General features: G+C 38.3%; 8 protein-coding genes across 8 annotated transcripts; 3 read left to right on the top strand and 5 right to left on the bottom strand.

The window, feature by feature from the left end:
- Positions 1–97: 97 nt before the first annotated feature.
- On the bottom strand, positions 98–20,419 carry LOC117302921. The gene is made up of 9 exons (XM_033786906.1): positions 18,092–20,419; positions 15,147–16,550; positions 12,490–12,591; positions 8,951–9,141; positions 8,479–8,590; positions 7,197–7,295; positions 6,497–6,614; positions 5,005–5,126; positions 98–4,115 (listed from the first exon to the last, which is right to left on the bottom strand). The coding sequence occupies exons 1-9, from the start codon at positions 20,267–20,269 to the stop codon at positions 252–254; spliced, it is 8,190 nt and encodes a 2,729-aa protein (XP_033642797.1). The 5' UTR covers positions 20,270–20,419; the 3' UTR covers positions 98–251.
- A 5,674-nt stretch (positions 20,420–26,093) lies between these two features.
- Positions 26,094–28,633, top strand: LOC117303309 (paired box protein Pax-3-like). Its single transcript, XM_033787475.1, has 3 exons — positions 26,094–26,199; positions 27,350–27,594; positions 28,193–28,633. The coding sequence occupies exons 1-3, from the start codon at positions 26,094–26,096 to the stop codon at positions 28,631–28,633; spliced, it is 792 nt and encodes a 263-aa protein (XP_033643366.1).
- A 4,177-nt stretch (positions 28,634–32,810) lies between these two features.
- LOC117303141 (choline transporter-like protein 2) lies at positions 32,811–52,767 on the bottom strand. The gene is made up of 21 exons (XM_033787248.1): positions 52,607–52,767; positions 46,092–46,140; positions 45,899–45,972; positions 45,153–45,234; positions 44,850–44,940; positions 44,379–44,525; positions 43,668–43,740; positions 43,153–43,288; positions 41,828–41,911; positions 41,322–41,434; positions 40,797–40,919; positions 40,299–40,398; positions 39,885–39,977; positions 39,366–39,459; positions 38,531–38,772; positions 37,609–37,703; positions 36,574–36,677; positions 36,286–36,359; positions 35,814–35,979; positions 35,107–35,191; positions 32,811–34,708 (listed from the first exon to the last, which is right to left on the bottom strand). Exons 1-21 carry the CDS (start codon positions 52,677–52,679, stop codon positions 34,599–34,601), a joined length of 2,208 nt encoding a protein of 735 aa, XP_033643139.1. The 5' UTR covers positions 52,680–52,767; the 3' UTR covers positions 32,811–34,598.
- A 2,563-nt stretch (positions 52,768–55,330) lies between these two features.
- On the bottom strand, positions 55,331–85,112 carry LOC117303151 (choline transporter-like protein 2). Its single transcript, XM_033787269.1, has 21 exons — positions 84,834–85,112; positions 76,406–76,454; positions 75,615–75,688; positions 72,811–72,892; positions 71,576–71,660; positions 70,655–70,837; positions 70,212–70,284; positions 68,973–69,111; positions 68,348–68,431; positions 66,876–66,988; positions 65,837–65,983; positions 64,885–64,984; positions 63,530–63,622; positions 62,870–62,957; positions 61,624–61,856; positions 61,098–61,195; positions 60,417–60,520; positions 59,445–59,518; positions 58,654–58,819; positions 57,873–57,957; positions 55,331–57,254 (listed from the first exon to the last, which is right to left on the bottom strand). The coding sequence occupies exons 1-21, from the start codon at positions 84,907–84,909 to the stop codon at positions 57,115–57,117; spliced, it is 2,286 nt and encodes a 761-aa protein (XP_033643160.1). The 5' UTR covers positions 84,910–85,112; the 3' UTR covers positions 55,331–57,114.
- Positions 85,113–86,114: 1,002 nt separating this feature from the next.
- Positions 86,115–90,997, top strand: LOC117302957 (vesicle-trafficking protein SEC22b-like). Its single transcript, XM_033786956.1, has 5 exons — positions 86,115–86,317; positions 86,798–86,907; positions 87,566–87,726; positions 88,519–88,665; positions 89,099–90,997. Exons 1-5 carry the CDS (start codon positions 86,243–86,245, stop codon positions 89,251–89,253), a joined length of 648 nt encoding a protein of 215 aa, XP_033642847.1. The 5' UTR covers positions 86,115–86,242; the 3' UTR covers positions 89,254–90,997.
- Positions 90,998–91,091: 94 nt separating this feature from the next.
- Positions 91,092–99,223, bottom strand: LOC117302956 (zinc finger CCCH-type with G patch domain-containing protein-like). The gene is made up of 13 exons (XM_033786955.1): positions 98,915–99,223; positions 98,374–98,476; positions 97,838–98,001; positions 97,144–97,404; positions 96,743–96,843; positions 96,254–96,316; positions 95,376–95,536; positions 94,424–94,655; positions 94,219–94,283; positions 93,763–93,948; positions 93,295–93,404; positions 92,795–92,874; positions 91,092–91,673 (listed from the first exon to the last, which is right to left on the bottom strand). The coding sequence occupies exons 1-13, from the start codon at positions 98,960–98,962 to the stop codon at positions 91,535–91,537; spliced, it is 1,713 nt and encodes a 570-aa protein (XP_033642846.1). The 5' UTR covers positions 98,963–99,223; the 3' UTR covers positions 91,092–91,534.
- Positions 99,224–100,144: 921 nt separating this feature from the next.
- On the top strand, positions 100,145–113,700 carry LOC117302955 (E3 ubiquitin-protein ligase LRSAM1-like). Its single transcript, XM_033786954.1, has 20 exons — positions 100,145–100,274; positions 101,300–101,536; positions 102,586–102,639; positions 103,106–103,150; positions 103,727–103,801; positions 104,593–104,746; positions 105,154–105,275; positions 105,706–105,796; positions 106,496–106,656; positions 106,835–106,957; positions 107,712–107,799; positions 107,982–108,033; positions 108,454–108,498; positions 108,860–109,030; positions 109,534–109,696; positions 110,236–110,412; positions 111,040–111,138; positions 111,728–111,859; positions 112,681–112,923; positions 113,321–113,700. Exons 2-20 carry the CDS (start codon positions 101,438–101,440, stop codon positions 113,465–113,467), a joined length of 2,241 nt encoding a protein of 746 aa, XP_033642845.1. The 5' UTR covers positions 100,145–100,274; positions 101,300–101,437; the 3' UTR covers positions 113,468–113,700.
- Positions 113,701–119,486: 5,786 nt separating this feature from the next.
- On the bottom strand, positions 119,487–136,918 carry LOC117303308 (major yolk protein-like). Its single transcript, XM_033787474.1, has 20 exons — positions 136,861–136,918; positions 135,002–135,190; positions 134,263–134,425; positions 133,570–133,698; positions 133,175–133,283; positions 132,607–132,835; positions 131,784–131,972; positions 130,470–130,636; positions 129,337–129,615; positions 128,791–128,964; positions 128,165–128,314; positions 127,522–127,633; positions 125,716–125,997; positions 125,132–125,333; positions 124,346–124,511; positions 123,491–123,944; positions 122,873–123,073; positions 122,237–122,420; positions 121,414–121,622; positions 119,487–120,390 (listed from the first exon to the last, which is right to left on the bottom strand). Exons 1-20 carry the CDS (start codon positions 136,916–136,918, stop codon positions 120,125–120,127), a joined length of 3,912 nt encoding a protein of 1,303 aa, XP_033643365.1. The 3' UTR covers positions 119,487–120,124.
- Positions 136,919–144,179: the final 7,261 nt, after the last annotated feature.

Raw genomic sequence — 144,179 nt, 5'->3', positions numbered from 1 at the left:
ACAAAGAGTTAGGACTCGTCTTATCTCTAGTTAGGACGAGTAACTCATCCTAACTTTAGGATTAATCTTAAGGTCTGCATGCTACAGTGCAGGGTTGGGACTCGTCCTAAAGTCCTAAGATTAGTCTAAAGTTAGGAAAGAAAAGTTTTGTGAAATTGACGGCAGGGCACTTACGTAATGCGCATTGAAATGGTTATTGTGAAACGCGCTATATATTAACTCACTATTCTTCTTCTTCTTCTTATTATAACTCAGTCTCCCTCGGTCTCTGACAGGACCTCCCATTCTTCTATTTTGTCTATGTGACCGTCTCTTACCTCCTCATTAATGGCCTCCTCATCATCCGACCCAACCACCTCATCTATAGACATCATATTGCTGAAGTCTGGCTCCCCAAAATCCTCAAATTCGGGTTCCTCGACGTTCGAGTCTCTGGCCTCTTGTTCGCTGGAGTTTGGCTCCCAAGAGTCCAGTTCTTCAAACTCTGTTTCCGTCACGTTTGAATCTCTAATTTCTTGATCTTTAAGGTTTGGTTCCCCATAGTCCATTTTCTCAAACTCTGGTTCCTCAACGTTTGAACCTCTCAACTCTTGTTCCTTGGAGTTTGGTTCCCAAGAGTCCAGTTCCTCAAACTCTGTTTCCTTCGCGTTTGAATCTCTACACTCTTGATCCTTAGAGTTTGGTTCCCCAAAGTCCATTTTCTCAAACTCTGGTTCCTCAACTGTTGAATCTCTGGATTCTTGTCCGCTGGAGTTTGGTTCCCAAAAGTCCAGTTCCTCAAATTCTGGTTCATCCAAGTTTGAACCTCTGGAGTCTTCTTCTTTGGAGTTTGGTTCCCAAAAGTCCAGTTCCCTAAACTCTTGCTCCTCCACCTTGGAATCTCTGGCCTCCTTGGAGTGTGGTTCCCTAAGCCTTGATTCTTTGAAGCTCATTTCTGGGTCCTCTACTTCTCCTTCTGTATCCTCTACGATCCACTCCCCGCTTAGAATCTCATCTTCCGAGACAAAAATGCCATCTACGTTTCCGAAGGTATCAGCGAAGATGTCTTCAATATCAGGGTCTTTATCGTCAGGAGAGATGTCTTCATCCTCGAAGCTCTCATTCATGTCCTGGTCACCATCTTCATCTAAAACAATGACATCTCCAGACATCAGCTCTTCTACATTCATGAAATCTTCTTGGTCCTTAGAGTCTTCAGGATGACAATTTAAAGATTTGGGTGGTGGAGAACTTATCTTTACACTTAGCGAAACTGATTCATTGGCTTTCCTTGGGTTGCTGATTGGGTTGGTTTTGAAAGACCCTGGAAGAGCCGAGCTCAGCTTTTGGGTCGAGGAATCGATGATCTGTTTTATCGGTTTTAGTTTTGCAGTAACTGATGTTTTCAACACTTCTTTTGCTGTCATCTTTCTGCCAGAGGAATCCGTACTTGGTTTCATTGAAGAACTTGGCTTTGGTTTAACTGTTATGTCCCCGGTTTCTCGTCTTGCAGATGATGCTTTAAATACTGTCATTGCAGTTGCCTGCTGAGGCCCTTTAATTTGACTTCTTGGATTGGCAGTTACCTGGATAGTCCCTTTAATCACACTGCTCTTGTTGGTTTTATCAGGGGTTGTAGTTTTGTCCTCCACAGATGAAGAAATCCTAGGTGATTGATCCTGGGGTGTTTTTCTCAAAACACTTGGTGGAGATTTCAGGCTACTCTCTTCAGTCGATGCTGATGATCTAACAGACCTCCTTGGAGATGTGATACTGGACATTGCTTTCTCGGAAACAGCTGCTCCTTGCAGATTTCTTGGACTTTGTGATACAAGTTTGGGACTTTGTGGTACAAGTTTGGGACTTTGTGGTACGAGTTTGGGACTTTGTGGTACGAGTTTGGGACTTTGTGGTACGAGTTCAGGACTTTTTGGTGTGAGTTTTGGACTTTGTTGTACAAGTTTGGGACTTTGTTGTACACGTTTTGGACCTTGTGGTACGGGTTTGGGACTTTGTGGGACAAGTTTAGGACTTTGTTGTACAAGTTTGGGACTTTGTAGTACAACTTTGGGACTTTGTTGTACAAGTTTGGGACTTTGTTGTGCAAGTTTTGGACTTTGGGGTACAACTTTGGGACTTTGTGGTACAACTTTGGGACTTTGTGGTACGAGGATGGGACTTTGTGGTACGAGTTTTGGACTTTGTGGTACAAGTTTGGAACTTTGTGGTACAACTGTAGGACTTTGTAGTACAACTTTGGGACTTTGTTGTACAACTTTGGGACTTTGTTGTACGAGTTTGGGACTTTGTGGTACAACTTTGGGACCTTGTGGTACAACTTTGGGACTTTGTGGTACAACTTTGGGAGTTTGTGGTACAACTGTGGGACTTTGTTGTACAAGTTTAGGACTTTGTGGTACAAGTTTAGGACTTTGTGGTATGAGTTTAGGACTTGAGGAAAGACGCTGTGGAGAGGCTGCACTAGGCGAATCTCTCGGAGATGATGCGATGCGTTTTGGAGTTGAAGCAGATGTTGGTCTTGGGAAATCAACAGCCTTTGTCTTTTGAGATGCGGATTCTTTCGGTGCTTCTATCTTTCCTGCATCTTTCTTGGGAATCCCAGCTTTTGGTAGTGGAGCCTCTGGCATGGTTTTCTTTGGTACAATGTCCTTTGCTGATGATTTTCCTGGAGCTACTCTTTCTTGAGCAGTGTTCACTAAATTGCCATCTTTGGTTATAGCTTCTTTAGTAGTACTTTCTACGGGTTTCTTGGTAGGAATTTTCTTGGCTAGGTTGATGTCGGGTGTAGATGTGATGTTCTTAGGCCTTGCTTTTTGGGCTGCAGCTTCTCTAGGTAGGGTTTTCTGGACTGTAAGATCTATAGGTATGACTCCCTTTGGCAAGGATTCTGGCTTTGTGTTGGCGATGGCATCTCTGGATACAGATTTTTTAGTTGCAACTTCCCGAGATGTCTCGTCTTTGGGTGGAACTTCCTTGGGTGTAGTCCCTTTAGGTTCCACTCTTCCAGGAACAGTTGGTTTGGTTTGTAGTGTTGAGACTTGTTTAAGTGGAGCTTCCTTCGGTAAGGAGCCTTCCAACATTACATCCTTGGGCGTGGCGACTGGCGTGGCATTCTTCAGCGCTGTGCTTTTGGGCGGGGACTCCTTAGAGATTAAATTCGTTGATGGCAGGGGTTTAGTTGATACTTCGAGTCCGATACTGGTCGAAGTTCCTGTCACTGATGAATTATTGGACTTAAGACTTGTTATGTCTTCAGGTGTGATTCTCTTGGAGCGCGTTCTCATAGCTCTTGCAGGTGGAGCAACAGGAAGGGTTATCTTCAAGTCGGACGTCTTGGTAGTCACAATAGGTAAAGCGACTTGTTGAGCTGGCTCTTTGGATGGGATGTCCTTAGATGAAGCATCTCTAGGGTTGTCTCTCCTCGGTGTGGAGTCTTTCTTGGTTTGTTGCGCTTGTTCAGAATCTTTCTTGTCCACTTTTGTCTCCTTATGAATGGTTCTGGGGTTCAGGGCCACCGCTGGAAGAGCTACCTCTGATCCTCTTTGGTTTGGTTTGATCCCAATGGGAATGACAGTCTCAAAACTCGGATGCTTGAGCTGTGTCTTCCCACGTAGTACTTCTTCTCCAGGTTTAGCTGAACTTTTCTGGATCGTTGTAGCCGTGGCAGTTTCCATGTCAGAATCTCCTGATGCTGGGATATTCGTGACATCAGGTGTTTCTCTTACAGTTATCAGGGATCCAATCTGGGTTGTGGATGATCTTGTCCTTCGTCCTGATAGCCTTACGGACACACGAGATGGGATGGTCAAGGGTTGGTTCTCAACACTCGGAACTTTTCTAAGAGGAAGGCCATCAACAGACTTTCCTTCGCTGGATTCTTTGAAAGAAGCACACATTCCTGGAGACTTGCTTCTCATCAGGATGTTTGTTCCAGTTGGAGCAGGTTTCAAAGTCGGTGCGGCTGCAGACAGAGTCTTCGGAGTTCTCTTCACCACTGAAGCACCCAGTGTTTGAGTCTCCTTCACAGCGCCCGAGGGTTGTTTCGTCTCGTTCACTTTGCCTAGACTAGCTTTAATACTTGTGCCGGTTGATTGAGATCTGCTGGCATAGTATTGCTGTGAGAATATATATAACACATTCTGGTTAGATCAAATCATGGAACGACAAATTGACATGACAGACAAACTGGACAACACAGTTCGGGCTTGACAGTACATATAAAATGAGTCATGAGAAAACACAGAATTTTAAGGACAATCGCTTTATTAATTGCATTTGTTAATATCTTCATTACCCCAAAATTAAGGGAAATTTCAGCAAGAGAAATTTCAGCAAGAGTTTATATTTTTAAAGGAAAGAACCGCATTGGTTTATTTAAAAACAAATTAATTTTTTTAAGTATCCTAAAAATGATTGTCATCAAGTTTCAGAAAAATACAAATCTTAATAAAAAAAATCCCCCCCCCCCACCTGAAGTACAGATGACCTAAAATTTGAGGGAAAAGGGAACCTACCCCAAATTTCCATCTTTTGGAACTAGTTGAAGATTGAGAGGTAAATTCCGCAATATTTTAGTCAATATCATGAAGTACATATTTCTGAAACCAATCCATATCTTGAGAAACTAATGGGTGCGTTCGTTTACCTTCCCTGGGTCGACCCCGGTGTGTGGCGTTTTTTTTTTCCAGGACGAACGTGAGTAATTTTCTTTACACGTTCGTCCTGGAAAACAAAACCGCAACACACCGGGGCTGACCCAGGGAAGCTTAACGAACGCACCCAATGGTTCATTTAACCTCGCAAGAATTTGGGGATGAAAAATAAATGACAAGGGGGTTTTGGTTAAATGTTTTGAGGAGTCCTTTTATTGAATAATACACAAAAAATCTGATCGTTGACAATTACCAAAGGTGTCCAGTGCCTTTAATGCTGCAAGATACTCTACCAGAAGGTGAAATCAATCTATCGTTTTTACATGATGGAAAACTAGAATAAACTACTTACCTTAGCTTTAGCGATGTGGAACGAGGTTGCACAGTGGACATCCTTGGCAGTTTTCTCCTTATTGTAGAATTTAGAACAGAGTTTACAGAAGAAACCTGCTATTGGGATAACAAACTCGGATCCTGCAGGATAGAAACAAAGTTACAGAAAATTTATCATCAATCAATCAATCAATCAAAGGTCATTTGTAGAGTGCCAAAATCAAGAGTTTGTTCTAAGGCGCTGAGGCACAGTTGAAAGGTTAGTAAGCCTGCTGGAACAGGTGAGTTTTAAGGAGTGTCTTGAATGAGGTGAGTGAGCTGCCATTTCTGATCTGTGTAGGAAGCGTATTACACATTTTCGGGCCATATACAGAGAATGATCTCTCTGCAAAAGTAGAATAGCGAGTTCTTGGCACAACAAAAAGGGAGCATGAGGTAGTTGAACGAAGAAGTCTTTGTTGAGATCTTAACTCGAGCATGTCCATGATATATCCAGGAGCCTGCTTATGGTACAGCTCATCAGCAACAGTTTTTAAAAATAATTGTATGAATTTTTTATGAGATCACCTACAATCATAAGGCCACGGACGGCACTTTCAAGGAGAGGGCTACACTTAAAGGCAGTGGGCACTATTGGTAATTACTCAAAATAATTATCAGCATAAAACCTCATTTGGTAACGAGTAATGGGGAGCTGTTGATAGTATAAAACATTTTGAGAAACGACTCCCTCTGAAGTGCTGAGTTTTTCGAGAAAGAATTTTCCACGAATTTGATTTGATTTCAAGTTTAGAATTTGAGGTCTCGAAATCAAGCGTCTGAAAGCACACAACTTCGTGTGACAAGGGTGTTTTTTTCTTTCATATAGTTATCTCGCAACTCCGACGACCAATTGAGCTCAAATTTTCACAGGTTTGTTATTTTATGCATATGTTGAGATACACCAAGTGAGAAGACTGGTCTCTGACAATTACCAATAGTGTCCACTGTCTTTAACTGATTTGGGCTGTCGACCCAAATCACCTGTCACCAGAGACACGTTGCCACCAACTCCTAGGGCTGACATAGGGTCACCCCAGAACGATGTAGGCATCCATGAGAAGCCTGGCTGGTGGAGCTGAATGCACTACCTTCCGAAATTAAAAGTTTTGTGGCAAATGGCCGACTGTGATGGTTCACAAAGTAAAAGGGAAACCACACAATTTCAAGGCATATTTGTGTGGATCATAATATTCTCCTTTTTTTACATCTTTCTAACCACATGCATTCATAACAAGCGGTTTTAATGGGAGACTTTTGGGACACTTGGTGGCAGCAGACTTACCGGGTAAAACCCATTGTTTTCAGTAATGTTCGCACGCTCAGAACTACGTAAACAATGAAAATTTACCTGGTAGGTCTGCTGCCACCTAGCGTTCCAAAGTCTCCCATTGCTTTTCTTAGACCGACTCGCCCGATCCCAAGCAATGTGTCCCTTTAAGTTTCAGTATGGGTAAACAGTTTTTACATACCAATTAAGAGAGTGTTGGGACTAGGCTTGACATTCCTGTTGCTACTGTCCGACTTGTTTGTGAAGTCCTTCGTTGTCTTCTGAACCCTCCCAGCACCAGTAGCCATGGCTCGTGCTTTCTGTTATTCACACATAACACAAAATGGAGAAATTCAAATTAAGATTGCTAACCTGCATCAGAACATGTTCATAAAGCCTGCAAGCACAAACATGTTACATACAGTTTTTCCTGCAAGGTATGTGGGACTAAGTTTGAACTATGAGGTCTACATATTAGCACGATGTAATGGTTTACAAGGTGCTGTGGCGCAACATGCTGCCAACCAGACCAGGAACAACTGAAAAGAGGGGCGCCCATTCTCTTTACGATAAGTGCACTGGGTTGAACGGCTGTGTCCCATCCAAAGGATGAAGCATCATGGTTAAGTGTCTTGCAAAGGACACAGACGTCCACCCGTGATTTGAACACATACTCTGCTGATCAGAAACACCAGAGTTTAAGTCCTGTGCTCTTTTCCGCTCGGCCACAACTCGCCATATCTTCTACTTGATCTATTATCAGCGGCCAGCCACCAACCCATTCATTACCATGCATTGAAGACTTGCTTCTCAAACTGTTATGGCCTAATTTACGACACCCTAGCTTGTTTATAAATTCAAACGAAGAAATAAAAAAGTAGGGGTGGAAGTTTTTGTTTTACCTTTTTGTGCAAGGGTGAGATGAGGTGCTTCCGATACTGTATGATTTTCTGGAAGATCATGTTGCACACATTACAGCGCGGTCTGATTTTCTCAAATTTCTGTTCAAGGAAATTCAAAATGCAAAAAATTAATAGAAATAAAAACATCTCCTGAAGTTCGGTAATGTTCTGAAACTTGACGACGATAAAAACTTACGTGGTAAGAAGCTTTGACTGGTATAATGCATTTTGAGAAACATTTCTCTTCACAGTTGTGGTTATGGAAAAAAGTCATTACTTATTATTCCCCAAAATTTAAAACTACATACAGTGTACTCCAGTTGCAGATTATTCTTCATGCATGGACCTTATTAAACCATTCCAGATTTTCAGCAGTATCTCAATTTTTCACAGGTTAGTTTGATGATATATATCTAAAACTAAATAGGAGTAAAACAAACAACAGTTAGTATACTTTTCTGTCTTAAAGACAGTGGACACTATTGGTAATTGTCAAAAACCAGTCTTCTCACTTGGTGTATCTCAACATGTGCATAAAATAACAAACCTGTGAAAACTTGAGCTCAATTGGTCGTTGAAGTTGCGAGATAATAATGAAAGAAAAAACACCCTGGTCACAAGAAGTTGTGTGCTTTCAGATGCTTGATTTCGAGACCTCAAATTCTTAATCCGAGGTCTCAAAATCAAATTTGTTGATAATTACTTCTTTCGCGAAAACAACGTTACTTCAGAGGGAGCCGTTTCTCACAATGTTTTATTCCATCAAGGAATAAGGAAGTAACCAAGTGAGGTTTTATGCTTATAACTATTTTAAGTAATTACACATAGTGTCCACTGCCTTTAAAGCCATTATACACTTTCGGTAAACAGTATTGTCCAAGTCCCACACTTCCTTATATATAAAATAACAAACCTGTGAAAATTTAGGCTCAAACAGTCATCAGAGTCAGGAGAAAATAACGGGAAAACCCACCCTTGTTTCCGCGCGTTTCGCCATGTCATGACATGTGTTTAAAATAAATCCGTAAATCTCGCTATCGATAATTGATATTGTTTTAATGTTTTCTCAAAAAGTAAAGCATTTCATGGAACAATATTTCAAGAGAAGTCTTTCACCATTACCTTCTGTAAACCCTGTAAATTATTTGTAAATCTGTGAACTTTTTTTTTTTTTTTCTGTACCGAAAGTGTATATTGGCTTTAACCGAGTATGCAGATAATTAAAACAGTTATTTGAGAGAGAGAGAGAGAGAGAGAGAGAGAGAGAGAGAGAGAGACTCGCCTTGTGCTCCTCTGATAGAAGATGTTCCTGGTAGCTACAGGTATAGGGACGGAAGCATTGGCCACATTGGAGACTCTGTTCAGACTCTGGCAGCGTGGTAGACAATGTCCCACTACAAAGATCCAACAAAATGCAACATTACTTAGGAAATAGCAGTGAGAGGACCATGGGCTGATTGCATTAAGAGCTGAGATGGATCTTAACTGCAAATCAATCGTAGTTGCTAAGTAAAGTGTGATGTCACAATACAAGTCACTCTGGTAGATACTGAAAATTTGTCTTGCGATGCATTTTATTGCTTTGTGAAATCGAGCCCTGGTCTTTACCCGATGGTAACAGGGGACTTTCAGGACGCTTGTGTTGTGATTGGTCAATACGCAACGGGCAGCGCTTAATGGATCTGTCTATTGCATGTTTGTTGAGCTGGGTTTTTTTTAACTGGAAACCCGGGTAAATCTAAGTTTTTACTCACCTGGGAGCGTTGCCGAGGTTTCTGCGTAGCACCCCAGCCATATTAGCAATGGTCATTGGTTCAGTTCCCTTCATGGGTAGCATCTGCAACTTGGCTATCAGTCTGTTCTTAATACCGGACTTACTTGAGAGCCCTAGGAGCCTCTCATAGATTGTCTTGTGCTTATGACCAGCTATGTGTAATGTGTACACCTGAGTTTAAGACAAAACAAGACAAGAAATAAATGTCAACTCATGAAATAAAATGCTAGTCGTAACCATAGATTATAATATAGGATTCAGAAGAGTTTGCGGTAACACCATGTAATGACTATCTCTAAATGAGTTGGGGTGGTTCTGAAAAGAACCGTTGGATTAACTCGACGTTTCGATCAGTATGCTCTGATCGTCTTCTGGAGAATGCTGCATTCTCCAGAAGATGATCAGAACATACTACTGATCGAAACGTCGAGTTAATTCTCCAGAAGACGATCAGAGCATACTGATCAAAACGTCGAGTTAATCCAACGGTTCTTTTAAAAACCACCCCAACTCATTTAGAGATAGTCATTACATGGTGTTACCGCAACCTCTTCTATTTCTTATTTCCACCATGCAAAGTTTCAAATCCTACTTAATATAGGATTCAAACTGCCTCTAGCTACCGGGCAATCTCAGTGGTCTATGTTGATAAGACACTGCTCTAGAATTGCTTGAATACCATCCGAGTAATACGTCGAGTATACAGTGTTTACACACGTACATGTATCGGTGTAGGCCTACATGGGTAAAACCAAAATTAATATTCTTTATCCCGGATGCAAATTTCCATCTGTTGTTTGAACACATTTTCCACCAGGGTTAACGACAGTCCTGGAAACCATTTCAAGTTTTTTACATGTTTTCAGAAAGTGCAAGAAATCTTGTTGACTTTTTTTAAAACTTAATACTCTTGACATTATTGTGACATTTACAACTGAGGAATTTTCATTTTTTTTCATTTTTAGTGACCTTAGAGGGAACAGTTTATAAGTTAAAGTCATTTTGATTGGTATGCAGCAACACATGCGTGCACAAGTTCAATGCCTTTCTGAATGTCTCCTAGACTGTGTTGGTTAAGTATCACTTATGTATCGGTCTTCTCCAGCATTTTGCAAATGTCAAATATGTCTCTATGCAGTTATCATGTGTCTCAATAGTTTCATGTTTTTATAGAGTAGGTAGGCCCGATACTTTACGGAGGATACAAAGGCGATTGCCTCCATGCCCCCTGGTCATTGCATGGGTGCCCTTGAAATGCTCCAGTAGAAATTAACAATTTTCTCATAGGGTGCCATAGAAAATGGCTAGGTGCCCTTGCCCGGTTTTACCCTTCACCGATGTGTGAAGCACTCAAAGATTTCCCAAGTCCTGTTGGAAACAAAATCTACAAGCTACACAGGTAGGATTCAAACCCGTGACGCCTGTTTTATCAAAATTAACCCCAAAATATGCTTTATCTGCGTTGTAGTTTCTATATAAACATTGATTATGATAGGCATTGTTAAAAACAGGATTGGGAATGGACCTCATCACTTTCAAAATAACATTATGGCAAAATTAAGTCAACCCTTTCTGAGACACATTTTCATACCCTTTACAAAAGGGTGCGGTGCTCACCCAAGCATGAACTATTTCCGAATTTGTTGGTGCCATTTGAAAGTTGAGGCCATAAGCTATCCATACATATAAATCATTTCTCCCGGAACTGTATATTTTTGTTATTTTTTTTTTCAAAAGTGTATAGTTTTTTTTTAGACACCCAGTATGGTGGTGCACTTGTTTGGTTTGGGCGTCTACAGACAGACTTACCCAAGTCAAATAGTGCTCTAATCAAATAGTGCTCTAGTAATGTGTCCCCTGTGACTCAAGGCGGTCGTTTTGTTTAAAGGCAGTGGATACAAAATAATCATTAGCATAAAACCTTACTTTGTAACGAGTAATGGGGAGAGGTTGGTGGTACAAAACATTGTGAGAAACAGCTCCCTCTGAAGTAGAGTAGTTTTCGAGAAAAAAGTAATTTTCCACGAATTTGATTTCGAGACCTCAAGTTTAGAATTTGAGGTCTCGAAATAAAGCATCTGAAAGCACACAACTTCGTGTGACAAGGCCGGGTGTTTTTTCTTTCATAGTTATCTCGCAACTCCGACGACCAATCGAGCTCAAATTTTCACAGGTTTGTTATTTTATGCATATGTTGAGATACAGCAAGTAAGAAGACTGGTCTTTGACAATTACCAATAGTGTCCAGTGTCTTTAACATTTTTCACTACTGACTGAACCTACTTATTTTGGGAATATTCACAACAGAAATACTCAAATGATGGCATCGAAAACTTGAGTGGTGTATACATGTAGTTAAGGAAAAGGTACTCTTTGACCCCATTCCCTATGGACCCCGCACTGATCTCCCAATTCGAGAAAAGGTCGATCAAGACCTCGAAAGGGAGATCAAAGGGCGATCAACGAGTTACAGGCTCCAGAGGGAACGCGAGGGCGACCAGGATCTGACCGTGCAATTTTGATCCTCCTCGGGAGTAGGATTAAAGCGGGATCTGATCGCCCTTTTGGATGAATGGGCGATCAAAAGTCTAGTGGGAACGCAAAGGGCGATCACACCCCGTAATTTGATAGCAAAACAGTGTTCTTTTGAACCCACTTCTGTTCCCAAAAAGGAGGATCAATGCGCGATCATACTCAAGTGGGAACGCCACCGCAATTTCACGCCTGCAACTAATCTTGTTACGGGATCCGTACCTCGCAATTGTGGATCCAGTGGGAACGCGGTCTATGGTTCAAGACAGTTATGTGAAACCTTTATCAAAACAACACCTTATCAATCTTGATTATCCATGCAAAGCTAAATTCCCTTTTATGCAGCATACAAAATGTTTAACCCCAGGCCGTGTACATTCCAGAGTATGGCCTTGGTGATTTTTTAGGGAGGTGTGATTAAGGGGGTGGGAGTGAGAGCTAGGTATTGAAGTCACTAGGTTTGTGTTGATAGAACTATCGTGATATTTTGGTTGAATTTCTGATGATTGTGTCCGGGTTAAAAAATGCTGTGGTGGCCAGTAACTCAGAGTGTTAATACGTTGCCACTTTTGAAGGGTTTTTAAGAAATAGTGAGTTGTAGAAGTCGCTGGTTTTGTGATGATGGAACTATTGTGATTTTGTTATTGAATTTCTGAGGATGGTTTCCGGGTTCAAAAAAGGAATTGGGTCGAGTAATTCGGAGTGTTTAAACGTTAGTAAAAAGAGGAGAAAAACTGAGGGATTTTGTACTGTGAATGCTGATTAAAAGGACGGCCTTGATGGTAAATGATGAGAGGGCATTATTTCTTAGCCCTGCTTATAAAAACACAAAATGTAGCAAAGCACCACAAAATGATGCTTACCAGAAAGAAATTACCAGCCAAACTACCAAGTTACAATTTGTGACTGGTATCCCGCTCATGTGACAAGCATTATTTCCTGCTTAGCAGTTCTATAACATTGGTCCCTAATTCTGCTTATGCATACCTTCAATGTGTGACAGATAGTCCCACACACATAGCAGAACCAGTCCACCAGAACCTTGTCCTCGACATGCTTGTCAACTTGCAGCTGCTTCAAGAGTCCAAGCTATAATTGACAGGAAAAAAAAATAGACATGATCAGAATAATTACAAACATCAATATAGGTAGCCTCATTCATGGCTAATATTTCTGCTCAGACTAATTTTCTTTTTCTTTATTTTTTCTGTAATAAACCAAAAAAAATTGTTTATAAGACTCTGTATTTTAATCACAACTCAGCCTTTGGTTTGGTTGAGAAGTTTGAATGTTTCAATAAACCAATAATAATAAACAAAGGGTTCCCTTTATCGAGGAGAAAATGCCTTGATGCCCTTGCCCTTTCAAAAACGCAGCATACAGGCCTGCAAATGCTTGTTGTAGTTTTTGAGTAGAAAACTACAATGTAAACCATGGAGGTAGAAATAGACTGACGAGTGACTGGCTAAATTGTGTTTATAAGGCCACATAAAAATTAAAAAAATTGTTGATCGTCCCCGCCTGATCGTTCAAACTCCCCGACACCATTTTTTTTTTTTAATACTAAAAAACAACCTTTTCAATGATTTTTTTTTCAAAATGTATAGGTTTGAAAAGATGTTTAAAGGTTTTTATTCATGTTGGCAATGCAAGTACAATTCTCCAAATATTTACTTGGGCTACACTGTGCTTAGTTTGAAAAAGTTTACAGAAAATGGTCATCTAGGAGTTAAATTTGTCTGACAAAACTATTGAAAACATCAAAAACACACAACCCCTCTTTGTTTTAAAGTGATTTTGATGGGTTTTTTTTCTTGATTTCATATTTGGCATGTCCAAAAAAAAAAAAAAAAAAACTTCCTCCCTCCCCCATCCGCAAAAAAAAGGATGATCAAAAAATTTTTTTATGTGGCCTAATTTAGGGTTGAACCAAGGAGGATACATGTATAGAGCAGGACATTAAACCACTGGCGGATTAACATGCCTGCACTCTACCAACTGAGCTAAATAGGGCTAATGTTGGGGGTTTCCCTCCCTAATCTGTAGGCCCAATTCAAAGGATGCTACACAAAAGCCATACAACTTCCTGCATAGCCAGGGAACAAACCCAAAGTGCTATGAAGGCAATTGTCTCCATGCCTTGGTGCCCTTGAAATGCTTCATTGGAAAGTGCCCTCTACCAAGGAGAACATGCCTTGGTGCCCTTACCCTTTCATTGTAACGAAGTATACAGGCCTGCAGACCATTCTCTTTTAAGTTTAGTGTAAATCTGAGGATTTTTTATTTTTATTTATAGATATTGTACACAAACATTTTGTACACAAACATTTTAAACCCAGGGAACGTTAATTCTATTCGGGAAACTAGAATGGGTGCGGTGAGTAGGATCTGAGGTCATAGCCAAACAATTGGGAAAATAGAAGACTTTACAACACTGGATATAGGAACTACAGGCTCCATTGCTCATAATGGTGGATGCAACTTTGTATCCCCTCTTTGGGAAATGATGCATAAAATAAAACCAACAGGAAACAGTTTTTTGTATGGAGTAGAAACCAATATAATACACTACAGGCCTGTATGCGTCGTTTTTGAAAGAGCAAGGGGCTGAGGCATTTTCTCCTTGGTAAAGGGCACCCTGGAGGAAATTGTACTGGGGCATTTCAAAGGACCAAAGCAATGACGCAATCGCCTTTGTTGCCTCTGTAAATTATTAGGCCCGACTGTAAATTACTTACATTTTCGAAATTACATTATGTTACTTTTATGATTTCGCACAGTTATGGTATCGTCATCAATCAAAACAAAGACAACTGGTGCACTGGACACATTTGGTTAACGCCAAAGACCAGTCTTCTCACTTGGTGTTTACCAACATGCATAAAAACAACAAATCTATGAAAACTTGGGCTCAATTGGTCATCGAAGTTGCAAGAGAATAATGAAAGAAGAAAAACACCCCCTGTTGTACAAATGTGTGTACTTTCAGTATGCATGATAATAGGTTGAGTGAAAATTACTTCTTTCTTGTTACTTCAGAGGGAGCCATTTCTCACAATGTTTTATATAGCTTTGGTGGACACTTTACTATTATAACAGTGTTAGGTTTGGGTTAATTTTGTCTACACTCAAACCCAATAGTGCACTTCAGAGTGTCAAACATCTCAAAAAGGCCAAGTAAATTTTTATGCTAACAATTGTTTTGAGTAGTTAGCAATAGTGTCCAGTGCCTTTAAAGGCAGTGGACACTATTAGTAATTGTCAAAGACTAGCCTTCACAGTTGGTGTATCTCAACATAAGCATAAAATAACAAACCTGTGAAAATTTAAGCTCAATCGGTCATCGAACTTGCGAGATAATAATGAAAGAAAAAACACCCCTGTCACACAAAGTTGTGTGCGTTTAGATGGTTGATTTCAAGACCTCAAGTTCTAAGTCTGAGGTCTCAAAATCAAATTCGTGGAAAATTACTTCTTGCAACTTCAGAGGGAGCCGTTTCTCACAATGTTTTATACCATCAACCTCTCCCCATTACTCGTCACCAAGAAAGATTTTATGCTAATAATTATTTTGAGTAATTACCAATAGTGTCCACTGTCTTTAAACAGTAGTAAAACAAAGTTATGGTGTATGAAAACCTTACCTGGTGTGCAATACTGGAATCTTTGATCTGAACAGCGAGGGTAGCATCAGCTTCTGTCGACACCTCCACTCCACTGTTTTTGGTATCCTCATCAGTTGTTGAAGACTCCACAGTTGGTTTGTTGGTTGAAGCTCTGCTAGTAGTAGTTGATGCTACGTGGACTTTAGTTGATGTTGTGGATGAGTCGGTTGAGGAAGTAGTGGAGCTACTGATTGTCTTTGAACTGCTCGCTGATGATTTGACCTCGGAGGAGCTGGTTGAAGCTGTTGATACGTTTGTTGAAGCTGTCGATGGTTTAGTCACAGCTTTGGAGCTACTTGCTGAGGTAGTGGACATTTTAGTGGACAATTTGGTGGATTGGCTAGTTGAAGATTTCAAAGCCGTTGCACTGTTAGTCGGAGCTGATGAACTACTGGTTGAAACTGTGCTACTGCTGTGTGATGCTGCAGTGCTGATGACTACAGTGGACAATGTAGTTGACAAATGTGTGGATGAACTTGTGGACAAACTTGTGGATGAACTTGTGGAGTTTCTACTATTAATGGAAGATGTCAAAATGCTGCCATCACTTTTAGTCGTTGAAGATGAAGTTTTGGTTGATTCTTCACCGGCAGAAGTTGACTGAGTGAATGACCTTGATACTGGATCGGGATTAGTAGATATCTTCTGATGATTATCTCTCTTCTTAAACTCAGATGACTCCTGATGTGAATTAGAAGCAGATCTTCTTTTTGAATCACCACTGGATTTATCCATATTCTTAACGGCAGACTTATCTTTCTTCACTTCTAATTTTGTATTACTTGTGTCCGTCGTCTTGGTGGATTTGCGAGACCTCTTTGAAGATGCTTCTTTTTTCTCTTCTTTCTTGGTGTCATATCTTTTGAGCCTTATTTCTATCTTCTTCTTCTCTCGGCCAAATCCAAGTCGGAATCCACGTTTTCTGTCGAAGACCTTGGAAGCAAACTGCCAACGTCCTTCTCGGAAAGTCTCGCCTTTCATGTCGATCTTTTTCCTCTTCCTCTCCGGGCTGACGCTAGACCGTCTCTCTCCGCTCTTTGAAGGGTATCGTCCTTGCCTCATCTCCATGGGCGCTTCTTTGGAGCCCTTCAACTCCTTGGAGGTGTTTTCCCGACTGCGGCTCCGTGTTCTCTTGGGAGACGCTGATGCTCTACGAGAGCCCTCTCTCTTTCTGGACTCCTCATGGTGGTAGCTTGGCGATCGCAGCCGTTTCTCGTCCCTGTCGTGTGACAAACTTCTCTTGGAGATGGAAGGACTTATTTTCTCGTTTCCTCTCCGTCTGTCGTCGATTCCTCTTTCTCTGCGTTTATCACCATCTCTTTCTTGGTAATTTTCTAATTCCTTTTGCCTGTAACTGCCTTTATCCTTGTCATAACTAGTCGGCTGTTGGAAAATCAAGCATTTGTAAAATGAAAAAGTTAAAACTATGAAGTGAAAATAATGTACAGCAATATTTACAGCCAAGTAAAACATTGCTCATAATTTCTTTCATTATGTCAGATAATAATGAAAGTTTAAACAATAAAGTGATTTCAGATGAGATTTCGTCTGAGACCTTTGGAATGAACCAAAAAAGGAAAAGGCCCCTTTAAAAAAAAGTATCTGGACGGGGACAATAAAAAAAGGTTTTGGCCCTACTGTGAGCATGGTCAAAAAATAGGGTGTAAGATAATATCAGCCCTGATACTTCACGACGGCAACGACGGCAATTGCCGTCGTTGCCCCTACCGATTGCCGCAATGCCCTTCAAAAACCCAATTTTTCACGGCAATGATTGCCGTGCCCTTCCTCCCGAAAACAAATTATATTCAACGTTGTCAAAGTTCGAAAATAAGCCAAAAAGTCCCGATGTCTGTGTAAATTTCACGCAACGAAATAGACCCCAATTTCATGCACGTAAGGCATTGTTCTTTGCGTGCGAAAACAAAATACTCGAAACATCGAACGCTAGAGGGCGTTTCGGACCAGAGCGATAGCGTGAGATTAAACGCCCTCTAGTGGTAAAATTACGCGAACCAACGCTAAACGCCTTGAGAAAAAGACTGGACGTGTCTTTGCATGCTGGGATAGTGGTTTTCCCATGCTTGGTACATATGATGTACCATCATGTACAGCATAGGCGTCGCGCACCGCATGCATTTATTCTGTCAACATCGTGTCAAAATGGAGCAGTTACGTGGGAATTTAAGCGTCTCTACGAAAAACTACACATCGTGCATGACCAATAGTAGGATTACGTAGGAACAAAAATTATTTATTGTGTATTGTAAGTAGTTGTTCTTTATTTTGTTGAATTAGATGAATGCTTTCTTTCTTCATTGGGTAAAATGGAAAAATTGGAAGAACTATTTTTTACAGGCAACTCGGGAGTTTTTTTTTCAAACTGCCGTCGTGCCCTTCGCAACTTTTTATGATTGCCGTGATGCCCTTCCAAATTTTTGAAAATTGCCTTGGTGCCCTAAATTTTTACAAAAAGTCAAGACAAAACTGCCGTGCCCCTTAAAAGCCGAAGTATCAGGGCTGTAATATAATTTAATTTATGATATTTTCCTCAAATTATGAAAAGTTTCCATATTGAGTGAGAGCAAAAATTCTAGATGAGGGTTGACAAGAAGTTTAAAACAAACTTTCACTTACAAAATAAGAACATTCAGGGCCGAATTTCCTGGCTCTACTTATCGCAAAATTCTGTGCTTGCGATCATCACTTGCCGCTTACGTGCAAGCACAGAATTTCTACATAAGCTTTGTAAAGTGCAGAATGCCTAGTAAGGGGAAGTACGCACGTGCACAAGCCAAAATTTCCTGGTAACCTGTGAAATATCCTAAGCATAAGCGCAGAATTCAATGCTTCTGCATGCACCGATTCTTTGCTTACGGTAAGTAGAGCCATGAAATTGGGCCTTGTTCTTGGATTTTTCTTACCCCTTGATCAGTCTTTTTCTTCTTTCTCTGCTTGGACGCCAGTTGGCTTTCTTCAAACTCCTTATCAAACTCCTTGATCTCCCGATGGAACTCCTCCATTTGATCTTGAAGGATCTGAACCTTCTGCATGCGTAGCAGCTCAACCCGCCGGTCGATGATGGAGATCGTTTCTTCCGTGTCGGTTTCTGAAAGGAAAGGAGTCCCTGCTGGTTGGGCAGTTGGGGTGAACACCCTCGATGTTGGAACAGGTTGAGTTTCATGAAGACGTTTACGGCCTCTGCTTTCTGCTGTCTTCCACTTGCTTTCTCCTCCCGGGCGATTTGTCACCTGCAGGAAGGCATCTACACTGTCTTGCCAGGCATCCATCGACTTATTTACAGGGTATAAGGGGGCATGGCTCATCGGTTGTGGATCGAACGTAGCATTTACAGGGTATGTTGTGTTGCTCATCGGTTTTGGCTCGAGCAAAGGATTCACAGGGTACGTGGTGTTGCTCATAAGTTTTGGATTGAGCTGAGCATTTACAGGGCACTTGGCGTGGCTCATCAGTTTTGGATCGATCGAAGCATTTACAGGGTATGTTGTGTTGGTCATCAGTTTTGGTTCGAGCGGAGCATTTACTGGGTATGTGGTCGAGCTCATCTGTTTCGGACCGGGCGAAGTTCTTTGAAAATTAGTGGAACTCATTGGGGCTTGTGCAGAGTTGATAGTTTTAGTCACTGCTTTTTTATTGAGTCTGACATCTTTGGGTTTTGGTACGGGCTTCGGAGTTTTCCAGGTCCCCACTACTGACGTTCCTGGCCAGCCGGTACTGTTTTTATCTGAGATCTTGCCTTTCGGAGGATCGGTAATCCCTGAAGTGCTACTCCCAGGTGGACTGTCGATGTAACCGTCGTTCTTGAGCGACTCTAAAACCTCAATTGTCTGTATGGATGGAAAGCCGACAGAGGCAGAAGCTTTCACCAAAAGTTTCAGTTTTGGAGGCTCTATATTACTTAAAACTACAGGTGCTGTGGCTAAGGTTGGTCTTGATAGAGCTGCATTACGATCCAGAGAAGAAGACCTCCTTGGGTCTCGCTGTTTAGCGATGTTAAAAACATCAGTAGGACTCTTCGCTGGTGTGTACTGCTGATTCAATATTGACAAATTAGAGGTTGTCTGGATTTTATCGGTCGGCCTGCTTGAGCTGGATGGCTTTCCTAATTTTCCAGTAACTTTACCAGTCTTTTGGGAACGATTTGACCATTTTGAGGGTTGATTTTGACCTTGACCTGCCGCACTGAATGCCGTTATCTTTTCAACCAAGCTCCGTTGCTGCTGCTGTTGAGATGTAGTAGCTGGTGGCTGTTGTAACTGGGCTAGTTTCAGAAGGGATAGTGTCTTCTGCAGCGGTGTTTGAAGCGTTTGCTTTTCTTCCAGCAGTTTTGCCTCCTGCTGACGCTGTTGTTGGACTTTGATTTGTGCTAGTGTGTCCTGCAGCTCTGCTGGTAAATGCAGTTGCTGTTGTTGTTGGGAACTTTTTAGTTTCGCCAGTGTCTCCTGCAGTTCTGCAGGGAACTGCTGTTGCTCTGAATTCGTTGTAGTACTAGTTGTTGCACTTGTGGACAACATCGGTTTGATAGTGTTAAACAAAGCAGCGGCTATCATTCGTGCCTTTGCCTGTTGTGCAGGTGGTAACGACGATGCAAAGTTGCCTGCTTGGGACGGTTCTAACGGTGAGGCAGAACTAGACGTTCCTTGCTGGGATCCCAAATTAAACAAAGACGAACTGCTCGTGCTACTTTCTGGTATATGAAAGCTACTACTTACAATGTCATTTGCGACGGACGCGGGAGCACCCATCATTCGTGCAGCAAATATTTTTTGCTTGAGAAGTTCAAAATCCTGACTATCGTCAACTTTTGACGCTTCTGGCTGCATGTTTACATTATTCGTGTTAGTTGGGTCTTGGTTACTCATACTGTCATTAGTTGAGGACCCAGTCGGTCGCAGATGTAAAGACATAAGAGATGGGAGATCAGTGCCACCTCCTTGTTGATTTCCTTGAATACGTCCGGATATTGGACCAGCTGCAGTATTTTTTTTCCCTTTACCACTTGCAGCCAGGACAGCTGTTGAAAACAGTTCGGCCAGGTCCGTCGTTGACGACGGCCGCGTGAAAAGTGGTTTGTCCTCCATTTCAGCAGATAATCAAACTCACATTTTCTCGAACAATAATATCTAAGCTACTCACTGGTACCCACCGGTCGCATAGCTTCTGCTTTTCTCGTGTTTACAGACATTTCTTTTACATTTTTTTGACCCGGTCACCACTTTGGATTTGGTAAAACTAGCACTACTAGACAGCGCACCTTGGTAGTCTTTTACCGTAAGAAGTTAGTGGGCGGTCAGGTACCAGACTTATTTTGGTTGGCGTGTGGAACGGTGAAAGGAGGCCCTCTTGTGATATTTACGATTGAGTGTTCGATGCGAGGGAGCGGGATGGGAGGTTAGGCTAAGCCCCGGGGGCTAAGAAGGACTATGGCTTGGACAAGTGCAGAAAGTTAGGTCAGAGCATGGAGGAAAAGAGTAAGGTCGAAACCAACTCGGTGATAATCCATAAACCTATAAATCAGGATTTTTCAATTTTCGGCCCAAATTGGCCTCAAATGCTGATTCTTCAAAACGGACACAAAAAATACTAACAAGTATGTTTAAGTTAAATAAAGCAAATTTGTGCAAAGAGTTAGTCAGCGCAAAGAGTAACAGTGAAAGAGGTAAACTCCAGCATTGTTATTGTATTGGGGGAAAATGGGGGAAAAAATCACAAGTGGTGAGTCCAGCATTCTTAATAAATTGGGGCAAAATCTTGGAACAATCACAAGGGGGCAAGTCCACCATGCTGATATCTGGGGTTGGCGGGTTGGGTGTTACAAAAATAAAATAATAATTATGTGCAATACAATTCCTGCATCGTAACCGAAGAGTAAATGGGCCTGCACCTGACGTCACGATTGACAGGTCATCAGTACAAGTGTAACTCAAACTTGTATACTGAACATTAAAGCGGGGACCACAAGGTGCCCCTCCCCCATTACGAAAGATGGTCACGCGCATGATCGGAACAGGTTAAAGTTAAACGATGGATAAATCATTTAAAAAAAATTACTATGCTAACTTTCGTCAACTAATAAACTGCAAAATTAGACCTTCCAGGGGCGGCTTACACTTTCTGTGCACGGAAGCTAATATGCGTGGTCTCCCGTTCCAGACGCTTGGCCCGTTCCAGTCACTTGTGACCGCGGCTCTCCAAGCCCATTGAGGCCTTGACAAAAGGCTACACGTGTACATACTTGAGCTTAATGTGTTGTTGTCAAACGAAAATGAGCGGACTGTTTCTGCATAATCCCGTGACTAATCCAGAGTGACAATTTAATGACTGTAATCGACACTGTCAGGTCACAACTATAGCTGATCAAGGCAAAAGTCGGCAGATATAAAAGAAGAAGAGGTGTAGCCAAATTGTTTATCTTTCTTTGAACTCCATTAAAGGCATCTGGTAATTACTAAAAACAATTGTTAGCATACAAAGTTACTTTAGTAACGAACAATGGAGCTCGAGCTGTTGAGAAACGGCTACCTCTGAAGTAACGTAGTTTTTAAGAAAGAGGTAATTTCTCATTCAAATATTCAAAGACTTCAAATCGTTGTTCTTTCTTTGAACTCCATTTAAGGCACTGTGTAGACACTATTGGTAACTACAAAAGAAATAATTGTTAGCATAAAAATTTTCTTTGGTAACGAACAACGCCTTTGAAGAGCTGTTGGTAGTATAAATCATTGTGGCCCAACTCCCTCTGAAACGTAGTTTTTGAGAAAGAGGTAATTTTCATTCAAATAATATTGAAAGATTTCAGGCCTGAAACCTTTTATTATAGGCAACTGAAAGTACACAAATTTCCCTGATGACATGGGTGTCTCAGTGAAATCTGTCCGCCTGAGATCCTGTCCTGACGCCCCCATAAAATAATATGCTAAATTAAAGAGGGCGCTATATCAGAAGACGTTCGTACACAGTTTGCTATTAGGGGGGGGGGGGCAGAATCCCCAGCCACCACACCGGCAACGTCGATCAATCGCCCGGGAACTTGTATTTGCACAAAGTTTGAAAGAGCGGGTGTTTTACATGGAAAGTCATTCTTGTCATCTTGAACTATCACAAACATTAAGTGTGAAGTAGTTTATGTAAGCTCGCCCCTACAATGGTAATCCATGAATAGGCGGCACTTCACTGAGATGTATTCAGATCCGGCATGTTTGTCATCAAATCAATACAGAAGTTCCTGATCGGGCTCTGATCCCACTTTTAATGGAAGCAATCACCTAAAAACACAAGCAAAAACCTTGCCGATTCCGCCTAGCAAAACCAGTCAATAGAATGAAAAACACCACTTTTTATTTTGAGTTGTCCATCAAATGGCTCTTTAAAAAGTGTGGTGGTTATTTCACTCTTTTAGAGGGGTTTCACTCAAGGACAGTTTCAAAAATCACTCAAAACGATGCAAACTCTAATCTAAAAGAGTCACAGGAACTAGGAAGACCACTCGATAAAGACTTGTCCCCCATATGACACTTCAAAGAGATCTTTCTCACTCTTTTGCACCTTTTCGTTTTAAACTGATTCTGGAATCCACTTTTCCCATGTCTGATCCATCAGATGCAGGGAACCTTCCTAAAAAGGTTGGATGGTTAAAACATGCAGGATGTTGAACCAGATTCAACTTTTTTGTTTCAGCAAGTCTGAATGGAATTTAAAAAAACTCTTTTTTATAAATATCTGAAATAACTTTGTTACAAAGCTTAGACTTGGTTCAATTCAGTTCCCGGAAGCTGGTTATAAGATTTGGGTAAATTTTCTACCAACCGTCACAACTGAGCGCTAGCAACTGATGCGAGGGCAAACAGTATCCTTTACCATGGTGCATCAGCCATCTTGAATTTCTTCCATTGATACCAATGTTGTCAAACCGAGGCTGGTAGAACAAAATAGTCTGGTTCCTAATTGCAAGATGAGTGTTACAATGCATTATTGTCATTCGATACGGGGGCCATGACCAAGATGGAGGGAGCATGATTAAGTCTTTTTTGCTTGTAGATCGTGGACTTGGTATCTCACTTTTGTAATTCACGAAAATATGGCCGCCTGCCTATTGAATGAAATTCTCCCTAAGTTGATTCGGACCGATTGTGTTTGTCGAAACCATTGGAGTCAGTTAAATCATGGACCTCCATGGTTAACCTTCTATTTCCATATCTTCAAATTAGCAATGTTTTAATTCAATGTGTGATGTTATAACAAAATCGATTATTGGTGAGACAGTGCCTTTAAATTCAAAGTTTACACGTAGTGGGAATTTTCTTACTTGAGCATGAGTCCATGATAGTCAAAGGCATTGTTATTGCGGTGTGTCAATGGGCCGGTCGCGCGCGGCTAGTAGCCCGTGTAACTTTTGATAAGTGCCGCAAGTCACGCTTGTCCAAACTTGCCACGATTCGTAGATTCATTGCAATAAACAAAGACAGAAGGACAAGACATACGCCACGGACACAGACCGTGTCCGAATTAGCGGCTATCGCTACGGCTAGATTTCAGCGCCATCATGCAGTATGGTATGTACTTAGCAGCACCCTTAGCAACAGCCGTAGCCGTTTCAAGCCAATTCGGATAAGGCGAATCACAGCATTACAGATTACCGGTATACCCAGTTCTCGTAAATTAGAAAATAGTTTAGGCCTATATACCATGGGCTTCCTGATGGGGTAATTCTCTTGTAAACTTAGAAGTTGCGAGATAACCATGAAAGCAAGTATCCTTGTCACATGAGGTTGTGTGCTTTCAGATGCTTGATTTTGATACCTCAAATTCTAAATTTGAGGTCTCGAAATCAAATTCGTGGAAAATTACTTCTTTCTCGAAACTACATCACTTCCGTTTCTCACACTGTTTGTTACTATCAACCTCTCCCCATTACTCGTTACCAATTAAGGTTTTATGCTGATAATTATTTTGAGTATTTACCAATAGTGCCCACTGCCTTTAATGTATTTTTTATAGGTAAACGAACAACCAAAAACAATAGCCGTTTTTCCTTAAGGTGAATGATACATTTCCATTTGGGAGGTGGGGGGGGGGGGGGTCACCCAACGACAAAAGCGTAAGACAATCGCCGGCGAAGGAAGTTTATTCGACCGAAGGTTTAACAAGGCGCAAGCTCATCAAACACATAAGTGTGAAGATGCTCTATAATCCGCCCAATTAATCATGGAATAGGGGATCATGGTTTTCACTGATAACGCATACAAACACATCCCCATACATTTTGGACTATACTTATTTGACCAGTGTGTATAGTGCTCTTTGGTAAAATGTATCATTCGATTTTGGAAGACTACCTTCGTTCAAATCCAATGCATTTGACAAACACAGTTAGTCAAAAACAGCTTGGTGAGGATTTCATTCAACATATTTGGCCGCATTTTCGACAATCAGGCCTACTGCAACCTTACTACCAAGTCTACGGATTTTTAAAGGATTTTTTGTTTTGCCTTCTAGGCCAACTTTCATTTCTTCCATGCTTACATAAAGCCATCCATGTGAGCAAAAAAAAAAAAAAAAAAAAACTTGCTAAGCACAGAATTGTATTGCTTAGCAAAAACAGTTACCGGCCCAAATAACATTAATTTTGCATTGTTGTGGCTGGTACCCGACTGAATTTCTGCTTAGCAAAGACATTTGGCACGCAATTCCTTGTATGAAATTGGGCCCTCGTAATCAGTCACACACACAATGAAGTGCAAGGTTATAATGTGAGAAAAGGGCATACGGCAATTTTTGAGTATAATGAAATCCATGTCGCCTTTTCTTCCTGGGATGTAAGAAAACGTATTCTTCTGTTATTATCGCTTTTTGTGAGATTGCCAAAAAGGACACACATTTCAGCGAAGCAGCATTCAAATAATGTCAGGTGAAACATTTAGCGCTGGAGCAACTTCAAACAACCAATACCAATGCGAGAAAAAAAAAAGGTCAAACAATTATTCAACTTGAACAAGCTAAACCTCAAACTAAAATCAAAACCCAACATTTTAGGTTTACATATTATGCTATATATTCAAGAGTGCTGAACATAATGTCTTTATAAATTCTACATTTTATACCTTCAAAGGCCATGCTGGTTTTAAAAACAGGACGGTTTCACTGGGCCATGTTTCAAAGGCAGTGGAAACTGTTGGTAACTACTAAAAAATAACTATTACCATAAAACCTTTTTCTTCGGGTAACGATTAATGGGGAGAGGTTGATAGTATAATAAAACATTGTGAGAAACAGCTCCCTCTGAAGTGACGTAGTTTTCGAGAAAAAGGTTATTTTCCACGAATTTGATTTCGAGATCTCAGATTCAGAATTTGAGTTCTCGAAATCAAGTATCTGCTGAAAGCACAAAACTTTTCTTCATGTTTTTTTCTTCATTAATATCTCGCAACTTCGACGACCGATTGAGCTCAAACGTTCACAGGTTTGTTATTGTATGCATACAAATGCTGAGATACACCAACTGTGAAGACTAGTCTGTCTTTAAAAGGGACAATAAACGAAATGAATGAGTCAAAGAGCAATAGTTTCAGAAGGGTACATCTATAATAGAACTACACCGCCTATTCTTAGACCGCCAACCCATTCTACGCATCGGCATCGGTAGGTTTTGATCTCTCTCATGTCACCGAATTTTCAGCCATTCAGGGAGCGAGATGGGCAGTGACGCATACAATCCCCTTTGATCTAAGCGACTTTCAAAGCAAGCCGTGGATCAGGTGCGTGGATAAAAAGCAGACGATTTTGGGGGTCTTGACATCATTCCTACCACGGTTTCCAACAGTGTAGTCAAAGTCTTCAAGAACTTCTGATTAAGTTATTTAGCGATTTCCAGTTTCAAGTCTCAGAGTTATTTCTTCCAAGACCAACATGTCTTGTTCCATGTCACTTGAAGGAGGTCGTAGACAAAGTGAATCCAGTGAGTCTACTCATAGCTGCCACTCCATCAACGATATTCTGGGACTCGTCAAATCAAGTAAGTTTCCATGTTATAATTTAGTCATTTTAGGACATTACAGAATTGGTTTTGCTAACGGCAAGACACGGGCTAGGCTTTGTCAACGAAAGTTTCGAGATTTATCTAAAAGCTCACTGATTGTAAAGTTCATACAAGCACCAATCTTCAAAAGAAATATGTATGTGAACTACTGACCAATAGTACTTGGAGACACTCTATCGTTGTTTTTTCCATAGAAATTTCCTTTCGTAGAGCAAGGAACATGCTTATTTCGATTACCGCAATCATATTTAAGGCACTGGACAGTATGGAAATTAGCCCCATAAATCGGTCCAATCCACTCCGTATCCGTATCCAAGGATACGGAGTGGATTGGACCGATTTGTGGGGCTATATTGCAATGAATTACTCAAAACAATTGTTAGCATAAGAACTTACTTGAACGAGCATTGGGGAGCTGTTGATGGTATAAAATATTGTGAGAAACGGCCCCTTTATGAAGTAATTTTGTTTACGAGAAAGCCTGAAGACTTAGACATCTGAAGAATGCGCATTGTGCAAATTTCTATTTCTTGTTTTTTTATATAGACATTTCCTTTCGTAGAGCAAGGAACATGCTTATTTCGATTACTGCAATCATATTTAAGGCTTTGGACAGTATAAATGAATTCCTCAAAACAATTGTTAGCATAAGAACTTACTTGAAAGAGCATTGGGGAGCTGTTGATGGTATAAAATATTGTAAGAAACGGCCCCTTTTTTGAAGTAACTTTGTTTTCGGGAAAGGCTGAAGACTTGGACATCTGAAGAACGCGCATTGTGCAACTTTTTTTTTTCTTGAGTCCTAATTTTTACCGATTCCCCCCTTTTGAACATATTAATAGTGGATAATTATGGTCTTAAAAAATTTCCAAAAATGTCCATTGCATTTAGTAGACTACATCATGAGCTTTCACAAATAATAAAAGAACCATTTAAAATTTTTCCAGTTCGGTTTGAGGGTGGAAGTGGTTACCCCTCTTCAAAAAAAGAAGAACTAATTTTGAATTATACCGACACAGAATGGAAACTATACCCTTTATACTTACAACTTACAACTAAAAAAAAATAATGTATGTAAAATTTGTTCAATCACTAACTTGTTTTCTTTTTCGTTTTTGCTTCACAGTTCCAGCAGCTTCGCCAGCCGAGTTTCACCGATCGGAGCGGCCTGCCGCCCCCGAAGCCGAAGCCATGGCGATGACCACACCGGCCGTGGGTGCCAAGCGCAGTCGTAAACGCCGTGCACGGACGAACTACACCACGGAGCAGCTCGACGGTCTAGAGAAGCTGTTTACGGTCAACCGCTACCCTGGCATCGATGAGAGAGACACATTGTCAGATGATATCAAACTCAGTGAAGCACGTATTCAGGTAGGTCACAAAACGTAATTTTCAAGTCAAACAGTTGTCCCGAAATACCATGATGGTGCCGAGAGAATTTTATTAGACAATTTATCCCAAAATAATACGGCCATGCTTTCTCCAGAAGTAAACATTCACTTGAAACCAACGGTTCTTTTCAGAACCACAGCTCATTAAAGATTGTCATTTTATACATGGTGTTACCGCAAACCTTCACAAAATTGTCAACGAAGGTGCCGACATAACACTCTGTTTAGGTCTCTTCAAACAGCCTGGTGGATTCAATATTCAATTGTCTGACCAATGAATGCCTTCATTAAATTCCACCCATTCCAATCATTGTGAGAAATGGCTCCCTATGTAGTTACATAGTTTTTGACAAAGGCTAAGTGACAACTTCAGACCTGAAGCCCTTTTTAGCGCATTGCAACTAGTGTGTTTTTATCCCATTATTCTCGTGCAACTTCGATGACCAATTGAGTCCAAACTGTCACAGATTTGTTTTACAACGGGGTAGGAGAACACATCCCCGTGTGTGTATTCCAGGGATTTCTTACAATGATACATACCTGTATTTAATGTCCCATAATTTCTGATTTGATTTCAGGTGTGGTTTCAGAACCGTCGTGCGAGGCGGCGTCGTGGATGTATTCCCGACGTTGACAGTACCTCATCACCCAAGTCCTCCTCGCCTCAAACAACCCCACGACGACCCAACACCAAACCAGCTACTTCATCACGTCCAGTCAGTTCCCCAGACTCCTTGCCGTCTACTTCTGATGTTTCCCCTTCATCATCGCCTCCACAGTACCTCAAAGTCTGCACTCAATCATGCTGTGTCAAACCTCACTACAGCTCACCTCATCAGATGCAGTCTGGTACCCAGTACCTACCACAATCTTCCTACAGCTACTACCCATGGGCAGCCTACCAGGCAGCTGGTTACCCTCTGTTCTATCACTACCCAGGAGCCAGTCCATATTTCTACGACCCTACTTTGCCTGTGTCTTCAGCTGGTGAGGCAGGACTCAGCTCCTCAAGTTGTTGAGGTACCCTCATCTTCAGTGCATGTGTGAGGCTTCTCCGATACAGAACTCTTGTATAAACATATACAAAAGATATTAAAAAAACATTCCATAACCCGATTTCGTAAAGCCTGTAAGCACAACAATTTAAAAGTTTGTTTTTGAAGAACAACTAGATTTTAGAGATGGCTGGTGCCATTTTCAAACTAAATCTTGCTGTTACAAAGAAAGAAAAAGAGTATTTTGATTTGTTCTTTTTTGATTCAATTCAACACCCTATACATTTAGTACTAGTTTTCCTACTTGGGCGTGTCACAAAAACCTTTGGATAATTTTGTGAAATTTTAAACCAAAACTTGTACAATTATGGTATACCTGAAGAAATTAATTTTCACACGCCAAAGTTTGATTTTTTAAAGCCAATTGGGCTTGTGTTTTCCTTGAAAAAACAGACGAGTAGTTAAATCGTTTCTTTTTTTGTAAATATTTGTTATTTATTTTGTATATTTTTAGTATCTTATGGTTAAAATAAGACTTTGTAAATAAAATGTGATTTATCTATTTCCAGAATTTCAAAAGTTGTGTGTGTAACTTTGTTTTTGGTCTCAAAATGTCTGGTTTTATTAGACCTCAGAATATTTGAATAAAGCATTTTTATTTGAATCGGGCGGGGGTTATATTTTAGAAATATGTTGGGGGGGGGGGGGCATATACCTCAATTTATGTCAATAAGTTTGTGTTCACACTCGTGGAAGATTATCTTCTCCAATACTATAATAAATTACTGGCACTGAAATGCGATTGTTTAACACACACAAAACAAAACCGTAACATTGTCCGAAGTGCCACCTAGAAATAAATTGTGCGTCCCTAAAATGTTACCCTGGTTACGACGATGTCCAACAATAATTGAGGACAAATTACACACTGACTTATTTCAATGGAATTTTCACACCTTTATTTCTGATAAAAATGTACAATTAGTGGAACAATATAGGCACAAGTGTACTATTAGTGGAGCCGTAGGCACAATATTGGTGCAGTGTAGGCACAAGTGTACAATTAATCTGGGTTCATTATCAAAAAGTGTGTGCATCTTTTTGTTATCAGAAATCTATGAGAAATTTCAAAAATTTATTTCTTACAAAAATGTACACTCAGTGGAGCAATAGGCACAATAGTGGATCAATATTTTAAGTTATCACACAAGCGCGAGTGGAATACGGAAAAATATAGCGCTTCTGTGTCCCATATCCAACGAGGCCGAAGGCCGAGTTGGATATGGGACGCAGACGCGCTATATTTTCCGTATTTCCACGAGCGCGCGTGTGATAACGTATTTATCTTCAAGCAAACTTGGCGCGTGACATAGAACACACAAGACGCATGGTAGTAAAATATTAGCCGTGCAATATTATACACATAATGAATGTTTATGAGTGCAATGGTGCAAATATGTTCATGAGTTGAAAGATGGAATGTTCTATTCAACGAGGCGGAGCCGAGTTGAATGGAACATTCCAGCTTTCAACGAATGAACTCGCACCATTGCACGAATGAAAAACATTCATTATTTGTTTTATATAACATCCAAGTAGAACTTTGTCATTTTGATTGAAAGAAACAACTTTCAAAACAAACAATTTCAACTGTAGAAGCCGAATGCTAGTAATTTTACTATGCCTTCTTGCAGTAACACCTGCTGCGTTACCAAAGACACGCGCACGCAGTGATGTTTTTACTCAGCTTTTTCGTTCCATCCGAAAAGTACCAATGGTACTTTTCGGATGGAACGAAAAAGCACGGCGAGTGACTCAGCGTGCAATGGTACTTTTGTTTGCTATCACGTGACGGACAATCCTCCAATCAAATGGCAAGGATCTGCTTGGGTGTTATATAAAGGTTTTTATCACCACTCCATTCTGCCAATCTGATTGGAGGATTAGCGCGTACTTGAAGATAAAGGCACAAATGAATCAAGGCTTCATGATCAATAAGTAAAGGAAGATACAATGTTAAAGGTTACTTGTTTGTGCCATGGTGCATCCTTTCTTTATCAGAAATATATCACACTACATGTACCAACATACACGTACAACTGATACTATTAAACTAAGAGGGCCTAGTTTTTATGACATTGTCTACATCGATGTGTATTAGCAATGTGTACTCAGTACTTTCCCGAGTTCTGTGAATACGCTCCACACGCATATTACTCGGGTGGGATTCAAACCCATGACCTTTGCAATTGTAGAGCAGTGTCTTACCAACGAGACTAACGAGATTGCCCGGTAGCTCGAGGCACGAAAGTGCTTATCACAGTTAAATCTTGCTTGGCTAAAAAACATTGCCATGTGCGCATAGAAACTGCACACAATGGGTAGAGTAGTATATAACATAAAATATTCAAATTAAACTCAAATGAATTGGTCAAGGCTGAGGATAGGACGGCTTAAGGATAAATCGAGGTATTTACATAATGCCGATCCATTAAACTAAACTTCTACACTTTTAAAAATGTTTAAAACTCTTTCCCAAAGGCATTTCCTTATATTGAAAATATACATTTCAAATATATACAAAAACTGTATGGTAATATTTCACATCAATAATGGTGGGTTTAAGAATTATATGTTACTCTTGTCATGGTTTGTTATGTTGCGTATATTGCCATACCACTTAATTGTTTCAATTATTTGAGAATTTTTTTTTAAATAATTTGCTGTTAATTATTACTTGAACTCCACTTTGCATTCTTGTCCACTTCACTTAAATTGAAATTATTAGCTTAAATTCAAAACAGAGAAGAAAAGCCTCATTTCAAAACTTTCACCAACTTGATAACAATTCATAAAAAATTCATAAACAAATCACAGTTGTCTGTTTGAACCCTGAAACACTGCTTGAACAATAAAAACTGTTAAAAGAGTTTGTAGAAATTTTCAATGACCAGTGGAATTTGGAAAAAGCGTGACATTTCCACATGAACAGAGTTACATATAATATTGTATAATAATACCATAATACTAAGGTCTAACAAAGCACACATAACAACCAATATTAGGTACTAGAGACACTCTATGCAATAAACATGAAAATAACCTAGTTTTGAAATGAATTGAATTGAATAATAAACATCAGGAATGCTATATTATTAGAAGAAAGACATGGGTACAAAATAAAACAGATCCATAAAGGGACTATTAAACAGACGAGAGCACAAGAGTAAAACGTAAACCATTTGTTAAAATATATATTCATATCGAACTAAATACATTGACCTTTTTTCCTCGTAAAAATACATACCCTTTTCCAGCAACAAACTTAAGCACTCTATTTTTACAATACAAAACAAACAAAATAATTTGCAGATAAACGATTTCAGAGAAGATATTTTGATAAAGTTCTAAAATCTCTTTAAGATGATTGTTCAAATCAGACTGCACTTTTAAATAAAAAAATACAATACCTTTAAGCCTCATAATATTAATGTCTAATATCGCCAAAGTTGCAAATGAAAGTACTAGAAGAACAAGATGTTAACAGTCCCTGCCAGAGTAAACCTCAGGTGTTAGACAATAGCCCTTTATGGCGGCCATCTTTGTTTTTCTCCCATTCAGATAAATGTTTTGAAACCGAGGCTGGAAGGAAAAATAGTCTGGTTCCTTTATGTACAGTGAATAGTAGCATCCATTACTGTTATTGGATACGGGGAACATGACCAAGATGATGGTTGCATAATAAAGGCCTATAGCCGTGTTCTACATGAACATATTTTTGTCAAAGTACCGCAATTTTCTTTAAAATGACAAAATTAAATCCATGCATTGTTAAATGACCTCCCTGTCAACTTACAGCGACGGTGATGTAAACTTAAAAGGCAGAAAGAGGTCGCCAACCACTTCGGCGCAGCCACGGTATTTTTACAGGGCCACTTAAAACAGCTCCGCCCTGTCAACCTACCACGAACATGCTGTAAAACTCGATGCAAATGTCGCAAAATACAAGTCCAGGTGAGAACGCACGGTAGCATTTCAACAAAACCAGTCACAGTAATTTTCTGCGTGGCTGCAGAAGAAGAACAATAGGAACACTGATATCGTCCGACTAATTTCATATTTGTTTGTAGTTATCCTAATCTCTATCATCTTTGAAGTTGTTGTTCTTTCCAACGATACTTTTGTTGCTTGGCTAAAAAACATTGCCATGTGCGCATAGAAACTGCACACAATGGGTAGAGTAGTATATAACATAAAATATTCAAATTAAACTCAAATGAATTGGTCAAGGCTGAGGATAGGACGGCTTAAGGATAAATCGAGGTATTTACATAATGCCGATCCATTAAACTAAACTTCTACACTTTTAAAAATGTTTAAAACTCTTTCCCAAAGGCATTTCCTTATATTGAAAATATACATTTCAAATATATACAAAAACTGTATGGTAATATTTCACATCAATAATGGTGGGTTTAAGAATTATATGTTACTCTTGTCATGGTTTGTTATGTTGCGTATATTGCCATACCACTTAATTGTTTCAATTATTTGAGAATTTTTTTTAAAATAATTTGCTGTTAATTATTACTTGAACTCCACTTTGCATTCTTGTCCACTTCACTTAAATTGAAATTATTAGCTTAAATTCAAAACAGAGAAGAAAAGCCTCATTTCAAAACTTTCACCAACTTGATAACAATTCATAAAAAATTCATAAACAAATCACAGTTGTCTGTTTGAACCCTGAAACACTGCTTGAACAATAAAAACTGTTAAAAGAGTTTGTAGAAATTTTCAATGACCAGTGGAATTTGGAAAAAGCGTGACATTTCCACATGAACAGAGTTACATATAATATTGTATAATAATACCATAATACTAAGGTCTAACAAAGCACACATAACAACCAATATTAGGTACTAGAGACACTCTATGCAATAAACATGAAAATAACCTAGTTTTGAAATGAATTGAATTGAATAATAAACATCAGGAATGCTATATTATTAGAAGAAAGACATGGGTACAAAATAAAACAGATCCATAAAGGGACTATTAAACAGACGAGAGCACAAGAGTAAAACGTAAACCATTTGTTAAAATATATATTCATATCGAACTAAATACTTTGACCTTTTTTCCTCGTAAAAATACATACCCTTTTCCAGCAACAAACTTAAGCACTCTATTTTTACAATACAAAACAAACAAAATAATTTGCAGATAAACGATTTCAGAGAAGATATTTTGATAAAGTTCTAAAATCTCTTTAAGATGATTGTTCAAATCAGACTGCACTTTTAAATAAAAAAATACAATACCTTTAAGCCTCATAATATTAATGTCTAATATCGCCAAAGTTGCAAATGAAAGTACTAGAAGAACAAGATGTTAACAGTCCCTGCCAGAGTAAACCTCAGGTGTTAGACAATAGCCCTTTATGGCGGCCATCTTTGTTTTTCTCCCATTCAGATAAATGTTTTGAAACCGAGGCTGGAAGGAAAAATAGTCTGGTTCCTTTATGTACAGTGAATAGTAGCATCCATTACTGTTATTGGATACGGGGAACATGACCAAGATGATGGTTGCATAATAAAGGCCTATAGCCGTGTTCTACATGAACATATTTTTGTCAAAGTACCGCAATTTTCTTTAAAATGACAAAATTAAATCCATGCATTGTTAAATGACCTCCCTGTCAACTTACAGCGACGGTGATGTAAACTTAAAAGGCAGAAAGAGGTCGCCAACCACTTCGGCGCAGCCACGGTATTTTTACAGGGCCACTTAAAACAGCTCCGCCCTGTCAACCTACCACGAACATGCTGTAAAACTCGATGCAAATGTCGCAAAATACAAGTCCAGGTGAGAACGCACGGTAGCATTTCAACAAAACCAGTCACAGTAATTTTCTGCCTGGCTGCAGAAGAAGTACAATAGGAACACTGATATCGTCCGACTAATTTCATATTTGTTTGTAGTTATCCTAATCTCTATCATCTTTGAAGTTGTTGTTCTTTCCAACGATACTCATCAGTTCTTTGGACATGTAGAAGGGCTTCTCTGGGGAACCATCATGGCGCTCTAAATCCTCCACTGAAACAACAACAACACCAGAAAGAAATACTCAATTCAACTTCTCAAAAGATTATTCCGATTTCAGATGGAAATATTTCTGGGGAAAATGGTTCTAGTATGAACTTCACTATCAGTAAGCTTTCAGACTAACATTAAACAGTGTTTTGTATCCTCACCAATCTTGTGTTCTACCTTTATACACATTAAATATTCATGTATTCAAATTTATTAAATAAATACTCACAGAAGCACATGAGGAGTGTGTCAGTACAATATCACAAACACTACATTAAATATTCGTGTATTCAAATTTGTTCAATAAAAACTCACAGAAGCACAGGAAGAGTGTGTAAGAACAATATCATAGACACTACATTTAATATTCATGTATTCAAATTTATTCAATAAATACTCACAGAAGCACAGGAAGAGAGTGTCGACCGCCATATCATAGACACTGAAGAAGCACTTAGCGACGAAGTAGGTTCCTACCGTTATAATCTGAGGAAAGTCAACACAAAGTTTTGTTTAAAATGATGTTTTTTCCTGAAGTAAATTGTTTTCACTTGAAAATGTTTTTGGAAATTGGAATATAACAAGTTTCCAGATGAGTTTTTCACATCATGTTGTTTCTGGAAAGACAGTCATTTTCAAGTTGAATTATCACTTCATGATCAACTGTAAAATATGCTTAACAAATCTACAGTTGAAAGTAGATTTTAAACAAAATCTATATTTTCATCAATAGATCAGTGACACACAGAAATAGTCCTGGGGAGGGTGTGTTTGGTCTTGTTGTTGCATAGGCCACCAACTTTGAAAGTGACTTTTTGTCACTATGGGCTTTCCCTGCCAGGGTTCAAGTCTTTCGTTTTGCTTCTAAACGGTTTTGTGTACCACCCCCACTGGAGGTTGTTTCCTACATGTATTTATCTGCCTGCGCCAGGCCAGGTTCCTCAGTACTTTGCTAAATGTTTTTACATTTTTGTATTCTTCTTAAAACTAGTGTATTGCTTGTTCTCGTAGATCTTTTAATGTGATTTTTCATGTTTGCAGATGTTTTCATGTTGGCAAATAAATGAAAAATAAAAAAAAAATTACGGATAGAAGTGAGTTTTCTTACAATAATAGGAATCCAGTAGTAGTTGAGTGTAGGCACTGTGATGAGATCAGATGCCCAAGTAATGCTATTGGTGAAATAGAAGAAGGATGTCACGCCGACGACACCGACCACAAACAGCTCACCAAGGAAGATCAAGAAATCTGTTAGCTTATTGATGACTGCAACTCTGTGAACATAAATAAATTATTAATATTATTATTATTGATGGTTTATTAAAATGGAACTGGTAGCCAATGACTAAATGACAATAACAATTTAAAAGCACTACACAATAAATTAACTGGCTACTTTTTTTCCTTTCTTTTTAACTCACAACTATACAATCAAAAAGAAATATTTAAATAAACTTGTAAGAGAAAATGGAAAGAAATGTAGTGAATTTAGGATTTTAAAATATTGCATTCAAATTCTAGTAATATGGTGGGGGAAGCAGTGATTAGTATTATTATTTGAAGACTGAATTTTGACTTACCTGAGAATATTCCGCATCAATAAAAAGAAGGCATTCTTAGCAGAAGTGCAGAAATTCTCTCCATAAACAGCAACCTATAAATTTGTATACAAGATATTCATTTTTTAAAAATCGTGCAAATATATACAAACAAGTAAATATGAGTATCGCAAAAAATTACAATGACCAAATAAGTACATCAGGGATAAAGAAAAATGTTTTGGGGTTCTACTATTCTGTCAGACAATTGTTGTTTTATGAAAGGATGACTGAATTAGTAATATTTTAAGCAAGTAAATAGTTTCTTACAAGAATGTAGGCGTTCTTATTGAGGAATCTCATGAACTTCTCCAGACACCAGAAGCAACACTTGAGACACTTCAAGATGTACTTGACAACTTGATTTTCCTTGCCTGGTGAAAATAAAAACAAAATAGTCAATGATAAAACATTATTCAGTTTTTGCTAATGCAGATTGAAATGAAAAATCGCATTGAGGCTGTCACATATACAGCATTAAAAAATAGAAATGGCTGGAAGACTCTATTGGTTAATAATATTAATAATAAAAAGTACTATACAAAATAATTAAAAAAATTACGTAAAAAAAAAAACGTAATACAGAAAGAACAGATTAGAAAAACATAGAACTTTATTTACTAAAACTAAACAAATCCACAGGAGCAAAAAAGAAAGAAATTGCTACTCATATGAAATTAAATAACTTAATTAACAGGAGAAATACAAGAGATGAGAGGTTGCCAGAACCTCACCCTAAATATCAAGATCCTTAGCATCTAACATACATCAAAGTACTTTAAAAAATAAATACTGTAAAGATAACAAGTTTATGATTCATCCCATTTAATTTGCACACAAAGGCAAAACTGGCCCGGGTGAAACTAAGAAAAACAAGCACATGGATACATCAAAACAATATTAAATTGGAAAATTAATAAGTACGCACTATTAATCACTTTTCATGAGAGAGAGAGAGAGAGAAACAAGGGGAAAATGTGTAGCAATTTAAAGGAACAGCACCAAATATCCAGCAGGATAGATTGACCTTCTGAGCAATTAACTGAAAATGCGGTAGGGTCAGGACTTTTAAGAATATTCCACCCTAGAAATAGTCCTCATACAACTACTTCAAGCTTCAAATTGTTTATTGCCACTGGACACTGCATCTGATGGGGTTGCCTCAGCGCACAGCATCAGACGTTGGGACAATTTACCTGCCAATTGGTCTTTAATTTAACTGCCCAATTGATTTTTGAGAACAAAAAAGAAAAAACTGAGGGCAAAGAAGTTATAGAGTTTAGAGTAGACTAATTGAGACTGTACCTTTAAGCTTAGCTTCTGTATATTCCAGCATTGTGCGAATGATCTGGATGATAGCTATGATGAGAGAACCAAAGGCTATGGAACCAAGATGGTATCTGCAATCACATAAAAAAGGGTAAGATTTAAAACAACCTTAATCTGAACTTTAATAGTTAATAATAAATTATTCATTCATTAACCACAATAGTAAACATTACAGATGTTTAATCATCTGTTAAAACAGTTGTTTAAGAATATCTTCCAGTACGCGCCAATCAACCAATCAGATGCTCGGACTGGAGGGTGGTATAAAAAGCTATAATCTACTCCCAGTTTTTATATTGCACTCTGTCTATGCCGTTCGTCACAAAACAATGTTCTGAAACTTTAAACTCTGCGCGTTACAGATGAGACTGGAAGACAAATTCATTATAACATGCGCGCCGTGGAATACGGAAAAACTTGCGAAATAACTTATATTATTTTAAAATGGCATACACTCTACAATCTACTGTTAAAGGCAGTGGACACAATTGGTAATTACTCAAAATAACTATTATCATAAAACCTTTCTTGATTACAAGTATAATGTGGAGAGGTTGATTTGTGACATTGTGAGAAACGGCTCCCAATAAAGTGACGTAGTTTTTGAGAAAGAAGTAATTTTCCACAAATTTGATTTTGAGACCTCAGATTTAGAATTTGAGGTCTCGAAATCAAGCATCTGAAAGCACACAACTTCGTGTGACAGGGGTGTTTTTTTCTTTCATTATTATCTCGCAACTTTAGCATGGATTGAGCTCAAATTTTCACAGGTTTGTTATTTTATGCATATGTTGAGATGCACCAAGTGAGAAGACTTGTCTTCGACAATTACCAATAGCACTATGTTTAATTTCATGCATTGAACTGTAAATTACCTGACTACCTTTGAGAAACTTACCTTATGGCTCGATAGAATGACTTGAAGAGAGGGAATGCAGGGATGTCTTGAGGCTTAGTAAAGGCCCAGTAGTAAGACGCAAAGGCTCCTGCTAGGGTGACCTGACCCAGAGCAATGGCAAAGTTGACCAACCAGAACAAGCCAAAGAGATTGTAGATTTGTAGGTACAAGACGTAGTCGGCGAGAGCGTAGGATTGGAAAGAACAAAGTGCTGTGGTGTTGGGGTAGAGGGTTGAGAACGTCTGCAGGGATAAAAGGAACAGAGACTGGGAATCAGCATCTTGTAAACTTCTGGTTTAGCCTTCGAGAAAGACTCTGCTAGGGTCGAAACGTCAGGCCATTAACTGTTTTTTTTGCACCTTGTAAACCGTTTCATGTAAAAGGAGAAAATCTCATAATTCAATTAGAGTCACACATATCTTGCAGGGAAGATGCTGTCTGTTAGAACGCCTTGAGCGTCACTGAGTGATTATGCAACGTTAAATAAGATGCCACTATCACTAATATTATCTATTCGGAATACCATGTACGACACCAAATACAACACTCGATCATTGAAATTTAAAATTGAATCCCAATAAAAATTACTGTAGCACCAAGCAAAGGGACACAGTATTTATGTACCCATAAGCAAAGCTGAACAAAAAATTGCCATCATAAAAAAAAGATCAGGAAACAAATTTATACGGCGCCTAAATCAAAGGTTTGCTCAAAGGCGCTGAGGCACAGAATAAATTGATAATTCATGGATGGTAGGCCTCCTGAAATAAGTGAGACTTCAGAAGTGACTTGGACGTGTTGAAGGACGTTGTGTCCCTGATGTGACGCAACTTACCGCAATGTCACATGAGTCATTGTTAGCTGGTGCCACAGTGTCATTGTCATCCATTGAGACTGTATACATAGCTTGATGGGAAGTCGCCAAGAAACTTTAATAGCAACGTCAAGGAATGCACTGTTTTGTTCACTTTAAATGGAATTTGCTTCAATTCATCAAATTTAAAATTGCTTAACCCTTTCCTTTAAGGCACTGGACACTATTAATAATTACTTAAAATAACTGTTTAAATTGTAAACAACATTGTGAGAAACCTCTCCCTCTGAATTAACCTCTGACAAAGAGGTAATTTGTTTTACTCAAATATTTAAAGACTTCAGGCCTGAAGCCCTTTTAGTATGCATCTAAATCTGAATAAAAAACAACCAAAAGGTTGACAACATTCAAATTTACAGAGTTTTTACAAAGTTTAAGAAAGATGGAATTGACAACAAACAGGTTGAGTCTATACACAAACACACAATTTGTTTAAAAAAAAATGAAAGTTAAGCATAAATTGGTAAAATAAAAGGATACACAGCGATGGTAATCCAAACTGTGAAGAATCCAACCTGGAGAAGGTATGGGAAGATCGGCCAGAGTAATGTAGACATGATCTTCCCAACAGCTCTGGAGTGAAACAAGAGAAGATACAAAACATATGGTTAATAAAGATAATTAACAGATCTTTAGAGCACAGAATCCGCCTAAAAAGGCACCCAAGCACTTCACACAAACATTAAATTCGAAAAAAAAAAAAAAAAAAAAAAAAGTTTAGAAAATGCACATTTAAATAAAACTATACCAATAAGAAAGAAATAAGCGTTTCTTAAAAAGTACAGTCATACGCAAGTAGAACTGCTTTGTCGGCATTGGTCTTGGTGTAAACTAGTGATCTTTGTAAGGTCGCAGTGCTGTGTTAACAGGGTATCTTATAGATAGGATGGTTACCTGCTAGCTTCTTTGATGAGTGCGATAGCAACACGGATACGATTGCAGAGACACAGGGTGGTAAGCAGCAAGATGACAAGTAAAACAGCGAGGATAATTCCTGTAATATTATCACAAGGGAAAGGATTCAATTATGATGAAGGGCTACAATGTCACATCTTATGCAAAACGTACTAAATAACTGCAGGCAATTTTTAATAAGAATTAATAAAGGCAAATCAAATTCAATCAATAGTCCTTGGCTGGTCTGGCTTTAACTTAAATTTTTTTCAGAATACTTTTCTTAAGGGTGCGTTGTACAAACTCGTTTACTTTTGTAGATGTTTGTTTGTTATCGCTATGAATTTTTAAGATCAGTATGTAGTTTACTTGGTATTTTAATTTGTCTTATTGTAAAGGCACAATTGATAATTTTAAATATGGAAAATGCATGGTATAAGTAATATTATTGTTATTACTATTATAAGTGGGTTAAGGAAGAGCAGGCAGAGAGCTTACCAAACACCAGCCATGTTGTTTGTAGCCGCAGATAACTTGAGAGGTTAGTTGTAAAAGTCAGGGCTGCATCCGCTCCGTCCACTCCTTCTAAGCTTGTATACTGCTGCCAGCAACAATACAAACCTGGTGAAGAATTGAGAGAAATTGCCAAATATTAATAATATAATAAAAATAAAAATCGTTTTTATATAGCGCGTTATACACCAAGCCACAAAGCACTTCAAACATTAGAACCCCTGGTCACTGGGCGATTCCATTAATTCCTTTAACCATCTCAGCTCCCTGGCGAGTATACAGCATGTGCTGCCAAATAAGCAAACCAAAAGCTAAATCAATCACAAGAACCATCTCCGCCCTCACAGGCACCCATTTACCCCTGGGTGGAGAGAAGCAATTATAGTTAAGTGTCTTGCTCAGGGACAAAAGTGTCACGACCGAGGTAAATAGTTTTTTTTTCTGAAAATCAATTATCCTAAACAACTTTTTCTGCTAAGCAAGAAACTATTTTGAGAAGCTGCAGCTTACCAAGTCCAAGCAGGACATGAAGACCCAGTAGAGTTAGCCACGTGATGATACCGGCCAACCATCTCATCAAGATGATAAAGAGAAGCGAGAGAAGCATTCCAACTCCAAGACCCCTGACAAGATCAAATCATCAATGAAAATTAAGGGGCCGTTCACAGTAATTAATATTTGTACAAGCTTACAGACCATACACTTTTTATAGACAAAAACCCCTCCCTCCCCCTATAAGTGTACAAAGAAAATGTTGGGGTTTTTCACACTACATTTATTCTACATAGCCATTCTTGAATGTGAAATGCATGCAAACCCTGCTTATTCTAAACACATAAATAAGAAATATAAGAGCGTACATCTGAAACGGATATATAATACCGTACTTTTCTGCGTACAAAAATACAGAAGATACAATTCACAGCAAAAATGCATAAATCAATGTACACAAACAATTTCAAACGTCTAGGATATTCAGCACAAAAAAGATAAGTTTTTTTGTATTATGCACTCACCCAACAATGAGGTACCAAGAGTTGATAACATCTTCAAACAAGATCTCAACAAGCGAGGAGAATGTCAGTAGAAGGCTGGCAGCACTAAGGAGGAAACGGCAAAACAAGATTTTACGTCAAAACAAAGGAAAAACTACAAACAAGAGAGGTTGAACTTCATGGTGGTAAATCTGAACTGTACATTGTAAATTTGGTTCGCAAAAGAGCAAATAATGCGATAAAATCCTTGTTGCAATCGTAATTTTTCACAGTTCTAGTCCTGGAGTTACACATAGGCCATGGCCTATTGCCCTGGTCTTGGCCTTGTTCCTTTTTGATTATTTTTTCTTCGCCTGTTATTGTTAAAATGTTTCCTTTTCCTCGGTTGAAAAAGAAAGAAAGAACAAAAGGAAGACGCTAAACATGTTTTTGTTTTAAATTTGGCCTCTGTTTGAGTTTGACCTCAAATGCAAGGGGTGTTCAAGTAATGTCACAGCTGGGTTATAATTAGCTGTAGAAGGAATTCAAATGGCAATCTTTTTCATTGGCACGTTCTCAGGTCAAGACTGTTCATAAAAGCCAACAGGTGTAGAACTATAATTGGTAGGGATCAAACAATCGGCCTACACTAGTCACGTTTCCATGAAACTTTGCTGCGTTCAAGAAAAAAACATTGTAATAAAACAAACTCATCAGGGAAAGTTAATTAGCACATCCTGTGCCAGATAGCTTAATTAGATTTTGAGATAGCAGAACTGTATGCTTCGTTTTTGAAAGGGCAAGTGCACCAAGTCATTTTCTCCTCAGTACAGGGCACCCTATGAAAAAGTTTCTACTGGAGCATTTCAAGGGCACCAAGGCAATGACCAGGGGGCATGACCAGGGGGCATGGATTGCCTTTGTTGCCTCTGTGAAGTATCAGGTCTGGGCTAGTATACATATATACGGTTATAGACTTTTATTTTCTTCTTTTTGTGCTAAATTAAAGGGTTCTTATAAGTTTGTCTGATGGTTGCCAATAATAAAATTTTAATGTCCAAAGATGTCACGGAGCACTTCATGGTATTATCATGAAGATAGCACAAACAATGAAAGCAAAACTTATATAATCCTAATTAGATGAACTATTTCTAAAATTAAAATCTAACATGAGGAATATTGAATGTTTTAAATGTTGGAGGGAAAAAGAAAAAAAGAAGAAAAAAAAACCCTTTTAAACAGCTGTAATGGCAAAATTTTCACAGTATTTGTCTGAAAAGAAAACTCATTTCACAAACTTGAACAAAGTTGAACATTTTATAAATGCTTTGTTAAGAGATATTGGTGAAGATTTGTTGGTTTCTTACTCGGAGAAGAGATCGTAAGCAGTTGAGCTGTTGAAGGAACCTGATGCCGATGATTGAATCGTTTCATTGTCGGAGAAGGCGCTTGCCACAGTGCTGGCAGAATCAACGAGGAAGGATGGAACACAGCGATCAGCGTCTGTAACAATCAAAATCAACCAAACAAATAAGAAATCAGGATTTGGAACCAAACAATAAATACATAAAGATTTGAACAGTGGTCTTCTTTTTTATATTGGATTTTGGCCATTGCAAGGTGAGGTATCAATAAAATGGTTTGCCAGGTAGATTTTGTTCTTTAGAGAGCTGTCTTGCTATAAGTCTAGTTCTGCGGTAGATTGAAGTTAATAACGATCCACTAAAATAAAGCAAAAGAAGCAGCTCCTGCTGATTTTCTAAAAAGCAGGACAGTTCATTTCAGAACTGAAAAGTCTCCTGAAATCTACTCCGTGGTAAGAGTAGTCCTAGGTAAGAGAACCCTTTGCAAGCATTTGTCAAAAAAACTGTAAAGAACTTACATGGGGTGCTTTTTAAGTAGTAAGATGCACATTTCTCATCATTGAACATTGCTGCAAGTCCATCATTTCCTTGCTGTATGTGGGAAGAAAAACAAAACTGAACGTGTTGTATCCTTAAAACCCAAGAGCCAGTTTGTACAGAGGTATTTGTAGTGTAAATGGTTTTCATATCGCTAAATGATTTTTAATATCGCTAACAAGATTATAAGAAAAACTCTACAAGCAAATTTGCCAGTGCATTCCATGCCATACAAAACTCTTTTGGGATAAGTGTAGGCTCTGCGAAGAATTGATGAGGTCTCGACATTTCAAACAGTACACTCTGCTTGTCTTCAGGAAAGGGTGGCACAGTTGGCTTGTGCGTAAAGCGCTCGCCTTTCACCAAGTTGACCCTGGTTCGATTCCTGGTCATAATGGGTTAATGTGGCTGCCTAATCCTTGGCAATTCAGCTCTTAGCTGCGAGTTAGGATGATTAGCCCCCCAAATTATTATTAATTATTAAAATGCTCGAGCAAAGTGCACCGTTCAAGACTACACTTGTTCTTCTCAGAGCCAATACTTTTTGAAAAAAAGTTTTTTTAGTGGTCTTACTCACCTCCAAGTTCACTACTACAGTTTTTCTTATAATCCAAACAATGCAGGCTTTAAATATGATAAATAAATGTGAAATTAAAACAGAATTATAGCAATGATAGAATTTTACAACTTACGTAGGATCCTGTGGTGTATTCCGTTTCTGGATCAAAGTCGTAATCACATATGAACTTATCCCAGTCGATTAACGCAGGTAGAACTGTTGCCACCACAAGCTGTGAGTATGGAGCGTAGGTCTCATTGGGACATGCAGAAACACAGATCTAGAGAATTATCAAACACAAGCAACATGAATTTTTTTTATTTTTATAAATATAATTTAATATGTATAATAATTTATTAAACTTTTTTTTTTTTGGGGGGGGGGAGGTATTGTGTGTTGCATACAATAAATCAAGCATTATATGGCATTTAACTCAACACCCCAAATATTGGGCTCTTGTTTTGGATGTATGCAGAGCCATAGAGTATAATATGTTTACTAGTGCAGTCCTCAGTCCACACCATTCAGTTCAAGATCTTGATAACTACTGGCAGTGTTTATAAACTAAGCTGGCAATGTCCCCGTAAACCATAACTAAACTTACCTGTGTTGTAGGACATTTGAACTCTAGTAACGTAGTGTAGGGAGACGTCACACACGTCAGAAGATCAAAGAACATCAGATATGGTTTACTTCTATAAAAGAGAACAAGACACAAAGTTTATTCACCAAATAATAAATAATATTAAAAATGAATACTTAGTATAGCACCCGTATCCGCCTAAGGAACACTTTTCTTCGACCAGTGGACTTGGGGGGTGGATGGACCCACGATCCAAAATACAATTATTTACCATGAATTTTAAATAGTTTGAAATAAAAATGTATAAGTGAGATTTGAACTTACTTGACAGCTTCTGAGACTCCACATATCTGGCCCCTTGAGTCTGTGGGGTAAACTAACGACAATGGATCACCGTCTCTGTAAGCTACAAACAAAGAAACATAACTTATTATTTCAGTGTCCAAGATTGAATAGTATCAATATCGGTTCTTTTTTTTTTTTCCTGATGTAATTATAACGTTAACTAAATTAAATGTTCTAAGTTTGATTGCAGTTAAAGGTTGTGCTATTGGTTGGCACCCTTGCACACGGAAATTGACAAATAAACTATTAAGGATAATGCAAAGATAATGCAAGTTAACTGAGTTGGTGGAGTGCCGGCATGTAAGGCCAGATGTAGCAGGAACAACTGCCCAAAAATTTCATTGATTGCAAACAATTTAAAAGAAAATAACAAAAAGTATGCCAGAGTTTTGACTTTAGCACTCACTTACATGCACTTACAATTATACAAAACAAATTTAAGTTACCTTTCGTGAAAAACAGGATCAAACAGAAAGTATATTTTGTAACAATTTCCAAAGTTTGTTAATTCGATTTACCCCCACCCCCCCCCCCAAAAAAAAAAGGTCTTTGAAAAAAGTGTAATTTCGTGTTCTTTTTTTTTAACACATCCTTAATTCAATTAGTTTGGACTCCACTGCCAAATCTGAAAAATTGAAATTTATTCTCAATATTCTCAATTCAGGGTATTTTGTTCTTCATCTTAATTATTCAAATTATAATACGGCAGATCCTGAATTACTTACCAAAGTAGCCTACAACTCCCATACCACCAATGAATGCCAGAAACAAGATGCAGCAAATTACGTCTGTACATCCTCTGAAACATTCAAACAAAAATAAATCAAGAAAATCAATCATTTTTTATCTATCTATAAAAGTCTGAAATTTATCATCCCTGTAAACATTGTGACTGATGATGAAAAACCTGTGTCTCACCTGTTTGAGATTGGTCCCTTAAATGTTGGATCGTATTTCTTGGCATTTCCTGTAAAGAAGACAGAATAAAAAAATAAAAAGAATGAGCTTATGTTCAAGATCTAAATTAATCGTAAGGGGTAAGAATGTTGGCGTTCTGTTAATGTTTTGCATCCCTTTCTCACATTTTATGTATGAAATGTCTGTCCAACATGCTCATGTTACAAAAAAATCATTACAAAAACTATCCTCAGTTATTACTAAATTACAAAACAAAAACTGAATTGATATTTTTCCGATTCTCCCCATACTGTGTTCTTTGTTATTGTTATTTTGATTATCTGTCTGAATGGAAATCTTGAAGTACAGAAAAATCCTAAAATGATGTGGAATGTGTATGGTAAACAAGCTTGACAAAAATCTTTTTTTTTATATGTTTTAGTCGCCAATTAACATAAAAGTGTCACACCATATGGCCACATCAGTATGGACAGGCCCACTTATGTAACTTAATTTATTATGCAAATTAGTTTAGGTTTCACAATAGAGAACAGACTTTCACAGTGTGTTTATTAATGACTATCTAGACTGAAACTATTGTGGATTGTGAATTTATTATCTTTCTAGTCTACATCATTCATTACTTTTTCTCCCTCATTTTACTGTTCACTTTGTCTTAATTTAAAGGCAGCATTTGTGCAGATCCCTACATCAAACCATTCACTCAAAAGCATCGGTACTAAACCATCAAAACCTTTTTATTTCCACTTCTTGTGGTCATTCTGCATCTCTCCTGCGCCAGGAGTGTCTTTTAGACAGACATGGTGCGTTATAAATTGCCACTACTATAATAATTAAACCAGCCCCTCCACCCCTTTGTCTCCTTATTCATTGTTCACCCCTGTCTAATTCCCACTACTGTCTGCCTCCTTTCTCTCTGCATTCATGTATTTCTACTTGACCGCCCCTGTTTAGCCCCTGTTACACTTTACACCTGTTCATGTTTGTTGTGTTGTCATTTTAGCCTTTGAGAAAGACTCTGCTAGGGTCGAAACATCAAGTTGATAAATATTATTTTTTTATTTTATTTATGACTTATTTATATTACAACATATTTATACCACAGGTCCTTTTTGTTGTTAATCAGTTTGCAAAAGCTAATTCTATTTTCTCAGTTATAAATAACAATTAATTTTTCCAATCCTATAGAGAAATCTATTCTTTTAGTTATGAACAACAATATAGTTTGTCCGATCCTATAGGGGCCTACATAGAGAAATTGGTATACATGTTGTCTGTAACATTCAATCTTGGATCTCCTCTCTGTTCCCTTTTGCTAGTTCATCCTGTTCATGTAATTATTTTAATCCTCCCTGCTTCTACATGCTAAAGAAAATTATATAATTTGTTGAAAGGGTGTCATACATGTTTAGACTTTTAGTAGAACAACCTGTTACAAGCTAATACTGCCATTGTAAAAACCACTGAAGGCAGCATGCTCTGTACTGAAGAACTCACAAACACAATGGCCGCTATTGACAATATGTCTGTTCTACACAGGCAACAGTTTACATCGGTTTCCCTGTTGCTTAGCAACAAGGCTAAGCAACAATGGGGTCGTGAGCAGGCATGCTTTGGGTTGTCAATGGTGGGGATCAATAGTAACTCACAACACTTATAAATATGACCCGTATAGAGCTAATAAATAAAGGCAAACGCAAGGGTTAAAATATCATGTGTCATCTACCACTAATTCTTTCTTATAATATTATTACAGATCAAATTTTAAATCTGTTTTTGTAAGGATTTGACACTCTGATGGTACAAGTCCTAGGCAGATTCTAATGGGAAGGTTTTGGGGCTTTATTGTGCCTTGAACACCCAGCAGCAGGGTGGATAATGTGTGCATTACAAGTCTTTATTATTATTGTTTGGTAATCACTCTTAAAATTACCGGCAATGAAAACTTTTGGTTAGAAAGCTACAGCAAACGATAGAACACATTTTGAGAAACATTTCACTTTGATATAGTTACACTACCGACCAAATTTAAAATTTGTTTTTGTAAGGATTTGCGACTTTGATTGTCAGGTCAATATAGCCAAATTTTGGGAAGGTATACGTTTTGTAATCACTGTTAAAATTGTAGGCAATAAAAAAAAAAACTGTGGTTAGAAACCTACATGTACAGCAGCGACTGATCGAAAGCATTTTGAGAAACAAACTCACTTGGGAAAAGTGTGGTTTAAAGTAAAAAGACACATGTTTTTCTGCAAACATTTTTTAATCTATGAAGCGTAACAGCATAGGCTTAACGCTTCTCAAATTATTGCTACTAAGGGATTATTCTTCATGCATGAACGTATTATTCGCTCCAGATTTTCGGCGATATCTCAAAAACACGAATCTTTTGAAATTGAAATTTTCAGATGTTAGTTTTATTGTGTACACAATTTAAATTTTTGTATCAGAATAAAAACAACCGAAATGTTCCAGAAACCAAAGGTGTACTTTGCAAAAGAGCAAAGCCAACTTGTTGCCATTTTTGTTCCAGCTGGACAATAAATATGTCAGAAAAAAACAACAAACTGCAACATGTGTTGATTTTAATAATGGAGCCATTAGTGTTGTGACTAATGCTGCCTAATTAGAGTACACATTTGCGTTCATAACATGTTCTCATTAGGTTTTATGTAGTGTGGTGAAAGGGTTATAGTGTGACATTATGTCAACCTGTCTGTTTCTCATAGGCCATTATCAACACATTGGATCATTAGGAATTAAAGAGGATAGAAATAATATGTATTCCATGATTCACTTATTACATTATTATATTGTGGTCCTTTTTACACATTTTCACAGGACTCGGGAAAGTACTGAGTATACAGTGCTAACACACATCGGTGTATGGGTAAAAACCAAAATTAACATTTGCATTCATAAAATGTTCTCGTTATAGGTTTTTGGTGGAAGGGTCATAGTGTGTCAACCTGTCTGTTTCTCATAGGCCATTGTTACCACATTGGTTTATAGAAATAATGTGTACTCCACTTCACTTATTACATTAATTCATGTATTATGGTCCTTTTGTGTAGTGCAATATTTTGGGGGTAATCTTTTCTGGCTGTAATTTGTAACAAATTTGTATTTTTTGTTGTAGAAAAAGAAAAAAAGAAGAAAAAAATTGTCGGGCGGGAGGGGGGGGGGGGGGACATGTCCCGCTTACTTTTTAGACTGAAGAGGACAGCATATCAGATGCCCCTTCACAATTTGATTGACTGCATTAGATAATACAACAAAAAATGTGCTCATTAATATAGACAATATAGTGTCTTGTTTTCTAACAGTTTCACAGTTGTCATGGTAAAGAAAAGAACCCTGTAAGCGCAGCTGCAATAGATTCTATCTTATTAGCGAGAGTTATATAACGGTTATTTTGTTATGGTGGGGGGGGGGGGGGGAGTGAGTTGTTAATCAAGGTTCTGTACACAGAGTCAGTATTAAACAAACATCTCCATGGTGACCAATTTCACTTTATACATTTCACCTTTTTTCAATTTCAGTATACACTATTGTATACACAGCATGGAGTATTTCAACAGACAAACTAACAAAACAGTTGCTGGCAGTGCAAACACTTTAAGTTATTCACCATATAAATTGACAAACCTGTAGAAGTTTGAGATCGATCGGCCATCTGGGTCACGAGAGAATAGTGAAAACCGATTACAAATTTTGCATTGCATCAATGCCAAAATAAAAATGAATAAAACGCTCACTGAGCGATAAACTCCAAACGCGAAATTGGATTATTTATTTCTCATCAAATATGTAATTTTTAAAGACAGAAATATTTCAAGGGATGTTTTCTACTATCATCATCAATAGAACGTGTAAGTTTTATGTAAATCTGTAATCTTCATGATTTTTGTTTCTTACAATTCTGTATCGTTCCTAAGAGAGTCTAGTTTTGTGTTAAAAATGGATTTTCAAAATTTACAAAAAAATCTTTAATCCTAAACAAAAATTGGATTGTGCAAAAATTAGGCAGGAAAATATTTTGAATAGATGACATATTTGCACCAATTTCACACCAATTTGCACTCAAAGGAAAAAAAGAAACGACCAAAACCGAGACATAGTGTCTTGTTAGCCTGTAAATATATGCATGAATTTTGTATGTGTGTACATAATAACATAGGCCCCTATTGAACGCTTTTATATTGAACGCTTTTATATTGCAAACCAACGCTATTTGTTGAACAAATACTGCGTGAGTAGCTTTAATTAATCTCTAGGGGCTGTACAAGGGCTCCAAATTGACACTGAGCTCAATTTTAGCGATGTCATGCAAGTAAACTCTTGACCCCACGGGATATACTTATCTTGTGTTTTTCAATAACCGTCTAATATGTTTAAAGGCCTTAATTTAGTTGCCTTCAAGTCTGTAAAATATCTTTAAGTATTATATTAAAGTATTGAAATATTGTGTAGTGTTGAGTATTGAAGCGGGATTTAACCCATTTGTTAGACAACATTGATTTAATCTTCTCTGAGTGCTTGTAAAGAAAAAGAAAAAAAGAAAGAAAAAAAATAAATTAAGAAAACTGATCACAAACTGTGTGAATAGTTTGTTCTCGTTTTGATCTGGTTCAGTGAATATTGTGAGCTAAAACCCATGCAGTCTGTGGATTCCCCCCCCCCCTTAATTTCAGTCCTGGATCTGCTATTATTTTGTGCATATTGATGATTCTGAACATAAATCAATCACCAATTGTGTCAATACCATTGTTTAAATCCAACATACACAAGAAAAGGTTTGAAATAATGTTTTTCATTCAATGCTTAATTTTTATTTTGTTTGTAATTTAAGTTAACCTGTTACTCTAATTTTAAAATCTTAAATTCTCAAATTTGCTTATTCCTAAAATAGCATTATGTTTTTGTGATTTTGTTCCTGGGCAAGCCAGCTATTCTCCTTAGCAGAGCCACCACTACTGACAAAAAAAGAAGAGAGTTATCTTTTGTTTTTGTGACCATGCAATATTAGCTTTTTAATTAGGCAATAACAGTACTGGTAATGAAGGTTGGTGGCTGACCATTCATGCTGTTAATGGACCAGGCTGAAGGCAAGGTCCATTAACAGTGACTAGCCAAGGTCATTACAACGTGGTGAGGACTGGCTCTTCACGCTTCTATTGACATTAACAAATATTTTTGACCCAAAAAACAATTTTGTAATCTTTGCAGGGGGCAACTTTGCTTGGAGGTGACTTATTTGCAGGGGCTGACTTTGCAGGTTGCAACTTTAAAGGCAATGGACACTATTGGTAATTACTCAAACAAATTATCAGCATAAAACCTCACTTGGTAACGACTAATGGGGAGAGGTTGATATGAGGCCTATGAAACATTGTGAGAAATGGCTCACTCTGAAGTGAGGTAGTTTTCGAGACAGAAGTAATTTTCCACGAATTTGATTTTGAGACCTCAAGTTTAGAATTTGAGGTCTAGAAATCAAGCATCTGAAAGCACACAACTTCGTGTGACAATGGTGTTTTTTATTTCATTTATATCTCGCAACTTCGACGACCAATTGCGCTCAAATTTTCACAGGTTTGTTACTTATTTTTATGCATATGTTGAGATACACCAAGTGAGAAGAATGGTCTTTGACAATAACCAATAGTGTCCATTGTCTTTAAAGGGCCACCCAGTTGAAATGATATCAGTAAATAAATAAAAATCTTACTATAGCAAATCTTACTATAGCAAACCTGTCTTTATTTATTTACTTAATCTGGGCTAATTAATTAAACTCGGAAAAATGTCTGATTTATTATTGGTCCTGCATGGGTTTGAATCCCTACACTACAGGTAAAGTCCCCCTCAAAAAATTTTGATTGTGTGACATCATAATTGATACAGATAGGAATTTGATAATTTAGGCTAAAGTGAAATTTAAAGTCGTCTTGAATGTATGGCACATTTAATGTAAAATATTAATACACCACAAAACAATAATTAAACAGTTGTTTTCATTCTTTTCATTCACTCAACTCACCATTGTTTAAAAAATGTTACTACAAATTATTAAGTCATTTGTCATAAGTTTAATTGTATCCATAATGTTTTACAATTGTTTTACATTCTACAAAAGAATGGCTAGTAGTATTAGGAAGGTCTGTGTGTATACACATCGATCGAGACAAAAGTTAAACTGTTGAAACTCTTTCTAGTTTCATGTTTTTTTTTTAATACATCCAACCAACCATGGAACTAGCTCAGCAAAGTTTAGACATTAGACCCTTCTAAACTCTCCCCGTCGTGTGTGAGCTATATGGTTTCTTGAAGAAGTAATTCGACCTAGTCCATAGAATGCAATGACCGGTTTCACGAGTAATGAGACGGCAGAGAGTGCAGAGTGTGCAGGGGAGAAAGCTCCCCACCACGCTATGCGCGTCAATGCCAGACAACTTTCACACAACACAAAAAATACCACCAGTTCACGTCAACGAAAAGCATCTTAAACTTACCGTATTTCGATTTCTCCCCGTCCTCCCGTGGGGTCAGCGGCTCACCATCCTCCACCTTCCCTTTCTTGCCCATATTTTGCGAGGTTCCAGCCAAAATTCAACACTTAAAACACGACTTTTCGTAGTAAATTCAGCAGTACGCAATACTTTCCGTGCGTAAAATGTGCACCACACTTTTTTTCTACGTTTTTTTTCTCGTTCTTCTTCGCCCATGTTTAGCTATCGATTTTTTTGCTGTACGTTTTGCATGACAAAGCGTGACGTCAATTTGTACACAGTATGCCGTTGCTTAGTGCGCAGATGGGTTTTATGAACTTTTCAAGTTGCTCTTTGACATCAAATTCGATGAATTTCCAAGCAACCAGGATGTAATTTGAGCACTTGTTTGTTTTACCCTTTTATTGTTTGAGTGGGGTTACATTAATGGTGCACCATCAGGAGGATTAAGCCTAATCTGCTTTTAAAAACGCGAAAGTGACTAAAACATAAGTACCAAGGTCTCTGGGTCTAGGCCCCTATACTCAACCCAACGCACACAAGGGGACACATACAATGTAATATTATTTACAACCAAAAACAAGAAGAAAAGAAACAAAATATGGAAAAAAGGGAAAAAAACAGACCCCTCATGCCCCCCCCCCCCCTCAAAAAAAAAAAAAACCCGACACCAAGGCAGTTCATTAAAAATCCTTTGTGCATTTTTATATGAAAATATTATCAGCCAGAGAATTTGTATATGAAAATAACATCAGGCAGAGAATGAGGCTATTAATATCAAAATACCAAACACACTATAAAGGGGACATGTTGTAATGCAATATATTTACAACGAAACAAGAAGAAAAGAAAGGAAACAAATTAAGGGAAAACAAATTTCAGCTAAAGAACTGAAGCCAATTAAATATCAAATATCAACCGAGTGACTGATGATTTGGGCGGGGACACACCGGTGTGAGGCAATATTGCTTTCTGCACTCTGAAATAATTGCCACTGGCGTAGTGCTTTCCAACGAGGATTTTGTTAGTCTCAATCATTACAGAAAAGGGAGTTAAAAACAAAAAATGGACTTATTTCAGGATGGTAAAAACTGCAGACAAATGCCACGGAGAGAAAGGCTATGCCATTCTTATCTGCGAAACCCCTTTACCAAGTTTCCATATAATTTACTGGATACGTAACGGACATGACGTTTTAAATTTAACACTTTCTCCCCATCGTTTTGGGTGAGGGGGACAGTTCCAACCAGTCAGATTGTAGTTTGTCCATCATTTGAAAAAATTGCCTATGACTGGACTGGAAAAGTTTGAAAGTTTGACCCGATTCTAAAAAAAACCGGGTTCAAACGGTTCGTAAAATCCCCAAGCATAATTTTGGGCCTGTCCATGTATTGTGATATCACACTTTGATATGCAATTACGATTAATTTCAAAGTAAACAAACCGGCAGGCAACATTATCACTATAGAATACCCAACAAGGTTGATGAATTGTGATACTACCATGATTTATTAAATAACATGCAATAGTAATAATAATTGTGAATATATATATAAAATACTTTTAAGTACTTTCGGACAAATAGAATAGTGGAAGTACGAGTGCTAAATATACAAAGATGTGACGGTAAATAGTATAAGAAAAGTGAAAAAATATATAATTACATTTTGCATAACATATCTTTTACTGTTAAAATTACCGTTGTACATTTGTCAATCAAGACAAGGCGAGAGCATTAAAGGTATTAAACAGGATAAAAATACCTCAGTTAAATTTGAATCTGAAAGCTTACTGATTATGAAGTTTATGCTCGAACCATTTTTGTTTCGTCTGTTAAATAATATTTCCCTCTGAAATGAAGTCGTATTCAAGAAAACTTACATGCAAATTAAAAAACCGCTAACAACATCAGGCCTGGAGTTACACGCAGGCAAATGAGGTTGTGCCCTCCATTGCCCCTGGTCTTGGCCTTGGTGCCCTTCAAAAGTTTCCCATTGAAATTCATTTCCCTCCTATGGAGGTACTATTTGCAAAATGAAGACGGCCTTGCCCATTTCAACATGTTCAAAGATGAAATTTTTACGGTTGAAAACACAAAAAATGGAAGTTCAGGAACACTGTTTGTAAATTGCTTTAACAGTTCGCAAGAATAGATAACAATTTAATTTCCAACCATAATTGGCGAATGTCAGGCAGTATTGGTTGTGAGAGTTTTTTTAACAAAGCTCAAACTATAGTAAATTTAAATACTGGGGTAATAAGTAAAGACATTTTAAGACATTCCGTTGCATTTAAAATTTGTAGACTATATTTGTAGTGATAGCAAAATCAGTTTCTTAAATAACGATCACACAACATGATTCTTTTAAACTTTCTCTTAAGTAAAACCATTATCAGGCACATTCTTTATCTTACTTAAAGACCTGGACACTGTTGGTAATTGTCAAAGACCAGTCTTCCAACTCGGGTGTCTCAACCTATGCATAAAATAACAAACCTGTGAAAATTTGAGCTCAATCGGTTATCGAAGTTGCGAGATAATAATGAAAGACAAAACACCCTCGTCACACGAAGTTGTGTGCTTTCGGATGCTTGATTTCGAGACCTCAAATTCTAAATCTGAGGTCTCAAAACCAAATTTGTGGAAAATTACTTCTTTTTGAAAACGACGTTACTTCAGAGGGAGCAGTTTCTCACAATGTTTTATACTATCAACAGCTCCCTATTACTTGTTACCAAGTAAGGTTTTACGCTAAAAATTATTTTGAGTAATTACCAATAGTGTCCACTGCCTTTAACACTTTCGTTGTGTGCAAAACTCACCATCTCATTTTCCGACCCTAATCTGACAAGCTAAGTCTATGTCAAACCATACCTTAATACTGGAACTAAGTTGCATGTCACATTAAAACAAAATTAGTACTGCTAAGTTATGTTTATAATGGCTATTTCACAGAGTACCTACCTAAAAGACAACACAATTCAAAGTTACAGGACATAAAATCACCGCAACAAGCAATGGCATAAACAGACATTAGGAAACGTGGTGAATTTGTTGCGAATTTGTGACGTCAAAAATCAAACCGCATTTGCATTCGCAGGAAGTATTAACTGGGCTCGACTTCCATAACAAAAATAGCTAAAATCTAGCAATTGCATTTGTTCTACAGGTTTACATAAAATAACAGAAATACAACACAAACAAAAATATACACTTGAAACTCATTACCATGCCTCTACACAAGTTGTAAATATAAGAAACTAATCCCTATATATAAGTTCACCATCTCTACCTGTAAGAACCCAATCCATTGTAGATAGTATAGTCATATCAATGCTAATAAAGTACCAGGGGTCAATTTCACCAAGATAGCCCTAACTAGGATTATAACACACCTCTTGCTTGTTCTGTATTCTGGTTGGCCAGAAGAGCGACCGATTTCCCCTCGGCCTTAGTCCTCGGGAAATAGTCCTTTTTCTGGTCACTCAAAGTCCCTCGAGGGAATAGAGGTACACTAGTTACCTCATTGCCAGTCAATATGTGTATACTAGTCCTAGGACCTTAAGGCTACATATATTCCTCACTCAAGATAAGGCTAGTCTCAACTCTTTGTGAAATCCATCCCTTGATACTTCATCTTATAGGACTAAAGGATATATCACACACAGAAATTACTTCCAGAAAGTAAGAGCAAATTTAGTAAAAACAGAATCACACATCTTCCTACAAATGTTTCTACCTCTATAAGCAACATTGAAAAAATAAACACCCCCTATAAAACAATACTTTTATGATTTGTTAAGAAAAAATAATGATATGTTCTGATTACGATTAAATTTGCTTGTGTAAAATCAATATGTGAAGTGGTGATGATTCTTGTGTGTAATAGGCAAGAGCTTTTAACAGGTGACTGAATGGCATGGTTGCATGTTGGTAAGCTCAAACTACCATAACGATGGAATATAATTAGGCATGTATCTGCTGCCACCTAGAGTCTCTATGTCTCCAACCAATTTCAGCCTCATCTGGGCCCAATTTCATAAAAACTGAAAGCGCAAAAACTGGCTAAGCACAGAAAAGTGTTGCTGAACAGAAACAGGTTACCAGCCAAAATTACATTAAGTTTTCATTGTTGTGACTGGTGCCCCACTTCATATTTGCTTACCAAAGAAAATTGTAAAGCATTTTTTGTGTGCTTAAAATGGCTTTCATAGAGCTACTTCCTAAACATCTTTCTCCTGAGCAGAAATGAGCAGGATACCGGTCACACATTGTACACATTACATGGTAGTTTCATCGGTAACCTTATTCTGGTAAGCATAATTTTGTTTGGCATAGCTGCTTGTGCTTAAACAGCTCAATGTAATTGGGCCCTGGGCGTTACACAGTATCCCACATTAAGGCCTTGTATTAATGACATGTTTTTATATTCAACACTTTTAAAGTTAAAAAATAGACGGATGCCATGGCACAGCATCCAGCTGTTTCCATCGTTGACTGGTTGCCATAGTTACCATTCACACTCATCTTCATCTTCATCTTCGTTCTCCGTCATGGGTTTCTTGTTCTTCTTGCCACATATCTTCATCATCGATTTGGACATGTAGTAAGGTTTCTCAGCCGAGCCATCGTGTCGCTCCATATCCTCCACTGCAGGTCAAAAGGTTAAACAACTCATGTCAAAGGTCATACAACTGATAAAATGGATTGAATGATTGGGAGGTTAAAAGGTCAAATGATAACCACACACAAAAAACATGGATTTCAGGTCATGTTTTCATTCATTATCATCAAACATTTACAATCATGGCCAACAGGGGGCGTCCTTCATTTTTTTAAACAAAAATTGCTCTCAGAAACCGTCTTGGTCAAATATTTGATTGAATGCACCGTTCCTGGATAAACAGGAAAGCACCGAGTCTACAGTGCTTTACTAGTGAAGTGAAGGAGTCCTGGGGTAGATTTCATAAAGAGATAAAACTAGTCTTGTCTCAAGTTAGGCAGAGTTTATACTAGTCTTGTCTCAAGTTAGGCAGAGTTTATACTCTTCCTAACTCAGGACTGGACATACGTTTTTAATATCTCCTTTGTGAAGTCGGGCCCTAGGTAGATTTCACCAGTCTCATGTCGAAATTAGGACTATAAACTTGCCCACTTTGGGTGGTTACCGCATACACAAAGAAAACAAATTTAAGAAGATGTTGAGGACAGTTGGCTCAATTGCCATGACAGATATACCACAAGGAAGTGTGTTAAGTCTTAACTTACAGAAGCAGAGGAACAAAGTGTCTACAGCCATATCAAAGACGTTGAAGAAACATTTAGCGATTACATAAACACCCAGCCCGATCACCTGTAATGAGAAACAAGTTGAAATCAATGGAAACTTTGTTCTCTGAAGTAATTATTTGCGACAGTGGACACTGTTGGTTATTACTCAAAATAATTATTAGCATTAAACGTTACTTGGTAAACGAGTAATGGGGAGAGGTTGATAGTATAAAACAGTGTGAGAAACGTCTCCCTCTGAAGTGACGTAGTTTTCAAGAGAGAAGTAATTTTCCACGATTTTGATTTTGAGACATCAAATCTATCTTGAAATCAAGCATACTGAAAGCACACAACTTCGTGTGACAAGGTAGTTTTTTCTTTCATTATTGTCTCGCAACTTCGATGAACCAATTGAGCCCAATTTTTCGCGGGTTTGTTATTTTGTGCACATGTTGAGATACACCAAGTGAGAAGACTGGTCTTTGACAATTACCAACAGTGTCCAGTGTCTTTAATTCGTTTCTTCTCAACAGCCAAACTAAAACTAAAGTCGGGTCTAGTTAAGCCTATTATAATAATCACAACTCAGTTATAGTTAAATTAAAAACCTTTCACAAAAAGTGTTTCTCTTTGTTCAAGTGCCTTAAGCTATGGTGGATACACGTGCAGTCAGGATACCAGACACCCATGTGATCTGAGGCATTGCATGGGGAGGTACTCAAATATTGTATTAACATCCCAATACACTGATTCAAGATTGAAGTGGCAGTCTACTTACAATAATCACAACCCAGTAGTAGTTAACTTCAGGTACAGTCAGGATACCAGACACCCATGTGATCTGATTGGTGAAGAAGAAGAATGCAGCGACCGATACACCACTGGTAATACACAGGATACCGAGCAAGAGGAGGAAGTCGGTAATCTTGTTGATGACGGCAACTCTGTTAAAAACAAACAGACATATAGGATTTAAGGCATTGCATGGTGAGGTATCAATGTATATTTGGTTTGCGGTAACACCATGTGTGCATCTACTTGCCAGGCAGAGTTTGTTCTTAGAGAATTGTCTTGCGTTATTCTACTGCCGCGGAGTAGATAATCGGGGGTTCGGAAGACTTCTCAGTTCTGAAAAGAACTGTCCTGCTTTATAACTATTACCAGGGCAGATGGAATAGAAAATGGACTTGGACTACTACTTTAGCTTATATGATCGTAATTAACTGTACTGCCGCGGAGTCAGTTCTGAAAACAGACAGGGACAAACAAAAAATTATTGGAAGTTGGTGAGGAATAAAGTTGTATAACTAGAGACAAGTTTATGAAGCCGCTGTTAATATAGGTATTGGTTGCTACGTAGTACATTGGTTGCCAGGGGATAGCACATTGATTGCAACGGGGTTAGTATCTTGTTTGCGACGTGTATAGCATGGTCCTTACAGGTAAAAACAAGATGTATATCATAAACCAATCAATAAGCAAAATCTTTGCAAAGAATGTAATAATTTTTGCTCAAACTACTGGATAATGTTGGCCCTAAGTGATTAATATCTTGAGTCTCGTACTGACCTAAAAATATTCCTCATCAGAAGGAAGAAGGCACTCTTAGCCGAGCTGCAGAAATTCTTGCCATAAATAGCGATCTGTAAACAAATTAAAGACAGAAATAATAGCCTTGAATTTTGGCCAGAGGTCAAACTAAAACAACAAGAATATTAGCAGGTGAGGCTTGCGATAGCACCAGGTGTAAATCTCTTGAGAAGAGTTGGTTTTAAGAAGAACAGGTGGTTGGCAAATCAACGTTTCGATCAGTCTGCTTTCCTCTTAGCAGGTCAAACCAATCAGTGCTCTTGGTTCAGCATTGGTCGTACAGCTAAGCGGGAATATTCACTTGGTCAAATTAACTAAACTGTTAAAGGCAGTGGACACTATTGGTAATTACTCAAAATAATTATTTGCATAGAACCTTTCTTGGTGACGAGTAATGTGGAGAGGCTGATGGTATAAAACATTGTGAGAAACGGCTCCCTCTGAAGTGCCATAGTTTTCGAGAAAGAAGTAATTTTCCACAAATTTGATTTCAAGACCTCAGATTTAGAACTTGAGGTCTCGAAATCAACCATCTAGACGCACACAACTTTGTGAGATAAGTGTGTTTTTTTTCTTTCATTAATATTTCGCAAGTTCGACGACCGACTGAACTCAAATTTTCACAGGTTTGTTATTTTATGCATATGTTGAGGTAAACCAACTGTGAAGGCTAGTCTTTGACAATTACCAATAGTGTCCACTGTCTTTAACACACTTTTATTTCTAACCAACCTCTCCACCCAACTCCCAAGTTTTAGTTTACCTCTATTACGGTGTGGTTTTCGGTCTTAGGAAGTTTATAGAGGATTTGGATCGATATGGGGGTTTAAATTAGTATCCCCTTTTTGGGGAAAAGGGCAGCAATTCATGGAGGGGGGACGGAAACAAATGATTCTTTGTCTATCATTTCAGAGTCTGAGAATAATAATAAAGGAAGTGTCAAGTACTGACCATGATGTAGGCGTTCTTATTCAAGAACTTCATGAATTTCTCCAGACACCAGAAGCAACATTTAAGACACTTCAGTATAAACGAAACCACTTTGTTCTCCTTTCCTGTAAAAATAAATGAGACACAATGATGATCATAATATATAAGCTTTCATGTTAAGAAATCTTTAAAAAATAAACGTCACAAGAACTTAAGATTCAAGTGAAATCCTGTCACCAGTTTCAGGCCTGGAATTTCACCTTTAAAAGGGCAAGGCCATTTTCATTTTGCAGAGGGCACTTCCATTGGAACATCAAAATACACACAGATAAACATATTGAGAAAAATATATTTGGTATAAAAATATAAAAATACGAAAACTGAAAATTTGACAACAACCAAGGAGCAACAGACCAAAACAAACGATTGGCTGCCTAGGAGAGGACAAGAGTGAAATGAAACTCTATCACCACAGGGGTGTGTTACTCCCCTGGCTTATAGACCTATTCATCAGAATAATCTTGGATGCGCCATTTTGGTGGTCAATGTCAACGTGTGTTGTTCAGAGAAATGTGCATTTTAGGCGGCGCGGCGTTTACTAGTAAACCTATTTGACCACCAACATGGTGAGCGTGGCATCAGTCACCTTGTGCGACGTGCATGCAAGGGGTCAATTGGTCTGAATTAAATTTGGATGCTGACCTTTTTTGAGTTGCACTTCAGCGTACTCCAACAAGACTCGGATGATCTTAATAATCGCAATTATCAGAGATCCAAAGGCTATTGAACCCAGATGAAACCTGTAATAAATCAATCATCAATCAATTAATAATTGATCAGCTAATTGCAAATTTATCCCAAATCAATCAATTCACTCATTATCAATTCAGCATTAATTCCATTCATTAAAGGCACTGAACACTATTGGTAATTACTCAAAATAAATGTTAGCATACTTGGTAACGAACGATGGAGAGCTGTTAATAGTATGAAGTTACAGAGTTTTTTTTTTAAAGAGGTAATTTCTAAATCAAATAACAAAATACTCATTATTCTCTTGCATTCCAAACCCCATTGAGCTCAAATTTTCACAGGTTTGTTATTTTGTGCATATGTTGAGATACACCAAGAGAAACCTGGTGTTTGACAAATTACAAAATGTGTCCAGTATCTTTAAGATGAATTTCTCCAATCTAGTGTACCGGAGTGATAAAAGATTCCAACCTACCTGAGAGCACGGTAGAGTCCTCCCCAAAGCGGTAACGTTGGGATATCCTGAGGCTTATGATACGCCCAATAGTAAGAAGCAAATGCCCCGGACAGGGCCACCTGCCCCAGGGCAACTACAAACTCCATCATCCAGAATAGACCGAAGAGATTATAGAACTGTAGATAGATGATGTAGCTCGGGAGTTTGTAGGACGCAAACATGCAGGAGGCACCGGTCGAGTTATCAAAAGTCTACAGGAGGAAATGAATTGATTTTGATGAACTTTAAACGTCTGTAGATTCCATTAGCCTAACGATTTGACCTTGGAACAACCTCCCTAATTGATTATTTACCATGTCCTTCCTACCACATGTAATCGCCTAGGTAGAAAGAAAGTTCATTAAACCTTATTTGTGTCTTTGTTTCATGATTGCTGTTAAAGATGCTATGTCAGATTTTTGGCCCATAACATTAAAAAATAGATTTTTTTGAGTGAATGGTATTTCAAAGTGTATCACCCGCTCTAACGAAAAAAAGTTTAACTTTTACTTTTAATGGTCAGGAACCATGAACAAATTTTTAAACGTTTCTTATAAAACACATAAGAATTGGTCACGTGATATATTGTCGGGATCCGACAAAAACTAATTTTGAGCACTTTATTTCACTGCTACTAATAATTGGCGGACTATTTTGAGCAATGGCTCAAATGAAAGCTTGTAACTTTCTCGACCCCCATCAAAATACTTATTGAATTTTAAATCAAAATTTTTGGGTCAAATCGGCCGAAAATCTGACATAGCATCTTTAAGTTGGATTGGATGACCCACAATAATGATCAGCCATCTCACTCACTCTATTTCCACCAAACGAGACACATGCGCTTCAACTCGAATACTATTGCCTTCTAGAATTATTTCATTTCTCAATAAAGTTACAGAAAGATCTGGGGCCAATTTCATAGAGCTGCTTAAGCAAAAATTTTGCTTAAGCCGTAAACAGCTCGCTTATTTTACACATGATACTGGCCAAAATGTTATCCTATATACATTGATTGTGACTGGTATTTAGCTGTTGTTCACTTAGCATAAAAATTGAGTGGAGTCTTGGCAGGTAATCTGATTTTACTAAGCAAGGATTTTTTTGCTTAAGCACAATTTTGTGCTTAAAAGCAGCTCTATGAACTTGGGCCCAGTATTTATGTGATTAAAAATTATTCCATCAACTAACTTCCACAAAAATAACAAAGCAGTTATAGACTCACCTCTGGGTTACAATCAATGACAGTTTGGTCCATGGAATTCGTTGCATTATAAACTACGTAGTTGGATTCATGAGACGTAGCCAAGAAGCTGAGTTAATTATTGTCAAGGAATACTTTTCAGGACGTGAAATGGAATATGAAAAACGGAGAGCAAAAAGCTAAAGAATCTTGTTGTTATTTTACCCTAATCTTATTTGCTATGAGATCCTTGTAATTCTGTATAGTTTAAAGGCAGTGGACACTATTGGTAATTATACTCAAAATAATTGTTAGCATAAAACCTTACTTGGTAACGAGTAATGGGGAGAGGTTGATGGTATCAAACATTGTGAGAAACGGCTTCCTCTGAAGTGATGTAAGTAATTTTCCATGAATTTGATTTCGAGACCTCAAGTTTAGAATTTGAGGTCTCAAAATCAAGCATCTGAAAGCACACAACTTCGTGTGACAAGGGTGTTTTTTTCTTCTTTCGCAGTTATCTCGCAACTCCGACGACCAATCAAGCTCAAATTTTCACAGGTTTGTTATTTTATGCATATGTTGAGATACACCAAGTGAGAAGACTAGTCTGTGACAATTACCAATAGTGTCCAGTGTCTTTAAACAAATAATCCAGTGGTTCAAAATGGATTCTTGACAGTCAAAATTATAAAAGGATACACAGCAATGGTTGCCCATAATGTGATGATTATAACTTGTAGTAAGAATGGAATAATGGGCCATAGCAGCGTTGACAACATTGAACCAACCGCCCTATAAGATACAATCAAAAAAGATATGTCAGACCTTACAAAAAATCACGTTTACCTCGGCTTTTTATTAAAGTTTTCAAGTTCAATTCCAATTATACTGATGGCAACAAGCTATTTTCAGGGATGTGAAGGGCTGCTGAAAATAAAACTTGAACTAAGAGCACAAAGCGTGAAATCTTGGGAGCGCAAATCGTGAAAGAAGTGAAAATCGAGTGCGAAGCCTGCTTACACACATTTGTGACCCGCTCTGTGAAAATGAGTCAGATGTAGGCAATTTCAAGAATTGAATTATATGCATGGCTGGAAAGAACACATCATCAGCAGTAATTTGGTATGTGTCTAAGCTTTTGGGTGTGTCGCGTTGCTGAGTTACTCCCGTTTGAATATAGCCACTACACCATTTTTTGTGAAAAACGAACTACAAGTAAAATGATATTTTAAACTACCATTGTGTGCAAAAGGATACAAATTAGACATAAGTATGATCACAAAATTGTTGTATTCATAGCTTTATTGCCTCAAAGTAAGTGTAAGTAGGTTAACCATGCAACTGAAGATCTTAAAAAGAAAAATCTATTTTTTAAAATTGTTTAATTTTGTTTATGCATTTTTCACATTAAACTGTCCATAACTTAATATTGCATTTGGCGACATCTGACTCATTTTCACAGAGTGGGTCACATTTATCCTTGGTTTTGAAAGCCCGACTCTGCAATCAGGGGCGTTCCATCTAAGTTGTATCTTCATTTTTATTTATGAATTTGATCATGGTAATAAAATATATGCAAACATTTTTGTTAAATATTATTATTTTTTTGAGGGGTGGGGGCTTGAAGGCAGTGGACACTATTGGTAATTACTCAAACTAATTATTAACATAAAACCTTACTTGGTGACGAGTAATGGGGAGAGGTTGATGGTATCAAACATTGTGAGAAACGGCTCCCTCTGAAGTGCCATAGTTTTCGAGAAAGAAGTAATTTTCCACGAATTTGATTTCGAGACCTCAAGTTAAGAATTTGAGGTTTCGAAATCAACCATCTAAACGCACACAACTTCGTGTGACAAGGGTGTTTTTTTCTTTCATTAATATTTTGCAAGTTTGATGACCGATTGAGCTCAAATTTTCACAGGTTTGTTATTTTATGCATATGTTGAGATACACCAACTGTATAGGCTAGTCTTAGACAATTACCAATAGTGTCAACTGCCTTTAAAGTATACCAGAAGAAATCACACCACTGTGAACTCAAATGCCCTTACCTGCTAGATTCCTTGATGAGTTGGACGGCGATACGGATACGTGAACACAAACATAGCGTTAATAGAATGATGAGGAGTAACAGAATAGACAGAGTAATACCTGAAGTCAACAGAAAAAAAACAAGCAACAAACAAAATGAACAGACTCTCCATTCAAAATACGCAAAAAGCGTACACGTACAATGTTGACAGGAACGCAGATAACCGGGCAATGAGGGCCAACATGGAAAGGGGGCACCCCGGGGGGTGGGGGGGGGGGCCCAAAGAGATATGGCCGGGAGTGTACGTCTATTGCAGCTAAATATAGAACATTGCATCAAATAATAATAAATAATAAATAATATTGAGTTTTTATATAGCGCTTTTTCACTCCCTACGGGTGTCTCAAAGCGCTTCAAGATATTACCCCAGGTCACTGGGCCTTAATTCACTCCTTAAACAATCTCAGCTCCCTGGGGAGTATACAGCCTGTGCAACAGATGCGCTACTCGGCTAAATCAATCACAAGAACCATCTCTGCTCTCACAGGTACCCATTTACCCCTGGGTGGAGAGAAGCAATAATAGTTAAGTGTCTTGCTCAAGGACACAAGTGTCACGACCGGGATTCGAACCCACACTCTGCTGAACAGAAACACCAGAGCTCGGCCACCACACCCCACAAATAAGCCATCAGTCCTGCCTGTTAAGCCGTCGGTCCATTTTACACAATGATACCGACAGTTTTAATTCTTAATTTATAAAAAGAAAAGGGGACCAGACTTTGTTTCCTTTCAGCCTCACTTTGGTTACATCTGCACATTGAAAAACATGATCACCACACATTGATAAAGGTCTGCACTACTAAAAAGCGCTAAGCAGTAAGATGGTTTTTACTAAGCACGGTAAAAGTCATCTACACGCACTGATTGATTAAACACAAAGTGTTGAGCACTCTGCAATTTTTTACTCACCGAAAGCCAGCCATGTTTTCTGCAGTCTTAGGAACCCTGATAAGCCGCTGATAAATGCTGTTACACCATTGCTCACGTCAAGTGACCCACTGCTGCTTGTACCGGTCATCCCAAGCTCTACCCACTGCTGCCAGCAACAATAGATACCTTAAACAACAACAACAACAAATTAATATTTGTTACAATTGTACTGACTGAAAAATGAATGGCGATAAAGATCAACAGCTTTAAAAAGCATAATGCATTTTGAGAAACATTTCACTTAAAAGTACTGCAGTTATGGACAAAGATTAAAGCTTTGTTTCCACTAAAATTTGATCTCCTTGTCAAGTTTCCCTGTGGAGGATAACTACCAAGTACCATGTTGGGGATAAAGAATTTAATTTGGTTGTGACATGCCCTGTATAGACCGTATTGAATATGACGTCACTACGGCTCAATTATCTAACCCACAAGATGGCGTCTGTGCGTGTGTGCAAGTGCCGTAGAAATCAAACTGGGAATGTTGCGTGCTGCGTGCTTCGATGATGTACGCGTTTGGACGCGCATACGGTTTGCCCTACAAGATGGCGACTTTTCATAGCAAAAAGGGGTTATTCAATACGGTCTATACTCCTTATTTTCATAAATCCACGGGCATACAACTATAGGGTGGGATTCAAATCCATGACGCCTCATTGTATGTTTTTAACATTCTTTTAAATTTTAAATTGAGCATTATGAAGTTTCGCCAAGGTGTTAATCAGGGCCCAATGTCATGGCCCTGCTTACCATAAGCACAGAATCAGCGCTTAGGGAAGCAGGGAATTATGTGCTTACGGCGAACGTATTTCACGGGTTAGCTGCGGATTTTTGCTTCTGCGCGTGCATACTTCAAGTTACTGGACATTTTAAGCTTACAAGGCACGTAAGCGAGGAATCGTGATCCGCAAGCGCAGAATTCAGCGGTAAGCAGAGCCATGAAATTGGGCACGGGTCAGTTGCACATGATAAATCGATTCCATTCTCTAATAGATACATGTATTTGTATAATTCTCACCTGCTCCTAAGATTGCCCACAGAGCAAAGATACTTAGCCATGTCATGAATCCAGCCAACCAACGCATCACAACAATCCATATCAAGGAAAGTAACATACCCATGGATAAACCACTGTCAACAACAGAACAAAATGTTAACACATCAAACACATTGCAAGTAGAATTTGAAATTTTGCGTGCTGGGAAATACCATACAGAAAAATTTGCGGTAACACCGGATGTACATGAGTATGGTTTGAAACTTTGAATGGTGGAGAGACAATCTAGTAAGGTTTGCAGTAACACTTTGTACATGAGTAGGATTTGAAAGTTTGCATGGTGGAAAGACCATGTAGTAAGGTTTGCGGTAACACCATGTAATGACAATCTCTAAATGAGTTGGGGTGGTTCTGAAAAGAACAGATGGTTCACAACATATTGTACTTGAACAAGCGCAATCTGTTCTTAAATTTATAAGCATAGTATGCGAGTGGAATTTGGAAAAGTATAGCATTCTGTGTCCGACGTATATGTACCATGTTCTTATTGTCAGTAAGAGTAAGAGTCCATACAAATCAACTGACACCAAACTTCTTCACATTCCATGTACACACCACTAATGGGGAACCGTTCCTTCTTCACTAAGCTTGGGCGATATCGATTTATTTTATTCACGATATATCGCCGACAATATATCGCGATATTCGATATAATCGCGATTAATTATATTTGACATCATCAGTCTTCAAACTCCAAGTGAAAGTTGTAGATGAGACAGTCATAGCATAAGAGAGGTGTTCTAATGACTTATTCTTCTGGTTTTACTCCAAACCTATGGGGTGCAAGATGTCTCAGCTAGGAAATACATCGTGATATTGCGATATTTAATCGATATCGCGATACATCGATATTTCGAATAAAACCAAATCGATCGATATCGAAATCGTTTCCAAATTAATATCGCGATATTCGATAATATCGTGATATCGCCAAAGCTTACTTCTAACACTCTGGCCCACCACAATGGAAACTCACCCCAAATCTTAACATGTCGCTACTTAAACTAGCTTCAAAACTCATTTGAAATCTTATTTTGTGCTTCAATGTATGCAACTCATTATAGGCACACTTGGTTCTGCAAATCTCTTGAGTCAGGAGTGTCGTTTAGACAGACATGGCGTAGTATAATTGCCCACTTTTATTATTATCAGTAGGAGTTCATTGGGACTAGCCCTCGATTTCACCAAACTCTACCTAACTTAGGATTAATCTGAGGACTTAGGACGGGTTATCCGTGACCATAGACGTCAGTACAGATTGAACCCATCCTAAGTTAGTACGAGTTACTCGTTCTAACTCGAGGTAGGATTAATCCTAGCGTTTCGTGAAATCGGCTGAAGGATAGGTGTGGTTTAAAGACAAGCTACGAGGGACTAGATTAACATAACGATTGAACTGGGTTATAAGACAATATATGAGTGGCTATACTTACATGAGAATTATGTACCATGATGACACAAAGTCCTGATAGACAACACTCAAGACAGACCGCAAGTTCAAGAAGTTATCAGCAGCCCTAGAAAAGAAACATAGAGCACAATCAATCAATCAATTCAAAATAATAATAATAATAATAATAACCGTATTTATAACGCGCCTTTTGCCAAAGGATACAAAGCACCACTGCAAGGAGTGGGGCGAATTTTGAGATATATGACCTAATCCTTAAGCACCATGTAATGGTTTACAAGGTGATGTGGCGCATTATGCTGCCAATCCAGCCAGGAACACCGGGGCGAACCCCTTCTCTTTTTGATAAGCGCACTGGGTTCTTTTACATGCGTGAATACATTGTAAATGCTAAAATAATTTTCTATCTCCTGAGACAAAAATTGTTTTTTTTGACATTGTACAGTTTTACTCATTTCTCAAAAACTATGGCACCTCAGCAAGTAATACTTTCAGGGAAGCTTTCTACCATGATTATCTTCAACCCTTGTACGTTTAATGTAAATATGTAGATGTTGTGTTTTGTGTCCTACAAAAAGAACCCAAAACCCTTCAAAGGTTGTTCAAGTTCTGCTTGAGAAGTGTTCAGTTACTGAGCTGTTACTTACGTAATAAATGACTTTAAGATGGTATCATTGGCCAAGTCTGCACCCCCAACCGTCTTTATTAAGGAAAGGCCAGTAGTCAAGACGCTCTCGAGCGACACATTGCTATTCACCAGGAAAGCTGGAATGCATCGGTCTGAAACTGTGGATAAGAATTAAAAACAAAATAAAAATAACATTCAAGAATTGCAATAACGCGTGATGGCCTAGCGGTTAAAGATGCTATGTCAGATTTTTGGCTGATTTGACACCAAAATTTTGATTAAAAATTCAATAGGTATTTTGATGGGGGCGTCGAGAAAGTTACAAGCTTTCATTTGAGCCATTGCTCGAAAAAGTCTGCCAATTATTAGTAGCAGTGAAATAAAATGCTCAAAATTAGTTTTTGTAGGGATCCTGACAATATATCACGTGACCAATTATTATGTGTTTTATAAGAAACGTTAAAAGTAAAAGTTAAACTTTTTTTCGTTAGAGCAGGTGATACTCTTTAAAATACCATTCACTCAAAAAAATCTATTTTTTAATGTTTGGGGCCAAAAATCTGACAAAGCATCTTTAAGAGCACGGGATTAAAACTCTGGTGTTTCTGATCAGCAGAGTAGCTGTCAAAGGCCAGTATTCTCCCCTGGAGATAAGAAATCTGTGAAAATGTTGACTCCATTGGGCATCGAATTTGCAAGGGAATACTGAAAGAATAACATCCTTAGGTTTGTTGTACAAATTTGTGTGCTTTCAGATGCATAATAAAAGGCTTCATCAGGCCTGAAGTCCTAATATTTGAGTGAGAAATTACCTCTTTCTCAAAAACTGTTACTTCAGAGGGGAGCCGTTTCTCACAAGTCACAATGCTTTAATATACTATCAACAGCTCTCCATTATAATAATAATAATAATAATAATAATAATAATAATAATAATAATAATAATAATAATAATATGAAGCATTTATATACGGAGAACAGAGCGCTTTACATGAGACTATGACAACAAAAGAAAAACAAACAAACTAGGATGGGTGTGGAAACAGAAATGTCTTGAGAAGGCTTTTGAATACAGGCAACGAGATCGCCTCTCTCAGACCCCACGGGAGCTCATTCCATAGGCGAGGGGGCAGCTATGGAGAATGAGCTATCCCCAGCTTTCCGTCTAGTTCATTGCTCGTTACCAAGTAAGTTTTTACAAATATTTTGAGTAATTACCAATAGTGTACGGTGCCTTTCAATACTAGTTATCACTTACATGGTTCACTTGCGATGTAATAAGCGGCACATTTCTTGTCTTCAAACATCTTTTGTAGTCCTTCGATACCATTCTGAAGGGAAAATAAAAAAGATATTGACAAAAGTTTAAAACATTTTATTTTATTTCCGTAATTTGTTTTCCCCTTTTCATTTGCCGGTAACGTTTAGAAAAAAATAACAATAGCATAATCAAAGGGTCTACAAGAACAAATAACAATAATTTAAAATAAGATTTTTTAAAATTTATTTTAAATAAATGTCAAGTGTCACGACCGGAATTCAAACCCACACTGCTGCTGACAACACCAGAGCTAAGGTCCAGTGACCTAGACGGCTCAGCCACAACACATTACAAGTAGAGCCTCTCTTGAATATGTCTGCAATATTAATGTTTACTTACTGAATATTATTAATGTTTACTTACTGAATATTATTACTTACGTATGTTCCCCCAGCTTTGTTGTATTCTGTCTTTGGGTCAAAGCCATTCAAGCAGATAAACTTGGCCCATTCTGAGTCTGGTATATCGACCACGGGAATGCCGGATACATCAGGCAACAAACCACCTGCTAAGACCAGGGTGTATGGAGCATACGTGATGGATGGGCAGTCTTGTACACACACCTAATAATAAAGATAATAATAACAGCATTTATAAAGCGCCATATATCCAATCAAGTGCTCAAAGGCGCTGTACATATGACGTTAAGAACACTTAACATTATTAAAAGCAAAACAAATACTGAAAAGATAAGAAATTTTAAAAAGTAGATATAGGTACAAATTAACAGCAAAACAAAATGCATGAATCAATTTTCACAAACAATAAATTAAAAATTAGTTTAACCTACAACGAACAAGGTAACAAAAATATAATAACAAGACAAACCAAGACAAAAGAATCTAACATTTTTCAAAGGAAATAATGATGTACAGATACAATTCTTTTTTTTTAATTTTTTTTTTTACAATTTCAAGCGAAGTTTATTTAGGCTTAATTGATTTACACAGGGCTTAGTCTGATTGTTTGTGTTTCAGGACTAATCAACTGATTGGGTAAATTTTTAACATTATTTTTAGTTGAACAAAAAGATATCGACAAAAAGGGAACAGACCACCCGCACTAGCACAGGCATGTTAATCCAACGACCACAGGAGCAAATCTCGCCATAAATTTATTTATTATTGCTCAACCCAAAGGTATTACAAAATCTGCCCTGTCAGATTCTCTTTTGGTTTATCAGTTTATATTTGAATAAGAAAGTGACATCCCCACACTTCTTGTATTTCTGTATATTTCAATTATTATGGTGAAATAAAATAATAATAATTATGATAACAATTAAATGTCAAATGACAAACCTTCGGTGATGGACATCCTAGCTCAAGTACTGACGTCGTAGAGAAGCATTCCAACAGATCAAAGTAGATCAAATTAGGTTTGGTTCTAAACAAAAAATGATCGATATAAATAAACACAACAGTTAAAACGAGTCCCAACAACTGTTCTTCAAGATTGAAACGTGGCCTGCAACATCAGATTTGGGGTAATTTATGGAAATAAACGCAGAATACTGTAGGGAAAAGTACATCCTATTCCAGGGATGCGATAGGCTGTTGAAAACAAAACTTGAACTGTGAGCGCAAAGCATAAAGCTTGTGAGCTTGAAGCCTATTTTATACATTTATCTTTTCATGTTTTATGAATTTTATTTTATTTAAATATATTTATTGTTTTTATTATTATTGTTATTATTATTATTATTTTTATTTTTTTTTGGGGGGGGGTTACAAAAATGGATTTTGGGAAAAGTGCAGAAATCTAAAAGTGCCATTATTCTTCTCAAAATGAGCTGAAAATCGACCAGATTTCTCCATGTATTTAAAGGAACACGTGCCTTGGATCGGTCGAGTTGGTCTTTGAAAAGCGTTTGTAACCGTTCGTTATATGGTTAGAAAGATGTTTTAAAATTAGAATACAATGACACACACACATTTGCCTCAAAATTGCGTGGTTTTCCTTTTACTTTGCGAACTAACACTTTGACTCCCATAAATGGTCGACCATGTTTGTTGACAAGGTAAAAGGAAAACCACCCATTGAGTGATACTTGTCAGGATCATTATATTCTACTTTTAAAATATCGTTCTAATCGACCAATCCAAGGCAACGTGTTCCTTTGGAACACGTTGGACCCTTTCGGTAAACAGTTTGTCTAAGGCCCACACTTCGTGTATCACAACTTCTATATCAAGTAACAAACCTGTGAAAATTTGGGCTTAATCGGTCATCGGAGTCGGGAGAAAATAACGGGAAAACCCACCCTTGTATCCGCGCGTTTCGCCGTGTCATGACATGTGTTTAAAATAAATCCGTAATTCTCGTTAACGAGAATTGATATTGTTTTACTGTTTTCTCAAAAAGTAAAGCATTTCATGGAATAATATTTCAAGAGAAGTATTTCACCACTACCTTCTGTAAACCCTGTAAGTTATTTGTAAATATGTGAACTTTTTTTTTTTCTGTACCGAAAGGGTCCAATGGCTTTAAACAAGCTTGTGACATTTAGATCTCCTGAATAACATTCTGGACTTACTCAAATCCGGGTGACTGGCCGCACACATTTCCCTCCGAGTCGGTAGCGTAGACCAATGTCAACGGATTCCCAGAATACCAACCTAATATTTAAAAAAATTAAGTAAAATTCACAACAGATTTAAAACAAAAGGTTAACTTAAGACACTGGACACTATTGGTAATCACTCAAATTAATTGTTAACGAGGCAATGGAGAGCTGTATAAAACATTATGAGAAATGGCTCCCTGAAGTAGCATCTTTTGAGAAAAAGGCAGCTTTCTCACTCAAACATTAAAAGACTTCAGGCCTGAAGCCTTTTTAAGGCATCTGACAGCACACAAATTTGTGCAACAAGGATGTTTTTCTTTCATTATTCTCTTACAACTTCGATGACCAATTGACCTCAAATTTTCACCAAATTTGTTTTTTTATGTGTTGATATAGGCCAAGTGAGAACACCCAGTCTTTGCCAATTACCAAAGGTTTCCAGTGGCTTTAACCTCAAGGGATAAATAAAGTGTATAGTGCAGTTATGAAGGCTATGAAATAGCAAGCTAATTGCAATCAATAGCTATTGATTCAATAATTTTCTGTTTACGCCCAAACCAATATCATTGTACAAAACATTATGGAAATGTTATTGTTCATGGATTACAAAAATAAATCACAAACATAGCATTGACCTTCAAAAAGGTGTGAGATCAGATCTAGCTTAAATAAAAAATGGTTTTAAACAACACGATTATTTGTTGAAGAACATACAGTAGAATACATGTACATCCAAAGGAAAAATGGGGATCACTAAGTATGGTGATGCATTTCATTAATTTGGTACAAAGAGTCAATGAAATAAGCCGTTGTTACCAGACTGCTTCATGCAGCAGGGAGCTAGGGCACTATACCAAATCTAGCAAAACTACAGAATTGTTCCACAAGCATCTGAAAACATACCTCATGAAGGAATCCAGCGATTAACTGTCATTTCCATACTTGTCATTATTTCGCTAATTATTGTTTCTAGTGGGTTTTTTTTTTGTACGCCTTGGGTGCCATGTTAGGCAGATATGTGCGCTTTATAAATCTCTAATTATTATTATTATTATTATTATTACCATAGAGACAGTATCTCAGACACTGACATCATGTATAAGTTCATGTTATCATGACATCATGTTATATCGAAAGCTACTGAAGCCTTCTAACCAAAAGATTGTTTTGCCATAAATTATAAGAGTTACAACCAAACGTATACCTTCCCTTTAATTTACAGAAATTGAACCCTGAGAACACCATCAGAGCAATGGGAGACTTTCTGGGACGATAGAGGGCAGCAGACTTACCAGGTAAATCCATTGTTCTCAGAATTATGCTCATGTTCAGAACTACGTAAACAATGGAAATTTACCCGGTATGTCTGCTGCCACCTAGTGTTGGAAAGTCTCCTACTATTTCCTCCGACTCACTTTGTGAGATGCGACGCTACTCACTTTATACGACTAATTTTGACGCGGACAGCATTCATAATTTCCATAATCACAAATCTGAAACCATTTAACATTCCAACATTTCTTAACGCCTGCTCAAAAAGTTTTGAATGGTAGATTCACAAAGCGAATACTATACGGGGTCATATATCGGTTTGTTAATAATTATTGCCTGACTGCACACAATTGGCATAAGACCTTGGATTCGGTCAAAGCCCATCACAAACAACACAGAGTTATTTAGTTCATTACCCACGCCTACAAGTCCACAACTTCCATTTATACACAAAGTTTTTGTACACAAGTTTTAGCCCTTCACTTTATACAAATTTATATAAAGGTAAAGTATACCTCTTTTTTTTTTTCAACCATTGATTATTCTAGTCCTACATATGAATGTAAAAATAAGCAATGAAAGATATCCTCTGAAATTTCATTTAAAGTCATTGGTAGTGTTTTTAAAATTGTGGGTAAACTTACAAATGAACCTGATTCAATTTGCTTTTTGAGGCATTAGGCAAAAAACAACAACAACAAATTAGTATCCTGCTTTTCAAGAAAGGGGTAGGAGGCCTTTTTTTTGGGGGGGGGGTGGGCGTCTGACATCTTTTTGAAGACAACCAGCTTGACCAGATCGCCAACATGTATTTATTTATTTACTTTTTTAAATAGAAAAAAGTAGGCCGCCTCTTAACCATTTAGCCACTGTACCGCCCAGCCGCATATAGCGATACACTGTATGCGGTACGAGGAAACCTCGCTAGCTTGTGTTTGTAGAAAAAAAGGAACATCAAAAGAAAACTCGATAGTCATTAGTAGGTCTACGGATTTTTTAATATATCTAGTTGTTATAGATCGTTATTAATTCTCCTTTCACAGTTGACTTGTCGAAGCTAATGACGATGAAATAATTTAGCTCATTACGAAAAATAAAACGGTCATTAGTAAACAGGAAACTGTTCATCATTTATGATGATATTGTCGAAAATTAACGCCTTCGCATTTAATCAGTATGAGCATTGAGCCAGACAAAAGCCTTGAAAAGCTATTGTGTTCATTTTATCCGTGCACACAAATATTTGCCATAACAATTACCGTAGCAGTTTAACGAGATTTATAGTTCCCATGAGAACTTGTACTTTTATACAAATATTACCGAAAGGGTACAAATTGTGCATACACATTAAGCCATGGCTATCTTTTAAAATTTGAACTACGATTCCAGTAATTTACTGCAAGAATCTTGAGAAATTGGATTTCAGCAAACTCGGGCGGTGCAGGGACTAAAGGGTTAAAAGGAATCGGGCGGGGTCGCTAAACAATTCCTTTAAAACTCACCGATGCCACCAACAACAAACATCCCGATGACAAAGACTGTGAATATAATGCAGCATATGATATCAGTGCAGCTCCTGTGGAGTACGATCAAACAACAAATGGAGCATTGAAATTAAGACATAATGGAAAACAATAACAAGTCAGCCGTCGATTTCACAAAGAGTTAGGACTCGTCTTATCTCGAGATAGGATTGATCTTAAGGTCTGCATGCTACAGTGCAGGGTTGGGACTCGTCCTAAGTCCTAAGATTAGTCTTAAGTTAGGAAGAGTTTTGTGAAATCGACGGCAGGGCCCACGTTCATAGCGCTGATTATCATGCAAGTCGGCATTCACGGCATCCAGTTAAAAAAGTGTCAATCTTTGAGCTGTCTGTTTCAGAACTTTTGGGTCTAGAATGCTTTCCATGTTAACACTGTAAACACAACTTGGTGCACCAACTAGTTTTCTGTTACACTTGCCATGTGTAACAAATTGCCGCCAAGGTTTAAAATTCGTCTGCTTTGATGTTCCCCCACTTTTGTTTCAAAGTTCATGCATTTCAGAGTTCAAATGTAATCACTCAAACCTTTGCTCAAAGAAGTGGGCGGTCTGGCAAACTAGTTTAGTGTTTAAAAGCATCCCTATTTCATAGATTGACTAACTGCCGAATCCAATGGACTACTGAAATGACAAGTTAACTTGTCCTGCTGACTTGTCACTAAAATAGTTAAGGGCAAACACTGTTTACTGAACTTAAAGTGCGACGCTGAGCAAGTTTAACACAAAACAAAAACAGTTTTTAGGTGTTTACCTGTTTGCAATGGGTCCATGGAATGATGGGTCATACTTCTTCCCTTTACCTGCGAATATAGAAATACAAAGATATGAGCAACATACAAAAGGTGAAACAATGAAAACATTTATTAAGAATGGTTTTGAAGGTAAGGTGTTAGGGAAGATTCCACATATCACGGTATTTTATCTAGGTACTTAGGTTGACATTAAACTGCATTAGGCCAAGTAAAACAAACTTACCAGCTGATTGTCCGGGTTTTTCCAAAAAGAGGAGGATGAGGGCCTTTTTATTTTATTTTAAAGGTGGTCGCCAAGCATTTTAAATCAAACTGGCCACCAATTCAGCTTAAAGTCACCACTTACTTTATAATGACAAGTTAAAGACTAGTAAGTTTTAATGGGAAATACACAGATTCTTACTTTGTTTTTAAAAGGTTGCAGCTTTAAAAAAGGACTAGAGAGGGGACGTTCAACTGGTTATTTTTGTTTATTTGGCTTTTCTACCAGAATAACTGACTAATGAAGTTTTACACCCATCATAACCGCTGACAGTTAAGAGTAAATTTGCACATAACCTGTTTGTTGGTAATAAATAATGTTTGAACAGGCCTATCAGTAAAATACTACTGTAAGCATGCAGTTATCTTTTAATCTTTATGGACAACATTGTCAGATTACTGTGAACTGATGTCTGGCCATAACTCAGAACATCATTTCATTGCCTTGGTGCCCTTGAAATGTTCCAGTTAAAATTTCCTCATAGGGTGCCCTTTACCAAGGAGAAAATGGCTTGGTGCCCTTGCCCTTTCAAAAACAAAGCATTACACGCTTGCAAATGACTTTTTAAAATACATGTACTAGTCATTTCACTGTTGATGAACCGTGTCCGCCTACCTTAAAGCACAACACTACTGTTCAATGATGTTTACTTTACGTCATACGTAACCTGGTACCACTACCAGCAACTTCTAATCAACCATTTCCGTTCCGTAAAAAAAAAATTAATTTATATTCTATTTGTACACTCAAGCCACAAACGAAAACCTGCCCAAATACTGCAAGTTGATTTCCTCAATTTCGCTGACTATACTATCATGATCAAAATAAAACCTGCACAGTTACTTCACAGAGGCAACAAAGGCAATTGCTCCCATGGCCTTTGGTCATTGCCTTGGTGCCCTTGAATTGCTCCAGTAGAAATCAAAAATTTCCTCATAGGGTGCCCTTTAATAATATGCTTGCCCTTTCAAAAACGAAGCATAGGCCTACAGGCCTGAATCTGAATAATAACATGTCTCTTTTTAAAAGCTGCAATTTTGTTCAAAACTGACAGCTACTAAAACAACTCCTTTGACAAATATTTGATAGGCTTAAGTGTTTTTAACTTCAGAGCCCTTCAACCAATCTGCGTTAGAAACAAAAGGTGGTGACCTTAGATCATTGCTGCTTGGAACCATGCAGAGTTTTTCAATGGCTTTGTAGTAATGTGCAATGCCGTTTACAATAATATAATAATAGAGGATGGTTCAATAGGGTAAAATCACACAGTCATACTCTGTATTAAAGTGTAAACTACAGAAGCTGAAAATAATTCATGCAAGCACACATTTTTCGACATACATGTAGGTTTGCCCACTTGAGATGTGCCCTAATCACAACACGTTGTTTTATTCAAAAAAGGGAAACAACATATTAGTGAAGAAAGTTTTCCCCGCTTTCTAATTTGTAATAATATAAAAATCACAATACCAGAAATAGGGACATTTTGTGTGTAGTACAAAGACTTTGTTGATATCTCCATTTTCGCTGCTACATGTATTATATATTTTTTAACAACTTTTATTGACTTGTTTTGTCGACAATGAGTATGCACCACATGCACAATACAAGAGAATGACTCTTTTTGTCACCCTCAGTTGAGCTTTATCCATAATAGATTGAGGGTCACAATAATTTGGGTTATGGTTTCCCAACCAGGACACACCCCGTGTGAGTGTCACACCCTGTGATTGTCAAAACTGAAAGTGCTTGTTGCACCATTGCACTACCAATGACATCACCAGTAAGTAAGGGTGTCCTGATTGACCAGGGCATAAGACTCATGTTTGCAGAGAGACTACAGGCCACAAACCCACCATGACAAAAGTGTCCTTGGTAGAATTGCTTGGTCCTTCAATGGGACTGGTCTTAGCTGATTACCTTCCTTGTGTTGTGTACAAAATGTAGGTTAACAAAAACCAGGTTACACTTATCTTTTAAGTTTTAGCCCAAGTAGTTTTTCTGGCAGATTGTGCTACACTACTGCATGAGCTTAACAAGGTGCTATATCTAAGCCACTGCAACCAAACTTTTAAAATGGAAAACAACTGCATTTGAATTTCAGCTGTTGTTTTTTTTTCAAATCATTGTTTCAGAGACTATTTGGCAATATAATTTGACATGTAACCAACCATGATAGACAGGAGATATTTCATCATGAAAATTTATTGTTTTTATCATACTAATTGGTTAAAATTCTAATTAGTTATATTAATGACTAAATTGACTGTTTAATATGATTGTATCTTTGTATAAATGGACCCTTCCCATGAAATATGCTAATTACATTCACGCGTGCATACAGACCCTGTTGGTTGGCAAACACCGTAGAGTTGTGCCCTAAGCAGACGCGCAATCGCGTGTGCGTCACGCACCCATTAGCCATGTACAAAACAGCGCGATTTTCCCTCATTTTGCCAACAAAAACGTTAGTGCGCACGCGCTATGTGCAATTTACATATTTCATGGAAAGGGTCTATTGCTGCAATGCTTGTATAATTTATGCAAATTGCCTCTGCATGGAGCAAGGCAAAATACATGCAGCGCACTCGCTTTTGGCACTCTGCCAGGGCTATATGCAGTACTTCAATGTAACAAAATAACAAATCAAAGATTGACTATATCTAATTTGTGAAAACTCAATTTATTTGTTAAATCTGGTGATGTTACATACCTTGCGCTAAAGTAATTGCGGAACAATGATGCTTTATGAGTTGAAACTTTGGGGAAATGTTAGTGTCGGTGATAAAAATGCATTAAAGCCATTGGACACTTTCGGTAAACAGTATTGTCCAAATGCCCACAGTTCGTGTATCACAACTTAGATATATAAAAATAACAAACCTGTGAAAATTTAGGCTCAATCGGTCATCGGAGTCGGGAGAAAATAACGGGAAAACCCACCCATGTTTCCGCGCGTTTATGACATGTGTTTTATAATTCTTGATATCGAGAATTGATAATTGTTTCAAGCATTTCATGGAATAATATTTCAAGAGAAGTCTTTCACCATTACCTTCTGTAAACCCTGTAAGTTATTTACACAATTTGTGAACTTTTTTTCTGTTCCGAAAGTGTCCAATGGCTTTAATTATGAAACAAACATGTTTCATAATGATGTGAGAATGTACTGAGAATGAAAGAAACATAAAAACACGAAGATACAATGAAGGTGATTGCCTTAATTCCCCTGGTCATTCATTGTCTTGTTGCCCATGAAACGTCTCAGTAGAAATTTACTATTTCCTCATAGGGTGCCCTTTACCAAGGTGAAAATACCTTGGTTTGCGCCATTGTCTTCAAAAATGAAGCATACATTTACAAGCCTGACAGAGCAAATAAGAATGCAACTGAATTGTAAATCTTACATTGTTATTTAATTATTACAATACAAGGAATTTGTTTATTTACATTCATAGAGGGTTTGAACATTTTTGTATTTTGAAGTGAACAAAACAATTTGACCTCCAAAATAAAGGTAGGCCTACTTGTTTGCAAAGAGGAAGTCAATATTTGGAGTCCTTCATTTTTGACCTTTTAGCACGTTCACCTCAAGAAAACAAAAACAACGTGACTGTACGTTATGTAAAATATACAGTGTACCTGCATATGTACAAACCTGTACCATCCAAATTGAACACTCCATTACAATACGTAATGGACAGCACAAGGGCCATGGATGAACAATGGAGATCTAATAATCATGACGGATTACTGAGAAATCACTTCTGGATATGTTGATTTTCAGATTACATGTACATTTTAAGTACAAATCACAAAACATAAACATTGGTTTAAAATATCAAATTTCAGTGTAACCAAACACTTTCAAAACAGGTTTGATATTTTTTCACAAATTGTGCAGGAGTAACATACTAATGTGAATATTAGACATGTTTTTGTAAAAAATGTAACAAAAGCATTAACGGCGTCCTCCAGATATTTTGAATAGATTTTGTTTCAGTTTTGAGTCCTTCCTCCCAAAAATAACAAAACAATTTGAGAGAAAAAATAAGAAGGAAAAAAACAAACAAAAAGAATTAAGTGGAGCACTGAAGCATCATCATGACAAACTATGGGTTTTACTTTGTTTCCACAACAACAGAAGAATCCTTGGCTAGGTTTCACCATGGTTTCACTTCCACAATCCACTGATTTATTAAATTACTAGTGGTAATGTTATTTGTAATGACGAGTGGAAATCATGCAGGGAACAAATGTACTGCATTTTAGCTCAGTGAAATGTTTAGCAGCCCAACCAAGTTTTGCTAATGTAGCAACAAGCAAATGATGATCTTTAAAAGCACTGGTAATTGTCAAAGACCAGTGCTGTCACTTGGTGTATCCCAACATGCACAAAATAACAAATCTGTGAAATTTCGGACTCAATTGGTCATCAAAGTTGCACGAGAATAATGAAAGAAACAACACTCTTGATGCACAAATTTTTGTGCCTAAAAAAAAGGATTCAGGCCCTGTGAAGTCTTAACACTTCAGTGAGAAATTACCTCTCTCCCCAAAACTACGCTACTTCAGAGGGAATAGTTCTCACAATGATTTGTACTAGCAACAGCTCTCCATTGCTTGGTTAAGAGATTTTTATGCTTTAGAACAATTATTTTGAGGGATTACTAATTAGTGTCCAGTGCCTTTAACGAGCAACTGATGCATTAATTAATGTCAAAATGTACTTTGCTTTACTGTGAAATACCTCAACCCATGCTCAACCCAAATGGAATGTCGGCATGATGGAATTTCATCTGCTACACGCAGTAGGACATTAGTATCATGTTTCTGAACACTACAAAATATCCAATCAGATCTAACTGTGGGCAGCAAACCAGGATACCGAACTTTTCCTGTTACCTACTGGGTCCTTGCTCTATGCTTGTAGGGAGCATTTACTAATGCTAGGAAATACCACAAGATTTAAACAATTATTGGCAGAATAATATAACCACCCATCCATTACCTAATTTCTTCTGTTGTGTTTCCAATGAAAGGATTTTCGCTTAGGGTGCGCGTGCATATATTCCACATTTAGTTGAGTATGTATGAGGGACCCCTCCCCACCCAGACCTAACCCACACCATGTTTTTCAGGTGTCTTTTAGACATTCTACGCTTACATAGCTAGCGCAGAAGTTCAGCACTTGAATGGTAATCATAAGCACAGAATTTGGCGGTAAGCAGAAAAATGAAATTGGGCCCAGGGGTCGATTTCACAAAGAGTTAGGACTAGTCCTATCTGAGGACTAGTCCTAGGAGATATTAAAAACGTATGGGTTGTCCTAAGTTATTAGTCGAGATAAGACTAGTCTTATTCCTTTGTGAAATCCACCCCAGGTCTCATTGTCGATGTCATTCTCCATCAGACCCCATCCCAGTTGAACAATCGGAACTACAATGAATGCACCACAACAAATGAAAACAAATGTTTGAAGCAGTTTGAGACGCCCTTAAGATGTAAAGCGCTATACAAAAATTGATTATCTACAAAAACTGCCACTCCTATTAAACTTTTAAAAGATTCTTGACATGACAACAATGTAATGAGCCATGCGTCATTCCTGTCAGTGTCAGGGGAAGTGGCATCAACAGGATATCACATCACCACTGAATGGATGCAAACATATCAAATTATACTAAAACACTCATGGGGAAAGAAACAAACAGTGCCGAAATCGATCTTAACAAATTCTGAGTGCAGTACATGTACAATTAGTTTGCGAACTATACACTGTCGCTTGCCCCCTGGTCATTGCCTTGGTGCCCTTGAAATGTTGGGTAGAATTTTCTTAGGAGAAAATGCCTTAGTGCCCTTGCCCTATCAAAATCGAAGCATACAGTTCTGGTAATAAACCACAAATGAAAACTGGCTGGGTAAGGCTGTCAGGCCACCTGCCAACAATACCAAGCAAATTGTAGAGAATGTTATTAAAATTAAGTGGTTGACCTCAACAAAGCCATGAGAAAAAAACGAAAGTTTGTACAAACTACAAGCCATGCATGATTTCCTCTAGATTGAAATGATAGAATCTAGAAGGAAGTTGTTCAAATGGCAGGTCAAATTACAAAAAACACAATGAAATAAAAATAATGAATAAATTCTATGTGACTTTGAACACAGCGTGATTATTTATTATAAATTACTCTTTTTTTTGTACTTTTCCTTCAGATGATATTGACATTAAAAAAGTACCAGACTTACTTAGAGATTAAAAATTTACTTACAGAAAAACAATAAATTTCCCATTTTTGTTTAGTTGTTTAGACAACTACCTTTTAAGTATTTGGATGAGTTCATTGAGCCTTGATGCATTCAACGAAACTGTTCAACACAATGTACACCAAGCAAGTAACGCAAGCCTTAAGCCTGTGTCATACTTTATAACATGGAGCTAAAGCTCCATGTTTATACAAACTAAATGCACGAGTGAAGCAAATTTCCTTGAATCATAATCGGAAAGCAGTGAAACAAAATGTCCAGAGAAAATAAAGACCTGGAGACGGAAATGATACAAAACAAACAAACCTCTTCTTAAAAATTTCATAACTTCATTGTAGCAAATAAATATTAATGACTCAATCATGTTTGTTGATGATTCCCCTCGAAAGTGAACACTTCTCAGACAAACTAAATCTGAGACTCATGACAATATTGATGAATTATCAAGACAACCATCCACACTTCACTGACCTCCGTTTGTCATATTCAACACCTAAACTAGCTTCTGAAATAGCAACCGTGTTATCGTCACCCAAGGGTGAAATTACAAGCATAATGTGCCAAGGATGTCTTTAATCTTTTAGGACCCAATTTCATAATGCCTGTAAGCACAAAACTTGCTTAGCACAGAATATTACTGCTTAGCAGAGATGGGTTACCTGCCCGAAATACATTAAGTTTGTATGTTGTGGCTGGTGCACAAATTTTTTTTTGCTTGGCAAAATTTGTTTGCAAGCACTTTGCCAAGCAGGGATTATCTGCTGGAGGTGTTTTATTTTGCAATCTCCTTACGCGTCAAAATCCAACAGATTTTAAAGCCATTATACACTTTCGGTAAACAGGACTTATTGTCCAAGTCCCACACTTTGTGTATCACAACTTACATATAAAACAACAAACCTGTGAAAATTTAGGCTCAATCGGTCATCGGAGTCGGGAGAAAATAGCAGGAAAACCCACTCTTGTTTCCGCGCGTTTCGCCGTGTCATGACATGTGTTTAAAATAAATCCGTAATTCTCGCTTAGAGAATTTATATTGTTTTACCAGAGAAATCTTTCACCATTACCTTCTGTAAACCCTGTAAATTATTTGTAAATCTGTGAACTTTTTTGTTTTGTTCTGTACCAAAAGGGTCCAATGGCTTTAAATGAAAACATTATATATTACAGCAAAATGCAAGCAGAGGATTTTTTCCTGTAGCACTGACTGTGAAGCAAATTGTTTTCTACAGTACTATCCTTGGGCCGTCACCATGCTAGTTGGTGCTAGTGCTAAATGCACACACAAAATGTTTGTTGGGATTGTACACAGTGGGGGCTGCTAATACGCTAAAGGAAACAAATTAAAGGGGTATGACATTTTACAAACAAACAAATTAAAAAGAAGAAGAAAAAAAAGGTGTCAGGAGTGGAAAAGCTTGATTTTTTTTTTAGAGTTACAAAGATGTAGTTAACTTTTCACTTGATTGTTTAAAATTAAATTTCCCTTTCTGTCACCTGTTCTGCTCACTTTCTTAGTAATCCAGAATAACTAGCAACGAGCGCAGCCCTCTTTTTGTGAGCAAACATTTTGTTCATTCATTCATGCCTTATGTCAAGTATTAAGCAAGAGAAGTAGTCAACAATTCAGTCCATAAAAGATGCAAACTTTTACTCATTACTACCTTTTGTCCCTACATTTAAAAATCATACATGGCAAAATGAACACTCAAAGAGTAGACTCCTCGCTACGGTAAAGAGCCGACCGTGTTCTGGTGAATGACAACGGGTTGAAAGTGTATTTACACGGCGGCAATAACAAACAACCTCACGGTCCAACGACCCACACATCCCGTATAAACTCCCACTACGGACGCACACACAGCGTGATAACATAAACTGCATTTTGTTAAACTTACCGAATTTTTTGGACTCCGTTCTGCCGGGCGGAGGGGCATCAGGAGCATCCTCCCCTGCGTATTTTTCCTTCCCCATCTTAGGTTTTCAACACATTAGTTTTATACTTGTTTAAAGTTCGGTGTCAGCTTCTATTTTCTACTATAAAAAACCCAAAAGTTCACGCTGAAGAAACTTATTACCTTTTTCACGCTGTTGTTTCGTGTGTGATATGTATAACTAGACTACGTACATACGGACATCCGTGTGGTACGTCGTGGGATGGGACGTGCTTTTGCGAACCCAATACGTCGTCGGCTATCTTGTTCAATGAGGTGTGCATTTGATGGCCATTGTATGCGGCACGCATGGTCGGACACGTACACACACAGGGACACAGACGGCTGCATGACGAATGCACCTGTATTTACATAACAATAAAAACAAATGGCCGATCCCGGATGCAATTATTTACAACCCTGCTGTCCCATGGTAGACCAGTTCAACAATTGAAATTGAATTCAAATCTAAAAAATAAAAAAATAAAAAAATAAAAATATATATATTTAACGATTACTCTTATTTCGTTTTGATTTTTGTTATAACCTTTATTTTGCTTTTAACATTCTGTACAAGCCTACAATGTAAATGACAATAAGATTGCATGTATGGTTCAGACATCATTTTAAAAGTATGTGTGCCGCCAGGCCCTTTTAAAATACCCACCTTCCCCTCCCCGCTGAATTTGTCACTGCACCCCCCCCCCCCCCCCTCCCCGAAAAACAAAATAATAATAACAAAAATATCTGGTAATTCTATGCCATCATAATATATTGAGAGAAATCATGTTAAAGTTGACAAAACCATTTTGCGCAGCTGTCAGTTTAGTATGACATTGAATTCGTTTTCTTTGAAAACTTGAACTTGAAGACATAACAGTGGATTTGAGTCGACTCCCGTCTCTCAAACCGAAACTTCCAGCCAACCCCCGTGAGTGAAGCCAAAAACTTGAACCCACAAAAACCTCAAATCAACCCACACGTTGGCTTTGTCCGCACACAATTTTCTCCTGACATAAACTGGAATAAAATTAGGAATAAATACTGAAAGTGATACTGTAAAAATATTTTTAAAAGGAAATTTGCTGGTGTCCCCCTATATGCGGGCCAGGGCCGCGAGGGGGCGGGCAATCAATGTATAGTATCTTTGATTTATTTAAAGCAGGTAGCAGAGGTCAAAGTTGAAATGTAATTCACTGGTTCCCTCATCTCAGGACGGGAATTATTGCCCAACGGTTAGTTTACCAAGCTGAGGTTACTAGAGCCACGTCGTTCATTCAAGTTTCAATGCGCAATTATTTTTAATGTGAGTTTCTGTCACAGAATTGCACATTCCTTGAAAAGTAAAACATTTTCAACCGAAATATTTCGCCATGGTGCTGATAACGATGATAGCCAGGCTAGCGGATGGTCTTCCGCTAGCTGCTTCGATGCAGGAAGACGAACAGGTAAGTTGAAATACCGACCAACGAACAAGAGTTGAACTAAATTGCGTATAAAATCCCATTAACCAGTTGTGATATGGACTGAACTAGTTTCACCTTTTTACTTTATAATTATAATTTAATCTGCCATTTGTAGTGTCCAAGTAAGTGAACACTCATGTGCTTGTTGGTGCCACTGTCTGTACAAATGCCCCTGTATTCAAAATCAACAGGCAGGGATCACTGTATATTAGAAGAACACAGACTAGACATTTGGGCGCTTTACTCCTTGAAAAAAACATTTGTTGAAAGAGTACAGTGCCCAAGCATGGAGGTAGAAATGGCCCAAGGCACTGCCAGCTGGGTATGCTTTTGCAGTACTACATTATTTTAGAATGCCCAAACGTTTTTACTAAAGTTACTGGCCTGGGCAGCTGCTTTGTAATACTTGGTCCCGTTACTTTGTGTAAACAGTCTTTGAATATTCTCTCCCTGTGTTTACAGTCTGGCAGGAGTTTTATGGATTACCAAAATCAAGCTAAGATGCTGTTCAAGAAGCTCAACCAACAGTCTCCCTCCAAGTGCAGTATAGAAAGTAACCCAATGGTATTCCAGTAAGTTCAGAAAGACTTGGCCAATGTTTTCAAAATAACATTGCATTTAGTTGCACTAACATAACGCTCCTCCCCTGGCCACAGTTTGTATAATTAGGCTTGTTTTATGCTTCGTTTTTGAAATGGCAAGGGCACCAAGGCATTTTTTCCTTGATCAAGGGCACCTATGAGGAAATCGTTAATTTCTACTGGACCCCCATTTAAAGAGTACAAAGGCGATGACCAGGGGGCATGGAGGCAATCAACTCCATTGCCTCCGTAATACTGTCACATCTTTGCTTACTCTGAAATGGTCTTTATTTCACCAGAGAGCATCTATGAAGTAGACATTTCCTGGGGCCCTTAAGCAGGCCCTGGATCCCATGCCAAAATGCTTCACTCTTTGCGCTCACAACACATAGAGCTATACATATTGACTAGAGTTTAACTTGCTCTGCGTTTAGAAGCCTCCTTGGGGGTCAGACATGTTTGACGAGGTGCGTGACTACAGAACAATTTTAATTTTAATAGAAATCATGGTCGGAGGGGTTTGTGGCAGTTCGTGGTATCTATGAATTTCTATAAATTATTGTATTCCATCATGACATCACGTTGTCTGAAACCACCTTTAATCTCATTTACTACAGTGCTTGTTTTTTCCTTATTTTCTGTGTCACAGCTATATGATTGAGGTTGGTGTAGTGTACTTAGTGTTATGTGAAAAGCAGTACGCTAAGCGATTGGCATTCGCTTACCTGGAGGAGCTGCATCAAGAATTCTACACACAGTACAGTAAAAGGGTCAGCACCGTCACCAGACCATATTCATTCATCGAGTTTGGTGAGTATCCAGGCCTTGCTTTAAAGGCAGTGGACACTATTGGTAATTACTCAAAATAATTATTGTCATAAAACCTTTCTCGATTACGAGTAATGGGGAGAGGTTGATAGTATAAAACATCGTGAGAAACAGCTCCCCCTGAAGTGACATAGTTTTCGAGAAAGAAGTAATTTTCCACGAATTTGATTTCGAGACCTCAAGTTTAGAATTTGAGGTCTCGAAATCAAGCATCAGAAAGCACACAACTTCGTGTGACAAGGGTGTTTTTTCTTTCATTATTATCTCGCAACTGCAACGACCGATTGAGCTCAAATTTTCACAGGTTTGTTATTTTATGCATATGTTGAGATACACCAACTGTTAAGACTGGTGTTGACAATTACCAATAGTGTCCACTGTCTTTAAGCTTTTTGTTAAGTAGCCAACCAGGCTAATAAACTTTGGATATAGCTTGCCCCCAGAAAGTTTTAATAGCCCTGATTTTAAACAGCTATTGTCATTAATGTATCTTTCTGATGCAGTTTGCCCAATATGAGACTCACCATTTGATAATACATGTAGTAACTTTTTTCAATATTCTGGAAACCACAGTGGATGATGTTGAACAGTCAAACAGTAGGAGGGTTAACTGTGTAGATGTATTCACCATCACAAGATGTACATTAATATTGTAGGGTGGCATAGTTTATCATTTAAAAACACAGTGGATTTTAAAATGCACAAATTTGTGAAACATTGCTTTAATGTCTAACTAATGATATTGATTTAGAATGTTTCTTGGTTGTCATTCAGATACTTTTATCCAGAAACTGAAGAAATCCTACACAGATACCAGAGCGAGACGGAACATAAGCAACATTAACACAGAGCTACAGGATGTACAGAGGATTATGGTCCAGAATATTGATGATGTCATGCAGAGAGGGGTAGCTATTTCAGGTGCGAGTTTAACATGTGACATGTGCTTTTGTGTCGGAATAATAAAAAGTGACATTAATTTGCATTTATGATTGGTCAACCTGGATGGCGCTTGCAGTTTTTGGCGAGCTGATCCGCTGATTTCCAAATGTCTTTGGGTTTCTAGGCTCTTATAATGAAAATTGAAAAACGAAAAAGGTGTTTGCTCTTTGATTCAAACTGCCTCTAGCCACTGGGCAATATCGATGGTCTAGCTGGGAAGACATCTGCTCTAGAATCGCAATTGTCGCGGGTTCGAATCCCACCTGAGTAATATGCCTGTGCATTTTTTTTCCCACAGAATCGAGAGGATTTGGTAGGAAAAGAAACCTCATGGCAATGGAAGAGACTAGCTCCTCTCTTTTGCAATAACGAATTAATATTTCTATTTTTTTTTTCCTTTTCTTTTCTCCAGTTTTAGACGACAAAGCCAGCAATCTTTCCTCTCTGTCCAAGAAGTACAAGCAAGATGCAAAATACCTAAACCAGAGATCCAGAAACGCAAAGATAGCCGCTGTTGTTATATTACTCGCAGTTTTTCTCATTTATCTCAGATATTGGTGGTTCTAGAGTTCTTATTTAAAGGCATTGGACACAATTGGTAATTGTCAAAGCCCAGTATTCTCACTTGGTGTATCCCAACATAAAAGAACAAACCTGTGACAATTTTGACCCAATTGGTCATAAAATTTGCCAGAGAATATTGAAAGAAAAAACACCTTTGTTGCATTACTTTGTTTGAGTGAAAAATGACCTCTTTCTCAAAAACTTCAGTAGGAGCAGATTCTCACAATGCTTCATACTACCAACAGCTCTCAATTGCTCGTTCCCAGGTAATTGTTTATGCTAACAATTATTTTGAATAATTACCAATAGTTTCCAGTGCCTTTAAGCATGTTATATTTTCCAAGAAAGCTATTACTTGCACAAATTATGTTAGTGTGTTATGGGCAGCATCGTTTATAATTATGTTTTCAGCAGGGGGACTCAAAGTTTGTGCAGGTTATACGTTTCTTGGTTTACTTTATGATAATGTATATGTGTAAATATTATAATCTCTTAATATTAACAAATGTTCAAAGAAATCCATAAGTGGAAATTTGAAAAGACTAATTCAATGTTCTTATAAGAACCATATCTGCTTAATCAAATTAACAGAGATTACATAAAACTACATGTATTTATTGTGTCGGTTGATCAGCGACTTGATAGTTCAGAATTTTATCTGAATTCAGACCTTTTAAAGTCTACCCAGTAATTAAGATTTCTCTAAAGTAAGTCATGCTCTGCTGTTCTCAAAAGCTCCTTGGAATTTACAATTCCAGGGGTTACCAAAAGGTGGAATTTCCATCGCTTCAATGTTCCTCCGAAGAGTTTTAGACTATTATTTCAGCAAAGTCTCACATCCCTGGTTTATCTAAACCAATATTGATGCTCAACCGTGCCACGCTTACAATTCCACTCATTCTCATTGGTCAAATCTTTTTTTTAAGCACTAAAATGATTGGTGGATTTGGTACCTTATTTAAACTATTGGGCCAATAAAAATCATTCCTGAAAATCTGTTGTCATTGTCTTTCTATGAGCTATTCTTTCTGCTATTCATTCTTGAGCCCACACAAACACCCAAGTAAATAAAAGTGTCCACCAGTTGAAACTGTGGAGCTTATCAAAAATGAGATCCAGGTGATTTTACAGAACATCCTCACTTTGCTTGAACGTTTAAAGAAAAAGTTGTGAAGTCCAAACAATTGGAGAACAAAGAGAGGTTTTTGATGGACAAAGTTGACAAATGTGTACCTGTCATCAAGATCGTAACCTATAAATCAAGGGAGTTCTTTAAACCCAGGGTGTGGCAAGAACATACAAGGCTTCAAGTGTATTTTGGGCTTGGGTCATTTTAAACTATTATTTTTATTACATCTACTATTTATATTATTAGTATTTTTTTTCTCAATCTTACTTTTTAATGTGAACTTAAAAAAAAAAAAAGTTTTTTTAATGCAGACTCCAGTATTTTTGATTTTACTATGGTCGTGATTTAATCAACTGACTTTGCCTCTGGGTCCAGCGTCGATGTAGAAATAAAAAACATTACTGCTAAAGAATTAAATAAAAAAATCAGAAATAATAATTTTTAGCAACCTCTCAGAATTGTTTTCCCATTATTTTATTCATATACATTTTCTTCACATAATTAAACAATTCTTGCAACAACTCAACAAATAACTGGCCTTTGCTATGGGGTCTATTTGGAAACTTTTTAGGTGAAATTGTCGAGCCTGGAATTTCATCTTTCAGGGGGGCTAGGCAATTTCATTTTGCAAAAAAAAACTTCCATTGGTAAATCTATGGGAAATATCAAGGGCGCCAAACTTCAGTTTTGGTCTTCCTTTTACACTAAAAGTTTGTTTTGCAATGTAATTGTAACGATCTGCAAATGAAATAAAGTGAAATATTGATAGTTTAAAAAAATATATTTTTATTTTCTTAACCTAGCACTGCTCAGTATTGAACACTATATCAAAATGGTTGCCTGCTAAACATCTTTTGAAATTGTACATGGGATGCCTTTGGCAAATGGTATATATACATGCCTCATGTATGTTTTTAGGTCAACAGTTTGTGTTATGTTAACTTGCCTGGACATTCCTGCCCCATACAAAGAGAACTGGAATACTTGCACCAAATATCCCTTTTCCATGGGATTATTGTGTAATCCCAGTTTCGGACCTGTGCATTGGAGGTCTTGGCATGTCATCAGCCATGGCTTACATCCGTTTCACAATGAACACAAACCATTTTCTTCTCCGAAGAGTAAAAGTCTCAGAAAATGTCTCAAGACGCCCTTTCAGAAAATGGTCAGTTTCTTATGTTGTTGTCTTGTACTCTGCTGTCTCTTAATCTTTCCCTCTGTGGATCTGAGGTTGTGAAGAAGCTCCTCGACCCCAGTGATCTTGGCTTTGATCTGAGATGAAGTCAGCTTGTCACTGGGAAAGAGGTTGGATAATGATACAAGTCCATCAGTCTCATAAATTTTTAATTTACCCCCCCCCCCCCCAGTAAACTTGCGGGTACAACCATGTGAAAATCTCTTTTTGTGGGAGTGTTGGCTCTGAAAAGAGCAGGTGTGGTCTCAATATTTCAAACAGTATACTCTGCTCGTCCAGACAAGGCTACATCGGCTCTTATCGGAACCAACACTCCCACAAAAGATTTTCAGATGGTTGTACCCGCAAGTTAACTAGTTATTTATAGTTTCCTCTTATTTAAAGCCATTGGACCCTTTTGGTACAGAAAAAAAGAAAAAAGTTCACAGATTTACAAATAATTTACAGGGTTTACAGAAGGAAATGGTGAAAGACTTCTCTTGAAATATTAGTCCATGAAATGCTTTACTTTTTGAGAAAACGGTAAAACAATATAAATTCTCGTTAGCGAGAATTGCAGATTTATTTTAAACACATGTCATGACACAACGAAACGCGCGGAAACAGGAGTGGGTTTTCCCGTTATTTTCTCCCGACTCCGATGACCGATTGAGCCTAAATTTTCACAGGTTTGTTGTTTTATATATAAGTTGTGATACATGACGTGTGGGACTTGGACAATACTGTTTACCGAAAGTGTATAATGGCTTTAACCACACCATGCAAAGCTTCATACAATACTTATAGACCATGTGAACTTTGTTTACCATAAGTGTGACCTTGTACATTCTTTGAGTATTGTGGCAGGCAAGATACTACACTGGTCATATAGGAAGGTTGACATTTTGTGTCATAATTTCCACATAAATCCAAGAATTATGAAAGTAAAAGCTGGACAAGTTTTGAGATGTGCCCCCTTTCATCATACTAAAAGTTGATAAGAGTTAGACGGTGCAATCGCCATAAAATATAAGATTTTATGTTTTCTCAATTGAGCCGAGTACAAATCGTGCCTGCAGGAAGTCCAGGCTCTGTGGCTCTTTTGTAAACATGTGATGTCACAGGTCACATCGTCTATAAATATGCACTTTGAGATTATTGTATGATTTGAAACAAGCCTCTTTAGGAAATCTATCAATTTGACATTAGTTCTTTAGTTGGTACTCATTGGTTATTCTTACCTTTGATTTCTCTGGAGTGACTGTTGTAATCTCGCAAGCCTTTTTTCTGTACTTCGGATATCTTCTTGCGCCTTCACAAGCTGTCAAAGAAGAAACGCAAAATATATCTTTCGGAATTCGAGAGACTTCTCCGTTCTGAAAAGAACTGTCATCAGGAAGGTACAGAATCAGCCAGGACTAATACTTTAGCTTTAGTGGATCGAGGGAGACGTCTCATTATAAACTTCACTACCGCGAAGCGAGTTCTTAATTGGGGACTTTTCGGATGCTTGGTGGCAGCAGATTACCTGGTAAAATCCATGCTCTCGGTAATGTGCGCGTGTGAGTTACATAAACAATGGACATTTACCTGGTAAGTCTGCTGCCACCTAGCGTTCTAAAGTCTCTAGTGGTCACACCTTTTCGAATAGCTTTAGTCATTGTCAGGAGACAGAAGAAGACCTTTGCCAAAGATTTATTAGTCACGGCCAAGGGTCGTTAGTGAAAAGTTTTTTCCTTACTTGTATGTTAAGTTTCCTGTTGGGTTTTTCTTCGTCTTTATCCACCGTTGGCTCCTTTTCAAGGAATTTCCTACTGTCCATGTTCATTTGAATAAGGTCCGTTATTCTAGCTGTAAATCAAGACATCAAAAATGCAAAATTATTATTATATATGAGTAGGGTAGATGGCCTTAGCTTTCGATCCAAACTGGCTGGACCTTCTTCAATATCCATTTATATTTGGATCCAGAAAAAGGGGGAAAGTTATAGACAATATAAGTTAACCTTTTAGAAACAATTGGTGGCTATAAACCAATAGGAGTAAAGTGGCAAGGAAAAAAGATGGTCAGTATGACATTTTTTGTTAGCCTTCCTTTTTTGTGTTTTAAAATATTGGACATTTTTATTAAAGACATGTACAGGATATCTTAGAGGTAGGTACAGACTTTATTTTCTATTTTTCATCTGAAAACTTAATAGTGTGCTTACTCTTTTTCCCGCCTAATTTTTGGTTCAGAAAATCAAACACATTCTCCTTCTTCGCTGGTTGCCCTCCTCCATCACCATGGTGGTGATGATGACCTTTGATCTTTCTTTTCTTCTTCTTCTTCTGCTTTCCCACAATGCCAAGCTTCTTCGTTTCTCTCAGCTCCATACATTTATCAAGTGATTTACCTAGCAACAGACAACAGCAAAAAAATGCATAAAGATTCATAAGTGATTCATATCACTGAAAGATTTTTGGAAATATTAAACCCCTATAGTTAGGAAGAGGGGGTAAGTGCAGTTGACTAAAAACAAATCACCTATGGTAAGGAAGAGGGGTAGAGGGCAGTCTTCTAAAGTCACCAATGGTAAGAAATGAGTGCAAAATATGCTTAGAATCACTGATGAAGCCTCATCAATTAAACCCTCTGGAAAATTGACAGCCCGCTAGCAACTCACCCTGTGGTACAATAACAGCTTCTACAGGCTCCACTCTTCCCTCACCATGTCGACCCAATCCTTTCCTGAAAATCAAAAAAATAAGGTCAAGAATTAGAAAGATTGAGATCAGAACAGAGTGTGAGAAGACAAACACCTACTACACTGCTCACCCACAACAAACCACATTAAGATATTACATAACTACCCATAACTCACAACTCACCCAAACTCATAACCCATGAGTGCCATTAGCTTGGACCCAATGCCCCTGGTGTGAGCCTCCCATTCACCGAGAGGAACCCCACCCCCAGACGGTCTCCACCCTACACTGGGCGAATCCTCCCTGAATGTAGGGGTGTCCTGTCTGGATGAACTTGTAGATGGGACGTCAAGTTCTTCATCTTCACTGTCTTCACTGGATGATGAGAGGGGAGGGGATGTGTCACTTCTCTGCTCTGAAGACAAATACGTAAAATGAGTTCAACATGCTGGACACTAGTGGCAATAACTCCTGGTAATAACTCAAAATAATTGTTAGCACAAAAAATTTGTAACGAGCAATGGAGAGCTGTTGATAGTATAAAACATTGTGAGAAACGGCTCCCCCTCAAGTAACGTAGTTTTGGGGAAAGAGGTAATTTCTCACTCAAATAATAAAAGACTTCAGCTGGAGCCTTTTAGTATGCATCTGAAAGCACGCAAAGTAATGTAACAAGGGTGTTTTTTTTCTTTCATTATTCTCACGCAAATTTGATGAAATTTTCACAGATTTGTTATTTTATGCATACATGTATGTTGGGATACACCAAGTGAGAATACTGGTCTTTGACAATTATCAAAGGTGTCCAGGGGTGGATTTCACAAAGAGTTAGGACTAGTCTTATCTCGAGTTAGGACCAGTTACTCGTCCTAACTTAGGACTATCTATGCAATTTGTATATCTCCTAGGACTAGTCCTAAGTTAGGACTAGTCCTAACTCGTTGTGAAATCAACCCCAGTGCCTGTAAAAGGGAAGGTATACATTTGGGTTATCATTCTTGACAATGACATTAATGGTCATACAAACTTTGGGTTAGAAGCACTGTTGGTTGGAGGTAATTTCCTAGCATTTTGTATTAATTGCTTTTATTTCTTAAAATTTAAAACGAAGATGGCAAGAAAATGAAGATTATACCTGATGGCAGTACACTTTGTACATCGAGTGTTGCTGTGGTACCATACGACTCATATTGCACAGTTACTTGGTGTTTATCTTCATCTATATGCTGAATGGAGGCGGGGTACCAGACTCCATCATTGTATCGAGCCAGACAAGGTGCTTCAAGCTTTAATAAACTACACAAAGAAATCAAAACATTAGCCTGTGTGTCAATCAAGTGACTATGGCTACAGAAGTAGCTATTTACAATTTTAAAACCATTTCAGTGATATTAATCACTTCAAGGCAAAGGACACTATTGGTAATTACTCAAAATAATTATTAGCATAAAACCTTACTTGGTAACGAGTAATGGAGAGAGGTTGATAGTATAAAAGATAGTGAGAAACGGTTCCCTCTGAAGTAATGAAGTTTTCGAGAAAGAAGTAATTTTCCATGAATTTGATTTTGAGACCTCAGATTTATAATTTGAGGTCTCGAAATCAAGCGTCTGATCACACACAACTTCTTGTGACAAGGTTTTTTACTTGGTAACGAGTAATGGAGAGAGGTTGATAGTATAAAACATATTGAGAAACGGTTCCCTCTGAAGTAATGAAGTTTTTGAGAAAGAAGTAATTTTCCATGAACTTGATTTTGAGACCTCAGATTTAGAATTTGAGGTCTCGAAATCAAGTATCTGAACGCACACAACTTCTTGTGACAAGGTTTTTTCTTCTTTCATTAATATCTCGCAACATCGACGACCGATTAAGCTCAAATTTTCACAGGATTGTTATTTTATGCATATATGTTGAGATACACCCAAGTGAGAAGACTAGTCTTTGACAATTACCAATAATGTCCACTGTCTTTAAAAGGGACTTTCTTCGTCCTGCAGTACATGTACTTACCTAAAGTCTGGTTCTTTGAAGGAATGTAACTCAGAAAGTTTGACTATATATCCATGAGAAAATCTGGAGAGGATATAATAAGAAATACAATGTATTAAATGTTATGGAAATGCGTCAGTTAGTACAAGATTGAAAATGATAAAGAAAACTGATTGAGATTAAGGGTTGGGGTCCCAGTCATGACTCATTGAGCAAGATACTTCACTACAATTGCTTCTCTTCACCCAGGGTTATCAATGGGTACCTGCAAGGGGTAGAGGCTGATATTTTGTATGAAAAAGCCTTCGGAGCGCTACGATTGCCCAAGTTGTATACTCCCCAGGGCTGAGAAAGATCTAAGGAATGTTATTGGTCCAATGACCAGGGCACTAATTGTAAAACCAATTGAGACCATTATTTTGAAATGCGCTATATAAGAATTTAATATTACTATAAAAAGCAAAATATCTTCCCAGCAAGGTGATTTTTATTATTTATTTTGCAACATACCTACAATCTTCAATTGCGAATCGGCAAGAACCTTCTAGATAGTACGGACAGGGTTTCATCGATAGAGAGGTGGGATTACAGAATAGAACCCTCAGAGAAGCCTGGTGAACAAAAACATCATAATCATATTTACAACTGGTCGTGACACTTAAGCAAGGCGGTTAATTGTCGTTCCTGCGTCCTTTGGATGGGACGTAAAGCCGCTCATCCTGTGTGTCGTGAAATGGACGTAAAAGAAGCCAGTTTCAAAAGTAAGATTTTTATTTATTGATCATCAAAACTAACAATGTTTCAAAAATTTTCCCTCAGTCAGCTTACTTTTAATTTTATCTAACAGTACTAAAAATGTTTTTTTTTTTTCAATAATGATCATTTGAAGTTTTTAAAACAGTCTGTAGTACCTCTTCACCATCAACCCTTGGTTCCACACACATCACAATAGCGTTGTGTCTCTGCCTTCCTCCCCACTCCTCCACATGATCAACACTGCACTTAGTCCCTGATATATCCTCCTCCCCCTCCTCCTCCTCCTCCTCCCCATCTCTCGTCTCCTCTGTCCCTGTTTCATCCTGAACTCTAGCGGGGAAAGACTTTGATGAAGAGGCCGTGGATACGTTGGACTCGGAAGGACGGTTTACATTATCATCTTCAGCAATAGCTGCCTGCATTGAAACAATTTGAAACAAGTATTGTATGAAGCTTTGCACTGTGTGGATAAACAGGAAGAAACTATATATAAATAGTAAACTTGCGGGTAAACCTATTTGTAAACCTCTTTTGAGTGTTGGCTCTGAAAAAACCCAGTTTCGATAGCTACTGGGCAATCTTGGTGTCTAGTTGCAGTTGACACTGCCCTAAAAATTGCCATGGTTGTGGGTTCGAACCCCAACCAAGCAATATGCCTCTGATTTATTTTCTCACAAAGCTTGGGTAAGTACCGAGTATACAGGGCTTTAACACACATTGGTGTATTTGGGTAAAACAAAAATTAATATTTAAACAGTATACTCTGCGCGTTTCAATTGTCCGACATCACAGATGGAGGTCAATTTGTGGGTCTATGACTGTCCTGGCTTTACGTTGAGAAGTTCCTACCTGAAATGCAGCAAACTCTTCATCAAATTTATCTGAAGAGGGGTTATTTCTTGAGGGTTGATCACGCAATGAAGCATCAGATGCACATGACCCCGAGGTTGTTGACTCTGTTGCCGTGTCAACTAAGCTCAAAAGTTTGCTCTTTTTAAGTGACAGGAGACTTTCTGAAAAAAAGAAAGAGTTGATATCGTTTTATGGCAATCTCCTGGAAATGATTGAAGTTTTGAACGGTCTTTGAAGGATGTTATGGCCGAGTGGTTTAGAGCATCCAAATCAAGTTTTGGTGATAGTTTTATCTCTTTCATTTTAAGTGCACCGGGTTCTTTTACAATAATGCATTACATGAAGGATATACTGCTTAAGTTTATGTCCAATCCGAAGGAGGAAGCAATCACGGTTTAGTGTCTTGCTTTGAAGGACACAAGTGTGGGACTTGAATCCGCACTCCGCTGATCAGAAAACCCAGAGTTTGAATCGGGTGCTCCTAACCGCTAGGCCGCGTAGATTCGTAAGTTGTTTGAGCATCTGATTCCTACCTTCAGTGAGTTGAACAACTTCTCGTAGATCTTCTCTGAGTTGAAGTAACTCCGTCTGCCCCTCAGTTCCTGCACTCAGTAAAACCAACTCCACTTGTTGCAGCTAACAAAACAACAAAACATGATACAAATGTGGATGATTTGATTTATAAAACTTGGGAACACAGAACTTTGCCTGTTGCAATGAAAGCAAACCATTTTCATACACCAACCTGACCGACCTACCTACGTACAACTACATCAACCTTTCTTAGGCAAATCTCTCCCTACAGACCTTAAATTCCTTTTCTGGGAGCTTTCACCTCAAGTATCATGTGTGTGTGTGTTGGGGGGAGGGGGAGGGGGGGGGGGCAAGCAAGGACTGTAGTGTTAATAAATTAGTAGGACAGGTCAACAGAACACAACCATAATAATAACCATTCCATTGATTGACAACTTGCAACATCACAACATGGAGGTAGAAATCAGAACATGATGATCATGATTGATTATTCATCGCAACAGTATCCACTGTCGTATATAATTAACTTAAGTTACATACCTGCTGCTTGTATGTGACAATAGTTGCTTGCAGATTTTCTTCATCCATGATTTAAGTTTTAACGCCAATGAAAGAGAGTAAGATGTTCTTCTTTCTGACCATGGTTTATGCAACAGCGCCCTCTTGTGTCGAAGTCAAGGGATCCAGCACCCGGCCCCTAAAAACCGCGATCACGGACTTCGGTCTTCGTTTTCCTCAAAAAAGAGACAGATGGTATTCGAACCCCGGACCGGGTGGCCCGAGTCTGAGTTTTGAGACGGTCACAGCTAGAGCCTGAGCCCATGTGCGCTTAAGTGTCGGGTCTTTTAATTAATTACAACCCCCTCCCCCTGTGTACCGTACCACCCATCCCATGGAGCAAGAATGTACGCAAAATTGAAAGGGACGCGCTAGTCCCCCACAAAACATTGGACCCTTTCGGTAAACAGTATTGTCCAAGGCCCACACTTCGTGTATCCCAACTTCTATATCAAATAACAAACTTATTAATCGATCATCGGAGTCGTGTCATGACATGTGTTTAAAATAAATCCGTAATTCTCGTTAACGAGAATTGATATTGTTTTACTGTTTTCTCAAAAAGTAAAGCATTTCATGGAATAATATTTCAAGAGAAGTATTTCACCCTTACCTTCTGTAAACCCTGTAAGTTATTTGTAAATCTGTGAACTTTTTTTTCTGTACCGAAAGGGTCCAATGGCTTTATTAACTAGATGGAGGAGAACGGCAACACCATTAATTACTGCCCTCAAAGTGTATAAATAGACAGATATAAATAAATAAATTAATGTTCATGAGGAAAATATGGAAAATAAACAATTAATTAACAAAAATCCACCATAAAAAAACCACAGCAGAAATAAAAAAAATTAAAAAAATGAAATTATTTTCATTTATAATTATGTGTTGTTAGTTGATATAAAAAAAACATAATTATAAGGGGGTGTCTTTACAAATGTTTCTTTATTTGGGTACCTCCATGGTTTTATTGACTATCAGAGGAATTGTATCGTTTCTTTTAAAGTTCTCTTTTGTCTCCAGTTTGCTCTCGATGTGTATTTTACTTTATTTTTTATTTACGTAATTTGCCGACGTCTATTTATAGATTATGAGGACATTGCCTTCTGGGCGAATGGCCTGGTACCCGGTAAGCATGGACTGGTTCCGAACCCCGTGCCTCCGTAATGCACATGAGTGTGTGTTTTTGTATTGCGGATATAGTGTGTTCTTATTATCGTAAACATTGATGATCCAGAGAGAGCTGGATGGTTATTTTAAAAATTGAAATATAAATGATCAAACATAACAACTACAGAAATCGAGAGCGGTATTTGGAGTAACACCTTATATAGCCTGGCTGGTGAGTAATGCCAAATAATGTAGTTACGTTTAAGAGATCGTAATTTGTCATTTATTTTACAGTGGCGATTTTAGTTTTGTTGACATTATTAAATACACTGTCACGACAGTGGCATGAGCATGGCACGACAACCGCGAAACAACCGTACCATCCTCCGGTTGATCGGCCTTGTTTGGGGAGTGAGAGGGGCCTATGTGTCCGGCCGGAGATGATTGTACTTATTATAATCAGGGAAAATTATCCATAGTCTGTACCGACACATGTTGACACTGCCCACTGACACTTGACAGTGATCTGATGTGATAGTGTGCTTTGATAATGTTTTGGAAAAGCGCAATATCTGACTGAATATATAATAGGGACTTTTCGTTTTTGACGATGGATGGTTCTGCGACGGTTGTTGAGCTAAATTGAGGGACGACCGTCCTCAAAGCCGACGCATGCGCAGATGACGCCAAATGTCATATTTACCGTCGCAGAACCATCCGTTGTCGAAAACGAAAATTCCCTAATATTGGTCCAGTAGTGGTAAGACTAAGAGACTGCACTGCATGCAGTGCATCACAAGTTTGTGGATGTGGGTTCGAATCCTACAACCACAATAGTACAAGGAAACCTTTGTAAAAAGTTTGTGTGATGTTTCCATAACATAACTTCACATAACTTCATAAGGATGATTTTGTCGACATCAGACTTAGAATTAGATTCAGAAGTAGTGTCGTAGATCTATCTAGTTTTACTGAATCACAATTTCTTGATTTGTGCAATTTATATTTTAGACTAATAATTTTAATAAACCAATGTTTACTTGATTGAGAGAGAGAGGTAATCCCTATTGCCAGCTAGGTGATAATATCCAGCATTCTGATCACTTGACCACAAATAGTTGCGATAACGTAATCCTCCTGCTGTCGGGAGGAGGATTACGTTATCGCAATTATTGTGACCACTGTGAGTGTCACCTAATTATAATATATCAAGATTATTTCTCATGAGCATTCTGTCATAATTTTTGTGAACTCCAGCTGTCCAGCTAGTCGGTGTTTTGAAGGTTTACAACTGTCCGGAGTGGTGGTCTCATTCTAAAGGCCTGTTTCTCGTCAGGCCGATAAGAGAAACATCAACCAATCATTGGGTCGGGCAGCAGCAGTGTGAGGTCATCGATGAATCACGGAGCGGAGAACCATACCCCAGGCATGCCGATACTGAGACACAAGCAGAGTGAGAGCGCTAGGAAGCGGATGGAACATTGCCAGTACCTGGTGAGGAAATCAATCCAAAGATTCAAATAAAACGTTTGACAGACAACATACATAATATTAATTTTTTTTTTTTTTACCCATACACCAATGGGTGTTAGCACTGTATACTCGGTACTTTCCAGAGTCCTGTGAAAGACATCTATTATATCGTTGCGGTACCCGCTGCCAAAACATAGGATTGAACTGCCTCTAGCGACCGGGCAACCTCGGTAGTCTAGTTGGTAAGACACTGCTCTAGAATAACAAGGGTCGTGGGTTTGAATCCCACCCGAGCAACATGCCTGTGATATTTTTTTCACAGGACTTGGAAAGTACTGAGTATACAGTGCTAACACACATCGGTGTATGGGTAAAAAAATAAAAATAATTAATATTCTTTATCCCCAGTGCAAATTTAACATCTAGTATACATACGTAGATGGTATACTTATCTATAGAACCATAAAGCCCGGTTCATACTACCTGTGAATGTGAAGCGAATTTTGACGTCACAAATTTACAGTTAACAATTTGAAATAGTTGACTTGTGCTCAACCCCTGCAAACATTCGCAGCCGAAAAACAGCCATGTTAAATTCACTGCGCATTTGCACTTTAATACAGGAAGTATGATGTACGGTGTGGAACCAACTCCCACTGACTGTCAAATCATCTCCATCCATCACAACATTCAAGACAAACTTAAAATCTCACGTGTTCAAACAAGCATACTCACACAATCCTCTGTGTGCCATGAGCGCCTTCCTGAGGCGGACACCGGCGCTCTATTAAGTGTTCTTTATTATTATTATTATTATTATTATTATTATTATTATTATTATGTATGAAGTATCCCCCAGTGTGCCTTATATATATAGAGGTAATGCGCTATGATTAAATGTTTAGAAGCACCCAATAAATGTGTTTTATTACATTTGTTTATAAATATTAGCAGCGGGTCTAGATGTGAAAACCGAATCCATAAGGTCTAATGTCCTCTGAGGTGGGATGTGAATTCTGGTAAAAGCTTAACTTTTCTTAGTTCATCATGACACTTCTGTCTTATTTCAGGCAACTGAATCACCAGAGCCAACATACGATTTGTCGCAATGTGAGCTCCCAGAGGTACGTACATCTCTCTTCTGCCTTTCCATCAATCAAAGAATTGTACCCATCAATGAAATAATTAAGGCATTCCGTTTATAAGCTTTGGCTCCATTGGTAGTGCCTGCACTTAGTAGTTTCCATGTAATAATAGCAACAATAATTGTGGCTTCTTACATAGCGCACATGCCCGTCACTCAGTGACACTCCTTGGGTCGATTTCACAAAGAGTTAGGACCAGTTACTCGTCCTAACTTAGGACTATCCATGCGTTTTTTATATCTCCTAGGACTAGTCCTAAGTTAGGGTTAGTCCCAACTCTTTGTGAAATCAACCCCTGGCGCTTTAACATACAGTCATTCCTGCAAGATGTGGGACTACATTTTTGAATTATGAGACCTAATCCTTAGATAGCACCATGTAATGGTTTTTTTCTGGTCTCCCTAGTTGTGAAGCCCTAACATACCTTCTACTTTTTCCCAAACAGGTACCGAGTGGAACATATTCTCTTTGTAAAGTTTTAAGGAAAGAAGTAAGTAATTGTTTGCAGTGTTATCTCAAGAAATTTAATGAACTAGAGCCGAACATTTTTTAAATGGTTTGGTTAAAGACACTGGACACCTTTGGTAATTGTCAAAGACCAGTCTTCTCTTTTGGTGTATCTCACCATATGCATAAAATAATAAACCTGTGAAAATTTGAGCTCAATTAGTCGTCGAAGTTGCGAGTTAGTACTGAAAGAATAAACTCCCTTGTCGCACGAAGTTGTAAGCTTTCATATGCTTGATTTCGGGACCTCAAAATCTAATTCTGAGGTCTCAAAATCTAATTCTGAGGTTTTGAAATCAAATGCGTGGAAAATTACTCCTTTCTCAAAATATACGTTTCTTTAGAGAGAGCCATTTCTCACAATGTTTTATACTATCAACAGCTCTCCATTGCTTGTTACCAAGTAAGTTTTTATGCTAACAATTATTTTGAGTAATTACCAATAGTGTCCACTGCCTTTAAATCCCAGCACAACTTTGACTGAATAAGAAATTTTCTTGCAATTTGGATGATTCAATGATGCTTTAATTACCGAAACGCTCTCTCTGGATTTTGGCAGGTGCTAATTCTGAGTGATAATTACCTGTCGTCGCTGTCAGGAGGTGGAAGTTTGAAGGATGTATTCGTCCTAAGGGTAAGCTTTAGATTTATCTCTCGTTCGAGATAAATAACTATAATTTAATAACGCAGCATATTGTAAAAAGTGCACTTTCATGTAACCATCCAAAGGCGCACCTCTAGTAGAAGTGAAGTAAAAGTGTTGTCAAATTACAGGGAAAGCAATCTTGAACAAGTGTGTGAACTTGTGTCCTTAGGTAAGACAATTCACTAAAATTGCTTCTGTTCACCTAGGGGTATAAACGGGTACCTGCGGGGGTAGAGGTTGATATTGTGTTTGAAATAGCCTTTGGAGCGCCATAGCAGCCCGGGGCTGTAAACTCCCCAGGGAGCTGAGAAAGATAACAGGAATGTTATTGGCCCAAAGAACTAGTTATGATGATGATGACTCTAAGCTTGGGCGATATCACGATATTATCGAATATCGCGATATTAATTTGGACACGATTTTGATATCGGATGGATTTGGTTTGAATCGAAATATTGATATATCGCGATATATCGCGATATATCGCGATAATCCCGATATATCGATTAAATATCGCGATGTATTTGCTAGCTGAGACATCTTGCACCCCATAGGTTTGGAGTAAAACCAGAAGAATAGGTCATTAGAACACCTCTCTTATGCTAGGACTGTCTCTTCTACAACTTTCACTTGGAGTTTTAAGACTGATGATGTCAAATTTCACTAATCGCGATTATATCGAACATCGCGATATATCGCGATATATTGTCGGCGATATATCGTGAATAAAATAAATCGATATCGCCCAAGCTTAGATGATTCGTTATCTTTCATTCCAGGTGCTTGATCTACATCACAATAAGTTCACCGAGTTACCGGACGCCGTGACAAACTTCAGTGGCCTTCAAGTGTTGAATGTGGAAAACAACGACATCAAGAAACTCCCGAAGGCAATAGGGAATTTACAGGCGCTGCAGACACTTAACGCAAGAGGTAAGTCAAATGTAGCGGCTAAACGAGATAGGCTTAGAAATGCTTTAAGTAGGACTTGAAACTTTGCATGGTGGAAATACGATATAGAAATACTTTCTTTTTTCAATACATGGAGCAAATCAAAGAAGGTTTTCAGGAAACCATTTGATGAAAGCAATGTGTACAATGTCTAAGTCTGATTTCTGGAAACACTGTTACCGCGAGTCACCATGGAATCACTGTAACATACGTCACTGTGAAATTGTATGTGATGTGAGTCACTGGCATTGGTGGTACACAAGTCACTGTGAAATCACATGTAACACGAGTCACTGTGGAATCACTGTAACAGAGTCGCCATTGAATTGTCTGTAATGTGAGTCACCATTACCCGTTACTAACCATCACTGACACCAATCTGTATGCAGGGAACCACCTGAAGGAACTACCAGCCAGTATTTGTCAGATGAGGTCGCTGAGGAATCTGGACATCTCCTGTAACAAAATCAGAGAACTGCCTTCAAAACTGTGTCACGTCAGAACCCTAGAGGTATGGGATCAAAAATAATTAGTGAGGATCAAGAAAACAAGAATCAAATTTCAGTGAAATCAAATAAGTAAGCATCAAATTATATATCTGTGATGTGATTAAGCAAAATGTGCCATTTGTCGACCAAGGTCATTTCATATTTCTTGTTACATTTGAAAAGATCATATTTTGTGCTTGAATACAGTTTAAACCCCATGTTGATACCACCTTTGGCGCAAAAGTTGTGAAAGTAGAATCACCAAGAGACGCGAGAGAATAAAACTGAGGAAAAAGGGATTTAAAGTTGAGTTGTTACAAAATCTTGTCCAGTAAAATAGTGTGTGCTACAAGCCCTGCGGGTTTTCCCCCCCAAATTCAAGCCCAAATGAATGATCGTTCTATGTTTGATTGACCTGGTTTGAAGGTTTATTTCTTCTCTTTGTTTCCTTAGACACTGAGCTTAGACGCCATTACTATGAAGCATCCTGCAGCTAAAGTTTGCTCCCAGGGAACTGAGTCAATAATGAAATCACTATGTGAAGGTACGTTAAACATAACAAAACAAAATTAAAAACCTGATTAAAGGCAGTAGACACTATTGGTAATTGTCAAAGACTAGCCTTCACTGTTGTTTTACTCAACATATGCATAAAATTACCAACCTGTGAAAATTTCAGCTCAATTGGTCGTCGAAGTTGCGAGATAATAATGAAAGAAAAAAACACCATTGTCACAAGAAGTTGTGTGCTTTCAGATGCTTGATTTCGAGACCTCAAATTTTAAAGCTGAGGTCTCAAAATGAAATTCGTGGAAAATTACTTCTTTCTCAAAAACTTTGTCACTTCAGAGGGAGCCGTTTCTCACAATGTTTTATACTACCAACAGCTCCCCATTACTCATTACCAATTAAGGTTTTATGCAAATAATTATTTTGAGTAATTACCAATAGTGTCCACTGCCTTTCTAAGTGTTGTTTAGTAGTTGTACATGTACTTGACAGAAACAAGTTTCAATACTTTGGTCATACATCCAGAAGAGAGGGAGACAACCTTGAGAAGATCATTGTACAAAGATGTAGTAGTTGCTCACGTGGCCGTCAACAAGTGGAACTCAATCATTAGGGTCACAAAGGGTCAGTCATGAATTCTAGGATGGCGACGACGACGACTGCGTGGACTTATGAAGCTGATGTACTTCTGAAGTTTTGCCCAAATAAATGTAAATATTCTTATTCTTATTAGAGTGTGGTATTGACTACAGTCCGCCCTCGCAGCACGTCTTGGGCGTCTTGGATGCTCCAAAGATTTCCCCAACTTCCTCATCGTCCACCTCTTCATTCAAGAACCTGGAACAAGAAGAAGCCATCTTGAGTGATAGCATCAAGCAGTATGAGAGAGTACAGGTAGACTAGCAGTTCAAACAATATCTCAGGTTTGGTCCTTTAATGTGTTAGGGGGTACTAGCAGGGCCCAATTTCATAGAGCTGCTAAGCACAAAAATTTGCTTAGCAACAAAACTTACAGGGAGTACTGTTTAAAAGATCGTCCATTTAGTTATTGTTATTCCTTTTTTTTTTTAAGGAGGAGAAGCGTTTGGAGAGAATACGTCTTGAGAAAGAGTTGGAGGATATGGAACGAGATCAGGAGAGATTGATGGCTCATACTGACCAACAGCATAGAGGGCTACTCAGAGCCTTAAGAAAGGTAACAATTCATGTTTGTTTCGGCAAAGGGTGTTGTCCCATCTCAAGTTTGGATTGACAGACGTAAGGGCTACAGGGTTTAAGTACTCTTTTGTTAATCCTGGCCAGCTTGAAATGGGTTGTCTCTGTCCCTAGTTCCCTGCTCTTCCCTACCCACCCTGTTTTCCTGTCCTTTCCCAATCTACCCTACTCTCTCATCTATTCTTCACATGTTTCTTGTTGTATCCAAACCTTTATGTCAGTCTTCTTCATTCAGGACCAGTGCTTTAGTTGCCATTATTTAGCATGTATGCCTTTATGTAGTTCTGTTTAACATATTTTTCCCCCTTTTTTTTTCTTCCTATTACTATAATCTTATTTGCAATTACATGTTTTGTTATTGTTCTTTATGAAGTGGCGAATAAATAATAATAATAATAATAATAATCGTGATACGCCACTTTAGGGGTATTGTCAAAATTAATCCAGGACAGGTGTGCTATTGTTATGCATCAGTTTGACGAGCTAGGTTTGTCTGTGTTAATACCCAAAATATGTATTTACTCTGTGAAATGTAATTAATCTTTGTAATAATTGTCACAGTTTCTTCAAAAATATATAAAAACTGAAGATAATAGTGTAAACAAAAATTAGTGATAAGCTAAGTGAGACAAATAAGTAAATTCACGATCACATAATCAAAAATTAAAAGCCAGATATTCTAATTTTTTTTGGCTTATTTTTACAAAAACTTGGGCGCCATCTTCTTCTTACAGGAGCAAGCTGACATGGATTCTGGTATCAAGACATTACAAGAAAGAAGCGACTCTGAGAAGAGAAACTTTCTGAGGATGCTTTATGACGGTAAAAAAGCCTAGCATTGATTATTTTGAATGACTGGTTCAAAGACTCATTATTCACAATCAAACTCGCAAACAACTTATTTTACTGAGGCATGGAAATGCTAAGTAACACAAAAGTCAGTTTGGCAGGTTTGAAATATTGTTTTTTAAACTTTTTAAAATGTTTCCATTTTTTCATGACAGTTGAGGAAAAGTCGTCAGAACTCGTGAATCAACTGTTGGAGATGAATGAAAAGTAAGATGATGTGAAACTCTGTGACTCCTTATCGCCCCTAATTTCATCTTATTATTTTAGCGTAACTTTTCTGTTCAGTGAAATGTAATAAATCTTTGAATAAATTGTCATACTTTCTTCAAAAATATATAAAAACTGAAGATAATAGTGTACAAATTTTTTTAGTGATTAGATAAGTGAGACAAATAAGTAAATTTACCATCACATTGCACAAAATTAAAAGCCAGATATTCTAACTTTTTTTTTAATTTTTGAACAAAAACCTGGGCGCTGTCTTTCTCTTACAGAATGTATGGTCCCTCAGTGAAATCGTCATTGACTTGTTTGCTTGGATGTACTGCTTTCTTAATTTTTTGGGGTTTTGAATATTGCCGTAGGTACTGTCTTATTGCTTTAATAATTGTCTTCTCTTGATGACAGAGCAAAGAAGAAGGAAGCCCTGCTTGATCAGTTGGAGAAAGAAAGGTAAATTTGAGTTAAGAGACTTTTGAAAATAAAGGTTGCTTTGCCATTTTGGTCCCTTGAAGTGACCTATTTGGCCCACAGCCCCCAATAAACTGTTGGAGAAAATCGCGATTTAATTATTTTGAGGAAGTCTGCCATTACATGGTGCGCTATAAGGAAGTTGGTCTCAAACTTCAAAGCTCCCATGAAATATGCTTGATGTAAGCTCGAAATTCCCTGCTTCCTTCAGCGCCTATTCTTAGCTTATGGTAAGCAGAGCCATAAAATATTAAAAAAAAACCAACTCACAAACTTATTGCATGGTTTCCCTCAGGCATATTGTGCTCACCATTTCTGTGGCTGTTTGATCTCTCCTTTCTAGGATGGAGCTGGACGCCACCTTCCAAGTCGCATCCGTGGAGCACGCCCTCTTGAGAGAGAAGGACATCTTGAAGTTTGTCGGCGTGATCATGAAGGAGAGCTTTGAGTTGGAGGCGCTGAGGAACATGTATGATAAGAATAAGGAGAGCATTAGAAGGAGAGCTGAGGCCAGGTTGGTTCAGGGTCTACTCTAGAATGCAAGGGGCGGGCGGGTTTAAAAGGTTGTATACGTTGGGTGTTTGCAATTCACTGTTTGTTTCAATTCTGTGTAGTAGAGCAAAATGTGTAAAGGCATAAAATACCCTTAGTTTTTGAAACCGTTAGGTTGTTTTAATCAAGTATAGTTGTAGATACAAACCATAAAACTAAACTAGAAATTTCATTTAAATAGGTGGTAGCGTTTTGAGATTATGCAAAAAAAAACAGAGCGGTTATATCCATCTGCAATTGGAATACACAATCTGAGAAAACTTTATGTCAGTAGTGCTTCAATATTTGGGGATGCAAAGCAACATCTGTGTCCGTTACTGCAGTACTCTAAAGTGAAAGGTTTATCAAAATGTTTAATACACATAGGTGTAAGGGTAAAAATGATTTATATTAAAAAGATTTTGTAACAATATTATTTTCAAGCATAACTTTCCCCCCTTTTGTTTTTTCTCCGTTTGCTTGTAGTGAGAATGATACATTTGAGCAGTTACTCTCCCGTCTAAACGCTAAGCAAATGACCAAAGACACCATGGTGGCAAATCTGATGAAGGAAGAAGCCTTCCAGAGAGAAGCATTTGAGATGTTACTGCTCAGCAAGGACGCTAAGCACAAACGACTGACTGAGGAGGTATGCTGACTTTTTCAAAATGATAATTTGATCTTTTGTAGATGCTCAATAGAGCGTCCAAGCATCCACAACCATCGCCGTGGACAGACAAAAAAGCACACATATGTAAATGTACACGCATCATGCTGCTCTCGTGTATCGATGTCTGAATTCCTGTGGTTTAGTATACCTGACAAACCTACTGACCTTCTATAGAACATCTCATAACTTGCGCTCCAGTTCGGCCAGATCTGCATTATTCATTCCTAGAAACTGCATCCTAGAAACTGGATCTGCAATATTTACTCCTAGAAACAAAACCAGTTTGGGGTGACGGTGACTTTTTCTGTCAGGTTCCCAGGATCTGGAACAGTCTTCCTCACAACATCAGACGATCACCTAAAATACAGATATTTAGGACGTCACTCAAATCTCACCTATTTACAAGAGCTTACCGTACGGCACCCTGAGCAATGAACGTTGGAATATGGCGTCATGTACAAATGATACAATTGATTGATTGATTCATTCTTTGACTAATTTCATTTTTGTTTCTTCAGATATACATGTTACAACAGCAGCTTGCTCAGGTCACCATGGCTGAGCTTAAGAAGCAATCAGCGAGGGCAGAGTCAACGAACATCGCCCTGGAGCAGAAGAGGGAGGATTTGGCCGGGCTGTTGAAGCAGCTGATGATTGAGAGGGAGTCCAGAGAGATGGAATTGAAGAAACGGCTGGTAAGAAAGAGGGAGGGGGAAGGAGAGAGAAGAATAAGAGTGATCAATATTTTTAAAATGATATTCATTTTGGTTTTTACCCATATACACCGATGTGTGTTAGCACTGTATACTCAGAACTTACCTGAGTTCTGTGATAAAAATCACAGGCATATTACTCGGGTGGGATTTGAACCCACGACCTTTGCAATTCCAGAGCAGTGTCATACCAACTAGACAACTGAGATTGCCCGGTAGCTAGAGGCAGTTTGAATCCTATGTTTCAGCAGTGGTTACTATCTATAAAATCTTTTAAAACGGTCGTTCATCAGAAATCTTCCTTGCGTAATTGTATTAGCAGTTGGTTAAGTAGCTCATGAAAGCAACCGATTTGTCAGAATTTGTCAACACCAGAGCTTGAGTTCAATGCTTTTATTCACGGTCACGAAATGCGAGCGAGATGGATATAGAATGCTTGTGCACACAATGGAAAGGGCCCTCCAAAGTTGTCCAGAAAAATATCGGCAGATGTTGATGTGAAGTAGTTAAGATACCATTCAAATTACTTCCAGAAGTATGTCATCCTTTTTCGCAGTTAGAACAAAACAGGTTTCATAATGAAAATGGTCTTTTATTTTGTTTTCGTAGCTGGAGATGGAACAGAGACGAGAAGATGACGTGGAGGATTATTGGCTGATCCAATTCCAAAGGCTCATGGATCGTAAACCACAATCACTTATTGATAAGGTAGATATAATGCTGTTCTTTATCCTGATGGAGTTTGCATACATTTATTCATTGAGAAAGTCAGGTTATTATGATGCTGTTCTTTATCCAGAGGGACATAGCATTCATTTATTCATTGAGAAAGTTAGGTTACTGCGATCGATGCTGTTCTTTATCCAGAGGGAAATAAAATAAATTTATTCATTTAGAAAGTCAGGTTATTATAATGTTGTTCTTTCTCCAGAGGGAGATGGCACACATTTATTCATTGAGAAAGCCAGGTAGATATAATGCCGTTCTATCTCCAGAGGAAGTTATCATGCATTATTCATTGATAAAACCAATAAACCTGTTCTATTTTCAGAGGAGAATGAGAAAGCTTGAACTTGTACAAGCTTAAAAAACTCAAGGATATTGACAAAATAAGGAGACTGCCAGCTTGGGGCCAGATAGTAAATTTTTCAAGTCATTAAAAAATATACCCAGTCAGTTTTTGTTGTTAATTATTTGATAGTTTAAAAACATTTACAATTTTCAGAAAGCGTGCTCAATTAAAGAGGCACTATATGAGCAATTGTTTCATCTGTGACTTGTCTTTTCATCTTTTCAGGAGAATAATCTAGAGTTGTCTGTGATCGACATTCTACAAACAGCTGGGGCAGACAGTTACATACCGAAGTTTGCCCGTCATCGTGTTTCCATAGAAACAATGCTTTGCATGAGCGATGAAGATTTGAAAGAGGTGAGGGAATTAATTTCCAGTACCCCAAAAAACTCAAAAAAGTATCAAAGGGAGTTCTTATTTGTTATAGTAGAAACTTTTTAATTGAGGGAATAGTAGGTAAACAAATTATGAATTAATAATTGCTTGCAAAATTTGAGAAGGTAGTGGGTTCTGCTCTTCCAACCAGGGCCCAATTTCATAAAGCCTGTAAGCACAAAAACCTGCTTAGCACAGGAAAATCTTGCTTAGCAAAAACAGGTTACAGCCAACTTTCCATAAAGTTAACACTGTTGCGACTGGTGCCCCACTCATTTTGTGCTTAGCAGAGAAATTTGTTAAGCAGTATTTTCTGCAAAACAGGCTCCTAGTGGATGATAGCCTTGTCTACATCCCTACAAATTTAATAATAATAATAATAATAACGAGGTCTTATAGAGCGCACAAATCCACAAAAGTGCTCAGGGCGCTATTACAGAGAAAATACAAACAAAAAATAACAATGAACAGATTAAATACAAAAGAACGGATCTATAGACATGAGGTGTGTTTTGATAGATGTTTTGAAAGAGTGAATGGAAGTGGATGTCCAGATGTGAAGAGGTAGTTGATTCCAGAGACGTGGTGCTGCAATAGAAAAAGATCTTTAAAGGGGGTAACCCTGTTCTAGCCCATGGAGTAGGTGGCAACACGCCCCTGGTGGCCGTTGATTTGGGTTGATAGCCCAAATCAGTCAAGTGTAGCCCTTCCCCTAAAGTTGCAACATGGACTTTGGATTTGGCCGATGCCTCATAAAAAAAAGTTAGATTACCTTTGATTTTCTTTTTTGTTTTTTTGTTTAGCTTGGTGTTTATGAGCTTGGCCTGCGTCGAGCTATCTTGGCGAGAATTGCTGATTACCAACGGGAAATCGGTCAAGCCTCAGCCAAGACCAAGAAGCTGGAGGTAGACATGCCGGAGAAGACCCCCTCCCCCTCGGCACCGGCCATAGATGAAGCCACAGCGAGTGAAGCTGCGTCCAACGCCTTCGTCAGGGACGTGACGGTCAGGGTGAACGCAGAGTGCGTTGTCTGTATGGAGGAAAATGTAAGAAGTTTTGTTTTTGTTGTTCTCTATTATGTAGCGGCTGATTTTGGTTAGCTTCTTCGCATGTGTTGAGTATTTGATGTTTACACCCCGTGTTCTAAATATGCTTTGGGAGATGGTTCTTTTTCACATGCCGGAATTTATTTTAAGAGAAGCTTTCTACTATTATTATCTTCAAAACATGCAAGTTTAATGTAAATCTGTGGAAATTGGCATCATTGGCAGAGTTCCTTTTCTATGCGCCAGGAGTATCTTTCTGACAGACATGGCGGACTACAATGGACAGTCCTCAAACGTTCACAATCCTTTAACTCCCTTAAGAGAATTTAGTAGGTACATGTAAGGGGTCATGGTGTGAATCTGTAACTAATTCACATTTCCTCTTTTTACCCGACAGTCCAACACCCTGTTCCTGAACTGTGGACATGTTTGCTGCTGCAATGGGTGCTCCGAGACGCTCCATCTATGCCCACTATGTCGGAGCGACATCCTGACCAAAGTGATTATGCAGACGAGATCTAATACCTCAATCTTCGCAAGCTGAGACCAGGTGATTGATTACAGTGATTCTTAGATGAGAAATTATCATTTGATTATCTTTTGATTTGCGGTTGAACAAAGAAAAATTGTGAAATAAATTGATATCTGTAACAAAAAGTGATTCTTAGACAAGAAGTTATCAGATTATTATCTGTTGATTTGGGTTTGTACAAAGAAAAATTGATTAAAAAAATAGCCCTTGGGGGTTTATATTGATATCTGAAACAAAAAGTTGCATCCCCTTAACGTGATCCCCTGGCTGCCGCTTCCCATGTTGTATTTTAATTTGGGTGTGATCCCTGGCTACACAGCAGTTAACAGTTGTATGGCTTCTGACTGGCACCCCCCGAACAAACTTACTGACAAAATAGGGACACCGCCAATATAGGGCTATATAGCTCAGTTGGTAGAGCGCCGGCACGTCAATCCGGAGGTCGTTTGGTTCGAGTCCCACACTAGCCAATTTTTCTCTGTTCAACCCAAAATCATTTAAAATTTACCCAGTCAGTTTCTCTTGATTATCTTCTAGATCAGAACTTTTTATTTTGTTGGGGGGGGGGGGGGGGGAGGGTGAAGGATTATCTACTACCCTTTCCAAAACACATTGGAATCTATTCCTAATCTATGAGAAATGATTCAACTCTTTTACATAATATTTTTAAATAAATACATAGCATGTCAATGGCTAAAAAATAATAAAAATAATAATATATAATACGATACATTTATATGGCGCATAATGCAGGAGCCTCTAAGCGCACAACAAAACAGTTTATTATTAAAACGATGTTGTATTCTCAGTATTTTGCATTCCTTATATGAATGTTGACAGTGATTTCTAATTACCTTATGTGTATTTATAGCTACGTGTTTAAATCTTCCTTTCCTCATTAAAAAACTGAAGGCAAAGGAAGCTCTCAAAATCTTACTAAATTTGTTTGAATATTGTAAATAGAAGTGACATGGAATCATTATTTCATCAGACAGATAACTATTATAAAGGAACCAATATTTACGTTTATTTAATTTTTTCCACCAACAATTAATTTAGCATTCACAGGGTTTGTTTTCAACTCAAAATGCAATAGATAATAATAATAATAATAATAATATTATATGGCGCACGTATCTACCAAACAAGGTACTCAAGGCGCTGCGTGTACATGTGTATAAAACTTTAGAAAGATAGGTAATATTGCAGTGATGAATTCTGAGACCCAATTATGTAGCACCTTATATGGGTTTACAAGGTGCTACGACGCATACAGCAGCCACAGCCAGGAACACCGGGGCAAACCCCATCATGTTTCAATAAGTGCACTGGGTTCTTTTACATGTGTTACACAACACATGGGACCAACGGCTTTACGTCCCATCCGAAGGACGAAGCAATGGTTAAGTGTCTTGCGCGTCTGCTTGGTGCACAACTCTATGGCGTTTGCCAACCAATAGGGTTTGTACGCATGCGTGAATGTAATTAGCATATTTCATGGGAAGGGTCCATTAGGTTTACCATTTGTGAGGGAGTAAAAGATGTGGCTTAGAAAGTCTTAATGACAGTTGCAACTTGAATAGTACTTTGTGAACTCCTTATGCCTTTTTGGTTAGGGTTGGGGGGTGGGGCTTCGGAGCAGGGCAGGGCAAGGTGGCCTTGAGTTTGGATTTTATATTTTTCACATCTGCAACGTGCAATTTACTAAAGTTTGGTAGTGTTATGGTAGTGGGAGAATCTGGAACGCAACATTGCAGCAGATTTACTGAGTAAAACTTAAATTGTTTATCTAGTTCTGAGCAGGGGTGGCTATACCCCGGTATGACCATTTTCTGGGGCAGGCCGGGGGTAAAAGGGTCGTAGTCTGAATAGGCTGGCCTTTATTCCCCAGGGGTAATCTAAGGGAATAGACTAGTGTGAACAAGGGCTTTAGAGCAGTCACCCTCCCGCCAGGTAGAAGCCTGTAAATGGTCATCACCTACGAGCGCATGAAACCCACTGACTCAAAGTTGTATATAAATGTTAATATTCCGATTATCAATTCCTTTGAATATATTTATAGAAGAGTATTGCTGTCACCTGCAACTTGGACTTGATTTCAAGTCTTAGCTCACGACGGAGGTTTGTCCACAAGAGGGGGCTATTTCAGGCAATAATGTAATGGCTACCGGGTAGACTAAAAACCACGATCACAGACCTGGAACCAAGTCTTCCTTCAACTTTGCTTCGCACATGTACAACTTATTTTGCTATCATCTCAAATCAGTATTTTTGCTATCGTCTCAAATCATCTGGTTCAACTTACTGTAAGCAGAAAATTTGTGCTTCAGGTAAATCCATGCTTACGCTAAGTGTACATAGTACTTTTGCTTGAAAAGCGTGCGCTTGCTCCCTGTACAGGGCTTTCTTTGCTTACACAGCTAAAGCCCAGTGCGAAGCGAATTTGACGTGAATTTGTTGACGTCACAACCCTCCTTTGGCAGCGATATTCACAAGTGAGTCGAGCAGAGTTCAACTGCTGCGAATTATTCGATGCCGATTTGTGACGTCAACATTCCCTTCGCATTTGCATTCGCAGGAAGTATGAACCGGGCTTAATGCAGAAATTCGGTATTTGCTCTGTAAGCGAATAATTGTGATCGCAAGCAGAGAATTCAGCAGTTAGCAGAGATGACACTGGGCCCCGATATCCTTACCACTACAATCTCTCTGGCAACAATTGCGGTGCCCCTTTGTTGTACATAAGGACTTTGAAGATGGAAACATTGTCAAATTTACTGTGTTTGTATAGACCTACATGTATGATATATAATCAGTATTAATTGGTTTTTTACCCATACACCAATGTGTGTTAGCACTGTATACTCAATACTTTCCCCGAGTCCTGTGAAAAAATATCGGATACCTTTCCGCATGGCGCCACCACTTTTTCACTCTTTTTTACAAAAAAGCGATATCTCATTGAGGTAAATTAGATACTATATTATTTCATATCAAATGAAAAAGTGGTAGCGCCATACGGAAACTTTTCCAAAATATCACAGGCATGTGACTCGGGTGGGAATCCAACCCGCGACCCTTGCAGATCTAGAGCAGGGTCATACCAACTAGACTACCGAGGTTGCCCGGCAGCTAGAGGCAATTTTGTATCCCATGTTTTTGGCAGCGGGTACCGCAACGATAATAATCAGTGAAATATAATCAGTGTTATTTGGGTTTGGGTTTAGACATTTCTTACTAAGCTGTAAGGTGACAGCAGTACAATTCATGATTTTGACATCTTTATAAACAGTTTGTATTTGGAGGAACAAAAATTCCCACCTTTCTACATGTATAATACAGTCGTACTAATACTATTTTGCATGTTTCTTTATTTGTTTTATGTATAAAGCAAATATATATATGTGTGTTGATTGATAAAATTTGTAATTTTAGTCTTTTTTTTTTACCTTTTCATCTACTTAAGGGCAAAGCACACCTTTGGGTTTTTGAAACATTTGGAACATGTGGAAATTTTCATCGTAAAAGGTGGTGGAATTTTGAGATATCGCCAAAAAACAACATGCAGGAAGAATAACCCCTGAGAAGTGTACTGCAGTAATGCTTTTCAAATTCTTACTCTGGGACAAAACATTTAAAAAATAAATGCTTGTACTATCGAAAGCTTCTATTGGCTTCTAAGTCAAATTATTTACAACAAGTCGCCTCCAAATATCACATATAAATAATTTAAACTGATTTCTCTGAGCGTTTGTTCAATTTCAACTGATCGGTGAAATTCTGCAAGAATAAATATTGTACTGCACGATCTTTGCATTATTAAAATTAGGCAACATTCTTTCTAGTGACAGTGTTAGTAAAATAAATTATCAAAAATGTACAATAATCGCAATTGGTTCTTCTTTAAATTTAAAGACACTGGACACTATTGGTAATTGTCAAAGACCAGTCCTTCTCACTTGGTGTATCGCAACATATGCAACAAAACACCCTTGTCACACGAAACTGTGTGCTTTCAGATGCTTGATTTCGAGACCTCAAATTCTAAACTTGAAGTCTCAAAATCAAATTCATGGAAAATTACTTCGTTCTCGAAAACTACGTCACTTCAGAGGGAGCCGTTTCTCACAATGTTTTATACATCATCCTCTTCCCCATTACTCGTTACCAAGAGAGGTTTTATGATGATAATTATTTTGAGTAATTACCAATAGTGTCCACTGCCTTTAAAGGCAGTGGACACTATTGGTTATTGTCAAAGACTAATAATAATAATATCGAAGTCTTATATAGCGCACGTATCTACCAAACAAGGTACTCAAGGCGCTGAGTATATACAAACTTTCAGAAAGATAGGTAATTGCAGACTAGCCTTCACAGTTGGTGTATCTCAACATATGCATAGAATAACAAACCTGTGAAAATTTGAGCTCAGTCGGTCTTCGAACTTGCGAGATAATAATGAAAGAAAAAAAAAACCATGTCACACGAAGTTGTGTGCGTTTAGATGGTTGATTTCGAGACCTCAAGTTCTAAATCTGAGGTCTTGAAATCAAATTCGTGGAAAATTACTTCTTTCTCGAAAACTACGTCACTTCAGAGGGAGCCTTTTCTCACAATGTTTTATACCATCATCCTCTTCCCCCATTACTCGTTACCAAGAGAGGTTTTTATGATGATAATTATTTTGAGTAATTACCAATAGTGTCCACTGCCTTTAACACAATTTATTACAAAGAATAACTTACAGGAATACTGTTGAATCCTGGCTGTCCCCAAGCCCAGGTTGGATTCCTCCGTTGCATAGTAGCACCGATGTCTTGAAGGCTAGCTGTTCCCAAAGTGTATACTGCTGATGCAGGCGTATATTTTTCAATTGCTACATACACATTACTTTATCAAGCGACACTCCAATTTCAAAATTTGTCAAACTCTTAATAGTTCCAACTGCCAACGGCTGGGTATGCCCTCTCTCCTAAGGCCAACAGATCATTGAAGCTGGCAACACCCTTTCCTCTGGAAACTCTGAAGCTGAATGAAAAGTATTACACCATGCATAGCCTCCCAACCAGAACACGAACCTTCCCCTTTTCTACCTGCTCACTCAAGCCTAGTCATGAATATTCACTATGCAGATGACTAGTGAATTGACCAATCACAACCCTGTTGAAAGCACATGACTCCTATGCATATATTAAGATGTCTGACCAAGTTTAAGGAATTTTTAGGGTGTGGTATGGCCACTTACTATAAGAATTTGTTCTCTTACTAGACAACACTTTAAGTGTACTACCAAGGCCATTTGTAATTTTTATTAAGTTACTCTTCTGTAACAATATTTCTGAAGTAAATTTGCTACAGTGTATATCATTCTGTGACAATGTCCTCAAAAACTGTGATGTAAAAAAAAGATGTGAATGTTGAAGATTACATCGATGTTGTTGGCTTAATGGCCAGTGCCCAATTTCATAAAGCCTGTAAGCACAAAACCTTGCTTAACACAGAAAAAAATTGCTAAACAGAAGCAGGTTATCAGCCAAGATTACATCAAGTTTACTTTGGCTGGTTATCAGCCAAGATTACATCAAGTTTACTTTGGCTGGTTATCAGCCAAGATTACATCAAGTTTACTTTGGCTGGTTATCAGCCAGGATTACATCAAGTTTACTTTGATGTAACTGGTGCCCAACTCAATTCTCCGCTAAGAAACTTGTTAAGCAGTATCTTTAGGCTCACATTTAGGCTTTTGGCATGAATTGAAAGCGCAAGTCCTTTCACTTTTATTATTACGAAGCTTGTAAATTGTTGTATCTTTATTCAATATAGTGTACCCTGCAATTGAACATTCTTTGGTATGTCTGCCCAAATTTGACCAAATACAAAATAAAAGACAATAATTGCATGCCTGTTATTTGTTGTGGTTAAAACTACAAATTTTTATTCAAATGTAACAATATAAAAAGACATTTTTAATAATCAATTTAAAAACTAAAACTCTAATAGATACAAATGCTCCACTGTTTGTAAAAAAACAAAAGTGGATTAACATATATTTAGTGCCTGAACTGTTTTTTTTTTAAGACAAAAGAAAACGTGCATGCTTAAACTTATGTCTATAGTGGAATTTAAACATCATTCATTCTTGACTTTGAAAATGGAAATAAAATGAAACAGTTACTATCATGTATATCCATTGTGTTTGCTGTTTTTGTATTGAGAAAGACTTTGGTTACAACTCTTTTTTTGAGAAATGTATTGGTAAGTTGGTAAATGAGTTTTTTTAACAGTTTTTTTTTAATATATAAATCATTGGCAATAATTGACTTCAACTTCATCTCTTCTCGGTTGCTAAAAGTAAGCCGTATAATCTAGAATTGCTTACAAAAATTGTTAAAATTTCTGAACAAAATAAGATTTACTCTACACATCAATCATAAGAAAGTCGGTAAAATCATGGGGCGGCCATTTTGAATTACATCATCTGCCATAGTGTGTATATAAATGGGTTGTGTTTTTTGGGCTGTTACCAACAACAATTTCGGTCGATGACCAGTGAATAAGGAATGGTTCAACCGAAACAACAATTTGGTCACAACCGCGTAAACGCAGCCCAGGACACCCAACAAAGATGGTCGACCTATGATTTTTTTGAGATCTAGCGACGTCGCTCTAGATTTCCTTTTCCAGTTCCATTTGAATGATAGCCTGGATGGTCTTGACGGCCTGGGTCTTTCCTCTCTGCTCGCAGACGGGGACGCTGCTCTGCTGTGGGAACCACTCGCGTTGCCACCCGTCTCCGGTCCATGGCTTCTCACACGAGGGCGCTGTCTTTGTGGTGGTCTGGCCGACGCGCGTGGTCTGCTTCAGGTCAGTGATGGCATCGGTGAGGTCGAAGTTACGGGTCAGGGTTCGATCACTCCAGAATTCAGCATTGCCTGTGGGAAGAGAAAATTATATCAGAGGGTTAAGACACAAGTTCATTTATTAAAAGAAAAAACAAAAACAGCAGCTCATAAGGTGTTATTATTCCCGATGGGTAGAGGTCTCAAAATCTTGGCATACAGTTTTCATGTTTTGTGATCAACCATAATTTTGGATATAAAGTAATAAACTGAATTTTCTTGAATTTGACTTCATTTCAGAGGAAATTATGTCACAGAAAAAATAGTTCCATTAAGAACATAATCGGTAAACATTTCGTTCGTGAAGGGGTGCAGCAATTCTCCTCTGATTAGGTGTACTCTTAGGAAGAATATCTTAATTTGTTTTGGAACTTTGTAAAGGGCACCACAGCAAAAGCACAGGGCCCCTTGGCAGTCGCTGTGGGTGCCGTGGGGCTATTTCAAGGCATGAACAAAAAAAATTGTTTATCGTCCCCGCCCGACCATTCAAAACCCCCCGACCCCATTTTTCCCCTTTTTGTCCATGTCTGGATATCTCTTTATACTTTTACTGCCCAGATTTTTCAGCTGGTATTTTTTTTTTAAATGTACAGGTTTGAAAAGATGTTTAAAGAAGGTTTTTATTCATGTTGGCAAGGCAAGAACAATTCTTCAAATATTTACTTGGGCTACACTGTGCTTAGTTGTTTGAAAAAGTTAACAGAAAATGTCATCTAGGAGTTAAATTTGTTTGACAAAACTATTGAAAACATCAGAAACGCACAAACCCTCTGTTTTATAGTGATTGTGATGATTTCTGTATTCTTGATTTCATATTTGGCATGTCAAAAAAAAAAAAAAAAAAACTCCCTCCCTCCCCCATCCGCAAAAATAAAGGACGATCAACAATTTTCTTTTTTATGTGGCCTAAGCTACAGTATTTGTTTTTTTCTGAAGACAATCGTAGCTCAGAGGTTGTGGATCTTTGTTTTGTTTCAAGTTGAGTTTCTCAACTAAAGGTAGCTTTAAAAATATGAGAGCATTGTTTAGGCTCGGACTTTTCTTAAAGTAACGTACCCCACAGATTGTCGATCTTCTCGTTGTGAGTGTGGAAGTATTGATGCTCCGGTTGTTGCCAGAAGTTATCATTGTTCCACGACGGCCGAGTGGTGAACTCCTCGCATGGGACGCACTCGCAGGCGGTGGGTACCATGGTAGTCTTCAGGTAGGTGGCGCCAGTCTCGCAGGTGTACTCTGCCATTTGACGAACAAACTTTGTTGGGCGGCTGTTGGTGGTAACAGAGAATAACAATCAGGGAATTGAAATAAATTTGTCATCATTGGTAAACTTTCATCTGGTAATCAGTGGAGCCAGTGCGAGCGAAGTGGGCTTGAATCTTAAGAGCGGAATTATTTATTAGTTCTTAAAACTTTTTTCCACGATTTGTTAGGAATTTTTTCAACGTGACCAATGGCGAAACTGCGAAAAATTTTAACAGTATGAAAAAAACCAGATTAATATCAACCAGCACATTAAATATAAGTAAGAATGCAAATAAATATACATAAAGTATCAACAGCATGCTTACACAGACAATTTTAACAAAAAGAGGAGGGGATACATTTTTCTTCAGACGCTCTTATTAGCTTGTAATACCGTTTAGCAGTCGAAGTAAAGGACTGCACTCTTTTTGTGGGGCTCTGTTCTGGATCTTTGGTAGGATCTGCTTGAGTTGGAGGGAGCCAGTCATGGAATTAAATTCTCTGGCTATATTTACACTCGGGCTTTCTCCAAAGGTGGGAGGTTTAGTACTTGGAGGGTGTGATCATAAGACTAGTATGTAGGCCCAAGCATGAGACGGCACACTTATTAACGAGACTTAGTCCTTATCGGTCTTACCTGCACATTGGTACCAAGACCTTCTTCTTCTCTCCGACGCGGCCGACCGACATGACGATTGGGGTTGGGGTGCCGGTGCATGTGACATCTTTGACGATAGCGTTGCAAGTTCCGTTCCTCTGGGTCAAGACGTTGGTGTAGGTCTCTCCGTGGCAGACGTTGGCATCCTGCTTCCACCAGTCATCTGAGAGGGTAAAAATTAACAAGACTTTAAAGTGACCATCGGGGAAATACCAAAGAGATCCAGCAGCATCATTGTTGTTAATGATGTCACAACTGCGCAAAGAATTAAACTGTGTAATATAATAACACTGGGTTCTTTTGTAACACTTTATCACTCCCCTATAGCTGTGTCTCAACGCGCACATAATTGTTTTCTGCAAGGTCTTTTGAAGTATGGGACGGACCTATTGTTTTATAGCACCATGTAATAGTTTTCAAGGTGCTGTGGTGGTGAACCCCTTCTCTGAAGGCACATCAATAATGTTTAAGTGTCTTACTTAAGTGAAATGATCGTGACTCTGCTGATCAGAAACACCCAGAGTTTTGGCCCAGTGTTCTTTTCTGTTCTGCCTCGACATGCCACAGAGGATGATATTCAATGGTCACACAGTAAGAGGGTTAAAAGCAGCTTACATGATGAGGGTTTGACGAGAGCCTCCAATGAGCGAAGGAGCATTGGTTGGAGGTACACCTCATAGGTCTGGTTGATGAGGGAAACAGGCTGAAGCTTGAAGGAGGTGGGGTTCTGGATGTCAAAGTCGGTGATCAGGTCCTTGATGTTATACTGCTTCTGGGCCTCCAGGAAGGCCTTGGTGACATTCCAACGCCAGCTTCCTGCAGAAGGAAAAACACACAAACTTCCAAGATTACCAACAAGACTTAAATTGTTTATCCAAGAACACAGAAACAAATTCTCAATTTAAAGGATAATGAATTGAATGTTTTGCTACTGATCAGTGGCCATTTTCACAAAATTTAGACTAGTCTTATCTCAAGCTAACTCGCCCTAACTTGATACTTGTCCTAGAAACAATCTAATGTAGGATCCATCTTAAGGCTAGGACTCGTCCTAAATCCTAGTATCCATCTTAAGTTAGGAAGAGTTTTCTGAAATTGACCCCTGGCCCAATTTCAACCCAATGCTACAAAAAAACTGTGAGCGGATAATAAAATAACTAAAATCTAGAAAAAGAAAGCCATGAGTGAAGAGTTTGTGACTTGAAAACACAGATTAAAACTTAAATGGCGAACCTGTTTTGTTGTAAGCTGTCAAGATAGCGGGGTATGGCACCTCCCCGAAGCTGCATCTCTTCAGGACGTCCTCGTTGGTGGTGAAGTCAATCACCTCGCCGGAGCGGCACACCAAAGCGATCTCTCTCTCGCTCAGTCTCCCTTCTCTCAGGATCTCTCGGGCGTTGTGGGCTTCCAGGAAGGCTATGTCGCCACCTTCCTGCTTCAGGCACTCCAGGCTGCCGCGGAATCCAGAGAAGGGTTCCTCTGGGGTCTCGATGCAGTTGGCAACACCGACTCCGACGCAGGCCTTGCAGAGTTTCTCCTGGTAGACCTTGGTGGTCCCCAAGAAACCTCCAATTCTAGGGGAGAGCCAGAGAGGGTTGAAGTAACGATTGTACTCTTGTTCGCGGATCTCCAGGTTGTCGAACAAGTCAACGTTGACGAAGCGGCGATTGTAGACCTGAAGGAAGTTCTAATGGAGACACAATCAAGACACAGTGTTGACATACTGGTTTGAACCATTTTGAGGGAGATCCAACGAAACAAAATTACAGCTTTTTTTACAATTGCCCTTTGCACTCGAGCTTGAGTGCTTTTTGTGTGTTAGCTCGGTTGACTGTCTCCAATGGTTAGGAAGAGGGGGTACAAGTGCTGTTGACTTCATCGCTTACGATAAAAAAAAGAGGGTAAATACCTCAAGTTCCCCCCACCACCACCACTTAAAAAGAAGAAAAGTAGGACTCACATTTTAACCCATTATAAGACCAAACTTCATAAAAACATGCCTTTTAAAAACCTCAAATCAGGCGTTTTATGATATCAAAATTATATTTTATAAATATATTCTTTATTTGTTTGAATCTTTAATAATACCTTGACAGCAGGGTGGTTGATCCAGCTGCTCTCTCTCATCTTGTAGTCGATGGTGGACGGTGCCTCGTTGATGTATTCCATCACCTCAGACAGCTGTTCCTCAAAGTTGAATCTCTGGCTGTTCAGACGGTCAGAGAGTGCCGACAGGAGGGGATCAACTTGTTGGCTGAATATTAAAAACAGAGAGGAAACCATGAGGTTGTTAGTGGTGTTTGAAGCTTTTCATGGTGTGAAAAATAATAGTAACAAATTTTAAATTTGCGAGGACAAGCATGTATATAAACCTTTATTTGTGGGAGTGTTGGCTTTGAAAAGAGCTGGTGTGGTCCTGATATTTCGAACACTGTACTCAGCTCACCTTTATGTGGGAGTGTTGGCTTTGACAAGAGCCTGGTGTGGTATTGACGTTTCAAACAAAGCACTCTGCTCATCTCCAGGAGAAGGCTGTTGAGTTTGTCCTTTTTTTTCCCATTTGGAATTTAAAAATGGCAATCAGAATTGACTTACTGATGCAGCACTTCAGAGAACCATGCACAGAACTATGATTCACATAAACACCTTTGCACAGAAGACAATCAGAGCATACTGATCGAAACGTCGAGTTGAAACCACTGCTTCTTTTCAGAACCACCCCCAGCTCGTTAGAGATAGTCCTTACATGGTGTTACCGCAAACCTTTCTATATCGTACTTCCACCATGCAAAGTTTCAAATCCTACTTGCCTTTGTACATGTAGACAATTGCAATTGAGAAGCTCTTTGAGGTCAATGGGCGTGAGAAACCTACCTGGTTCTTTGGAAGGAGTGCTTGTGTGAAGTCCAGTCTCTGGACTTCATCTGATCCCTGACTTGGAGTCTCTGCAACAAGAGGTCCAAGCTACCGCCGAGCTTGGTCTCACCAGTCTGACCTCTAAGGGTCAAGAGTTCGTCGCCGAGTCCAAGGATCTCCTCGGGGAGCTGGTCAATTCGACGGGACAGATCTCTTAGGCCTGGGTTTGGTTGTAGAAGAGGGAGGACGAAGTTGGAGAGGAGATTCAAAAGAAGACATATACACATGTGCTTAAGGCACCGACACTTTTGGTAATTATTCATCAGCATAACTACTTTGAGAAAGAGGGAAATTCTCACTCAAATATTTGAATCTGAGGCCTGAAGCCTTTCTTAGGCATCTGACAGCACATACATTTGAACAAAAAGGGTGTTTTTTAGAGGGGCTGTAAAACTGTAGTTCCTGTATTTTGTGTGAAGCATGTTAAACACCGAAGACACTAAGCATGAAACAGAAGGGGCTTGCATAACACTCTTTAAGAGCATGTTTGGTGCTTAGTATATTTGATGCATTTTGAACATGTCCTTTATTTTAACACTCACTTTTTGGTCCGGCGCTCAACAACTTGGCAAGCATTGGCAGGCGGGCAAGTCCACCCTTAGTCACGTACTCGTTGATCTCATCCTTCTGCATGTCCTTGAAGAAGACGTTGAAGAACTTGGGCGACATACCCTTCCAGTTGTAGTAGTTCCAGGTGTTAGGGGCGTTCATGTTGAACCACTCGAAGCCGGTGAAGTTGAAGAAAGAGAATCCAGGGTAGCCCCAGTTGAGTTCCTGGCCGAGGACAAGATCCTGGTCCCAGGTGAAGTTCCTTGGGGTAGCGCCTTGTAGAGAAAACAAATTGAAAAATGTAAGTTTCATGAGTTTTTCGACAGAAGTTTTGCAATTGACAAATAAAAATTCTGCTTCTGGGGAAAAAACCACAAATTTAGAAATTAACCAAAACAAAAATTTGCGCTTGGGAACAAGACATTTTTAATTCGTCATGACTAATTTTGTTAATTTTTTAAAGAGAATTACCAATAGTAAGTTTTATTGTTTTAACAATACACATTTGTTTGTGCAATATTTTGTATGTTGAAAACCTTAGTTTGTTCACCATGAACTGATGTTTGGTGCTCCACAGCCCAAGGTTTGCGCCATGTTTGGAAACAAATCATTGTTAAAGTTTAAATATTTTTCAAAGCCGTGTAAGAAACTGATAACTTGTTTTTTTTTAATGTAAAACCAAACTAAAGCTGGCAACTTCAACAGTACAGAATTGAAATAACAACTACAAAATAAAGTCAATTATGCACTTGATTTCAACGTCAAACATTGCAACATCAATTTTTGTTTATTTCAAGATAAATCTTTGAATAATCTGTCTTGTTAAAACTGTATACTATTTCAGTTTATTAAATTATAAAAAGTTTAATAATAAGCAAACAGGTCACTGCAATCATTTTAGACACATACACTAAGTTAACGACCCATTTACAATATATTTCAATTTAAAACATCACACAGCAAACATTTCATCAAACTCAATGGCCACATTTAAAATATAAAATAAAAAAATGAAAAACAGGGACATTATGAAAATTGATATCAGGCAAATTATGGCAACCAAAATAAGCGACAGAGTTTTATTTAGAATTATAAAATGATTTTTCATCAACTTTCACTTGAACAATTTTTTTTAGCTGGAAATATATATTTTTTATCTGGCAAGTTTGTACTGGTCAGAAGTTTGCTATTGATAAGCTTTCAGGTTGAATCAAAATGTAAGGCAAGTTTAAATTTGTTACAAAACTGTCAAATTTTTTGTTTTAAAGGAAAAAATATTTCAGAAATGACATGGTTAAAATTTAACACGTTTTTTGACGAGTCCATGGAGAAAAAATTATTTCAGTATGCCAAATAAAATAATTACGTTTATAAACAAATAACAATCTTCACTTAATAAAATACGCCTACGTTAGAAAGCATTAATACAAACAAGAACACATACCCAGTAAACACAAACATGAGAAGTCCAAGAGGTACAATAAAAGCACAGAAGGACAACGTAGAGAGGAAAAGAGTTCCAAACGGAAACAAAACCAACATCGCAACGGGGAATATGAGGAAACAAAGTCCGAAGACAACGAGGGAAAAGAACACGGCAAGGAAGATCGCAACAGGTAAAAGGATAAAGACGATCACAGACAGTATCACGATGACCGACAGAACGAAGTAACAGAGGACAATTGGGGATGTCAGGAGGGACACCACGAACAGAGATGAGATACTGAACCTCGGGAGGCGTTTAAGGAGGAGAGGGGATGTGAGCAGGAGGGAGAGGAAGGGGAATTTGAAGTTCATACCGGGTAGGCAGGTGTCGTCGAAGAAGCGGCTGACGGACTCAAAGACGGAGCCAATGCGGGGGATGGTGCCGTTGGCCAGGAGCCATCCGATGGGGTGCTTGAAAGAGGAGAGCTGATGGGAGAAGAAAACAAATCAAAGAAGGAAACTGACTGGGCAAATTGTTATTAATTTTCGGTTGAATTTAGACTAGAGTGGGACCTCCAAATTAACATTAACAAATTAATATAGGAGTCAGCAAGTTGAAAATTACACAAAACGCTCTAGGTAAAAATCCAAAAAAGCTGTCAACCAGAAATAGTTGCTTAGCGCAGACAAAATATTTCTTAGCAGAAAATTGTTATCAGCCAAAACACCATACAATGTGTCTTGTTTGTGACTGGCTCCCTGTAAATATTTGCTAAACAGCTTTATAGTGCCCAAAGTGAAGACAGTGGAGATGGCCGCCTCAAACCGACAGTGAAACCAGCAGTAGTCAGGAAGAGGGCGTTGCAGCTATGCAGAATTAAGTTGTCCTACGACTTCTTAACAAAACTCCGCTGGGCACAAGGAACATGTAATGCATAATGGCTGGTAACCAGTTCCTGCTAAGCATGTACATTGTGTGCTAAGCAGAATGTTGACCAAAGAGAGTGCAACGCTTACCTTGCTGATGCCAGCATGGCAAGTCTTCAGGCCGGTCATGTTCAGGAAGCGGACTTCATGGCCGTATTTCTGGAATAGTTTCTCCTTCATCATCACTCCGATGGTGTACGTGTAGGTGTTGTTCTCAAATTTGGTCTTGTCCCCAACTAGCTGTAATGCAAAAAGAACATCAGGGATTAAGTCGGGTAACAACATGATCACTTTGCCTTAAAGGCACTGGACTTGATTGGAAATTGTAAGAGACCAGTATTCTTACTTGGCGTATCTAAACATATGCACAAAATAACAAATCTTGGAAAATTTTAGTTCAATTGGTCATCGAAAGTGCAAGAAAAATATAAGAAAGAAAAAAAAACCTTGTTACACAAGTTGTGGTGCTTTCAGCAGATGCCTGAGAAAGGCCTCAGGCCATAAGTCTTTCTCAGATTCAAGGATTTGAGTGATAAATTACCTCTTTCTCAAAAACAATGTTACTCCAGAGGGAGTCGGTTCTCACAATGTTTTATACTACCAACAGCTCCTCGTTACTCGTTACCAGCGCCTTTAAAATTAAAATGTTATTATCTTATGGTAGGAGGTTTCAGTGAAATTTAACTCAGCAAAATGGACCTTAACTGCTCACTTACCGGAGTCAGAGTGTCGAACTGCTGGCTCAAGAATGGCTGCAATTTGAATTCCCGTCCAGCGGTGAAGATCTCGTCAGTGTTTGCGGTCATCAGCTCAGCTGAGCCGTTCAAGACTGTCTTCATGCATTCCATCTTGCTCACGGCGCGGACGCAACCCCAAGCAATGTTCTTAGTCTGGTACACAAGTGCAAGACAAAGAATTGGATAAATCCAGTGGTTTGGAAAACAGACGTGGAGACGTTTGAATCTTGTCTTGGGTAGTACAGAGCATTTTTAATCGGGACAAAAGATAAAATGGCCAGCTGTCAGAGTTTGAAATACTAATGATGGATTTCCAAAGAAATTTGCAAACATACATCTTAAGCACCAGAAAGAAATATTTTAAGAGAGCTCAGCTACGAGTACCAAATATTAGGTTCCAGTTCAGGCTGGATTTGGACCTAGGTCCATAAAGTTGAAAGGCAGGGAAATAAACCACTGAGCAAACGGCGTAACCCCATGTTGTATAAAAAATTGCAACTTTATGGAATAAAGAAATCCACTTACGCTTTCAATCTGCTCGAATCTTCCCTTGAACGTTCTGCATCTCTCGTACATCGGGACGGTGGTCACGCAGATTCTAGCAGTGGGCTTGGGTACCAGCTTCTCAACGGTCTCCATTACGGTGAAGAAGGGAGCAGCATGGGGCTTGATGGTCTCGTCAATGTTGATGAACACGTTAGACTCGTCCTTGAAGATGAGGTCGCGGGTTGGGCCGGCCAACGGGCAGGTGTACTCCTCGGAGCTGAAGAGCTTGAAGACACCGACGGACTTGCCGCTGTGGGTCTGCGATAAAAGCAAGTAATAAAACTCATATATTGGTTTGCGATACAAGCAACAAAACTAGATAAGGTTAAGGTCTGTGATGCAAATAATAAAACTATTTTTTTAAGGTCTGCAGTACAAGCAACCAAACTACCTTTTTTGGAGTTTGTGAAACAATTAAGTCAGCGGGACAATCAACAAAATATTTTTTAAAGGTCTACGATACAAACTATTTTTGGTAGGTTTGGATACAAGCAACAAAATAAAATTGTTAAGGTCTGCGATACAAGCAACAGAACTAGTTTCCGGGTCTGTGCTGTGGAGGATACAGCCTGTGCTGCCAAATATGTAGCGAACTAAGCTAATCAATCACAATAACCATCTCTGCCCTTACAGGTTCCCATTCACCCCTTGTGGAGAGAAGCTTATGGTTAAGTGTCTTGCTCAAGGACACAAGTGTCACGACCGAGATTCGTACCCACGCTCTGCTGATCAGAATCACCAGAGCTTGGTGCTCTCATCCGCTCGTCCATGACACCCACCAACAATAATAATAATAATAATAATAACAAATTCTTATATAGTGCATTTCACAATAAACCGTATTAATGCGCTTCACATTAGTCCCCTGGTCATTGGGCCAATAACATCCCTTTAATCTTTCTCAGCTCCCAGTATACAGCCCCGAGCTGCCGAGGCGCTCCGAAGGCTTTATCATTCACAATATCAACCTCTACCCTCGCAGGTACCCATTTATACCCCTGGGTGAAGAAAAGCAATTACAGTAAAGTATCTTGCTCAAGGACACAAGTGTCACGACTGGTAGTCGAACCCACACAATTACAATCACATTCATGACTGAATTCTAAGCTTACCTGCACAGCCTGGGTGAGGATCTCCTGAACGACTCTCCTCAGCTCGATCTTCTTAGGGCTGATGTAGACAGTAGGCTGGGGCACCTTGCTGATGTGACAATCCTTGGTCTCCCACTCACCCAGAGGTTGGTTACCAGACTTGCAGATGAGCCTGTATTGGGTCTCGGCTAGGGAGTCACAAAAAAAAAAATAATAAAGTCAGGGCATCAACAACGGCCCGTATTTCGCCCAGACTTGGCCTATACTATACTACAAAGGCATTTATAAAGCGCTCTTACGAAAAATGTATCACAGTGCTTAACACAGAAAGAAAGAAAAAAAAAAAAAAAAAAAAAAGGAAAAAAAAAGGATCAAGGATCTACATGCGAGGTATACAAAACAAATATTGAATGTATTTGATTTGTGCATTGCAATTCATTTGTGCATTGCAATTCATTTGTGCATTGCAATTCATTGTGCATTGCAATTCATTTGTGCATTGCAATTCATTGTGCATTGCAATTCATTTGTGCATTGCAATTCATTGTGCATTGCAATTCATTGTGCATTGCAATTCATTTGTGCATTGCAATTCATTTGTGCATTGCAATTCATTGTGCATTGCAATTCATTTGTGCATTGCAATTCATTTGTGCATTGCAATTCATTGTGCATTGCAATTCATTGTGCATTGCAATTCATTTGTGCATTGTAATTCATTGTGCATTGCAATTCATTGTGCATTGCAATTCATTTGTGCATTGCAATTCATTTGTGCATTGCAATTCATTGTGCATTGCAATTCATTGTGCATTGCAATTCATTGTGCATTGCAATTCATTTGTGCATTGCAATTCATTGTGCATTGCAATTCATTTGTGCATTGCAATTCATTGTGCATTGCAATTCATTGTGCATTGCAATTCATTTGTGCATTGCAATTCATTTGTGCATTGCAATTCATTATGTATGCATCAAATATCTGTGTATTATACATCGCTGTAGGGCCAAAAAATAACAAATCCAATTATGACATTTGCATCAGTTGAAGACACAACATGAAAGTCGTATTTAATCCGTTTTTTCTTTTGTAGAACTTTTATCAAGATTGCCTTTTTGCCTTATTTGGGGCAAACTTGCAAACCCCCCCCCCCAAAAAACCAGTCTCCTTACAATAAAACGAGCAAGCTAGTCCAAACATTGAGACTAAATAAGATGAATACACACATGGTGTTACCAAATATATATCGGTACCTCACCATGAAATGCCTCATCTAATCCCTTTTTCATAAATATGACTGTTTGCTTTGGATAATTCCGAAGATATCAACTTACTTGGATCCTCACGAAGCAAAGTCTGCACGGTCTTGTGGTCGACAAACATCACGTCTCCTCGGTTCTCTCTCAAGCAACGAACAGCGCCCTCAATGCCTCCATGGGTGATCAGGTCCTCGTGGTCGCATCTTGCCTCCAGGGAGTAGGGGTAGGTACCGTTCTTGTTGATGGTTGTCTTGTTCAGAAGACCTGGACAGGAGGGAAATATGGAGAAGGGATCGAGTTATTTCACACTCACAAATATTTAGACTATCTAATTTTGATTTGAGGTTGAATAAAGAAAATTGACAAGAGCGGGAATTGAACCTCTGACCTCCGGATCAACCGGGGGGGGAGCTATGTTTTGAGCACACATAACCAGTAGCAAATGATGAGATTTGAATAACAGGGCCCAGTTTCATAGAGCTGCTTAAGCACAAAATTTTGCTTAAGCAAAAAAATCCTTGCTTAGTAAAGTCAGATTACCGGCCAAGACTCCACTCAATTGTTATGCCAAGTAAACAAAAACTACATGCAATATATTTAGCATGAAATTTGGGCCAGTAACATGTGTAAAATAAGCGAGCTATTTTCGTGCTTAAGCAAATTTTTTGCTTAAGCAGCTCTATGAAATTGGCCCCTGCTGATGCATTTTGTGTAGATTCTTGTTGTACTATACAAGGGCAATCACTGCAGTATAAAAGTATTGGCCAATCACAAATGAACAGCTCTATTCACTTAAGCATTGGATTCTATGCACACTCTGGTAAAGTTTGCCTACTGTTTGTTCATGGGGTAAATGGCGTCACTATAAGCTATAATCCGAGATAGTTCATACACTTACCTGGCACACAGCTCTCTCTGAAGAACTCGGCAGCACTCTCCACATAGTCTCCAAGTCGGGGGATAATACCCTGCTGGATGAGACTCCCGATCAGGGTCTTGAAGCTGGCGGTGTCGTTGGCGGCAGTGTGGCAGGAGTAACGACTCCTCATGTCGGACCAGGTCTGGATGTTGGTGGTGTAACGAGCCACGGCGAGGGTGACGTTCTGCCACTCGCTGGGTGGAGTTTTCTGAAGAAAAAAAATGAAAATTGAAAGTTAGCATTCTTTTTTGAAGTGGAACTATATGTGCGCCACTTATGTAGCACCTTAAGTTTACATGGTACTGATGCGCATTCAACAGCCACTGCCAGAAACACCGGGGCAAAGACGAAAAGTGTTCCACTAGGTTATTTTATATGAAATTCTGATAATTAACTACAGGATCTTGCAAATCAGGTTCATACTTGCGCAATAAATTTACAAGATCTCTTCCGAAATGATCCCACAGAGGTTTGGTGGACAGTTTTAGTGAAACTTCTTTCAAGAACCTTATTTTTGGGGCGATCGATACCCAACACCCAAACATACCTTGGTCAAGGTGCTCTCGTATGCGACAGCCGTGAGGTTGAACCTGGTCTTTGCAACGAAGACATCCTCATCACGAGTGATCATCACATCAGCGTATCCTTGCTCAATCCTAAAAAACGTAAGAAGTGAAAATCAGTTGCATCGATATCATTGACAAGTTGCTATGTTGTCAGATGCAATTTACCCAAACACCATAATAGCACTATACATGAGGGCAAATTGCGTTTAAAAATAAGATCTTTTTGTGGGTCGGTAGAAATAACTCAACTAAAAAAACTGTCTCCTGTAATTGAACAATTTGGAGACCCACTTTTAAAATTATAGCAAATTTTGCGCCCTTTGACCAGCTCCTCGATAAAATTTGCCGAATGGTCTTCTCTCATCTAAACCCTTACCATGCCATGCAGTGCTGTGGGGAGGTGGCCAAGGCGCACGCCCATTCCTTTCTTGGTTTCAAGCTGTAGGTGAAGGTGTCGGCCATACGTGTGCACTTCTTCCATTCACAGAGAGTTGAAGTACAAAACCTGGGGGAAAAAAATAAATAAATAAATAAACAAATCTTAATAAAGACTAACATTATTATTATTAATATTATTATTATTATTATTATTATTATTATTATGTTTTTTTTAAACAGCTCATTGCAACCTAAGTTACAAAACAGTTCACAAACAAACGACAAATGACTTGTTTTTTTTTCTAAGAAACAGAAAAAGCACACTCAACCAGGGAGATATGAAAAAACCAAATTAAAAATAATTAATTGCACTCAAAATTATAATACATTTTACAAAGACGGTGGGAGTGAACTGAGAGAGTTATTGACTGTTGAATTAGGGAACTTGGCCTAATTTCACGACATTTTTTGTTTAAGGCAAAAACTTAGTGGGGCACCAGCCGCAACAATGCAAACTTAATGTAATTTTGGCTGGTGCTCTGTTCCTGCTAACAAAACTATTCTGTGCTTACAGGCTTTACGGAATTGGACCCAGGATTATTAAAAAAAAACTGTTTTACAAGAACTTCCTGCTCAAACCACGCATTAACTTGAGTAAAACTAAGTTAAGCAAGATCAAACCAGTTTGTACCTGATAGCTTCTGTGCCGTTGGTCAACTTCTGGAAGAACGTTGGTGGTGTGGTGAACTCCCTCAACTTACGGACCGTCTCACGCTTCTCCTGCACAAAGCGAACCCACTGCTCCTCGACAGACAAGACGGTCTCCTCTGGGGTTGTGACCGGCTTGAGTGGTTCTGCATCAACAACAAAATATTTTTTTAACAGCTTGAACAAGACGATCAGTAATCTATCGTTTGCAGTCATCGTCGTTGTCTTACGTGTCATGGCTGACCCTTTGTGGCCCTGGTTACGATGAAGTTCAAATTATGCCTATTCAGTGCAGATCGATATGCATTGGTTATTGATTAGCCCGTTTGCAGTACTCGCTGCTTAAACATAGGATTCAAACTGCCTCTAGCTACCGGGCAATCTCGGTGGTCTAGTTGGCATGAGTCATGACACTACGCTAGAATTGCAAAGGTCGTGGGTTCGAATCCCACCCAAGTAATATGCAGGCCTATAATTTTTGTTCACAGCATCTAAGTATACTGATCTTACACACATTGATGTATATGGGAAAAACCAAAATGAATAATATTTTTAAGGGAAAAGTTTCCGTATGGCGCCACCACTTTTTCATTCGATATGAAATAATATAGTATCTAATTTACCTCAATGAGATATCCCTTTTTGTAAAAATGAGTGATAAAGTGGTGGCGCCATACGGAAAGTTATCATTTTTAAGTCGCAAACAATGTCAAATATCTTACCTTGCTGTTCTGGGACAGGGTCCAAGCACACGGTCCCACCGCAGGGAGTGCTACAGCATTTCTTGTCGCCATCACAATGCCTGTCAAGTTGGCAGACGGTTGAGCAAATACCGAAAGATGCGTCTCTGGGAATGAGGGGGCAAATGCCAACCTTGGTGTCTGGTTTGCCTAGCACATCCTCAAATATATCTGATGAAGAAAAAAAACGTGGGGAAAACAAATAATTTTTTTTTTCAAGATTTTACATTCATCCTATTTAATTTTCCATCCATCAACATTTATTCGTTTTTCATTCGTTTATTTTCAACTTGATCGATGTCAAATCAGTGGCAAATTTGATGCAATAACAAAATTAGACTGAGGTCTGTCATGCCATGGATGGGTACCTACTGATGCCGAGTGCTGGTGAGGTCCCAGCACTCAGCATCAGCCACATGCATGATGGACCAAAAAAGACAATACAAACAATTTACAAATTACAACAACTACAGTAAGAGTAAAATACTAACTATAATCAATCAATACCAAAACATTATTGGCCTTTAGAGAATATTGTTAACATTTAACAATGTTTTTCTTGGTATTTAATTCGTATACAAAGCAAACAACACGACTTGATAAGTTGATTGAGAGTGGTTAATGAATAGACTGCATTGGCGTATTGAGAAGTTCAGATCAACATGATCAACACAATTTTCCATTGGTAAGTAAATGGGCCCACGCGCAATTCAAGACATCCCGGCCCAGCCCAGAGCCCCAGTCATGCATTCCCAGTCTCATCATTTTGAGAAAATCAGGGTAATGTTTTATTTCTATATATATGCACAAATGGCAGTTGGATACGGCAATTTTAACCTACCTTTTCCGTACAAATTAAAGTTTTCTTGCCAAAATAATGACACCTTAGCAAGTTGGTTTTCAACAACTCGCGGCGAGTGGAGTTACTAAAGGGCGCCCTCAAGTGGTAGTTCCAAATAAATTATTATGCCTCAAAAAAACAAACTTGATCAGCCGGCCAAAGCGTGTAATCACGAAGTCAAAAATCACTAAATCAAACTTATACAGCCACAATGCAGTTACTGGCTGGCTGGCAACGTTCATTTGAAATGTTTCGGTTTAGTTAATTAAACCGAACTTGATGATTTTTGCCGTTGTTTTCGCATCAAATTTGAGACACTTTTAGGCAAGATTCGGACCATGTAGGCCTTGTAACGCACGGTCAATAACAGCCAAAATAAATAACTAAATAAATAAATAAATCAATCAATCAATCCATCAAATACTTAGATAAAACATGGAGCAATAAACAGACAAATGGCCTATAGAAAAGCCCTATATATTTTTCAAATATCAAATCATCATTATTTGACTTCACATGGTAATGTTTGCAGTGCGTGTAGGCCTAATCAGTTTTATTTTTGGGTCATGGACCAATTCACCGAGTTGCTAGCACAAAACAGTAATGGCCCATCCACAAATAATTTTGTCGTACTTGGCTGGGCTACTTTCTTTGCTTACCAAAACAAAAAGAAATATTTTCTTTTTTGAGGCAGCTGCAGTAAATTTTGGCCCAGGACAGATCTAAAAACAAGGGAACTCGGCACCCCACAAGGGGATAAAAACCGAGCTAGCATCAGCCAATCTCTCTCAAGTATGAATTGCACAAATTAATTAATCCGAAAATTGAGATTCAGTAACAAGACGACAATACTTATTCATTGTAAAATCAGAGGTTAGCTCGGTAGGATCACATTTGAACCCACGACCGTGACATTGCAAGTCATGCAGTCTAACCACTGGACCACTTAAAAACTTCACTGCTCTGTGATAAATAACATAAACATGTTCAAAATAATTACCTGCAAAGGGCAGAGCTGTTGCGGCCACCACAAAGGCAGCTAGGAGTAAGAGCTTCATGATGACGGGTTGGGAGGAACGCTGCTTCGGTCCAAGAAGAAGACCAAACTCAAACTTTCCCCAAGAAATTGTTCTAAAGAGTAGAGCGTCGGCAGTGCCTTTTTATACAGTATCCGAGGGCCACGCAGAAGAAAATTCAACCAATCAGAGCCGCCATTGGAAAGTTTATTTTGCGATAGATTAACCTGATTGGTGGACTGTTAATTGGCAGCGGGTGATCTGGTTGCACGTGGTAATTTGTGTCCATCGAAAACAAAGTTTGCTTTCCAAGTTGCGTTCCAAGTTGTTGTCCAATCATAGCGAGAGGACGTTTTATGGTCCAATCAGGAACTTCGGGACCATAAAGTAATATAGAAGAAAAATTATCATGTTGTTTTGCATACAATGGATTTAGGGGCGGGGTGGTGGTGGGGGGGGGGGGGGTCATGATAAAGTTTTCAGTTTTCCTTGACAACGCTTGACGTGTTATGTAATACTTGTTTATTGGAAGAGGGGGACAGGAACTTTTAATAATGATTTTCAAGGAAACGAAGGCTGAATTAGTGGCGTGTTGTTGCCATGTGCCGATGACTGCTGTCGGCATGAGGTTTTAGTGTCGAGGTCGCACAAGTGTCCAGGCACTCGCACTTGCTGGGTTTTTCTTCTCTACGGTGTGATGGGAAAGGTTGCAAAAACTTTGCAGAATTCTTGTTGAAAATCTGCGAAATTAATGTGGTTGCCGAACAAAACGCGTTGGCTTCGCCACATTCTTTAACCTCAATTCCATTCACTTTATTTCCAGTACATGTCACCACAAAAATGAATGGAAGGTAAACATGAAACGACCACTGTACAATGTAGGAAAAGAAAAGGTAAATAAATGCAATAATGGTGGCCCCATAAAAAGGGCCCTTCCAAAGCAGAGCTTGTCGAGTACGGCAAACAAAGCAATGTTTGCGATTAATTAAGCACACACTTCGTTCGATTTTGGATGACTAAACTCCCACAAAGCGCGCATGATTTTATCGCATGTGTTTTTCACAACAAAGAGCTGATATTTTTGTAATACCGGCGTAAAACTAGGTCCCTGGAACAGAGTTATGTAACACCATAATATCGAGACCAGAGCAGGTGATAGGGGCCTGCTGCTTCCAACCGACAAAATCAAGAATACGCCCGCCGCAGTAATTGTCAATATCCATCTAGGCTTATCTTTCAAAAACGCAGCTAAAATTGTTTGAAGACATTGGACACTATTGGTAATTGTCTCAGACCAATCTTCTCACTTGGAGTATAATATTCACATATAATGCATAAAATAACAAACCTGTGAAAATTTGAGCTGAATCGGTCGTCGAAGTTGCGAGATAATAATGAAAGAAAAAACACCCTTAGTCACACGAAGTTGTGTGCTTTCAGATGCTTGATTTCGAGACCTCAAAATTCTAAATCTGAGGTATCGAAATCAAATTCGTGGAAAATTCCTTCTTTCTCGTAAACTACGTCACTTAAGAGGGAGCCGTTTCTCACAATATTTTATACTATCAACCTCTCCCCATTACTCGTCACCAAGTAAGGTTTTATGCTAATCATTATTTTCAGTAAATACCAATAGTGTCCACTGCCTTTAACAAAATTGCATGCTTGGCTGGGCCTCCTTTGACTATGAATAATTGACTATGTTAGGAATCGAACCCAATAATATCTCGGTGCTGGTTCCGTACAAATACTTCGATCCCACCTCCGTTGGCTTTTCCTTGCGGGAGAATTGAGACCGATAGGGAGGGGGCTAACTGAGCTTGGTAACAAAACAACGACAAACAGTGGACGGGAACGACGTGTTATTAGACATGTTCTTAATATGGGGTGGTGCTAGCGAGACGGGAAAAGGAATCAATCTTGAGAGGGGATTTTGGATGATTATAAAAACATGTTTTTTGATGTACAAATTTCACTCTCATTTTGGGTCAGAGTAGCCGGTAGCAACATTCTGAGAAGTGGGTTGGGGGGGGGGGGGCATTTCCCGCCTAAACCTCTGTCCACGAGTTGGACGACTGAACGCTGCATGATCTCATACATATTATGATGGGAGGAGATTAACTCTTATAAAAATAGTTGAAAAAACCTTTTTATTGAGCATCACAACGGTTTACTTCCTTGTTCAGTATTATAATTTTCAGGCTGTTTACGCAGTTTTCACCGGTTTTTCTGAGGGCAAAACAATCGGAAATCAGAGTAAAGTAGGAAAATCATCATGCCTGACGAGACGTAGTTATGGTATGATGCTAGGATGATGAGGAAGGGAGGAACTGTGGGAGACGGACAGAAAGGATACAAACATGGAGGTAGGATGATACAAAGAATAGAAATCTAATTGACCACCTGTTTTTAGAGAAGGTTGAGCTTACCTGGGGAATCACGTGCTGTCATCATGACGCCACATCGTACCTGGATGGAGTTCAGCCTTCCCATAATACAATTGACTCCCCCCACCCCCCCCCACAAAAACAAAAAAAAACAAAACAAAAAAAAACACGTGTAGGACCCCCTTGAGACCTGGGAATCGTGGCTAAAGAGCAACTCATAAGTACCCTGTAACGTAAGAAAGCTCAATCAGAGAAGATAAGGAGAGTATTTCTTTGTTTGAAAATAATTGAAGAATGGGTATTTCAAAAACTTATTTTAGATGGGACATGTATTTACTCCAAATTGTGTTAGCAACATAGTAGGCCTACACACTAATTGGTTGACATACAAGCTTGAGACGGGTTTCGTGCCCCCCCCCCCCCTTGAAGTATTTTTCGCGTTGCCCACCTCCAATGCAAGTTGACTGTTTTGAATAGTTTTAATTTCAAGTTTTTTACTCTCAAAAGTATGTCAATTATTCCAATCGGTCAGAATACACATTAAGTTTTGCCATCTTTCAATAAGTCATTAGCCTCATAGTGTGTTTAAATTCGGATGAAAATAGAAAACATGTCTTGGGGGTTATTCTATCAATTACAGTGCCACCGTTGTTTATGTGGTGCCATTTTGTATTGTTTGCAGCCTCCTCTTTTTTGCTGTACTGGAAAAGGTATTTTTTATTTTGTGCTTCGAGGAAGGGCGAAGGTTCAAGGAAGTGCGTTATAGTTTGACGCTCTTCTTTCAAGCGCACAGAGAAATTGTCCGTGGTAAAGAACATCTTGAGTTTTAAAAGCTGAAACCAGAAAGCTTTTTTTTACAGAGAATTCGGGCAGGCGGGGTTAACTGCAAACTTATGAAATTCTGTTTCAACTCAAATCGTAGTGGAAACAAACAGACATACAAACGAAAAGCTGTCCATCTCGAAACGAAAATGTTAATATAAGTTCGCGAGGGTCCTGTATATTTTGTTTGAAAACAAAAACTTTGTTTCAGAGAAAAAAGTATACACCAAGGACGCAAGTCTGGAGATTACGTAACGTATTTGAGTCTCCCAGGGCGCCATCAAGGAGCCACAATTCTCCAGGGTCAAATATTACGGTGACATAACACCCGCTATAAATCATACTTCCCTTGGAATTAAATTGAGTTTATGTAGTTACGTCACCATTTTTCATGTAAGTCTGGAGATTACGTAACGTATTTGAGTCTCCCAGGGCGCCATCAAGGGGCCACAATTCTCCAGGGTCAATAATACGGTGACATAACACCCGCTATAAATCATACTTCCCTTGGAATTAAATTGAGTTTTATGACGTTACGTCACCATTTTTCATGTAGTCTCTTTTTTTTTTAAGTTCCAAAACAGACGCAGCGGGCTTCAGAAGAAGGCCATCCAGATGTTAAAACTTAAAACAAACCTTAAAGGTCGATTTCACGTCTTATCTCGAGTTAGGACGAGTAACTCGTCTTAAATCTACCTCCATGTCTTAACTAAGGAATAATCTTAAGGTCCGCATGCTACAGTGCAGGGTTGGGACTCGCCCTAAGTCCTAAGATTAGTCTTAAGTTGGGAAGAGTTTTGTGAAATCGACGGCCGGACACTATTGGTAATTCTTCAAAATAATTGCTATCATAAAAACTTACTTGGTAACGAGCAATAGGTAAACGAGCTGTTGATAGTATAAAACTTTGCGAGAAACGGCTCCCTCTAAAGTAACGTAGTTTTTGAGAAAGAGGCATAATTTCCCACTGTAAATATTACAAGACTTCATGCCTGAAGCCTTTCATTAGGCATCTAAAAGTACAAAAATGTGCGGCAATAATTGTGTTTTTTCCGTACATTGTTCTCTTGCAAATTCAATGAAACAGAGTCCAAATTTTCACAGGTTTGTTCTTTTAAGCATATTCAGATAAACCAAGTGAGGAGACTGTTCATTCACAATTACTTAAGGTGTCCATAGGCCTTGCAGATTAATCTAAGAACTGCCATACTCGTTATGCTGTTCTGTGCGCATATCGAGCAACAAAGCGGAGGGGGTAGGAAATGGTGGGATAACGGTTCCCCTCCCTGAAAAAGAACAACGAAGTGGCATTGGGGGTGGGTGGGGGGAGGGGGGGGGGTATGGTGTCAACATATCGATGATGACAGAAACTGATATACGATGTTATTGTTATGTTCGCCTCTGATGAAAGGTACACTCTGTTTCTTCGAAAACGAAGGCTGCGGTTGAGTTTTATGAAAACATCAAACACAAAATGGCAATGAAAAAACGACCGTCAACATGATAACAGGCGAGCGACCTTATACACCGCATGTAAATAAACTTAATCATTTACCAACATTGACCGTAAAGTTCACCGTATGGAAGATTACATCGCATAATAAACAATGTGATTTTCCTGACCATGTTTGTGGTCTATTTGTTCACGCGATGGTAGATCGCATTGCGTTCTACCTACTAATCACTCATGCAAGAACTAATACGCCATATCAATATTATCAAATTCAAATTAACTTCCATATGACGGAAACGGAATTTTTGTTTAGCATCTGCAAATTTTTATTCAATTAAAATACTCTATAAGCTCTAAAAAATACATGAGACAATATCTTTAAAAAGATGTTGTGCACATTTTCTCCTTTTGCGCAATCAATTTGGTTGACCAAGTAGTATTCATAAAATATAATCCGCGATCGCATTACATATCCCATGTTAAAAACAAATGAATAAATTATAATATAATGAATAAATTAAAATAACCATGAACATTGTTGTATGGGAATTGAAAACAATAACTGATTGTAAAGAAGCAATTAATTGTTCTCGAAAAGATTACATCGTTAGAAAAATGTGTAATATAAATTAAAAAATTAAAACATTTCGTAAAATGTTTGGCCAGAAAGTTGGTTAGCAGCATCTAATCCAACTTTGACCCAATTTAGAGCTGCTGTAAGCACCACGAATAACAAAGATCGGGTAACAGTATTGGGAAGGAGCTAGCTGCTAACCATCTTTTGTCTAGGTGCAACATCCAGAACAATATCTATGCATTTCACTTCTACTTTCAACCTTTTGAAGCCAAAATCAATCATTAATATCGAGGACGCGTGGTTTGTGCTTTGTTCGCAGGGTTGATAACTTCTCGCATATTTAACATTTCGGGGACTTTTGACAAACCTTTCCACAATGTGATTAAACATCGAGCTTTCATGTAGGCATACGGGAAGCAAAATCACACACTAGTCATGGCAATTCCCTGTGCCAACTTGGCGGCAACATACTGCACTTTATCAACATTGATCACTGATGTGTACTACTCACTTTGGAGATATTTTCGATCCCCAAGAACTTGAGCGTCCTTCTTGACTAGAGCTGGTTCCTAGTAAATTGCCGTCTTCGATAAGTCTTGAGTTAAGTCAAAACTTTGAAATGAATGCAACGATTTGTTCATGAAATGAGCGCGAAGATGGCATCTTTATAAACGGTAAGCAACACACACTGAGCAATGCATATATTCAGCCGCGTATAGTCTCCCGCACGTGCGGCACATTAACAACGATTTAAACACCTGAAAAGCGACTGCAAAATAGACTAGCATTGTGCAATTTGTTCACACACTTAAACGTTTGACATTTTAAAATACAAATTATTCCTGACGCATCAATAAAACATTGGCAAGGATAGAATGTGAAATCTGTTTGTTTGGTAATGAGCTGCAGAACTTTGCCCCCTGCTCGTTGTGTTAGCAATTAAGACTGATACACAACTTAAGATACATCTTAGCTGTTTATGATACCAAGCATTGGTTTCTTTGACCATGAGTACAAACAACAATAAGAACTTACACTTATACATTCTTTTTTTAAGGAGAAGTTTTAAACAAAATAAGGTTTTCGCTGCCGTTATTGCAAATACAAATAATTAAAATTCGTTTTTGTTATAAAATAAAATTACCAAATAGGTTACATGTTATGTACAAAAATATGGTTCAGGGTTTACCATGGTAAGCTGGTAACATAAATAAACATAATGCTATGAATGGTGTTTAACTATCCACTAAAATAACCTTTAAAACAAAATGACATAATCATAAAAAGAGCATTTAACATAAAACCTCCAAATGGAGATTTGGGTACACCCCTATTTTCACTGAGCCACACCCATAAAAGGGAAATTTATTTTTTTAAAATTGCATTGAATATTCAGCAAGCATTAATGAGCACTCTTGATTCAGAGTGTTTAAATAGTGAAGTGCTAACTGAAGTCAAGCAAAGATTTGATATAAACCCTAAAATATTGGAAACTATTCAAAAATTAAGTTTTTTGAGGAAAGGGCTGCAACATCAAAGGAACATGTTGTCTTGGATTGGTCGAGTTGGTCTTTAAAAAGCATTCTGTAACTGTTGTTATAGTATGCATATGGGTAGAAAGATGTTGTAAAGGTAGAATACAATATAGTCTACACAAATAGGCCTCGAAATCGCATGGTTTTCATTTTACCTCGTCGACTAACATGATTGGCCATTTATGGGAGTCAAATTTTTGACTCCCATAAATGGCCAACCGTGGACTCTCATAAATGGCAGACTGCGTTAGTTCGCGACGTAAAAGGAAAACTGGCAAATTCTACTTTTGAAACATCTTTCTAACCATATGCATTTCATAACAAACGGTTTCAAACGCCTTTAATAGACCAACTTGTCCGATCAGGCAACGTGTTCCTTTAACAGTAGCCGTCAAAAACAACTCCTTCTGCAACAGCACAACAAAGGAAATTTTCAAATAAAGCACCACTTTTGAAATGTGTCCTGAAACTAAACAGTAACGCTTTTAGTATTAAAAAAACTACCAAACCAAAAATCATACGTAACACC

The sequence above is a fragment of the Asterias rubens genome, chromosome 19 (assembly GCF_902459465.1).
Source record: "Asterias rubens chromosome 19, eAstRub1.3, whole genome shotgun sequence".
Taxonomy (NCBI): Eukaryota; Metazoa; Echinodermata; class Asteroidea; order Forcipulatida; family Asteriidae; genus Asterias; species Asterias rubens.
Note: the sequence above shows the minus strand (reverse complement) of the source record. Positions and strands in the feature narration are given on the sequence as shown.

Bases quoted from the DNA above. Each gene is read 5' to 3' on its own strand.
- LOC117302921 (XM_033786906.1), bottom strand. From the start codon at position 20,269: ATGGAGGACAAACCACTTTTCACGCGGCCGTCGTCAACGACGGACCTG. The intron at 16,551-18,091 runs GTAAGAAAAATC...ATTTTCCAACAG, and splicing joins AGAAAAAGACTGATCAAGGG to CCGACTAGTTATGACAAGGA. The intron at 12,592-15,146 runs GTAAGGTTTTCA...TGTCAATTATAG, and splicing joins ATTCCAGTATTGCACACCAG to CTTGGACTCTTGAAGCAGCT.
- LOC117303309 (XM_033787475.1), top strand. From the start codon at position 26,094: ATGTCTTGTTCCATGTCACTTGAAGGAGGTCGTAGACAAAGTGAATCC. The intron at 26,200-27,349 runs GTAAGTTTCCAT...TTTGCTTCACAG, and splicing joins TCTGGGACTCGTCAAATCAA to TTCCAGCAGCTTCGCCAGCC. The intron at 27,595-28,192 runs GTAGGTCACAAA...ATTTGATTTCAG, and splicing joins TCAGTGAAGCACGTATTCAG to GTGTGGTTTCAGAACCGTCG.
- LOC117303141 (XM_033787248.1), bottom strand. From the start codon at position 52,679: ATGGGCAAGAAAGGGAAGGTGGAGGATGGTGAGCCGCTGACCCCACGG. The intron at 45,235-45,898 runs GTAAGTAATTCA...CTTTGTTTGTAG, and splicing joins GGGAGTTGTAGGCTACTTTG to CTTACAGAGACGGTGATCCA. The intron at 41,912-43,152 runs GTAAGAAACCAA...TTTCCTCCTTAG, and splicing joins GCTTACGATCTCTTCTCCGA to TGCTGCCAGCCTTCTACTGA.
- LOC117303151 (XM_033787269.1), bottom strand. From the start codon at position 84,909: ATGGGGAAGGAAAAATACGCAGGGGAGGATGCTCCTGATGCCCCTCCG. The intron at 71,661-72,810 runs GTAAGTCCAGAA...TTTTTTGTTTAG, and splicing joins GGCCAGTCACCCGGATTTGA to AACCAAACCTAATTTGATCT. The intron at 57,255-57,872 runs GTAAGTTAAGAC...TTTGACCTGCAG, and splicing joins CACTTTGTTCCTCTGCTTCT to TGGAGGATATGGAGCGACAC.
- LOC117302957 (XM_033786956.1), top strand. From the start codon at position 86,243: ATGGTGCTGATAACGATGATAGCCAGGCTAGCGGATGGTCTTCCGCTA. The intron at 86,908-87,565 runs GTAAGTTCAGAA...TCTGTGTCACAG, and splicing joins AGTAACCCAATGGTATTCCA to CTATATGATTGAGGTTGGTG. The intron at 88,666-89,098 runs GTGCGAGTTTAA...TCTTTTCTCCAG, and splicing joins GAGAGGGGTAGCTATTTCAG to TTTTAGACGACAAAGCCAGC.
- LOC117302956 (XM_033786955.1), bottom strand. From the start codon at position 98,962: ATGGATGAAGAAAATCTGCAAGCAACTATTGTCACATACAAGCAGCAG. The intron at 98,002-98,373 runs GTAGGAATCAGA...TCTTTTTTTCAG, and splicing joins AGTTGTTCAACTCACTGAAG to AAAGTCTCCTGTCACTTAAA. The intron at 93,949-94,218 runs GTGAGTTGCTAG...GTCTGTTGCTAG, and splicing joins AGCTGTTATTGTACCACAGG to GTAAATCACTTGATAAATGT.
- LOC117302955 (XM_033786954.1), top strand. From the start codon at position 101,438: ATGAATCACGGAGCGGAGAACCATACCCCAGGCATGCCGATACTGAGA. The intron at 103,802-104,592 runs GTAAGCTTTAGA...CTTTCATTCCAG, and splicing joins AGGATGTATTCGTCCTAAGG to GTGCTTGATCTACATCACAA. The intron at 111,860-112,680 runs GTGAGGGAATTA...TTTTTTGTTTAG, and splicing joins GCGATGAAGATTTGAAAGAG to CTTGGTGTTTATGAGCTTGG.
- LOC117303308 (XM_033787474.1), bottom strand. From the start codon at position 136,918: ATGAAGCTCTTACTCCTAGCTGCCTTTGTGGTGGCCGCAACAGCTCTG. The intron at 132,836-133,174 runs GTATGTTTGGGT...TTTTTTCTTCAG, and splicing joins ACGAGAGCACCTTGACCAAG to AAAACTCCACCCAGCGAGTG. The intron at 123,074-123,490 runs GTTCGCCATTTA...TTCCTTCTGCAG, and splicing joins GACAGCTTACAACAAAACAG to GAAGCTGGCGTTGGAATGTC.